This window comes from Trichosurus vulpecula, chromosome 8 (genome assembly GCF_011100635.1).
Source record: "Trichosurus vulpecula isolate mTriVul1 chromosome 8, mTriVul1.pri, whole genome shotgun sequence".
NCBI classification, from domain to species: Eukaryota; Metazoa; Chordata; class Mammalia; order Diprotodontia; family Phalangeridae; genus Trichosurus; species Trichosurus vulpecula.
In genome coordinates, this window is record NC_050580.1 from 142,281,532 (window position 1) to 142,425,710 (window position 144,179).

At 40.2% G+C, this 144,179-nt stretch overlaps 1 protein-coding gene, 1 long non-coding RNA gene and 1 pseudogene across 2 annotated transcripts; 1 reads left to right on the top strand and 2 right to left on the bottom strand.

The window, feature by feature from the left end:
• Nucleotides 1–19,367: 19,367 nt before the first annotated feature.
• On the top strand, nt 19,368–117,714 carry KLF13 (Kruppel like factor 13). The gene is made up of 2 exons (XM_036736906.1): nt 19,368–20,400; nt 110,386–117,714. Exons 1-2 carry the CDS (start codon nt 19,866–19,868, stop codon nt 110,676–110,678), a joined length of 828 nt encoding a protein of 275 aa, XP_036592801.1. The 5' UTR covers nt 19,368–19,865; the 3' UTR covers nt 110,679–117,714.
• On the bottom strand, nt 60,085–92,813 carry LOC118830039. The gene is made up of 4 exons (XR_005009002.1): nt 92,739–92,813; nt 83,326–83,386; nt 74,346–74,365; nt 60,085–60,149 (listed from the first exon to the last, which is right to left on the bottom strand). It is a non-coding gene; the product is annotated as an uncharacterized LOC118830039 (long non-coding RNA).
• Nucleotides 102,918–103,087, bottom strand: LOC118830038 (annotated as a pseudogene).
• Nucleotides 117,715–144,179: the final 26,465 nt, after the last annotated feature.

Genomic DNA, 144,179 nt, shown 5'->3' on the forward strand with positions numbered 1-144,179 from the left:
ATTGGAGGTAGTCTGATCAATAGATACCTGACCAGATTTCCATATTCTGTGACAGTAAGGCTTGTTCTCGTTTTCCCTAGAAAACATTCAGAGATCAGATTAGAATAGTCATCAAATATACATAGACCAGCATAATTTGAGAGTTGAAAGACCTACAAGTAGCCATCTAGTTCAATTTTTACATGAAGGGAATCTCCACTGTAAAACATCCCACAAGTGGTCTTCTAATACCTGCTAATTCCAGACTGGGCCTCGAGTCAGGAAGACCTGAATTCAAATTTAGCCCCAGTTGTGTGACCCTGGGCAAGGCAGTTAATTGCTGCCTGCCTCAGTTTCCTAAATTATAAAGTGTGGAGAATGATAGCACCTGCCTATCAGAGTTGCTGTGAGGATTAAATGAGATAATATTTGTAAAGCGCTTAGTACATTGATGCTTAATAAAAGCTTATTTCCTGCCTTCCTTGATAACCTATTTCCAAGGAGGAGGGACCCACTGCCATTTGAGGTCATCCTTTCTATGTATTCATTCTTATTCCAGTACATTGCATCAGCTTTCTTGTATGTGCTATGGTCACCTGCTTGGTCCAATTCATTCGATCCAAGAAATGTTCTTGCTTAGCCTCTCATGCCATCTCTTTATTTTGTTCCTCTGGGTAGGATAGTGACAAGACAGGAATCCACCCTTTCCTTCTTATTGAAAGGTAACAATGTACCAAGAGCATTGGAACACTTCCAGAGGCATCTCTAAACAATGTGGTTTGCAGAATGGATATAACTCAACATAGCTGGCTCTTAGTAAATGTTTGGTGAATGGAATGTGTTGACTGGAAGGACACAGTGCAGATCTCTTAAAGGTTACTTGTAGGATACACTAATTTTAGAGAGAAGTAAATCAAGATCCAGAGAGAGGGAATGGCTTATTCAAAGTCCATTGTGGATGGAAGAAGGGGTCAAACCAAGGTCCTCTGACTCTAGAATCAGTCCTCCTTCCTCTCTACCACACTGCTGCTCTTTGGCCATGGGTTATATGAGTAGCAACTTCCATCCATACTTTGGCGATTTGATGGATTGAGTCTTGGACTTGGGAGTCAGGAAGATGAGTTCAAATCCAGCCTCAGACACTTATTAGCTGTGTGACCCTGGGCAAGTCATTTAACCTGTCTACCTCAGTTTTCTGAGATAATAATAGCATTCCCTTCCCAGGGTTGTTGTGAGGATCAAATATTTTCAAAGCATTTTGCAATCTTTAAAGAGCTATTTAAGTATAACAATGATAATTATTACTATTCCCTCTGACAGTTGGATTTTTACCATAATTCCTGAATCAAAGGTCTTTGAATTAGTACTAAGAACAGAAAATTTCTGAATCTAGTTACCATTGAACCTTCCCTAGGGGAGTTCATGATCAAGCATCCTCCTTGGGGGGGAGAGGAGGAAGTAGGAGAATATTTTCCCTTCTCCCCAATACTTCAATACTCCCAGGCAGGGAGGCCTTATTGTTCTTGGGCCCTGGCCTAGAGTTCACTTCATCTCCCTTTCCTCCTCCTTTCTCCATGCCTGGGCCTTTCTAAACTGAAATTGATAGGGGCTTGTGGAAAGCATTTTTTAAGGATCTGCCTTTTAGTTATTTTTAATCAGCTCAATCCAATTCAATACAATATTTTTAAACATTTGCTATTGCCAGGCATTGTGCTAAAAAAAAACCCCAAAACCAAAAACGATAATAAAAAGATAAGCAAAATAGGAATCCATCCTTTTTCTTTCTCATTGGAAGGTAATACTGTACCAAAGGCTCCCTGGCTTCAGGGAGCTTACGTTCTATAGGAGGTATACAATGAGTATATAAATAAGAAATCAATACAGAGTAATTTTGGTTTATGCCTTGCTTGACTATCTCACCTGAAGATGCTGCTATGAGGCCTTGACGTGTGGAATACAGAAGACTGAAGAATTAAAAATGAGTATTGTGCAAGAGAGCAATGGTAGGTGTGGGAAGGCTACAATGTGTAACCAGTGAGGAATGTTAAAGAAAATCAGGTCTAATTGTGTGATGGTGTAGAGTACTCTCTGGCCTCCCAGTCCCTCTTTACACTGGAAGAGAAGATGGCCTGATCGGTCTCAAGGCAAACCAACAGGTGGCCAGCTGTAGTGCTCCACTGGCAGCCTCCCAAAGAAGGCCTCTAGCACATTGGATAGACATTCTGTGGCAAACTTACAGGAGGTCACAGACAAGACTTTCATAGGAAAGACAGGCCTGGATGAATTGTGAACTGTATTGTTGGTGGGAGCTTCCAAACCAATGAGATTACAGATCTATTTGAATATTTCAGATTGATTTGAATATTTGAGTAAATACAAAATAATTCGGTTGGTGCATGGGGGGGAGTACTAACCGTGGTTGGGGCAGGAGAACAATCAGGAAATACCTCATTTAGCAAGTGATGCCTGATCTGATCCTTAAAGAGAATTTGAGGTACTGAGGTGTTCGTGAGGAGAGAGAGCATTCCAAATGTGGGAGGCTTTGTGGGCAAAGGCATGAAGTCAAGATATAGAATGTTATCTACAAAGACTATCAAGTCAGTCAAACTTGGGTGGAATGTACATAGACTATATGAGGGTAAGTAACATGAAATAAATCTGAAAAAATTGTGAAAGATGTACAAATGCCAAGTAGTGGAGTTTTTATTTGATCCTAGAGGCAATGTGGAGCCATTGCAGCTTCTTGATTTAGTTGTGAACTTAGTCCCACACCTGTCAACAAGTACCAAGAATTGATTCATGTTAATTGGTATTCTTTGCACCAAATGCTGCTTCCACTTAAAAATATGATTAAATGTGTTTGAAAACTTGATTGATAGTGCTTGTGCTCGGGAAAGACTGCTGGCAATGTGTTAGATGCATTAATGCAGAGCATATGTTAAAAGAAGGAGGGGGAGGAGGAGAAGTGGAGAAGGAGGAGGAGGAAGAAGATGAGGAAGTAGAGGAAGGGGTAGAGGAGAAGGCTGACCATATCATTCCCCTGCTTCTTGTTGGGGGGAGTGCTTTGGTCAGATCTCTGCTTTAGGAAGGGTAGCAAGGTGGCACAATGGATAGAGTATGGCATCTGAAGTCAAGCTGACCCATTTTCCTGAGCTCATATCTGGCCTCAGATACTTACTAGCTGTGTAATCCTGGGCAAATCATTTGACCCTGTTTGCCTCAATTTCCTCATTTGTCAAATGAGATGGAGAAGGAAGTGGCAAACCACTCCAGTATCTGTGCCAAAAGAAACCCCTAAATGGGGTCACAAAGAGTGAGACATCACTGAACCGAGTGCTTTAGGAACATTCCAGTTAGAAAGCTATGGTTATAGTCCCAGCAAGAGGTGATAAGAGCTTGAATTAAGGTAGTAGAGAAAGGGGGATTAATCTGAAAGATATCAAGAAGGTAGAAGAGATAAGACTCATCTGCTAATTAAATATGGAGGCATGAGAATGGCTTTGAACTTTGAACACACTAATGGTGGTACGTCCTATATCAGCTGCTTTCAAACCTTATGTTCTGAGGGCTGCTTTACACTTAAATATTATCCAATATCCCCCACCCACCCCCACAAATACACCAAAACCTTTTGTTTATGTGAGTCTTATCTATTGAATTTAGCATATTAAAAATTAAAGTGCTTCAGTACTATTATGAAAATATTTTTTCCCTTGTGAAGACCCTCAAAGGGTCTTGGGGAATCCCAGGGGAACCCTGAACACATTTTAAGAGCTACTGCTCTATAAAAATAGGGACATCTTCTGAATTTCTGTCCCAAAACAGTCTTCTATTTTTTGATAGTTTGGGAGTTCTGGTCTTTCCTAGCTCTTGGCTATCTCCAAGGCCTCCTACCATCTATTACCTTTCCCCCTACCCTACAATTAGATGGATTATGCCGCCTCTTCTTCACTCAGTCATTTTCTGCCCATCTGCCTGCTTCCACTCCACTCTCCAAACTAGCCCTCCAGACACTATACCTGAGAGGAGCTAAACTATTCAACTGGGCTGTCCCTGGAAGTAGGTAGCCTTCTTATCCCCTATCCATTTTCTGCCTTGCCCAGATCTCTTCTTGCCCTAAGAACTGTAATCAAGTCAGCACACTATCATTGCCTGTGAAAAAAAATCCTGGTGATTGATTGTCTTGTTGTTCCATTCACTATCTTTACAATTTCCCCGACTGTAACCCCCTTTTCTGGCTACCCTGTATGTGTTGTCTCCTCCATTATAACTTAATCTTCTTGAGGATAGGGACCATCTCACTTTGTTTTTGTACCCCCAGCACTTAGCAAATTCTTGGCATATGGTAAATATTAATAAATTCTTTTCATTTATTCATTCATTCACTGTAAATTTAGGAGTGACCTGACTAGTTCTTTAATTTACTTTCCCTTCCCTGGGAAAGTATCTTCATGTCATACTAATCTGGGGTTCTTAACCTGGAGTCTGTGATCTTGTTTTTTTTTTAAATAATATTTTGATAACTATTTCAACATAATTAATTTCCCTTGTAATACTATGTTTTTTTTATTTTATACATTTAAAACCATTATTTTGATAAAACATCCATAGATTTACCAGACTATCAAAGATGTCAATGCTACAAAAAAGTGAAGAATCTGGGCATTCTTTGTGACTCATGAATTATGATGCTGTTTGCTAGTATGTTCTAGATTAGAAATTGTCCATTTCCAATCATCTGTCCCCTAAAAGTCATATCTTCCAAGACTGAGGTAGACATTGTCAACACCTCAGAGAGAATTCTTTCTCCTTCCGTCTCTTTTTTAGTGATCCCAGAGTGTGGGTTATTGGGATCATGGAGCTGTTTTGGTTAAAGCTGTGGTCTTTTCAGGGGATTCAAATTTAAAGTATCCTGATTTCCTACAACTATAACAAAAAACACTTTCAATCTCCCTTCCACTTTCTCCTAGCTTTCACTACTGGGATTCCTGGCTCCTTTCCTAGAGAATCTGTCTTCCTCCTGCTGGTCAAGGGTTTCCCTCCTTCTCTCTTGGGAGGCCAGGCTCTCTCTGAACCTCCTTTGCTCCTTACCATCTGAGAGAGAAGGTGATACACATTATCCACAGTCATTAAGTCTAGAGCTTTGGCCAAAGGGTACACCTTAACAGTCTTGCACTGTTAGTCTGCCAGGTCTCACTTTTAAATAACAGCAATGAATGACTGACCCTGCTAAAGCTGTAGGGCATGGTGTTTTTTTCTGGAAGTATTCCTAGTTAAATATGAACCTTGTTTTGAAATTCTCATGCAAGGTTCATCCTGGTTTTGGAAAGAGGCTTTACATCTGAGCTAACTCTCCTGACAAGTGGCTTGTTCAAAATTGCAGGTGCTCTTGAGTAAGGGGATGGAAGAAGACGAGGAAAGAAATATCTCAGAACTGCAATGTGCTTGTTCAAATCATGGTTTGGAAACGGGATGATCTATACCTTAAGTGTTATAGGGGGAAGAGTCCTGATTCTGAAGTCAAAGGATCTAAGTTTGAAAACTAGTTCAGCTACCTACTACTTAAATGACCTTGGGTAAGTGACTCAACTTCATAGGGTCCATTTTCCTCATGTATGAGATGAAGAAGAAATCTAGAAAGAGAGTTCTTAATCTTTTCTGTGCCATGGTCCCCTCTGACAGGCTGGTGAATCCCTTGGATCCCTTCTCAGAATAATGTTTTTAAAAGCAAAATAAAATACACAGGATTACAAAAGAAATTAATTACATTGAAATAAAGATGTGTTTTTTTCATCCAATTTCCCAGGTGCCCTGAAACTCTGTGGATCCTAGGTTACAAAAATCCCTTCCAGCTCTAAATTCTATGTGGAAAAATCATTGGAGGATGATTTTCTCCAGGAATTTTTCTTTCAGTCAAACTATGCTAATATTAATTATGTTTTCTCTGCAGTTCTGTTTGCCTACTTGTTGTTTTTTAGTCATTTCAATAGTTCCACTCCTCATGACCCCATTTGGGGTTTTCTTAGTAGAGATGCTGGAGTTGTTCACCATTTCCTTCTCCAGCTCATTTTACAGATAAGAAAACTGAGGCAAACAGCAATGTGACTTGCTCAGGGTCATACAACTAGTCAGTGTTTGAGGCCAGCTTTGAACTCAGGAAGATGAATGTTTTTGACTTCAGACCCAGCACTATCCACTGTACCATTAGGTCTTAATTTGCCCAGTTACCTCCCTTTCCTTTCCTTTCCTTTCCTTTCCTTTCCTTTCCTTTCCTTTCCTTTCCTTTCCTTTCCTTTCTTTCATTTCATTCCTTTTGTCCTTTCCTTTCCTTTCCTTCCTTTCCTTTCCTTTCCTTCATTTCCTTTCATTTCCTTTCCTTTCCTTTCCTTTACTTTTCCTTCTTTCCTTTCCTTCTTTTCCTTTCTTTCCTTTCCTTTCTTTCTTCCTTTCCTTTCCTTTCCTTCTTCTTTCCTTCCTTTTTCCTCCTTTCCTTTCATTTCCTTTTCCTTTCATTTCCTTTCCTTCATTTTTCCTTTTCCGTTCCTTTCTTTCCTTTCCTTCCTTTCCTTTCCTTTCCTTTCACTTTCCTTTTTCTCTTCCTTTCATTCCTTTCCTTTCCTTCCTTCCTTTCCTTCCTTTTTCCTTTCCTTTCTCGTTCCTTTCCTTTCCTTTCCTCCTTTCCTTTCCTTCCTTCCCTTTCCTTTCCTTTCTTTCTTTCCTTTCTTTCTTTCCTTTCCTTCCTTTCCTTCCTTTCCTTTCCTTTCCTTTCCTTTCCTTTCCTTTCCTTTCCTTCCTTTCTTTCCTTTCCTTTCCTTTCCTTCCTTCCTTTCCTTTCCTTTCCTTCTTTCCTCTTCTTCATTTTCCTTTCTTTCCTTCCTTTCCTTTCCTTTCCTTTCCTTCCTTTCCTTCCTTCCTTTCCTTTTCCTTTCCTTCCTTCTTTCTTTCCTTTCCTTTCCTTTCTTTCCTTTCCTTTCCTTTCCTTTCTTCCCTTCCCTTCCCTTCCCTTCCCTTTCCTTTCCTTTCCTTTCCTTTCCTTCCCTTCCCTTCCCTTTCCTTTCCTTTCCTTTCCTTTCCTTTCCTTTCCTTTCCTTTCCTTTCCTTTCCTTTCCTTTCCTTTCCTTTCCTTTCCTTTCCTTTCATTTCCTTACCTTTCCATTCCTTTCCTTCCCTTCCCTTCCTTTCCCTTCCTTTCCCTTCCTTTCCTTCCCTTCCCTTTCCTTTCCTTTCCTTTCCTTTCCTTTCCTTTCCTTTCCTTTCCTTTCCTTTCCTTTCCCTTCCCTTCCCTTTCCTTTCCTTTCCTTTCCTTTCCTTTCCTTCCCCTTCCTTCCCCTTCCCCTTTCCTTTTCCTTTTCCTTTTCCTTTCCTTCTTTTCTTTTTTCTTCCATCCTTCCTTCCTTCTTCTGTGCTTCTTGGGTCTCATCAGATCCTTCTTGTATTCCCTTATTTGTATATATAATCTCTTATTATTTCTATGTATATTCTCTTACATGTATGTATAATTTCCTTTCATTAGGCGCTTTTTTAGGAAAGGAATCATCATTCCTTAATCTTAGTATTCCCAGCCCCAGAGTGAAATGTACAGGGTGTTCCTAAAGTCTGGACACATAGGCAAAAATACATATTTTCAAGAAATGAAATGAATGAAATTTTCAACAACATTTTATTTAATTGGAATATTAACAAATAAAATCTTCAATGTGATTTCCATCATTTGTGATGCAAAGGTTGATGTGTTTTGCAAGATTCACGTGAACTCGATGCAATAACTCCACATTGCTGTCAATTTTAGCACATTCGCTCTTTATGCATTCAATCAAGTGTGCTGCATCTGCAATTTTCATTGAGTACACCTCCTCCTTTAGCATACCCCAGAAAAAGAAGTCAAGGGAGCTAAGGTCTGTTAATATTCCAATTAAATAAAATGTTGTTGAAAATTTCATTTTTTCCTATGTGTCCAGACTTTAGGGACACCCTGTATAGCATTGTTTTTGTTGATTAGTTGGGTCCAACTCTGTGACACCATTTGGGGTTTTCTTGACAAAGATATTGCAGTGGTTTGCCATTTCCTTCTCCAGCTCATTTAACAGATGAGGAAACTGAAGCAAACAGGATTAAGTAACTAGCCCAGGGTCACACAGCTAGGAAGAGTCTGAGAACAGATTTGAACTCAGGAAGATGAGTTTTCCTGGCTGGCCTGGAACTCTAGCCACTGTGCCACCTAGCATCTTGAGCTTCATTTTACAGATAAGGAAACTGAGGCAAATTGGGCTATATAACTTATTTAGGATTACATAGCTACTAAGTGTCTTGAGGCTGCATTTGAACTCAAGTCTTCCTGATTTCAGGCCTTGTATTCTATCCACTGTGCCACCTAGCTGCCCCAAATGTATAGTAGTTCCTTAATAAAAATTTACTGAATTGAAATGAATTTTTCTCAAGTCTCTTTTGTCCTTTGCCATTTGTGAAGTCTTCAGCCATGACTTTATGGCATAGGATCATAAATACACAACTGGAAGGGACCTCAGAGACCACCGAAACTAATCCCTGAGGATCAGAGGTTAAGTGACTTGACTAGAGACTTACACTGCTAGTAAAAAGTAGCAGAAGTGCAGGATTTGAATACAGGTCTTTCTGACTTCAAGTCCAGAATTCTACCTGCTATCTTCTTCTGGTGTAAATGACCAGAGAACAAATTAGGATTCCTCTCCCCTCAGCCCCCCAGGATTGCCTTGCTTGGCCTGATCTGTTTTTCTTCTAAGTTACGAAAACTTACATTTCTATAGTAATTCACATTTTAAAAGTTCTTGCCTTATAACTTATGAAGTAGGTAATCATAAATATTATTTTTATCTTACAGATAATGAAATTCAGTCTTGGGGATGGTAAGTGATTTGCCCATAGTCATACTGTTAATCAGTGCTGGAGTGACACTGAGATCTAGGTCTAGTGCCCATTCCAATATGGCACCCTACAAATAGACCATTCTTATCATTCCTTCAAATTGCCTTTTCTCCCAGATCCATCACGGAGTTGGTTGATTTCACAGCCTCCTCTTCCACTGCTTCCCAGGCCTCTTCCACTGCTTCCTGGGATTACTTGCTTATCAGCAAACACCATTTTGTCTTTGAAGGCTACTAAATGCAGGCAACAGACCAAGAGGTGGAATAATAAAGTGGAAAATTACAAAGACAAAAGAAGGCTTTAAAATCTAAAGTTTTAAAAATGAACTTAAAGTAATCACTGATTTTATTGGCATTTCAAAGTGGAACTGATCTTTTATAGATAGATAGATATAGATATAGATAGATATAGATAAATATAAATATAGACATAGATATACACACATCTACACACATGTAGATGTATAGATACACATATACATGTATGTCTACATATATACCACACTCACATATACATGCATGTATACATATATATATGTATGTATACATATACTAAAATATATGGCTCTTTTATTCCCTTGGACTGCTATTCCAAATCCCCACTCCATATGCCCTTGGTCCCTAGCATTTGACCCTATAAAAATATAAGAGAGAGAAGAATCTTAAAGACTAGATAAGAAAGGTAGGTAATTGGCTTGAAGATATAATGAAATGAATTCCTGGGTTTGAATTCTAGTTCTACTACCTGTGGACAAACCACTTACCTTTTCTAGACCTCAGAGTAGCAGGACCATAGCTTCTAGGTTGGAAAAGACCTCAAAAGTTACCTGGTCTGACACCCTAATTTTATAGATATGGAAACTCAGGCTTTGGAATTGTCAAAAAACTTGTCCAAAGTCTCACCTGTAGTGACTGGCAGAGTGAAGATTTGAACCTGGGTCCTCAGACTCCATCCACAGCACTCTTTCTTCCTCTAGTCTATACAATGTAGAGAGCGTACTAAATGATCTCTAAAGTCCTTAAATTAGGTTTCTTCACATCTCATGAAATTCCATCTCACCCCCTTTTCTTCAAACAGTTAAATCATTATAGATTTATTTAAACTCCAATAGAATTCCCTTCTTACAGGCAAATAAAAACCATCAACCATAAGGTCTTTATTTCAGTTGAAATTTGATTAGATCAAAGGCGTGGGAGGCAAAGGAAGGGAAGGAAAGATATGGGAATTGGGGGCAGCAGGTGTGGAAATCAGGAGGAGGCTGCATAGGAGAGAAGTGGGGAGGGGTTGTGTATGTATCACATTCTGCCACTAATTGTGTCTGCAAATTGTATTCCATTGTGTGAGGGTGGGGAGGATGGAAAAAGAGGGCTCCCACATTTGTTATGGGAAGCTCTATACAAGGAGTGCTACTCTCAGCCTCCTAAAGGACGTTTCTAATGGCATTGTGCTGTGTCATTCTGACTTCTTTATCCAGTGGTACTGACTTCCATGTGGTTGCTCAGTAGGAAGCAAAGTGCTTATTTCCTTTCTCTCGCCCCCTTAACTTGATGTAGAGCAGCCAGCCCTCAGTGATGGGCCACAGTCCTCTAGCAGCTTTGGGTTCCATTGTGTTGGGTCTGCCTTTAGAGGCAGAAATCTTCCAGCTCAGTTCAAGCAACTGCAAATTCGGCAGATGGGAGGTGATGCAGTTTAGCTGTTGGCCCACACTGACCCAGGCCCCCCTGACCTTCTCTTCCCAGCCTTCTTCCCATCCCACCCCTCCTTTTCCTGGAAACAAGGTGCGAAACTTTCCCGACAGACTCTCTCCCGAGACCTTCTGTACTTCTTGGTTTTAATTCATCAGAAATACTGAGAAAATAATGTACAGTGGCACATTGGTTGTTCAGCTTCCTGTCTCAGCCAAAATTAGGAAATGATAAGAACCTCTGAGAAAAAAAATCACAGAACATTTTCTTAAATTTCTTCTTTAACTGAGAAAGCATTCCAGTTTGTTTAAGACACCAAAAAAGAAAAAAAGCGATCAAAATCAAAACTAAAAAAAGAGAGACTGTTTATTTTAGGCAGATTGGTTTGTTTATTTCTAATCAGTGCCATAGCCACTTCACAGCTCCTGGATCTCTTTCTCTATGGAAAAACTATACACTGGATCTGACATTCAAGACCTTCCACAATCTAGTTGCTACCTTTCTTTCCAACCTTGTTTCCCACTAATCCACGTTACAAATGCCCAAGTTTTGACCAGGTCAGACTATTATTGCTCTACTAACTTGCATTCACACAGTGCTTTCCTTGCAAAAGTGAAGAGGAACTAAGGAGCCTCTTGATGAGGGTGAAAGGAGAGTGTGAAAGCTGGTTTAAAGCTTAACATAAAAAAAACAAAAAACCTGAGATCCTGGCAACTGGTCCCATCACTTCTTGGAAAATAGAGAGGGAAAAAATGGAAGAAGTGTCAGATTTTTATATTCTTGGGCTCAAAGATCATTGATGATGGCAAATGCAGCCATGAAATCAAACTCCTTGGAAGGAAAGTTACACAAATCTAGACAGCATACAAAAAAGCAGAGACATCACCTTGTCCATAAAGGTCCATATAGCCAAAGCTATGGTTTTTCTGGTAGCAATGTACGGCTGTGAGAGTTAGACTATAAGAAAAGCTGAGTATCACAGAATCAACACTTTTGAATTGTGGTGCTGGAGGACTTTTGAGAGTCCCTTGGACAGCAAGGAGATCGAATCAGTCAATACTTAAAGAAATTAACTCAGGCTGTTCACTGGAAGGTCAAATACCGAAGCTGAAGCTTAAATACTTGGGCCACATAATGGGAAGACTGGACTCACTGGAAAAGACCCTGATGTTAGGAAAGATTAACACAAAAGGGGACAGCAGATGGTGAAATGGATAGATAATACCATAGAAACAATGAACATGAACTTGTACAGACTTGGAGAGATAGTGGAGGATAGAAGAGCCTGGTGTACCATGGTCCATGGGATCATAGAGAGTTGGAGATGACTGAACAACTCAACAACAAATCTCCCATTAGATTGTGAGCTCCTTGACAGCAGTAACTAATTTTTATTTTGGTTTTTTAATTTTGTTTTTTGCCCCTTTGTTTGTGTCCCCAATGCTTAACAATAGCATAGTGTAGGCGCTTAATCAATGCTTACTAATTTCACTTGACTTCAGATCCAATGCTCTTTTCATTCGGTCTCACTGACCACTTTTTCCCTATCCAAAGTGCTAGAATTAGAGTGAAGAAGATGTGAGTACAAATCCTTCCTCAGACATTTGCTAACTATGTGACCCTAAATCATTTAACTTTCTGCCCTCAGTTTCCTCATTTATAAAACGGGGATAAAAATAGCACCTACTTTATAGGATTGTTGTGAGAATCAAATGAGATAACATATGAAAAACACTATGCAAAACTCAAAATGCTATATAAATGTTAGCTGCTATGAATCATTTTTATTTCATCTTGCCTTCTTCCACCTTCACTGATTTCTATATCCCATGCCTGGAATTTAGAAGTCAATGATGAAGCACATGGTTGGTGTGTACAGGATGATACAACAAATAAGGAACTTGGAAGAATTGGAGAAGAGTATGTCATCAGGAAAATGAATGAGCCAAAAGGAAAAGCAATCACTTGCTAAGCTAGGTTGAGGCATCACAGGTAGACAGCTGGAGTGCTCCACTGGTACCCTCCTCCCATCATAATAATGTAAAGAGAAATCAAGGAAGTCCCAAAGAATGTTTGGTGGACGCCTTGTAGTGAATTTATGAGAAACATGAGCAAGAAACACACAAGAGGGGAAGATATGGATAGACTGAGGGCCTAGCCAATTCAGAGTGATGACATTCATTTGGGTATGCCAAACATGTTAGCTCTCTTGAATTCCTTCTCTTTCTTCAAGACCTAGCTCAGATGTTATAAGGTAGGGTTGGACCAGATTGGAAGTCCCCATCATGGAGGTACATGGGCCCTCAGGGGTACAAGAAGATTGTCAAGGACATATGGGAAATATTTGGTAAATTACCATTTTATTCTACGGAAATATTCCCACAGCAGTAGTGTTAGTTAAAAAAAAAAAGCTCAAGGAGGAGGTGGGACCTGGGTGGACAAGGGAGGCAGTATTAATTATAGTGTATCTGAAAAATTTTAAAGACACAACTGGAAGAATAACCTCTTTTTTATTAGTTAATTTATTTGTTTTTAGCTTTCAACATTCACTTCCATAAATGTTAAATTCCCAACCCCCCCCCCCCACCTTCCCCCTTCCCTCCCCAAGGCAGCCTGCAATCTGATATAGGCTCTACATATACAAAGGATAACTTCTACTGAACAAAACCAAAACTTATATATGTGAATCGAGATTCTCAGGTGTGTTCTTAGTCAGATCCAAAGCAAGAAACAAACAAGGGGCTGAACATTTTATGTGGATAGCCCTTTCAAAAACTATATGCAAAATAAAACTATTGGATGACAAGAAACAGAACCAAGGGCCTCACTAATTCATTTGATTGTGTTCCCGATGCAAGTTGAACAACTTTGTGATACCAAAAAATATTATTATGTACCAAATAAGTGTTTCCTTATGAAAATTTAATTTATTTTTTTTCATATGCATGTAATGGCAAACTCTAGAAGTTACTTACTTGCTCTCCTGTTGAATAAGGGTTGAGAGTCAATGTGGTATAATCAACAAAGAGCTGGCCTCAGAGCCAGGAAGAGGGCACATTCTAGCTTCCCCTTAACTTCTCATTGCTAAGAACAACTCTAAAATTATAACTTTCAGAGACAGTGTTTACTGGCATAGGCGGAGGGTGTCTTCTCACCTAAGAGTTCCCTGTTCTAATGAAACCACATATCTTGTCCCTATCTCCGTGAATAGAGGATACAAGAATTACTCAGCCAAGAGGCAGGAGGCCTGAAAAGGTTGGAAATCCCTGGATTCAATGACCTCTAAGTTTATTTAAGCTCTAAATCCATAATTATGTGGACAACTCTATGAGGTAAGTGGGGCAAGCACTATTATTCCCATCTTGCAGATAAAGAAACTAAGACTTGGAGAGGTTAAATGATTTCTTTAAAGCCACACAGCTAGTAATAGAACAATGCGCAGGTCTCAACATCCAGGACTCTTTCCAATACATCAGGACTACTTTTTATTTTATTGTTATCAATCGATATCAATATCAAAATCAATAAACATTTATTAAGTACCTACTATGTGCCAGGCATTGTGCTAAGTCCTGGGGATACAAAAAGAGGCAAAAGGCAGTCTCTGCCCTCAAGGAGCTTACCATCTAGTGGCAGAGACAATATGCAAACAAGTATATGCAAAGCAAGCTATATACAGGGCAAAAAGGAATTAATTAACAGAGAGAAGGCACTAGAATTAGGAAGGGCTGGATAAAGTTTCCCATAGAAAATGGTATTTTAATTTGGACTTAAAGAAAAATAGGGAGGTTGGTAGTTGGAGTGGAGGAGGGAGAACATTCTAATAATCACCCCATAAATATGGCTTGATCTTGGCCGAATCACTTCATCTCTTTAGGCCTCAGGCTACTTATCTGTAAAATGGAGGTGTTGGGTTTCTTGACTGGTTGGGTGGCTTCCTGATCTAAATCTATGTTCCTGTGAATTCCTATTTATACATATAATGCTTTAAGGTTTACAATGCACTTTCCTCACAAGAATCCTACTGAAGAGATACCACAAATATCAGTATCATAGGAAAGTGAGTTTCAGAGAAGTGAAGTTACCCAGGATTATACAATTTAGTAAATGTCAGAGACAGGATTTGAACTTCTATTCTGGCAGTTATTGATTATATGGTAGTGTCTGTTTTAGGTCATGGCCTGGAATACAAAGAGGGAAGCCCAGTAATTGCCATCAGGACCATTCTACAAAGTTGAAGAGAAAAATAACAAAAAACCTTAAAGCAATATATTTCTTTTTTTTAAGATTAACTTATTTATTTTTAGTTTTCAACATTCACTTCCACAAGATTTTGAGTTACAAATTTTCTCCCCATCTCTCCCCTCCCCCCCATCCCAAGATGGCATGTATTCTGATTGCCCCTTTCCCCAGTCTGCCCTCTCTTCTATCACTCCACTATCATCCCTTATCCCATTTCTCCTTACTTTCTTGTACGGCCAGAGAGATTTCTATACCCTATCGCCTGTATATCTTATTTCCCAGTTGCATATAAAAACAGTTTTTAACATTTGTTTCTAGAACTTTGAGTTCCAAATTTTCTGCCTTCTTTCCTCCCCACTCTTAAGAAGGCAAGCAGTTCAATGTGTATTGTTATGCAAAACACTTCCATAAGGGCAATATGTTTCTTAAATAAGTGTTATAGGCAGTGAGTGCTATAGGAGTTCAGAGTAAGGAGAGATCATTGTAGACTGAGGTAGGCAAAGAAAGCTTCATGGATGAAGTGGCTCCTAGACTCCACTCACTAAAGTCTCTAAGTTCATTGATAAACACCCCTTCCTGGTTACCAGTCCCCTCTATGTATTCTATTCTTTTAGAAAGTACACTCCCTGAGGGCAGATTGTCTTACTTTTTCTATCTGTGTCTCTAGCATTTAGCACAGTAGCTCACATATATTTAGTACTCAATAAAGGCACATTCATTCATTCAATGAAGGGCAGAAGTTTTTCAGGTGGAAAAGAATAGGGAGGTGGGGACATGTGTAAAGGTAAGGACAAAAGGCATTTGGGGGGACAGTGAATAAGTAGTTCAGTTTGGATGAGACAGAGGGTTTGTATGTTGGGAGATAAGGCTGGAACCAGATTTTCTAAATGAGTGGAGGCAATTAGGTTTCAAAATGCTGAACTAGGAGTTAGAAAGACCTGAATTTGTATCTTCCCTCAGATATGTCTTAGCTACATGATCCTGGGCAAGTCAAACCTCTCTTTGCCTCAGTGTCTTCATCTGAAAAACGAAAATAGTGTTAGTAAAAAAAAAAAAGATGGCTTCTAAGGTCCCTTTCAGCTCTAAAATCTAAGATCCCAATAATTTTCATCGTATGTTATATGAACCATGAAACGGTGTGAATTGCTATCTGGACAGGGCAAAGGCTTTTATATAAATTATTTAGAAGGCATCATCCCAATCTGGTAAGAATAAAAGTCGGTCCTATGAAGAAAGTTCCAGAATGTTTAGATTGTTTCATGTGACAAATTCTGGAATTGACTATCCTCCAGTGAATGAAAAGTTCAAAGACTTGGATTCATATGTTCCTTCTCCATCTTCAGTTCTTCAGGTTCTCACTCCAGCATAAAATGCTCAAACTCATCTTTTAAAGTACACAACCATTTTAGTCCAATGGGAGGAGATCTCAAGGTACCAGCCATATAGATGTTAGGGAAATGACAGATGCCTTTACTTCTACTTCCTGTCTAAGACAGAGATTGTCCTCCTAACTTCCTCGGGGAACAAGGAAAACAGAGTCCTTTAGATGTAGACCCAAACAGGCACACCCCTTAGTTCCAGGAGGAAATTGCTCACACCTGAACCCTAACTCAGCAGGTTTCCATAGAGTTACTTTGAAAGTACTCTTCCTTCTGGGGGGCATGCAGTCTCCCAGCATCAGGCTTCTCTCTTTCTAACAGCTTCCTCTTGCTCAACATCTTTGTTCTACACGCTCCTCCCCCTCTTCCCAGCCAGTTTCTCTAATTGTTATAGTGCTTCCTCCTAACTGAGACTACACAGCAGTGAGTCCCCACACTCCCTCAAGTACACATTTCCTCACCTATTGTCTTTTCCAGCACCAACATTAGCATAGCCACCAGCATTAGCATTACACTTGGATGACTCTCCCCAGGTCACTGGGAGGTCTCTGTTCACACTTTCATTGGGAAAGGCATAGGCTACACTGCCTCCTTAGTAGAGTAGGCCCAGAGGCAATTTTTAAGGCCAGATTTGGGAGAGCTGTTTAGTGGAGGCTGCGAAAGCTATCTGCTTTATCTGGTGGGTAAGCTAGAACTGGGGAAGAAGCAGTTGTCTGAAGTAATGCCAATAATTAATAATTTATAGCTAGCATTTATAAAATGCTTTAAGGTTTTCAAAGCTCTTTGCATAAGTTATATTCAGTCAGTCGGTCATCTGATCAGTAAAAATGTAAACTCCTTCTGGGTAGAGACTATTTCTTTTTTTGTTTTTATATAATGAAACACCTGGCATATAGTAGGCACTTAATAAAAGCTCATTGACTTCAATTTGTAGAGGCCTTGGAGAATATGGGAAGAGAATAGGATGTAAGATTTAAGACTAAGGGGAATTGACCCAATCCCATCTTTTTAATAGGGCCAGAGAAGTTTCATGACTTACCCAAGTTCATACAGGTAACGGGCTTGGCAAAAGAAAAAAAAAAAGGAACCTGGCCTCAACCCCTGCACAGAGAGAAATGCCCCTTATAGTCTTAAATCCTACAGTCTATGGCATGGGTCTGTTCACTTCTCATATTCTGCAGGCCTCTACAATTTCAAGTCAATGAGCTTTTATTAAGGGCCTACCATGTGCCAGGTGCTTCATTATATTACTTTTGAGTTACAGAGAAAGTGAAGCACTCCCTGCTTTCAGATGAAAAGGTACTTTCAGATTTAGTTAACCTTGGTTTGTGTTGTTGAACTGCTTTTTTTTTCTTTGTTTACTCTTGCTACAGGGGATGGCTTTTTGGGTAGGGCAGGAGAAAGAGGGAAAGTAAGGGAGGGCATGAGTATCTTTATTTATTAAGTGCATGCTTTGTACCAGGCACTGTGCTAAGTGCTTTTAAAATATTATCTTGTTTATCCTCACAACAATCCTGGGAGGGGTATATTAAGGAAAAGATTCTGTAAAAACAAAATATATTGATAAAAATTTAAAAATTAAATAAAAACTGTTTCAGGAGAAGTCTGACAAACATAGCAAGAAGCCCACAGTCGTAGCAATAGCTGAGCATTTCCCATTAGAAATCCTGATAGTGGGGTGGGGTTCTGTGGCTTTGGCCTGCAGAAGTTGGTGGTTTTTGAAGTCTCAGTAGCTACAAGAAGAAAGGAAGAATGGGGAACTTCAAGTGGTAAATAGGTGCGGTTTCGAAGAGAGGGAAGTGTGGGAAAGACAGAAGGAGGGAGGAAGGAGAGAGGGAGGAAAGGCGGGAAGGAGGGAGGAAAAGGAGAGAGAGAGAGAGAGGGAGAGAGAGAGAGAGAGGATTATTTTTATTCCTTCTTCTGACGTCTTTCACCCTGCTTCTACTTCTTAGTAGGGAGTAAATCGTTCTTCAGCCTTCCTCCTGCTCTAGCCTTCAGTCCTCCCTTCTTTCAGTTCTCTTCCTTCCTCTCCATCAAACGGTTTAGTCAAGATCAATAATCGGGAGACCCGAATACACTGCCTCTAATCTAGTTAGATTTGGCCGTAATCTCTAAAAGCATTGTCCAGTTCCAAAATCCTGACTCTCCACAAGCTCCACAAAGCTACAAGAGGTAGATTGCTAGGGGTGGGGCGGACGGGGCTTCAAGGTTAGAGAATATAATTTAAAAACACTTCCATTTCCTCTTTCCTCTCAAGACACGAGTTCTTGGTTTTTGTCTCGGGTTTCCTCCGATCCGGGCAGGTCACTGAGGCAGCAACATCTGTAGGGGCTGCGGGGTGTGTTGTGTGTGTGTGTGTGTGTGTGTAATGGCATTTTTAGGTCTCAGTAGTTCAGGTCTTTGGGCCCCTGACTGCTGGTGATTTAGAGGCAGTTAGAGTTCATGACAGGTGGGATTGGAAGCGGTTCAGGACACTTGCTTGGATGAGCGGGTTTTTTAGAGTCCACTCAGGCTCACGTCCCCCTTTGCAAACATATCTTGTTCTGCTCCGGCTCAGTTTGCAAATCTAGGTGCGAAAGGGTTTTACATACATAACTCATATGAATGTGTGTGTGTGTGTGTGTGTGTGTGTATTTGTAAAGGCCGAACTAGAGATGCCACAAACAGTAATCAAAGGACGTAATTGTGCTAATGGTCGGCTTCCCTGAGGTAGCTGGGAAGCTTTTGCAGGAAAATGACTGGGGAGCTAAGGAGGAGAGATTGTATCGTAGCCCAAGCCCTTGAATAAGATGCCTAAGGCTCGAGGGTGGCGGTGAGGGTGGGGCTAGGGTGTGAGCATCTCCACAAAACTACACCCTGAAACCCTCCGGCTGCGTTTCAGGAGGTTTCACAGACGCGAGCCAAGAGCTTATCTCAAATTTCTGTCCTCGCGGTTCGGCTCGCCTGTAACAGGAATCCGATTGGTTCCGGGAAACTTGCAACTGTAGAAGTTTCCCCATCTTGGCGCTGATTGGCTTCTGCAATTCCTTCCCCAGGCCAATGGTGATCTCTGTTTCATTTGCCAGTACTGGCTGCCTCCCTCAGTCCATTCTCACAAGCCACACATATCTTGCTCTAAGCAAAGGTCCTGCCTCCCCTGCCTACTCTCACATGCAGCTTTGCAGCCTCAGCCGCAGCTGAACGTTTTTTAACCTGATCTGCCCCAGGATGTGGCTTCTGGGGTGACGTCGGGCCCAGATGTTCTCCCCAGACCACGCCCACACCCGGGATTGAAACACCCTCTGAGCAGCGATAACGGGCAAAGCTTGTTGTATTGTCACAATGCAAGGGAAGGGGTAGACCAGCGGCATTATTTTTTTTATGTTTATTATTTGGCATCCTTAAAAAAAATCAGCTTTTGAAGCCGATGAAGCCGCAGCTTCCTGAGCTGGGATTTCCTCTCTTTCCTTTCACTGGACTTCAAATGCATTCACTTTTTAATGACCGGCCGGGTGGGATCTTCCTGGACGAAGTGCAGTTTTGGTAAAGCTACAAACCCAGCGTGCTCAGAGAGAGAAGACCCATCCCCCACCCCCTCCGCCCACCAGCTTGGATATAGAGAGATATATTTATATATATATTTTTATGCAAAGAGAGAAAAAGTGCAATTCGAGATTAAAACAAACAATTTCTCTGTAAAATGGCAGCCGCCGCCTATGTGGATCATTTTGCAGCCGAGTGCCTTGTTTCCATGTCCAATCGCGCGATTGTCCATAGCCCCAAAGAGGACCCCGACACCTCACCCGAAGGCACAGCAGCCCCTCCTTTTCCGAATGCTGAAGACAGGCGAGAAGGCAGAGAGACTGGCAAGGACAACGCCTCTTTGATCGTGGTGGCCAGGATTTTAGCTGATCTTAACCAACACGTCCCAGCTCCTGCCCCACCGACGGAGAGGAGGGAAAATGTCTCCAAAAAGGAGAAATTACCTAGCCGCCTCTCTCCGTCTGGGGATCCGGCTCAGGAAGCCGCCTCCCCGGACAGCCGATGGAGTGGAGAAGCAGCCACACCTACTAGTCCAGCAGGGAGCGAGCCCAGCCTCAAACAAAGAAGCAGACGGGGGAGAAGCCGAGCTGACCCCGAGTCACCTCAGAAAAAGCACAGATGCCACTACGCGGGCTGCGAAAAAGTTTATGGCAAATCCTCCCACCTCAAAGCTCACCTAAGGACTCATACAGGTCAGTCCCCAGCCGGCCGGTGGCTTAGCCATTAAACTGTGTAAGGAGTGGCACCCCCCAAGGCCAACGTTAGGATTTGTCTCTTGTACGTTTCCAAGCTGACACCTGGTGCCAGACACTCAGTGAACTAACACCTTTTCTCCCTGGTTGTTGTTAATGTTTTAAAGTGACGAGAATAAAGTGGCGTGTTAGTGCCGTGGACAGTAAGTGACACTAGTCCTTATCCACTTCTCATCCTCCTTTCCCATCACCTCTGTCCCCCAGGTGTCGAGATTGTAAACGGTAGTAAACCTTTTTGGTTTAGCTTGTTTTCGTCTTCCCCACCCTCAAGCTACCTGCCCCCTCTACAGATGTACACCGCTGTAAGCAAACTAGATATAGAATGATCTGGGATTTTATACGCGAAATAACCCCCGGGGGATGGGATTATTCTCATCCCAAAATGATTCAACCCTTCAGAAAAAGGGCTTACGTAGAGTCGCTTAAAATAGTGACTCCTCCAACGCGTGCCCAATGTGATCTGGTTTACGAAAATTCGATTTACACAAAACTTTGCCCGGAAACTAGTGCATACAGCGAGGTACACCGGTACTGCTCCAACCCCGGCTACCTTCCACCAATTCTGGATCCCGACAGCTTCCTAGAAACCTTGAACCAAATTTCGCCTTCCTGTCCCTTCCTAGGCTTCTCATTCATTATCCAGTGTCCTCCTCAGCTTTCGGGGTGCGCCTTGGAACCGGGGAACTTGCTCGTGGGAAGCCATCACGGCTGGGGTGTTGGGGTAACAGAAGGTGGAAGATCAGAGAGCACTGTATCCCTACCCCTCGTAGCAAGCTAGGAGATGACCACGGTTGGGAGCAGGGGCTGGGACAACAAGTGGTGGTTGTAGGGGGGAAGGTGCTGGTGGTCGGGGCTGGGGGAAGCCGCGAAAGGCGCCGCGTACTAGGAGCCCGGGCGACCCCGCCCCACTTTAATGGCTCAGCCGCCAGCCCCAGGGCGAGCCAGCGCCGGAGGCGGCGGGGAGCCTTTGCTGGGCGTCCGAGGGGCAGGTGGATGGCTCCAGCCGGGTCCTGTCCCACTTCCTCGCCGACTCCGGGAGGGGAGTGGCCCGGCGCCAGCCCTCGGAGCCTTTCTGCGTTCTCCTTGGAGAACGCCAGGAAAACGAAGCCGCACGTTTTTTTCGGAGTTGTCGGCTGGGTGAGGGACTAGGCTAACTATGGGGAAAGCCCTCCTTTCCCCCACCCCCTCCTTTTCCCAGCCCAAGTGAATTTGGGAGGGGCTGGGAGGGAAACCAAGGGGAGGAGCCCAGGCCGAGTCGGGTTCACCCGGGGACACCGGAGCTCTCCAGCTACTCTGCACATTCTTCGCTCCCCTCTTCCTGTAATTTTTTTTCCTTCTCGGTTCTCTGGGGTTTAATTTGTTGTTACTAGAGCCAACCGTACTGACTGTGTGCAAGGGGGGAGGACTAGAGAAGAGAGTGACTCTGCCCCGGGATGTGACGGGACCCGGGGGGACTGGGTTTTCTTTGTTGGAAGCTCCCCCACCCAACTAGCCAGACAGTGGAAATACTCGGGCTCTGTCTCTTTCTCTTTCACACACACACACACACACACACACACACACACACACACACGCACACCCCGCAGCTCCACACCCAGACCCAAGCCTGTTACTGCTCCGGGAAAGGACAAACTTCCTATTTACAAAGCTTTTTTAATCTTTAACCCTCTCACTTGTTTACTGCGCTGCCTTGGAGCTCCTTCCTAGGAATCCAGATCTCATCATCAAACATACAACAGTCCTGCCCTCCACAATTGCTGACACTGTATATACAGCCCAAACTTAACTGCTAAGGGCTGCAAGTAAACAAAGGTAATAATCCCGCAGGCCAGGGATCAGGTCTGGAGTATGGCATGTCAGGGGCTGAATGAGCACTATATGTTAGGAAGTACTTGTCTAAGCTTGCCGTTAATTACACACTTTTTTTTTTCATTTTACACTAAACCCCACAAAAGCCGTGAGAAAATAGTTGTTCTCTCCTCCCAATTGTAATAAAAGACCCTCTTTCCCCCATGAGACAATGTGAATTAATTTATTAACCTTATTTTACTTCTGAGCCTGGTCAGACCAACAGCCCTAAAAACCTCACTTTTCTGATCCATCTGTACATTAATGGATTATTTGTTTATTATTAATGTAATACACTTCCCAACACACGGAAAAAACTTTACTAGCATCTTGTATATAACAATTTTACTTGGCCTAAATCCATATTCACATAGTAGCAGAGCTTGAGTGCTACCTAGACCCTCTGGCTCTTTCCAGTGCTCCTTCCAGTACACCAAGATACTTCGGAGAAAGGAAACTTCAGTCTCATTCTTTCATTGGCTTTCATTTTCCATCTGCTCTTCTCCCAAGGTTGAAATTGTGCTATCTGTTTTCTTCCCTCACTGTATATTCTCTTGACTTAGGTTAAAAAGAATGTGACCAGGACTGGGGGTGTGGGGTATGAGTTCTGTTTAAAAGTGTAGTTCATGTTAGAAATGTGTGGTTAAGGTTGGGGAACTGTGATCAGAGTTTGTGGGTGTGCTCATTGTTGAAGGGTACAAAGCCTTGGAGTGAGGGGAGGGAGTGTGGTCAGGGATGATGAATCTAATTGAGATTGGGGATATGTGGTCAAATTTGAGGGTATGTGGTCAGGGTTAAGGGGACTTGGAATCAGAATTGGGGGCATTGTCAGGTTGGCCATGTATCCAGAGTTGGGGCATGGTCAGTGTTGAGAGTGTGCCCAAAACTGTGGCTTATGCTCAAAATTGAAAGGTGTGACTGGTTTAGTACTAAAAAAACAAGCTCAGTTCCTCTTTTTCTGTCTTCTCAGACAGGGACACTAAGATGAAACATCACCATGTGGCTGTGTATTATAAATGGTGGTAGGGCAGTTTAGCCTTTGAAGTTGGGGGATGGGGAAATGTAGGCTAGCAATATAGTGGCTTTCTGTAGTAAGCTCTGTCAGAGAAGAAGGCAGGAGGGTTAAGACTCCCCAGCCTGTGTTCTTACTTCACTGGTCATTCCTCAGGAACTTTAAAATGTGAAGGTGATTCTAGCTTTTCTGTTTGAATTGGAAGTGAGATGGTGAAGGGGATGAGGAAGAGATATGCACACACACACACACACACACAACCTAGGGAAGATTCTAGAGCCTATTATACCATAGGCAAATGGTTTTGTAGTTAAGCCTCATTTTGAACACTCAAAGTTCTGTCTCTTAGTGTCTACACTAGCAAAGATAGACTACTATTCTGGACAATTTATTTTATAGATAAATTACTGTTATCCTATCCACTGGCTTTAAAAATAGTTTCTTTTTCCTCTCAAATTACCTAGATAATTCTCTCAACTCTCAATTCACCTTTCCTATATAGATATTTCCTCTATATTTTTGGTTATAGATATTGGTAGTCTGGAATATTGGGCCTTTGGGCCTTCTGAATCTAGGTCTGCAGAACCCAGTAAATTTAGAAGTTTAAGGAAATATTTACTACTCTCTTACTACCCCTAAAAAAACATGCTGTGTTAAGAGAACCTTTTCTTAAAATGTCTTGCTAGAGTGTTTTTCCTTTATTCTCCAAATTCTGCGAAAAACTTCTTTCTTGGTCCTGCATCATTTTGAACCCCATTGACCAGCCATGTCAGCGCCATTCCCATCAGCTAACATGGCTTTGTAGGGATTCTAAGATGTTTGCAGTTTCTCCCAGAAACTTATAATTTGCAACATGCAGATACCCAAGTAATGGTGGTAATAAAGAGAGGCCTAAAGTTTTTTCAAGCCAGATGAAGGGTTGATATGAATCAGATTGTCACTCTGTGGGACACTGAGATCTGTCTGATCTGTACTCAAATTGCTGTCTACCATAAAACCTAACCTTCTTGCAGATGGCAAGGATATGGAACTGGGTTTGATTAGAAGGCTTATTGCAGTCCTATTGTATAGTGAGTAGAGGACTGATTTGCCTTGAGGTCACAAGAACCAGGTTTAAGTTCTGGTTCCACCACAAACTAGCAAATCACTTTAACTTCTTTGAGCCTCAGTTTCTTCATCTGTAAAATGGGAATAAAAATGTTTGCTTTACTCACCTTGCCAGGTTTTTATGAGGAAACTTTAGAGATAGTAATAGTAGCTAGCATTTATATAGTGCTTTAAGCAAGGCAATTTATATATAACTATTTCATTTGATCTTTACAACCGCCCTTATTATCCCTTTGTGCAGATGAGGAAACTGAGGCATTGAGAAGTTAAGTGACTTGCCCAAGGTCATACAGCTAAAGTATCTGAAGCAGGATTTCAACTCTGGTCTTCCTGATTCCAAGCCTAGCTCTTCATTCACTGCATTGCTTAACTGCCCCAGATAGATATATATAAGTATACACACAGGCACGTATATGCACACATATACATACATACATATGTAGACATATGAGCCATAGCATGATGCAGTGGGCAGAGAACTGGCCATCAGAGCCAGAAGGACTTGGGTTCGAATCTTATCTCTCACAGATATTGGGTGTGGAGCCATGGGCTAATTATTAGCTAATAATCAGATAATAATTATTAGCTAATAACAATTATCAGCTAATAATAAAATAATAATTAGCTAATAATGATAAGCTAATCACTTAACCTTTTAGGGCCCCCAGACAGCTCTCTATAAGTTGCAGAGAGGGTACTGACATACACTGACTTAGGAGTTCCCTATACCAATGAAATCATGAGTCCATCCCGTATGCCTCTGGGTGTGTGAGAGATGCCATCATGACATGTGTTGTGACTATTCAGGTGAATGTTTTCTTTGTTCCTTTGAAACTTCTTAATCTGGCCCTTTTGCTTAAGCGATAACAGTCAGAGTAACAAGACCTTGGAAAAGAGTTGTGTGGAAGGGCTTCTGTCAAAGCAGATCACAGGAAATCGAAGGATTCAAAGATGGAAAAAAATCATCTAGTCCACTGCTCTTATTTTACAGACTTAAAAGGCCTAAACACAGGGTTCTTTGCCTTTCAACCACTCTCTTTAAGGAGTTTTGGTTCAGTATAGACAAGCCTAAGGTAGGGAGGAGGTTATAGAGACTATTTTCCTATCTAGACTATAACCTTTGGTGAGTCACTTAAGTGTCTTTTTCTGTGAGATGTGGGTAATAATATCTGATCTGTGTGCCTCACAGGGTTTGTATGAAATGACATTAGTATGTAGGCACTTAAATGTTTGGCGAATTAACTCTAGTGTGCAGGAAGAGTACTATTTTCTTATTGTATTAGTACAGTAGAACTCTCTGACAACAATGGGGTATTATTACTTAGATTCTAATATACTGAGTATTAAATTATATCACCGCTTTCCCTAATAACTATATGCAAAAAGGCTAAGACACAACACTAGATCACAGGATCATCAATATAGATAGACCTGGTAGACACCTTAGAGGCAATCTAGTCCAACCCCCTCATTTTACAAGTGAAGAAACTGAGGCCTAGAGAGGTTTAGTGACTTGCCCACGGTTACACAGTAATAAGTGACAGAGGTAGGATTTGAACCTAGATCTTCTCACTGCAAATCCAATGCTCTTTAGCCTTATGGGGTAGGATTTCTGTCTGTTTTCCCCTAGACATTCCACTGGATTTAAATTTAAGTTAATATCAGTACACATATCATCTCATTAGAACTTTAAACCAAAGGTCACACAACTATATTAAAAACAACAACAACAACAACATATCTCTCTCAATTTGGTCTTGGCTCTTCATGTCCTAATTCACATTAAACAATTTCTTCAAATTTGTATGAGAACTTATTAATGTCATTAATGCTCATTTGTTTTCCCTGATGCAGGTAAAAACCATTTTGAGCATTCTTGGGGTATAAGCATTAAGTTAATTTGTAATATGAAGATGATATTTTTCTAACAGTTTCATGAAGGAATGACTATGGAGGGATCCAAATTACATTAATGTAGAGTTCAAATCAACTTTATCTGTCAGAATCATCTAGGTGGCTGAGTGGCTAGAGCATTGGGCTTGGAATCAGAAACACTTGAGTTCAAATAGAGCCACAGACATCTGTTAGCTGTATGATCTTGGGCACATCATTTCCTCCCTTTCTGCCTCAATTTACTCATCTGTAAAATGGGGATAATCAGAGTACTTAGCTCTGAGGGTTGTTATGAGAATCAAATAAGATAATATTTGTAAAGTGTTCAGTGCAGTGACTGCCACATAGTTTTTGTTGTTGTGTTGTTGCAATCATATCTGACTCTTCGTGACCCCATTTGGGGGTTTCTTGGCAAAGATACTGGAGTGATTTGCCATTTCCTTCTCCAGCTCATTTTACAGTCAAGCAACTGAAGCAAACAAGATCAAGTGGCCTGCCCAGGGTCACTCAGTTACTAAGTGTCTGAGGCCAGATTTGCACTCATGAAGATGAGTCTTCCTGATAGAGCATCACCTAGCCACCCCCTAGGTACTAAATTAAATTTGGGTTTCCTTCTTCTTAAAAAAAAGGCTGTATAGAACATGCAGACCACATAGATTTTCAAGAAATTTACCCTTCCCATTAGAGAACTCTATGATGGGACAATCTATCAACCAGAAAGCTCTATTAACTGGTAGTTATGGTCTTTAATAATGTGATGATTGTGAATCCTCTGATCTAGGTCCTAAAGGGCTTTCCAAATTACCGAAAAATAAAATTATGTTCAGTAGAGTTTTAATGTCAATTGTATTTTATTTCATTTGAATTGTTTGAAAGCTGCCAATCCACGTAAGATAGTTTTCTATTAGTCAGAGTATTTGGTCAACCAAAACACCTAGTCAAAAACTGGTTAAGAGAAGGATTTACTATAGTTTACTGTTTGGGTTTTATTCCCCAGGCTGGAGAAAAAGAGGTTTTAAGCCCCAGTCCTCTGAAAGAGGGGCATTGATGTGGAAATTAAGGAGAGAAATGTAAGGTATAACTGAAAGACCCTAGAGATCATTGCTTCATTCTTTAGAAAACCCATCCACTAGACTCCGGCAGAGAGCTCTACTATGAAATAGCTCAGCCTGCTTCTATCATTTTAGCAGCTGGCAGCCAGTGTTTTGACTTCGTCAGATTCTGTTTTGTTGTCCAGAGCGATGGGGGGGCTTGGCTAGCTACCAGTGGAATGGACACACTGTCTTTCTTGGCAGAGACACTCTGAATACATTCCTACCTATTTGTTCCCTCAAAAGAATTGTTTTCAGAACAGTTCTGTTCTCTGCTTTTCCTCTAGCCCGCCAGCCAAAATGTTTCTCCCTTCCATGTCTTTAACCAGGGCCAATACAAGTTGCAATTCTCACGTAGTTTTTTTCTTGGCTTTCAGTTAAAGCCAGGGGAAAACTAAAATAATATTGTATGTTTACCTTTTTCATGTAGGTTTAATCAGCTCTGCCAACCTTGCAATTTTCAGGAGTGTAGATGCTGTTAACCCTTGGGGACCAAAGCATGTGCAACAGACAGTTGTTCCTTTTGGGGGAAGGGAGGTGGAAAGGAAGGAGGGAGGGAGCATGTGAAATAAACCAACATTACTAATGACTCCAATGTGATCCATGGGAACTGGTCTGGGCTAAAGTTTATGTTATTAAAGCAAAGCAACAGTTTTAAAAAATTTGGAGCCACTCATTTTCGTAGAAATAATTCATGAACTAATTACACTAACAAGCTCATTAAAGTAACAAAATGTTAGCCCTGGAAGAGTCCTTAGAGATCATCTGGTCCATCTTTCCATAGATGAGTAAACTGAGACCCAGAGATTTTATCAAATTTTTCACAAATTCAGATAAACTTCTCTTTTTAGTTAGTAGTTTACAACTTTTTTTTTTGTATAGTAATAACATTGTTGAATTTTTATCTCTTCCAACTGCCTCCATTTTTTTTATGTACATGTGAGAGGAGAGGATAAACCAAAATTAAAATTTAAGAAAAACTAGAAACCAACCTTTCAGACTTATAATTTGGTCTACTGGTATATCTCCAGCTGCCATTTTTCACTTCTCTAATAAAAGGATCATAAGATCACAAATTACAGGATGATAGACCTAAAGCTGAGAGGGATCTTGGAGGCCATACAAACTCTCTCATTTTACGGAAAAGGAAACTGAGTCACAGAGAGGTTAGGTAACTTACCCAGGATAGCATAGCTAATAAGAATCTGCAGTTGGATCTGAAGCCAGTCTTTCTTGATTACAAATCTAATTCTCTTTCCACTATGCTTCTTGGGCTAAAATCAGTCTTCCAGCTTGTGTGCATTGTTTTCAAAAAGGGAGTCTAGATACACACCCGTATACCCACAATTAAATAAACACACGGTGCTGTTGTTTGCCCTCAGAGACAAAGTGACCAAGTGTATGGTATTTCCTGGGTCAGAATTCCCAGAAACCCCTGCACTTGATTTGCTTATAGTGATAATAGCGTATATCATATTGTTAAATTAAAACCATATATTAATACTAATACTGTTAATTAACACTAATCTCCATCTAAGCCATTTTCTAGATTGGAAATAGATGTCTAAATTGTCATAGTCCCCCATTCCCTCCTCTACCCCAATGAATGTCCTAAGAATATTCAGTCTGGGTTAACGATCCAAAAGTAATCAGCACCAAAGTAATCTAGTCGCTATTCCATTCCTTCCTGGACCACTCTCATCCCTCCTGGAATTAAACAAAGGGACCTCAAGGACAGCGAAATCCTTTGTTAATGGAGAAGGCTGGGTGCTAGTGCACCAAACACTTGAGGTGGACTGGTAAAGGGGAGACTATTCTGATTGCGTGAATAACCTGATCAGCTTCTGGAGTGAGGAAGGCAGTGATATAAACCAAACAACCAAGTTACTCTTTGTTAAAAGGTACAAAACCTTTAAAACATATTCCTGAGAAAAGTCTTTTTGTCTTCCTGTCATTCACTTGTTTAAGTGCTTTTTCCCAGGAGCCTGGAAAAGGCTTTAAAGAAAAATATTATTTCTTAGTATTTTCAGTTTTACTTTAAAAAGGAGGTTTTTAAAATGTTTCTATGGAACTAACTTGTGTTCTTACCTTTTGTAAGAGCCCTGGGGATGGGAAGCATGTTAAGAAGAGCTGGCAAAGGTACATTTACCAGGGGATGATAAAGGTTGGAGACTTCTCAGTGGTTTCTTTTATAAAATCATACAATGATATTAATACCCTATTTATGGGGGAGAGCCCTTATCTAGTGACTCAGTAATTTAGAACATAGCAAAGAAAAAAAAAGATGAGTAGTAACATGGATGTTTATTTTACACATTTTGTTTCACAAAATTTATGCATTAAAATTCATGCACTTAGTTCGTGGGAGAACCCCTCTGTCCTCATTCAGAGACTATTTACTCATACTTTACACACAATCCTAACTTGTTAGGTTATCTGATTTACAAAAGAGGAATTAAGGCAGGGAGATACAGTTAAATGAAGGAACACTGAAAGCCTTATCACCAGGGAGAAGATAGACATGAAGATAACTATAAAAAGAAAACAAAAAACATAAGAATTAAATGTAGAAAACAGCCTAACAGACCTTAAGAGCATAGATGTGCATAGCAGGTGTGCCTGAAGGTCTATGGGAATGTACCCCCAGGTACCAATACCAAAACTATTCAGGGTATATGTACAACTATGCACTCAAGTACATCATTGACTTACAACTGGTAGACAAACAAAACAAAATCAAAAACCCAGAACAAAACAAAACAGAAACAAAAACTGATGTTTGTGATAACTCTTTCGTCATCTCCAAAAGCTTAAATAAATCTCAACATGTTTTAGTTTGTAAAGGAGTATATAATCCATTTGAAAAAAACTTCTTTTATTAGTAACTTAAAAAGGATTAGATTAATAAGTCATAAACTTTAATTATCTGAACCATTCATTTGTGGGGAAGATGAGACAAATAAGATCTTATTATATAAGAGGCTTTCTATAATTTTCCCCTGAAATGTCTCCATGTACTCTATTTTCACTTGTATATTGGGCAGGAAGTTTACAGGCTTTGAAGAGGATGAGTCTTAGCCTCGGTCTTTACGGGCAAGAGATAGTAGGAATTATGGTGACCTTTCCTGAGAAAAGGGCAGGAGGAAATGGGCTCAAATTTGAGTGAGAATTATTGAGAAAAATGTTATTTGTCCTTCATTCTCAAAGAAGACCATGACATCAGGAAGGTGCTGTCGTGACTTGCAAGTGAATTGAGTTTAAGTGAGGGGAAGGCTATGCAAAGTCACCAGCCTCACTTTCTCCTCCAGAGCCATCTGGGCCCATGGCAAGGTATAGATCAGGATGGCTGGAGATGGCCCCCTGAAAAAAATGGGAAGTATGGGTATAAGCTACAGGAGCAGCCAGGTACAGTGGAAGGGTTGGATTTGGAGAGAGAGGACCTGGCATCTGTGTGATCTTGGGGAAGTCAGTTAATTTATTTGGGTTCCATTTTCCTTATCTGTTGAAAGAGAAGGTAAGAATGGATAATCTCTAGGATCCCAGTATGAAGCTCCTTGAGAAGGGGAAGGGCATAAAGCATTTATTAAGTGCCTACTATGTGCCAGTCACTGGGCTATGTGCTCTGTAAGTATTGTCTCCTTTGCTCCTTACAACCCTTTGAAGTAGGTGCTATTATCATCCCCATTTTAGAGTTTCAGAAACTCAGGCAGATGGGTTAAGTGACATTCCTAGGGTAACATTTGAACTCAGATCTGCCTGCCTCCAGGTCAAGTGTTCTTCTATCCACTCCACCACCAAATTGCCTGAAAATAGGTAATATTTCATTCTTTGTACTGGCATTCCTGATACCTGGCAGAGTACTTGACACATCGTAAATGCTTGTTGCTTGATTGTATCTCTGATACTCTAGTTTCAAATTGAACATTAGAAAGAACTTCCTGTGCTTTGTGAATTTATGGGAGTCTCTCAATAGTCTTACCTAAGACTTTTGTGGATTCTTCTCCTGCAGATCCTGCAGATTTTAAAGAAAAGTGTAAATGGCTATCCTTATGGAATTGTTTAAACAAAGAGGCCTATATTATGTGACCACTAGAAGTCCATTTCAGATTCGTGACTCTTTGCTTGGCCATGTCCTAGGGTCCTGGATTTGCCAGACCTGGATGGAGATGCATACTATACATGTCTCTTCAAAACTGAAAGCCATTGTCTCCAAGCCCCATCTTCTCAAAGTCCTTTTACTCCTGGCAGACAATTACTCAACTAATTAGCCAATGCAGTTGTTTTATCATCTCTAATTGAATGTATCAATCAATTAGCTTTATTTGGGGAAGCTTTCAGGTGACTTTGCCTTTGGCATGTTAACCATATTATACTTCATTTCATTGAGGAAGAAAGCACACAGACCTGGGCTGACCCTGGAGCTTGAATGATTTCCCTGGGCCTGATGCTTCAAGTGGTCCTTAGAATAAGGTTGGCCTGTGCCTTAGGGAGGGCCTGCTGGTAATAAAGGATAACTCTCTCACACATATACAAAATTTTACAGAAACAGCAATAACCAGAGCAAACCACTAGAACTGCGGGTTATAGGAAATAGCCCATAAACTTCCCTATGTGTGTTGTCCCCCCAACAAACTGGATAGGTCTTGACTCACTTCCCTTCAGGCTACATGTTATCTTTTTAGTGACTTCTCTTTCAAAGCTGTGCAGTGCCATGCTATGTTGATTTTAATCTGTATAAAATTGCTGGGGAACAAATAATATGATTTGCTTCAAGCCCTAAATTCACTCCAGTAATGCCCCTTTCTCAGACCCTTACAACCAATCATGGAGGTCTTTTCTCCTGGTCTTGAGGTTCTATGTTTTTGAAAAGGAAGTAAGAGGGCAGAAAGGCACAGAAGTGGCAATTAGAAGAGACTGAATAGATGGTTCAGAGGGCAGCAGGGTCATGTCATCTAAGGAGCCTGTAGCTGACATTTTTGCTGTTCTTCACACATGATACACCATCTCTGTGCTCTGTGACCTTTTACTGGCTGTCCTCCATCTTGGAATGCTTCCCTCCTCATCTTTGACCTTTGGCTCTCCTATCTTCCTTAAAGACTTAGCTCAAATCCAATCATCTGCAAAAGGTTGTTCTCATTCCCTCTCACTGCTAATGCCTCCTTTCTGAGACTACCTCCAATTTTCCCTGTACATATCGTGTATGTTTGTAGTTATTTACATGTCTCCCCTGTTCCAATGTGAGCTCCTTGAGGTAGGGTTCATTTTTGCCTTTCTTTGAATCCCCAGTCCTTAGCACATTGTCTCAAACATAGTAAGCAGTTAATAAATGTTTATTAATTGGCTGACTGTTAAGTGATCTTAAACCTAAATTCAGTTTATGGCAGAAAGGAATTCATTTTGGATTTTTCACCAAAATCACTGCAGTTAGTCATTGAATCTTTATAAATAATTGCCCTTTTTATGCATTGGCTATTTTTAAAGTGCTTTTTTTGAACAAGACTTTTGAGGGTCCTTATCCCTTCTTTGCTCCCACCAGAAGAATGTGATGTGGGGAAAAAAAAACTGGTTTCTTTTCCTGGCATCTATACCCACCCTACTTTGGATATTAGAGAAGAACAAGAAGAAAGGGGAGAGGAAGTGAAAGCCAAAGGAAGAAAACGATGGGGAGGGGGGAGGCAAAGAATGGAGAGGAACATCTGCATCTGCTCATTCATTCAAGAACCGTGTGTTGACTACCTACCATGGGTTAGGAAGGGAGGGGGGGTTACTGAAAGATGATGACACATCATAATTCTTGACTTCCAGGAGCCAATTATTTAGTATATAATATGATTGATTTTTCTCTTGCCCTCTATCCACTTTGCAAAGACCTAGAAGCCCTCTGATCCCCTTCCATAAGGAGCTGTAGCCTACTTCGAAAGCCAGCTATCAAAGCTGTCAACATTGCCAAGGGAAATTCTGTGGCAGCTAAATACTAAAAATAACTTGTTTCTATGCAACTTTCCATTTTTGTATAATAAATGTTGAATTTGAGTTTAAATTTGAACCACCTCTGGTTTCTGCAGCACCTTTTAACTTAGCCAGCTGACTAGATGGTAGGTTTTTCCAGTTCTGTGCTGTGAATCTTTTAAAAAACAAATGATAGCTCTTGAGAAGCTTGGGAATGTCCAAATCACTACCTCCTCCCTTCTTTCCCCCCTCCCCCTCAATAAACACCACTGCCAAAACAGGTTTTGCTGTTTATACTGGATAAAAATATGTTTCAACAAGATATTTATAGCCAGGAGAAGGTATTTATAGGAGTGTTGTCAGTCATGTTTTTGCAAAGTTTGCCCATTCAGCTCAAAGCCAGTCCACAAAGATGGAATTGTGCCTTGAACTGTGCTTTGTCACCTGCTTAATTTGGTGACACCCACTAAATACCATAACGGTAGGGATGTACAAACCATTAAGGAAAAAAAACAAGTACAGATCAAACTCTACACACCGGAACTTGGTTTCTCTCTCCTCCCCCAGCCCCCCACATTAGATTACTTTTGGTAGAAACCGACTTCTGGGGAACTTGAGGTGGGAATATACTTGTGAACTCTTCTCCCCTTCTTCTGGGGATGGTTCAAAAACGGAGCTGGTTTTATTTATAATTTGAATCAGATATGAGTGAGGCTATTACAGAAAAGCAAAAAAAAAAAAAAAAGACAATTAGAAGAAGAAAAAGGGTGTTATGTAGAACTATTTTCCCACACTAAGTTTAAAACATTAGACATTATTCAAATGCAACAATAATTTTAACAATTTTTTTTACTAAAATTATTTTAAAAATATATTTGTGTGTGTGTTGACAACTGAGTTCATTTTCCACAAAACACTCAAAAACAAAACCAGAAACAGACTAATCGCCCTTCTGCTTTGAGGACCTCAAGTGCTATATTTTATTATTGTCCAGGCAAAACATGGTCATGGCTCTTCCCAGTGGGCAAACTTGGAACTTGTTTATATAGGACATGTGATTTCTAGTTCTGTTTTATAACTTAAGCCTATGCCAGAATTTTTTTTCCCTACCCCCAAATAACCTTGTATCAGCTGTTTGGAAGTTAACCTTGTTGACAAAGCCAACATACTTTTTCAACTCAAATTCAGAGAAATCTTTCAAGATAATTTGTTAACTACCCCCTGTTCCCCCTCTCCATTGTGATTTTTTAAAAAAAATCTGCTTAAAAGAAAGTAGAATCCTGTTTTTGTTTGTTCCCGGTTTGTTTTTGTTTCTATGTGGCTGGACTTGGTGATTTGTTGGTTAGATAGCCATCAGACAAATGTTGATTCACTAATAAGAGGCAATGAGAGTCAGACATGCTAATCCTGTATTTGAACTTGAAGATTCAGGTTTAGGAAGGGTTTCTATCAAGGGATAAAAGGCAAGGGGAAAAGAGTGCAGCAGGCAGTCCCAAGCAGCTACATGGGGGAGGGAGGAGAGAACAGGAGGGAAGAGGTCTTAATTTATTCTTTTCTTTTTTTGGCAATCATAGCACAAAAACACTTGCTAACCAGGAACTTGGCTTAAATCATGCAACTGTAAGCCTGACTATCCTTAAATGACCTCTCTGGAAAAGCACTGAGTGGTTTGTTGCCTTAGGTTATATATCTCTGTGCCCATGCCAGGTGGTAAACACATTTCTGCTGGAACAAAGAGGGAGGGGCTATAGATGATTGGAATTACTGAAAGATCTCATCTGCCACCTAAGGAAATGGCACTGCCTTCTTTTCCTGAATTATGGACCTACCCTCTTGGATCTTAGATCTGTGGCCTGCGTTGACAACAATTTGGGAGTTGGACTTTACAAGGTATTTGGGGCCAAAGTTCCTGCCACCTCATAAAAAACATTAGGTCTGACTTTATTGGCCATTCTTTGTACTGTTAACTTCTGATTCAAAAATGAGTTTAAAAGATGGCATTTGAGGAGCCTTCCAGATCCAAAAGCTGATAGTTCTAAATTGTGTGGTCTCTGTTAAGTAAAACCTTAGCTACTCAGAATATGTGGACAGTGGAGTGTTCTGGGGAACTTCATTTTCTGGGAAACTGATGGTTTACCCTATAAATAGTGAAACACTTTTTTAACCTTTCCAAGAGTATTGGATGCATAGTGATGTTAGTGAGGATAGCCCAGGAGACTTGGTTTCTAGTCCTGGCTCTACAATGAATGGTTCTGTACATAGAGAGGGAATTTACCTTTTCTGTGCCTTAGTTTCCTTGCTTATAAGATGAATGGGTTAGGTCAGAAGATCTCTAGGGTCCTTCTAGCATGAAATTATATCAGCAGGCACTGCCCCCATTTTATGATGCCCTACCTTAGTATGCTGTCTTACATGAATAAGTAATTAATAATGGTACAGCCTGAAATAGTGGAAAGAACTCAGGATTTGGGATCTTGGGTGAATGTTGACTTAAATGGAAGAAAGTCTCTAATAGTATGTCCTAGGTTTGGAGGATGTCCTTGGCTCCATACTATTCAAGAGTTTTATCAGTAACTCAGTGAAGGAATACATGGCATTATGGCTGTGCTAGAAATTGCAAAGTTCTTGTAAACTTTTTGATGTGTGAATCAGGGTTTGCTTTATTATTTTGTTGAGTGTATGGACTTAAGAAAGTAATGGGAAAATTTTAATAATGCAAATTGAACTTAAAAGTTTATTCTCTCTCTCTCTTTGGAGAGATGTTTGTTAAACATTTACCAGCATACCTTTGGATAGATTGCTTATCAAAATTGAAGATGACACAAAGGTGGAGGAGATAAGTAATGGTGTCTATCTTGTTTCTCAGATACAGGAACCAACAACAGTTTGTGAGAGAAATATTTGAAGGTCTTAGTGAACTGAAAGCTAAAAATGTACCAGCAGTGCACCATGGTGCCAAAAAAAAGTGGCACCATTCACGGCTGAATTAAGAGAGACATAATGTCCGAAATGAAGTGATCTTCCACTCCATATTCTGCTTTGTTCAGACCACTTTTGATATATCATGTTTATACAAGGTGGCTCATTTGTGTATGAGGCTTGATCTCAACCTAGAGACATTTGGGAAAAATTTAATGGAAAATTTCTGGTTCACCCAGAGAAGAGCTGAGAAAATATACCTTCTTCCTTTCATTACAGAATTGGGGGATCAGGGTATGGAATATTGAATTTGCTGTAAGACAGTCAATGTTTGGTTGATTTTATAGAAATGCTCCCACCCTCCTTTTTTTCTTTTTTAAAATATTTGTTACAAGGTTAAGGCTCCATGTGGGGCAAAGGAAAGGCGGGGGGCGGGGGAGGATATATTCAGAAATGAATGTAATGTATGTTTTTTTAAGGCATCAATAAAAAGGGGGGGGAATAAAATGCTTGGTAGAGGAAAAATGTACAGTCCTTAATAATTATAGTGTCTTTATGTTTAAGGAACTCAGATTGTATTACAGTAATCATGCTTGGGACAGGCCTGTCATTTGGTTGGGCAGGGCCTAGAGCAAAAGTACTGGGAGTTTAGTCTCAACTCCCTTTCTTCATTCTGTAGCCACTTTCTGTGGAAATTGGGTAAAGTTAGAAATAAGAGGACGGGTAGTGACTTGTCAGCACGACCAGTGATGAGTCTGGAGACAAGAAGGTAGTGTACACTGATTAACCAATGACCTAGTCACAAACCTTCTGTCCCTTCCCCTCTTACCCTGTCCCTGTTACCCTTCACCTATTTCAGTTAAAGTTTCCAACCCATGTAACATTCATGAAAGGGAAATACAATAAGTACATCGTTGGTTTATTCCTCTGATTACATTTCCATTCTTGTTGCTAATTCTGTTTTGTTCTTTCAGGAAGGCCTTTTGTCATAAGAGTGTAAACTCAAGAATATGTTTGTTAAGTCTGGCTTCTTAGTAGTGGGAATTACAGATTTTCTGAAATACCAGGTACGCTCTTTGGAAAAGCCCTAGTGAAGGCAGAAGCACTTATATAAACCACTATAAATTTGCATAAAGATATAAAATCAAATTACCCTTGAGAACAAAGTTGTAAACAGAAGCATGTTCTGAATTTGCTATATATTTTCTCCTGGAGACATTAACTAGAGATTAACCTTCATCCCAAATTGTTGTACTCGTGTTTAAGAGTTCTGAGTAACTGCATTTTTATACCAAGGTCACTTTTCCCAAGGATTTCAAGATGTTTTCTATTTCCCCACTTAAATGGATACTGGCTCCTTTTACCTTAATCATCTGTTTGGAGCAATGTCATTTAACTTCAGGGAATACATTGAAGATTGTCTTCTTTTATTCCTTTGAAATGTGTTTTTTATATTAAATTTTTCTCGTATGATGGCAAGACATTTCTAGATGGTCAAGTAGTATCTGAAGTGAGGAACAGATTGTATTTCTCTCATATTTCCAGTTGTAGTGGTTGTATTTGGCAAGGCTACCTGTGGTCAGTAGTGGTGATTTCATCATAACTGAAGTGTTTTCATGGTTTTCAAAGATTCTCCAATAGATCACACAATGTCTGTGGGTGTGTGTTATTGGCCTAACTGGGAATAGCATGGGAACAGTGGGAATTTTAGCATTTGTGGGCTAAAGTCTGAAGAAGAACATCCTTAGTAATGGGATGAGGATTAAGGGTTAACTTTCCCTTAGAATGACGCACATCTTTCTTCTATAATCCAATGTAACATTTATATTGGGCACTTGAAACTTTCCTTCCTTGTCTTTTATCGTCATTATTACATTGACACGATTCCTGAGTGATTGAAGTCCTGTTCCCATTGCTCATTCAGTAATAAAAATGGTGCTTAGAAACATATTTATCTGTCTGTGAGAGGGCTATGCTTTGACTGCTAATTCTCCAGTAAAATTATTCCTCTGGAAAGAAATCAATCAAAAGAAACCTTGGCCCAGATGGCATAAGCTGCCAGCAATAATGTTTGGTTTTCTTTAACAGGATACCTTTGCCAAATCAACTAAGTTGGGGGCTACATTCCTTCAAGGAAGTACTGGATCTCATGTGGTGTAATTCACAATAGAGCTTATAGACATGGGAGTATATTAAAAATCTCTTTTTTAGTAAAGCTGAAAATATTAAGAAATAATATTTTCCTATAAAGCCCTCTCCAGATTACTGGGAACAGCCCCTTGGAAAGGTGGGTGTTAGGACACTAGAGAAAAGAACAAATAGATTGTTTTCCTTGGGAGATGGATTAAGGATGGTGCCAAGCCTTTTAACAACAACAAAACTCTTGCCTAATTTTGTATACCTTTCAGAAGTGATTTGGTTATTGACTCACCTCTGAGCAGTCACCACTTTACCTGTCCATCCAAAGTGATTGGTGAGCCAGCATCTACCCTTCTCCGCTGAGTAAAGATTATGATATCAATGGAAGGGAGAAGGTCTTCTTATTTAACTCCTGGAGGGAGAGAAGGGAGTAGTTCCTGAGGAATGGGGTAGTGACTTAATTGCCCAATTCTGGAATGTTATTTTCAGATATCTTTTCCTTTTCTCAAGATTCCTATATGTAACCAAATCCCAAAGCCCACTGGTATAGGACTTGGGTTACATGTGTTACCTGAAATCTTGTGGCAGAGTCATATCAGAGAGCATAGGGGACCCTGTCAGTTTAGAAATCTCTCTCATTAAGTTAGAAATGACTGAAAAAAAGATTAATGTTAAATTAAATTAAAAATTTCTTTCAGATTCATTCCTGAACACAGAGTACTACATTAGTATTAATATTTTTTCTTCAGTATAGGCAATTGTATGTGGTTTGTCCTTTCAGTCTTGAAGAGGACCATGATATCAGGGAGATGATGACATGACTTTGATTTGAGTGAGGGAGGCCTGTGTAAGGTCACCAGCCTCACTTTCTCCTCCAGAGTCATCTGGGTCCAGTGACCAGATATTCATCAGGATGACTGGAGATGGCCCAGGATGCAATGGGAGATCTTGGCCCTTTTAAGCTAAGGTTTTTTCGGGTTCTCCCTTTGAGTGAGGCAACGCCCGTTCAGTGAAAAGCAGGTATGCTTTCGGGTATCATGGTATTTTGAGGTGAACAATGAGCAAAGAAGGAGACCTACAATTTCTGCTTTTACAGTGAATCTCATGGAATTCAGACAGAAAATGATATGTTAGTCATGGACATGTGTGGGGGGGGGTGGGGGGGGCAGATTTTAACTATGCATACTGGCAGTTCCACTGCTTTGCTCACCCTGGAGCAAAGTAATTTAATCTTTGCCTAGTTGCCCCTCCCTCGGAGCTCTTTGCCTTCCTGTTTCCCTCCCGAATACCTCCATTGATTGACATAGCGTATGCCAAGATGTCTGGGTGCCTACCATACCTTTTCTGACTGCAAGCTTCAGTGAGGATTTCCACTATCTAGTAAAAACTACCACTGGGGGCTATTATTCAAAATTTGAACCCAGGCTCAAGGCCAAAGTAGCCCTCAGCTACTTTGAAGCTAATGAAGATCGGAGAAAAATGGGGGAGAGATTATGGACAATTTTTTTTTTTGTGGGAGTGCTTTTCCAATTTCTCCCACTCCCATCCTCACTCTAAGCCTTGGATTCTTGGAGGTTATTCCCAGTCAGGCCAATAACACATACCCTCAGACATTGTGTGGGTCCATGATCAATTGGTGAATTAGGTCAACAAATCCAGATTAGAGAAAGTTATCTTTTGTGAGTTAGTGCTTTGGGCTACAATGTGGGCTTTTGAAGCACATATGTGCTTCACATACCAATATTTGGTTAGATGTTCAGTGCTAAGTGCCTAGCGCCCAACAAAGCTAAAGGTAAACACTGTAGCCTTGGAAACTGCTTACTGAGCTAGGCTGAAAAATGCTTGTAGTGAGAGGAGTCTTAATTGTTTCAAGTTTCCAAGTAGTGGTTTTGTTTTGCTGTATTTTTTTTAATTGGGTAGAGTGACTAAGATATCAAAATGCCTGACCTGGTTCCATGTAATTTTTTTTGAAGAAACATTTCTCTTTCCTTTGTAGGAGGAACAAATTTTCAAGAGATTCATTGAACTTTTTTTTTAATAGTAGAAAAGCCTTTTGAATATTGCCAGGATAACATTGTTCACTTTCAAAGGCCAGGAACAGAAAAAAGGCAGAATCATCACTCCTCACCCCTGGAGGTGGGGAAAGGGAGTAAAACTTGTGTTGGAAAACCTCCAAGAATTATGTGAGCCTAAATAAACAGAACTCCAGGACTTTATTAGCTTCTAGGGTGATTAGGGCCATGGAAAGTTTCTGGGAGATGCCTATATTGGAATATTCACTTTTCTAGGACCCAGGATCTTAGAAATTAGTGAAAAAGAATAGAGGGCCAATACTTAAATCATTTTGAAGTCTGGAAGAGCCCTCCAGTTCTGAAAAATCCTCATTCTTCCTCACAATTGGAGTCTGTGATTGGGGAATAAGCCAGTCCTTTCAATTGGATGATCTCCCAACAAATAACTATGTGTGAAGTGTTTTATTAGTGTTTCAAGGTGTGAACATGTTTTATGTTAATATTACTGCATTAGCCTATTAAACTGCTCAAATGGCAGAGCAGGGTCAACAGTGGGGCTTGTGGGGGTTTTGTTTTGTTTTATTTTATTTTGTGCTGTTCCCTTTCTGCCTGCCAGTTCTATGTGGAACCTTGGGTGGCAAAACTTCCTGGGGGACATTGCTGGGAGTTGGGAGGAGGAGGAGCACGAGGAGGAGAAGGAAGGGGGGAGAAGGAGGCGGGGTGGAAGGGGAAGAATAAGAAGAGGGTTTCCATGCACAGCCTTTGGTATGGCTAATTTCCTTGTCAACTAAGGAATCGGCCTGAAGAAAACATTTCTGTCGATCTTTAGGACGCCTAACTCCTCATTCTTGTACTTTTCTGTGTCCTAGCTTAACTTATAAAATGTCATCTCCTGAGTTCATTTTCACCTTTTTATCCCTAGTGCCAAGCAGAGTATCACAGCCTCTAGCACAAAGGTGTGTAATGGATATTCGTTGATCGGTTATCAGATTTGCAAGATTTGTCAGATGTCATTTTCTTTACCTGTGTCTGCTTTCTTTTTATCCCCTTGCTTCCTGCTTAGTATTCAAGGAACCATTTTTGGAGATTGAGAGAGGGCTGGTTTTAGAGTCCAGACCCTGGTTCAAATCCCAGTTTGGGTACCTACTCTTGGTATAACCATAAGCAAGTCATTTTTACCTATGCTGGTCTCAGTTTCCTCATCAGTAAAATGGGGAGATTGGACCTTTAAGTTTTCTTCAAATTCTTAATCTCGAATCCTATGGAATATAAATAGGTCTAGGTCCTGGACCCATAATTTCATTGGCATATAGAACTCCTAGATGGGGAAACTCTATCTGTCAAAACATATTGGCATCTTCTCTGTAATGTATAGTTGTAGAGAACTGTCTGGAGTGCTGAGAGGTTCCATGCTTTGCCTAGGATCACATAGCCAGCATGTAAAGGTGGGACTTGAACCCAGATCTTCTTGTCTTACAAACTTTAATTTGGTTTATAAATACCAGCAATGATGGTGGTGTGGTGGCATGACACTGCCTTTATGAACTAAAAATAAATTTGCATTGACCTCAAACTCAAGATTCACTTGCCAATGGTGAGTATAATAATCGGGGTCAGGTAGGTGGCATGGTGAATAGAAAGCCAGGGCTGGAAGCCCTGAGTTCAAATCTGGCCTCAGACACTCACTAACCATGTGATCCTGGGCAAGTCATTTAACTTTTGCTATTGTGTAAATCAAATGAGATAATATTCGTAAAGTGTTTAGGACATAGTAAGCACAATACAAATGGTAGCTATTAATATCATCAGGTGCCACTGGCATCTTAAGCAAAGGATATCCAAAATAGAATTCACCTTCCCCTCCACCCTCAAAAAGACCCTGTTTCTTTCTGTCACCACCAGCCTCTTAGTTACCCAGGTTTTTAACTCTTAAATCATCTTTGTCTTTGCTCACTCCTTTACTTTCTCCTCATGTCAATCAGCTGCCAGGTCTTGTCTGGTCTATCTCTTCAATAGCACCTTCATCTTTCTCCTATCCATTCCCACATCTTAGTTCAGGTCCTCATTTACTCTTAACTGGACTATTATAGTAGTCTCCTAATGAGTTTCTCTGCCTGTCTCATCTGACCAAAGCCTAGGTCTTGACCATAATAAGCCCCTGTTCATAAAGCTTTAATGCCTTCATATTCTTGCTAGGATAGAAAATCTCTAATTTGGCATTCAAGGCCCCTCTAAGGTTTGACTATCATTATGGAGAAGTTGCTTGTTTTTAAAATGTAACCCACCTTTGTAAAATGGAGTTAGTACTGCTTTATGCTCAACTGGAACAAATTAAGGATAATAATAATAATAGCTAACACCAAATAGTGCCTAATATATGCCAGGCACTGCGTTAAGTGCTTTACAATTTGTCTAATTTGAGCCTCACAACAATCCTTTGAGGAAGGAGCTATTTTTATCCACATTTTACAAATGAAGAAATGGAGACAGAAAAAGGTGAAATGCCCTGCCCAAGTCACACAGCTGGCAAGTGTCTGAGGCTGGATTTGAACAGAAGCATTCCTAACTGTAGGCCTATATACTATACCACCTCACTGCCTCGGCACAGATTTAGGACTGGAGTTGAGGATGGAGAATGGGACTGGATTCACAGATTTGGGAGTCATATATTTGGAGATCAATCAGTCAGTCGACAAACATTTATTATGTACTTATTTTATGCCAGGCACTGCTATGCTAAGCACAAAGAAAGGTAAACAGACAGTCCCTGCCCTTGAGGAGCTCATAATCTAAGGGGGATGATGATGATGATTTAACCTTTGAGGTGGATAAGATCACCAACTGAGAGAATCTGGGAAGAGAAAAGAGACAGGTTGGGGACATCCTTTGGAAAAGAATTGTACCCGGGTGATAGGAGAAAGAGAGATGATAATTAAACAAAGGTGACTGAGAAGATTGTTCAGACAGGTAGGAAAGGAACCAGGAGAAAAGAATGGAAGAAGCCAGGGGAGGTGAGGAGAGAGTGTTCAGGAGAAGGGCATCATCAACCATGTCAAAGGAGGAAGAAAAATCAGTTCTGAGAAACAACTAGCTTCCAGAAAGTCCAACTGACAAGTTGGCAATTAACTACATAAACAAGCGAAATCAGAGAACCTCAGAATTCTATAGGACCTTAGTGGTCAACTAGTCTAATCCTTATCTTATTATATAGCCTGATATAGGATACTCACCCCTTTCTTTTCAAATATTTGCTGTGTTGACCTAGTTTTTTTTTTTCTCCAGAGATGACTGCACGTAGCCACGGGTGAAAGTTTGGTATTGATATAGTATCTGGTGTGGGGCCATATATTACTTAGTGATACTGGCTTCATTCATTTCACTCTCTGGCTGTCTAGAGGGGAAAGGAGGGTGTCTCTGTGTGTGTGTGTGTGTGTGTGTGTGTGTGTGTGTGTGTGTGGTGTGAACACACGATCAAAACACACATACCCATGCACTCTACTTGTACTGGTTTCCAGAATGTAATCTGATTATAGATTTATCTTTTAGGAAAAAACAAATTTCAGACACGTGTATGTGGGTATGGGTGTGGGTGTGTATGGTTGGTGTGTGTGTGCTCAAAGCACATGTGCCCGTGTACTCTACTTGTACTTGTTACCAGATCATAAGCTGATATTGTGCATTTATGCTTTAGGAAAAAACAAATAAACTTCCAGACCTTGATTCAGGGTCAGCATAGCTTTAGTATGATTTCCTAAACTTTTAACACCTGGAGTCTTACACACTGAAAATTCATGTTTAGAATGATGGTCTGCAAGAACTTTAAAGAACAGTCATTATTTTAATTTCATGGGACTCTGATCAGAAGGTAAACCCATCCATTTGATAAGGGTTTTTAATTCCAGTTAAATTAAATAAATTTTTAAAATTATCTTTTGTTGTCTATTACTATGTACAAGTAATTGTACTGTGCTTTGGGAAGCGCTCAAAGACAAATAAATTATAATTCTTGCCCTCGTGGAGCTAACAGTCTTGTATAGTATGTAAGATATGTTCAAAAGTAAGCATATATTTTTAAAAATAGGGAAACTGTATAATAGACATACAATCAAAGTACCTTGAGGTTTAGATGTGTTGTGACTTGTCCTTCGTTCTTGGAGAGGAGCATGAAATCAGGCAGATGATGCCATGACTTGCAAGTAAATTGGATTACAGTGGGGCAGGGCTTTGCAAAGTCACCAGCCTCACTTTCTCCTCCAGAGCCATCTGGGTCCAGTGGCCAGATTTAGCTCAGGACAACTGGAGATGGCCCAGGATGCAGTGGAAGACCTTGGCCTTTAAGCTAAGGTCTTACTGAGTTCTCACCTTGACCTAGGCAATGCCCATTCAGTGATTTGTGCTATTTAAGTAGTGAGCCAAGGGATGGCTGATATTTAGATGTGTGGGGGATGGGGGAAAGAATCAAAGAAGTATTAATGGAGGAGTTGAATAGATGGAGATAGGAGGAGGGTTCTCCAGTATAGTATAGGGAGTGTGGCAAGAAAATCTGAGGAACTACAAGTAGTCCAGTTTTGTTGGAGCATAGAATAAGTACCTCAGTGAGGGTAGTTTACACATTGGAAATTTTCCACACCAATGAAATCACAGGTCTGAGACTCTCTCCCTCCACCTAACCCCTTTCCTCCTCCATTCTGCCAAAAAAAAGCAGGGGGTGGGGGAGACACATAAAGGGTAGTAATGTGAGGCAAAAATACTATGGTGTGATATTATAGAGTGCCTTAAATACTAAGCTATTTGTTCTTCATTTGGTTGGTAATGGGGAGTCAGGGAAGGGTTTTTAGCAGTAACATAGTATTCAAGCATTAGACAAGATGAACCTGGCAAGCATTCTTTAGGATAGGTTGGAGGAAGGAAAGCCTGGACATAAGAAGCCTGGCCAGGAGGATATTGCATTAATTCAGGCAAGAGGTAATGACTGTCTTATAAGAGTGATTGGATCTGGGAGCAATTTGACAGGTATTAGAGACAGTATTGGTAACCGATTTAACGTGGAGAAAAAAGAGAAAGAATAAAAGATAATGGAGAAATCCCAAACTCCACTAACCAGAACAATGGCAGTGCTTTTAAAGGAAAGCCCAGAAAGTGCAGAGTTCATACAGGACAAGCAGTTCATTTCTGGAGCGAGTTTGAGGTACTGGCAGGACATCCAGGTAGAAATAGCTAGGAAGCAATTGGAAGTAAAAGACTGATATTTATGATAGTGAGAGATCAGGTTTTTTCACTCTTATGACATTGGATAAGCTATTCAGTCTCTCTGGACCCCGGTTTTTTCATCTATAAAATGAGAGGATTGGAGTAGATAACTTTAAAATTCTTTCCAGTTTCTAAATCAATGGTCTTACTATGTGATGGTCCTATATGACATAGTTTTGGGTGCTATCTGTACAGATATAAGAGTCAAAGCCAAGGGAAGGGAGTATAGAGTCATGGAGGAGGCTGCAGTTAGAGCTTTGAATAACAGAGTTTTATAGAAAGAGATATAAGGAGAAGGAATAGAAGGAGTGGAAGGAGTCAGCTAATGACTCAGAGAAAAAACAATTCTGCCAAAGTCCCAGGTAGAACAGTCAGTTAATTATAATACACCTAAACATTGAGCACATAAAAATTTTATTCTATCAACCAGAGACACCTGAAGAAACAAAAGAAACTAGACAGAAAGTCCCCAAATCAGCTATAAAAGGAATACAGGGAAGAGCCCCTTACCTTTCCATGCTTCTCCATGACAGCTTTAGTTTTTTCAAAAATGGCAGGTCTCAGTCTCTCTGGATGTTAATAAATCCTGTTTAGGATAGTTGCCAATAATGCTGAGGTCAGTTGCCACCCTTAGCCCTGAAGCAGAGTGTTTCAGGAAACCAAATATTAAGATACATACATATACGTATACATACATATGTGTATATATATGGGTGTATACATACATATAGTGTTGTATGTGTGTATACACACATATATGTATGTGTATACATGCACACACATATTTATATGCACACGTACATGTATAGTAACTACGAATATTTTTTCTTTTTGGTCTTTTCTGTAATTGGGAAAATCACTGAATCAGGAGTAAATAGATTGTAGTCTGTACAGAGTCTCTAAGATTTCAACAACTCTTCAGTGTGATACCATATACCTATGTCTTTGATTACTTCTAATTTCTATTTTTCATAAAACTAGGGCCTTAGGCAAAGGTAGTCACCATATTAGATTTCATAACTGACACTGCTTTTGCAATCCCCAGACAATAGTAATTCTGTTTATAATGAAACCAGCTTAATAATTACTTTACATGGTATAATCAGACAGACAATTCTGGTTTCTGTCATGTCAAAATGAATCTTAAACATAAAGAGGAAAATCACACTAGAGATCTATTGTTTGTTGTTTTTGTGATTTATTTCTACTTCTCTTATTTTGGGATGCATTCCTTTGCTTATCTGCAGAAATATTTTTTTGCTTTGATGAGCTTTGGGTCTTCTGGATTTTTTTTTTTTGAGGAGGGGAGCACACAATTCCATATTTTCAGATACTGGAATTCTTTCTCAAAGAGAAGCATGAAGGATAGCATCCTTTGGTCCCTTTACACTTGTTGAACAACAGATTCGACATTGTGTTCTTTAAAAATTTTTTTTCATCTTTGTGTATACATTTTTTGGGAGTAGAAATTACTTCTTTCATGAAAAAACTAAAATATTAAGATTATCCATTCAGGAAAGAAAACTTAAATCAGGTAAATATCTCCCCCAAATTGTTCTAAAATTGTTTAATATAAAATATGGCAAAATCTGCCCTTTTCAGAAGAGGTGAAATATCCACATTGGAAGAAAATGATTTCTGGGTGTGAAAAAAAGTCAAAATATCCCAACTTTCCATAATGACAGATATGTAATTGAAATCCCTATTAGATCATAAATAATGTCCTTGAAAGTGAGGACCTTATCTTACTGATTTTTTAAAATTTTATTTTTAATTTATGGATTAAAATAATAAGCATTTTCACAACATAGTATAATTAAAGATGATTGCACATGAAATTGCAAATCTATTCTGTACAACTTTCTATTCCTTTTAAATATATAATAAAATTATCACATAAATTTATTTTCTCTTTTCCCTGGTTTTTTCCTCCCCCCCCACCCCAGCCTAGAGATGGCTTACCATTAAACACACACACACACACACACACACACACACACACACACACGCATGTGTAAAATTATCTATACATACTTCTGTTTATCAATTCTTTCTCTGGATGCAGATAATGCCTGTCTTCATTCTTCCTTTATAGTTAATTCAAGTATTTATAATAGTAAAAATGACTTATTCTCTCACCCCAATGTCTACTATTTTGATCCAGGATAGATATGCCCACACTGTCATCTGAGTTACCCTTATGCAAAGGTCAGTCACTGGAAATCTTTCTGAATGGATCTTGAGGCCAAGTTGAGGCAGGTGCAGAAAGAAGAAAAAATCTGATGCTGGCAGTTACTTTTGCAGTAGACCTTCAAGAAGTCGCTCACAGGTGGTGATGTGTGTGGAATAGGTGTGGTAGCATTTCAGTTGGCTGAATGCAAATTGAAATTCAGGATTTACTCAAGCAGAGAGAAAAACACTGCTGCCAAGACTTACCTCAAAGACCATTATTTCTTATTCTGAAAGACGCACACATATACATTTCAGCTCAGACACAGTGAGTTCAAATACAATTGGTTTTTTGGACTCAAAATATTTTTTGGCTTAACTTTCTTGGGTTTTAATTCACTGGCGTAACTCACTGTGAGCTTAAAAAAAAGTTAACTCAGTTATATTTGAAGCTTTGGATCAAGGGTTTTTCAGAATGGTATCAGCCCCGTGTCTGTATAGCAAAGATGAGCCCTTGCAAATGGTCTTATTTCTGACATTAAACTGACTCGTGATCTGAGAAATATGTTAATCTTCCTTTGTGTATATGGCACTTCAGGGGAAACAAAAAAGCATTGGTATGCCCCCCTCAAGGATCTTACAATCTAGGTGATTTGTGTATTTCATTTTTACCACTTTTTTTCTGGTGAGATTATATTAGCCATTGGTGGGCTTAGGGATAATTTGAAAATGATAGTTACAGGTTGTCTGTACCAGTATCCCCGGAAAACGTGGACACAGAGATGGTTCTTGAATGTTTTCTTGAAGGTGGCAACATGGTATGGAAGAAAGAATTTTTATTTTTAAATTCCTTATGAGTATTTAAAAAAGAAAAAAAAAGATTTGTGTATAAAAAACCAGCCTTCAAGTAGCTTACACATCATTTGGATAAAAAAGTCACAACATTATGAATGAATTAATATTCGACTTAGTAACTACAGAGTGCTGTAAGAATATCTGATAGATCACTTTTAGCTGAGAAATGGGATGGACAGGCATCATGGCAGGTTTCATAGAACTGGTCCTTGAAGGAAGAGTAGCATTTCAACAAATAGAGATGAAAAGGGAACACAAGACAAGCATGAGGAATGGCCTAGAGTTAACGATCAAATCTCAGCAATTGGTGGAGGAAGCAATCATTTAGTAGTTCAGTCAGGCAGGAATTTGAAGTGTGTGTTGGAGAAATAAGGTTAGGAGGGGGTGGTTAGAGCCAGATTTGGGAAGGTTTTGAATGCCAGATGCAAGGCTGTAAGAAATAAGCAATCACCATTTTGTGGGTTTGGGGCCTTTTTCATTTTTGTTTTTTGAGCCACGTAGTAATATTGCTTTATCTGTTCTTTAAGAAGATAAATTTGGCATCCTTGTGAAGGATGATGACAGCAACCAGGCAGAGACCAGTGAAGATTCTTTTAGTCCAGTTCAAACAAGTGGTGACAAGTTCCTGAACTTGGATGGTATTGTGTGAGAAGGGAGTGGTGGTGGAAATGAGAGATGTTGTGGAAATAGAATTGATAGGGCTAGGTTACTACTGATTGGGTTTGGGAAGTAAAGGAGAGGGAAGAGCAAGTGTTTTTTGCCTGGGTGACTGATAGGTTGGTGGTATCATCAATAGAAATAAGGAAATTGGGAAGAGGGTCAGGTTTAGGTGGAAAGACAGTGGACATGTTGAATTTGGATTGCAGACAGGATATCCAGTAGAGATGTCTAGAAGGCAATTAGCAATATAGATTTGGAACTTAGGGAGAGGCTGGGGTTGGTTATATGATTTGGGAGTCATCTGCATGGAGATGATGATTGAAGCCATGGGAAATGGGAGAGGGGGGAGAAGGATGTAGAGAGAACAGGATCAAGGACAGTGATTTTGAGAAACCCACATTTAGGGCTGTAGAGTAGGAAAATAAATTAGTGAAAGAGCCAAGAAGGCATAGTTAGGCCAAGAGAGAACCCTGTCTGGAAGCCAAGGGATGAGAGAACATCAAGAAAGAGGGGATGGCTAGAAGTGTCAAATGCTTCAGAAAGGTTAAAAAAGCAATGAAGACTGAGCCAAAGTTATTGATATTGGCAATTAAGTAATCATTGGAGGCCTTGAAGCAAGAAATTTCAGTGGAATGATGAAAATAGAAGCCAGATGACAGAGGCTTGAAGAGTAAATGGATGGTGAAGAAGTGGAGGTAGCCTGTGTATATTAATCTTTCTGGAAATATATCAGTGAGAGAGAAGAGAGATGCAGGGAGTGGCTTGAGAGGGTAGTAGGGTTAAGGGAAGAGTCTGTGTTTTGTTTTGATTTCTGGGATAGAGCAGAACTGATTGTGTTTCTAGGTTGAGAGGATGAGGCCAGTAGAAAGGAAGAGGCTGATTATGAGAGAAGAAAGGGGATGATAAATGGACAGAAATCCCAGAAGAGATGCGAGAGGATAGGATAAGTTTTAACAAGTTATGGTTCTATGACTGACCATAGTTAAGTCAATATCTGGCCTCTGAGGATTTTTCTCTTATTTGTAGCTTTTTCTATAAGACCACATTCCTCTGAATCACTACTTCTAGGTTGTACACTCTGTTTTCTGCTTAGTCAACAACGTGGAAGAGGGACTCACCCTGGAAAAACAAATAACATGATCCTGGGTAAAAGGGTTTGCCAAATCACCAGGTGGCACAAAAGAGAACCTCTATGTCCCTTCACAGTGAAGGTGCTCTATCCCCTTTGGCAAAGATGGCAGGGGGTGGAGGGGGAGAGAAAGAAAGGGGGGAGGGAGAGAGAGGGGGGAGAGGAGGGGAGGAGGGGGAGGGGAGGGGGAAGGAAAGAGAGAGACAGAGTATAAAGAGGAAAGGAAAAGAGAAAGGCCCAAATACAACTTGATCTGTTTATTTCTGGAGATTTGGAGCTATCCCAGTATATGAAGTAGAGTTATTATTAAAGCTCTGACAAGTTCATTGGATTTACCGGCTGTTGTTTATAGTTAATCCTAGCTGTGCTTATCATGGCTCCTGCTGAGTTACATGAGGAATACATGGCCCTTGCCACACTGTGCCTCTAATAAAAACATGTGGACACACATTCAGTTCTTGCAGATGGCTAAACTTTTTATGTTTGAAAAGAAAATATCTAACACACCCTACAATTGTAAGATCTGTTCTTGTTCAACTAAAAAAAATCAGACTTTATTTTTTATATCATCCCAACCTAAGTATTTTAATTCCTCTGATTTATTTTTATAAAAAGGAAAGGTATGGAAGGAGAAGTGTGCTGGAGGAAGGCCATGTGATGGGATATGACCACTTCAGTGTGGATACTTACTGCTGAGTGACGTTGGGCAAGTCACTTAACCTCCCTGGGTCTCAGTTTCCTTATCTGAAAAAAGTGAGGGTATTGAACTGGATTGCCTCTGTAGTTCCATCCTCCTCCAGATCTTTGGTCTTATGATCCTGTAAACTGAATCTCACAGAGTACATACTTCACAGAGCTGTTTAAAAGTGTTCTTATGGAGGTACATTCACGACAGCAATAAAAGAGCCAGACTTTTCAGATGCCAACATGTAGTCATTCCGTATAGAAACAAACAAAGAGGATTGTTTTTCCCCTGATTTGCTGTAAATCCCATGTCTCAGCTCTTTCCTGGGTCTTTAAGAAATGGCTGTTGGGGACACAATATCCACAGGATATTCTCATTCCTGTGTATTTTCTCACGTCACTGTGATAAGGAGGACAGGCTTTGAAAGGACTGATCGAGGAAGCTGAGAAACAATAACGGACGCAATGCCCCCTTTCTCTTTTAATCCTGAAAGGAAAAGGTGAAAACTCTCATGAATGTGAGTGACATCAATGAAAAGCCAAGTATTTCATGGAGACATTTATGGGTAACTAGAATTCAGAATGCAGTACCCACTGCTACCTTTGGCCATCCAAACCTTGACTAAATAAAGTTCAATGATCAAATGAAATAATGCATGTAAAATGCTTTTCAAACCTTTAAAGCACTACAGAAGCACCATTTTTATTCTTACTATTAGTAGGTTTTCTCCCAGTGGTTAAAAAACAAAACAAAAACAGACTCAGAGAAGCATTTTGGTTAATGGAAAATGCATTAGAACTGATGTGGCCTGTGCTGGGTTCCATTCCTGGCTCTGTTAGCCTCTGTTGTTTCATCTGTAAAATAGGATAATAATATTTTCACCAACTGCATCGCAGAGTTTTGAGAGAAGTGCTTTGTAAATGGTAAAGTGCTATGTAAGTAATAAATAAATTAATACCTCACATTTGTATGGTGCTTTAGGGTTTATAAAACATTCTTCACAATAACCCCATGAGGTAGATACTACAGCTATTCTTTAAGTAATAATTTTAATAATTATTATTATTATGATTTAATACTTTTATTATGATTGTATATAATTAAGAATACTATTAGAGTTGTAAGAGACTTTAGAGACAATCTAGTCCAATTTCCTTATTTTATAAGTCATCATAACAACTCAAGTCTATATATAGCTCCTTTCACAACAACCTTGTAAGGGTCATGGTGCAATCATTATTATCTCCATCTTACAGATGGAGCCTGTGAGAGATTTGCTATTGACCACATGTTAGTAAGTGAGTCAGACCTTAGCCTACAAGGGCCAGGGTCTCCCATTGCATCCTGGGCCATCTCTAGTCATCCTGATGAATATCTGGCCACTGGACCCAGATGGCTCTGGAAGAGAAAATGAGGCTGGTGACTTCGCACAGCCCTCCCTCATTCAAATTAAAGTCAACTTCAAGTCAGGTCATCATCTCTCTGATGTCATGGTCCTCTTCGAAAATGTAGGAGAAACACAAGTAAGTCAGTCAATCAGTTAGCATATGTTAATCACGTACTATGTTCCAGGAACTGCGCTATGCACTGGGTGTACAAAAAAGTCACAAGATAGCTCCTGTCCTCAAGGAGCTCACAGTCTAGTGTCAGAGATGATACAAAGACAACTGTGTACAAGGGCAATATTTATAGAATAAATCAGAGGTAATCTCAGAAGAAATGTGTTAAGATTAAGGACTGGCAAACTCTTCTTACATTAGGTAGGCCTTGAGCTGAATGAACCTTGAAGGAAGCCAGGGAGCTAGAAGGTAAAGATGAGGAAGGCAAGTGTTCCAGACATGAGGAATAGTCAGGGAATCCTCTCAGAATCTCGAGATGAAGAGCCATGTCTAAGGAACAGCAAGGAGGACCGTGTCACTGGATCTCAGAGTACATGGTGGCAAGTAAGGTGTAAGAAGACTAGAAAAGAGAGATGGGACAAGGTTTTGAAGGGTTTGAAAACTAAGCAGAAGATTTTCTATTTGATCCTGAAGGTAACAAGGAACCAATTGAGTTATTGAATAGAAGGGAGAGAGAACAACAATTAGACCCGCATTTTAGGCAGAGTGATTTGACAGCTAAGTGGAGAATGGATTGGAATGAGGAGAGATGTGAGAAATGGAGACCAACCAGCAGCATGAGGTAATGATATGCTATGAAGGTGGAAACAACAGAACTTGACCACTGATTGGATAGGGGCCAGCAACAGGTATGGTAGAATGAAGAGTCAAAGATGACTGTAAGCCTGGGTGACTGGAAAGATGGTGGTACCCCCAACAGTAACAGGGAACTTAGGAAGAGAGGAGGGTTTGGAGGGAATTATGAGTATCTGAGGTTGGATTTGAACCCTAGTCTCTTAATTCAAGGTCTGCTGCTATATCTGTTATGCCATGCTGCCTGTCTAGATGAGGAAACGGAGGCTGGATAAAGTTAAATAATTTAATAATTAATGAAGAATTAATAACAGTAATAATAATTGTATTTATAATAATTAATTATTAATCAATAACAATAATTTAATTAATAAAGTTAAATAATAAGATTCTTTGGATTTTAGAGGTGGAACAAACCAAAATGATTCTTCAAAGAAAATTCTGTTAATGACTTTATCCTAGAAACAGGGTCATAAATCTAGAGCCAAAATGGATCTCAGTGGGTATCTAGTCTAATCTCCTCATTTACAGATGATGAAACTGAGGCTTAGGGGGAGGGGTTAGATGATTTTCCCAAGGCCACATAGATGGGTAAGTGGTTTCCCCTTAGTCTAATTCCACAAACTACACAGTACCAGTTCCTTCAAATTATCCCAAATGACATGGTAGGCTACCTTCACCATCTTAGTCACTTTCCCCTGGGCTGACTCTAGCTTGTCCGTAACCATGCTAAAATGTGACTGAATATAGTTCACTAGGCATACTCAGACCAGGGCATGTTCTGGACCGGACCTCTAATGTTTTGGAATAGTACATTCCTCTCATGCCTGGGATAGCACTCACTTACTTGTCTGCCATGTTGTACTTTGACTTTTTTTGAACTTAGACTCCACTACAACCCCCAGATCTTTTTCAAATGGATGGTTACCTATTTGCACACTTGTGAAGCTTATAATCTTAACCCTGTAATATAACATAAACTTATCTCTGTTAGTTTTTTTAAGCTTCTATGATTCAGTTCATTGTCAGGGGGTGGGGAACCTGTGGCCTCAAGGCCACACGGTGCCCTCTAGAGCCTCAAGTGTGGCCCTTTGACTGAATCCAAACTTCACAGAACAAATCCCCTTAATAAAAGGATTTGTTCTGTAAAACTTAGATTCAGTCAAAAGGCCACACTCAAGGACCTACAAGGCCCCATGTGGCCTTGAGGCCACAGGTTTCCCACCCCTGTATCTAGCCTATCACAATTCTCTTTCATTCTTTTTTTTTTTTTTTGAAGATCCTAACCTTGTCATTCAACTTGTTATCTGCTTATGTAGTCTTGTGCCATGAACCTGGTTAGAAGCTTTAATTAATTCACTAGACTAAGAATCAGTGGCCTGGGTTTTAGTTCTGATTTTGTCATTAAAAGACTTCGTGATTTTGAATGTCACTGAACTAATTCCAGTGTCTTCCCTCTTTTAGCTGTTTCTCATTTATCCTTTAGCCTAACCATTTCATATTCAGATCATGCATCTATTTTGAATTTATTGTGGTATATGGAATAACCTGCTGGTCTAAATGTAATTTTTGCCAAATTGATTTCTATTTTTCCTAGCAATTCTTGTAAAAAATATTCAGGGAATTCAGACCTTTGATAGGTACTATATAAATATGAATTTTGTTGGTGCTTAGAATAAGAATTATTGTGACTTTCCCAAAGTAATTTTATCACACGAAGTTTCATCATTAGTAATCAGTCATCAGCAATGACAAAGATAACCAATTTAAGTGGAATTTAGTAGGTTTTATGAAAAATCTTTAAAGTGACATTAAGATTTGGATCTGAAGTCTAGCTATTAAGATGTCAAAGATGATACTGTGTTTTGTATAAGTTATATTTCAGTTAGATAGCTTCCTATTGAAATTTTGGGTAGTGCCTTAATATAATCCACAACATATTTGTAAATCATGCCTGGGTTGACCTGAAGAGGATTTCTGTAGTTGCTTAATCTCACTTATTGTGTATGATTTTTTTTATTGTCCTAAGCAGTAGTGTGTAGCTTTGGGTAACCAGGGTAACTTTGTGTTTCTTAGTTTTTATATCATAGTCATATCCAGATATACCACTTCTCTCTCCCATGCCCTGCCCCTCTCCAGTGAATTTTTCCCAATAGGAAAGGAGTGGTGGTGGTGGGATGGGGGTAGAAGCAGTTAAGCAAAGTTATTTCACATCCTAACTCTCTCAGATAAAGTATGTAACATTCTACAAATGTAGACCTCTACCTCTTTAAATGAAAGGAGGGAGATGCATTTCCTCATCTTTTCTCTGGGCCCAAGATTGGTATCTGGGTATTTTTCAAGGCTTCTGCCAAAGCCTTGGTTCTTTAGTTCTGAGCTAATACCCCTTCCACTCCCCGCTCCTCCCCCAGCAAGACTGCTCTTTATTTTCTGCATTTTCATGTCCATGTTCTCTCAGGCTTCTCAACTTCCTACCAGGCCATTTAATTCTGTCATTTGTTTGCAGACTATTTCTACTTAGGAAATCATCTCTTCCAACTCCTTCATTTTGCAGATGAGAAAACAGATTTAGAGAAGTAAAGCACTTGTTCTAGATCACACGGAGTAACAGAGTGATGATTTGAACTCCGATATTTTGGTGCCCAAACCAATGCTTTTCCCAATATGTAGTGGAAAGGGACCTGGATAGTCCACAGTGACTATCTTCTCTTTGGGCTATTTTGGGAGGCTCCTCTTACTGATCTCGGTTTCTGGATCCACGAGAATTCAGACAGACATAGCTCTCTGATATCACTGTGGTAACTAAATTTCGAAGAGAGTGCTCATTTCCATAAGTGAGTCAGAATAATGATAACTAGTATTTATAGAGTGTTTTATAATATGACAAGCACTTTAACTATGTTATATCACTCGATCCTCACAACTCAGTGAGTCCACTTCTTTATTACTGGAAAGGAATATTGTGACTGGCTAGGAAAACAAAAGAAGATTGGGAAATCATCCTCTCAATGATGAAGAACCCAGGGTACTGACCTATCATGCAGATTCTGACAGCATATTCTTACATGACCAATGAGAAAACAGAAAGCCCATGAAATAATTAAAGTCCAGCAGCCTGAGCCTTTGAGGGTTGGTGGACTGACTGACCAAAAAGCATCTGGGCTCACCAGTATTACTTTTAAGTGAGTAATACTGTAAGTAACACTATTATTCCAGGATCTACTTTGCTAACAAAGACTAACCAGGGCAGATCTGCAACTAGGATGAAGAATTTGGACTTTCCCCCAGGATGTCAAAATAGGAGAGAAGCTGCTTTCTCCCAGGGGAATGTACTTCCTCTCTCCGTGGTGTTCAAGAGTCTGCTGTTGCCACGTGGAACACTTTCACCAACCTGTTCCATAAGATCCTTTCCCAGACCACAGGCTACCAGCCTCAGGGTCCTGTCACTAAAATGACCCCTTAGCAGGTCCTTCGCCTAAGCCCTGTAGAGACATAGTTTGAACTCTTTGGAGGACAGATTGTCCCTTCTTCTGGTACGACTGCATTCACATAGTACTGCTGTCTGTCTTCTCCCTCTTCATCCCCTACATCTGGATTTCAGCACCTTCCTCTCTGCTTTGGGCTGGCTGGGAACTACCACTACCATCAGTTGCTTTTACCTCAGGTGAAAGTCCCCTTGGTTTGGACTCTAACCTCAGGCACGACTTCTCCCATCATATTAACTTGCCACCTAAAAGTTCTTGAACAATGAAGGCCCTCGCACCTGGATGGGAAATGCTAACCAGTACTTTCAGCAGCTGGGTTTCTAGTAGCTGCTATTGCCGTTGTACTAAGGATTAGTTCTCAAGTGATGTGAAATTTCCTTCCCTCAGGATTTTATCATGGTTCATTTGTTGTCCTCTTCTACAGAATGATGGGGCTTGGCCTAAGTTACCCATAAAGCACTTCCAGTGCCAGTTCTATGCTTCAAGTGGTCTTTTCTGATGCAGATTCAGTGTGTTGAATGTTGAGCTTCTGACAGACCCTGAGCCATCTCAGAAATACCACAGTTCCTATTTTCTCTGAGGATAGATTCTTTCCAATGGCAGGAATGCCACATCTGTCAGCCATCTTTCTCCCCTTCAGTAATAAAACCCAGCTCTGGTTATTCTAGTTCAAGGTATTGGCACCTGGAGTTCATCTGCAGCCAGTTGGAAATACAGCATCTTCGGAGAGTTTCCAACTCAATCATCTGTGCTTAGCTCAGCTAACTGGAGCTGAATCAAGAGCTGGGAAAGCTTTACCATAATAGCTGCCAGAAGTGTAGAACATGCCCCAGACGAGAGGTACCTAGCACAGAGAATTGTACAATTTGAGTCAAAAGGCACCGTAGAGATGATCTTGTCCTACCTCCTTGTCTTGCTGATGATGGAACTGAGGCCCAGGAAGCCTGGGTACACAGATGGCAAGGAGCAAAGCTAGGATGTAAACCCAGGGTCCACCTCTGACCCTAAATCCCCTCTTTCCATTGTACTATGCTGCTGTCCAACATCATGTGGGTATGAAAATCAGGACAGAACAGCTGGGATTTGAACACAGGCCTCTGCTTTCTGGCATCAAAGTCAGACTTCTTTCCACATACTGCTCATAGGCATTCAATAAATATGAATTAAATATTAGATACTCATTATGATGGGAACATGTTAAAGTGTTGAAACCATGGGAAGAGGAAAAGAAGTGATGCCTTTTTTTTCAAACAAGCAACAATTTTGACAACATGCAGTGGTTATCTTTTTTTGCCTTAAAGAGTACAAGACAATCTAAGCAGGAGGGGGCTTGGTCCCTGCCTGGATCAGTAATAACCTGAACATCTAAGATATGGCTAGTTGTGAGACATGTAATTGTGGATAATCTGATTCAACTCGCAGAATTCTTAGAAGAATGTTAGAAGAATACGATGGGAATTTCTAATCTAATTCAGTTTATGGGTACAGACATTGTGACTCAAAGAGGTCACATGACTTGCCCAAGACCATATTTTCTTAATTGCAGAAACTAGAACACTGGTCGGTTCTTCTATAGCTTGTTGGCCCTTAGTTCTTGATACCTTCAGAAAGTAGGGAAAAGACCCTTCTCATAAAACAAAAACAAATAATTCCCTTCTCTTCCCCTCCCCACACCCACTTCACAGCTATGCTTGAAATTCTTTGAGCAGGGTACAAAGTCTTTAATTAGAGTGAAAATTTAAAATGCGTAACCCCTGGGAAAGGCAAAAGGGTAATTGAAATTCATGTTAAAGTGTGAAGGACTGATACACATTTTCTGAAAGCTGGTGTTTCCAGGCAGGAATTCTTAACCTGTGGTCTGTGAACTTTTTAAATATATCTTTTTTTGATAGCCATTTCAATATGATTGTTTTCCTTTGTAATTCTGTAGAGTTTATTCAATGCTTTAAAAAATATTATTCAGCCAGTAGGGTACAGTCTAAAAACTTTGACAGACTGATATAGGTATCCATGACACAAAAAAGTTTTTTAAAAAACCAACAACAAACCATTATAGGGGGAAGATCCTGGCTTATGGCTAGAATGTGGGAGGTGGGGAGAAGAAAAAATAATTGAAGGAGGAAAAGGGTTCTGGCAAGGAGAGGTACATCAGTCTTACCTGGTTTGTCATGGGATTTTTTTGGTTTTTTGTTTGTTTCCTTGTGCTGTAAGAGAGGAAGTGACTATGTTGTCAATAACTGTTTGACTGGTGTCCAGCTCATTCTGTGTCCTGCCCTCCCCCTCCCCATGGAATATTTAAACTAAGTTATAATACCAGAATAGAAAATGGATTATATGTTTATTGATGTCCGGTTTGGAATTGGGAGAGAAATCCTCATCTGGCAAACACATTTGCAAAGAAATTGATAACATGTGTTTCATAGCCTGGAGTACCTAAAGTTTTTGGAAACAAGACAAAGTACAATTCACAGCTCTTGGCTTTAATCCTTTTATTTATTAATCCATTCACATATCACAGACTTAATTTTACAAATGGAATGATGTGCCGGAATGCGAACTAGAAGATTGTAGGATTTTAAATGGAGCCGATGTTGGAAATGATTTTTTCCAAAACCCTCATTTTACAGACAAGGAAACTCAGAGGCAAAGAGATGAGCTGCTTTTCCTCAAGTTCTACACTAGCAGAACCAGGATTCAAACCCAGGTCTTTTGGTTCCAAATTCAATATTCTAACCATTTCACTATGCTGCTTTTTATATCAAGCTGAATGAATTTTCTGTTACATATATATCATGGGATTTAGTGAGGTTTTTAAGTGTTGAGAAGAAAGAAGACTTTAAAAAATGATTTGTGGGGATTGTGATGACTGCATTTCAATTTCCTTTTTCCTATTCAATAACAGACCATGATGGTTTTCAAGAAATAGTACCTATTTTTCCCCATGCTCAAGGAATGGGTGAGATTTTGGCCCAACTGTTGGCCTATCTCTCAGAGTTCTTTAAACTTGTATTGTTGGATTAGATCTTTAAGGGCTCTTGTAACTCTATGACTCAGTGATTCATACCTACGATCTTGGCATCTTTAGAATAAGACAAATTGACACAAAATGTAGTAGAAGGAGCATTGAATTAGGGAAACAAGAGACCTTGGGATCTAGTCCTTCCTTCATCATTGAGTAATCTTGGGGGAACTCTTTAATTTCTGTGGATCTCCAGTTCCTTATTTGTGGGATGGAGATGCCTTCTGGTCCTTTCCAGTCCTATGATCTCAGATTACAAAACTTTGAGTGAGTTCCTAAAACAAAACAAAACAAAAACCAGTTGATTAGAGCTTCTGTACCAATTAGCTTTCTTCACCATCTCAAATTGTGATCTAAGGCAAACCTCTCTTAGATCCCCTAGGATTATCCTAATTACAGTTCTGATCCAAGGAAATTTCATGCTGGGTGTAAAATGCTGAGAAAGTGGAAGGCTAAATATCCCAAGCTAGGTAGGGAGGTAGCTTGTTTCAAGGGCAAAAACATTAGCCCTAAAGTCAGGGTACCTGAGTTCAAATCCTGCCTTTGATAATGACTAGCTGTGTGACCTTAGGCAAGTCATTTAACTACTTTGGGCCTTGATTTTTTCATATGTACACCAAAAAGTTTGGACATCAAGGCGTCTGAAGTCCCCTCTGACTCTAGATTTATGTTCCTATTATGCATAGTCCCACCTCTGTGGGCCAACTTAGTATTTTGGCTGGGATGTTGGTCTCTCATAGTAGCAAGGTGAGAACCCTGGACCTTTCTAGGCACTGAAATTCCAATCTTCCGATTTCCTTCTTTGGACATAGTCACCCTTTCCTTTAGAAAGTTATCATAAACATGAACTCTGGAGGACTAGAAGAAGGGAAAAAATAGACCAGTACCTGTATTCACACCAGCATTTTGGTGATAGCAAATGATCACAAATGAAGTCAGTTCCCACAGATAGGGAATGGCTGAATAAATTGAGGCATATGGATATAATGAGACATTCAGAATTCAGAGAAATAAGGGAAAAGTTGTATGAACTGATGCATAGTACCTGACACTTGGGAGGCAACTTAATGAGTGTTTGTTGAGCGATTGAAATAAGCACAACTAAGAATACAATATACACAATAGCCTTTGTTGTCATTGAATCATTTTTAGTGCCTTAGGACTCTCTGTGAACTTGTTTGGGGTTTCAGATACTGGAGTAGTTTGCTATTTTCTTCTTCAGGTCATTTTACAGATGAGGAAACTGAGGCAAACAGAGTGAAGTGACTTGCCTAGGGTCACACAGCTAGTAAGTTTCTGAGGCCAAATTTGAACTCAGGTTCTCCTGACTCCAGGGCCCACACTCTATCTAGTTCACCACCTAACTGCACCATAACTACAACAATATAAATGAAAAGGTCACTAAGAAGCCAGACTCTGAGCAATTAAAAAGAAAAACAGTAATGTCCCTAGAGAACAGATAATGAAATAGAATCCCCCTCCTTTTGGCAGTAGACAATGAGGGTAGAATATTGCATATGTTGCTGGATGTTTTCACTATGTATTCACTAAGCTTTTGCTTAATTGTTTTCAGTCTCAAGATTAGAGTGAGTTTTCTATCCAGAAATGATTTTGATGTTAAATGCAAAGTGCAGTAATAAAACATTAAAAATTTTTTGGAAGTATATCACATTAAATTAATCCCAGCCAAAGTATTAATAACTTATCAGCTCCCTGTGGAAGAATTGGACAGAAGAGCACCAAATATGGAAAGTTAGGGAGGAAGGAATGATCTGGACTCTGGGAGTAGGAAGGAGAGTGGCTATTAAAAAGCTAGAGAAGACCTCTGAGATGCATTAGGCCTCCTTTTTCAGGAGCAGGTCACTGTGGAATCCACCAGTGTCTCATGTACAATAACATGCGTGGAAGAGAGCCATTGGGGAGAATTATAAATGCCGCTCTTTGGATCATGTGATGCTATTTCCCCTTGGTTATGGCTCCTCAAGGTTAGCATCAGTCGATTCAGTGAGAACGAAACTTCAAGAATGACTGATAATAGCATCTCTGCTGCATGGAGAGCTTGTATTTTGCCTTGACCTCTCACTTTCAACTTCCATTGTATCTGACAATTCAACAAGTACTTTTTGAGCATTTGCAATTCAGCGAGTGTTTTTTGAGCACTTGCTACATAAAAGCTCCATGTCAGATGTTTGGTAGATGGAGTAGGACTAAGTCAATGCTTACACACAGATCGGCCTCATTAGTTTTCCAGGACACATGTCTATCTAGTACAATGTAGACCCCTTGATCACAGGGGACTGTTTTGTTTTCGTCTTTGTATTCCTATCACCTCACACAGCGCTTTACACAGCATAGAACAGTAATAATTGAATTAGATATCAAAGGGCCCTTGGATTAAATTGAATAGCATATTGCTCTCAAGGGTAACACAAAAGATTGTATCAAATGCTATTGAAATCAAAATGTCCTATGTCTAAAGCATCTCCTGATATACCACTCTAATAAATATATTTTAAAGAGAAAATAATTTTTAGTCAACTCATACTGACTCCTAATAATAACCATTCATTTCTAAGCTAGCACGGTGCCTGGCACATAGAAAGAGCTATATAAACGTTAGTGATGATGGTGGTGGGCTCACAATGATGTTTAACAATAAGATCTAGAATTCTGCTGCAGTTCAACATTAAATTTACTGATCTGTAGTTTCCAGAATCCACTTTTTTTCCTCATTCTTAAAAAAAATGGACCATCATCTTCAACTCTCTTAAATATCTTCATTTCTTAATGATCACTCAAGATTATTAACAATGGCTCCACAGTCACCCATGAATATTCTTTCATTAACATCTGGGGCAAGAGACTTGAACGTATCAAAAGTAACAAAATATTTTCTAAAATTTTTTATCTTGGTCTTTAAGGAGTCAGAAGTGGCAAGACTTAGTGACTGGACAGGAAGGGAGAGGGACAATTCAGGGATGACTTGGAAGTTTTAAGTGAGGGTGACTGGGAGGAAGGCAGTGCCAGTGACAGAAAGTGAGGCAAGATGAAGAGATAAAAATAAAACAGAAGGAGTTAAGCAATTCTGCCTTCTCATCCAGGAACATTCCTCCATCTTCCCCAAGTCTTTCCTGACTCATCTTCTTGCTCCAAATACAACTGAAATCTTTTGTTCCTTTTTTTCGTTGTTGTTTTGCACACCTCAGCTTGTTCTACACTTAAGCTTTTATAACACTATTCTTACAGTTTCATGCCATTCCTCTGTATGTGTCTTTTCTAAAATATGAGCTCAACAGGAAACTTCCTTTGTTACCACAGTTTGTTTCAGGTGTCTCAACCTTTTTATCTTCATTTGGATTACTCTAGATCATATAGTCAGAATTTCCTTTTCTTCTTTTCTTCTAAAATAACTCATTCCGCTTGAGCTTGATTGTTTTAGAGTGTCAATCAGCAGATCTCTCTGATAATGAAAAGCATCGCCTGCTCTCTTTCCTTCTCCATCCCAGGAAAATTTCAATCTCAATCCTAAGTGAGAACATGGGGCCAACACCATGACTACTAAAGTTAGTCATGAGGGCCCAAGGCTGGATTAGAGGTTCTTAATCTTGTGTGTGTGTGTGTGTGTGTGTGTGTGTGTGTGTGTGTGTGTGTTGCTATTGTTATTGAGTTCATTTCGGTCATGTCTGGCTCTCTATGACCCCATTGGGGGTTTTCTTAGCAAAGATACTGGAGTGATTTGCCATTTCCTTCTCCAGCTCATTTTACAGATGAGGAAATTGAGGCAAATTGGGTTAAGTGACTTGCCAGGATCACACAGTTAATAAGTGTCTGAGTCTGAATTTTAGCTGCCCCTGATCAGAATTAAGTCTACATGATCAATGCTCTATTTCCTTTTCCTTATAAATGATGAAGTCATCAAGAAGGCAGGTCAAGAATTCATCGGATGCCTTTTCTTTTAGCAGAATTTGACATGGATCAAATGTGCAAGTAGTTAAAATTCCTCACATAATTTTATCTTGCTTCTAGCCTAGTTTTATAATTGCTCTTAGAATAATGAATCAATAAACATTTAGTAAGTGCCTACTAGGTGCCAGGCACTTTGCTAATCACCTGGGATACAAAAAGAGGCAAAAGACCACCCTTGCCCTCAAGGACCTTACAATCTAATGGAGGAGAGGACATGCCAACGAATATCTACAAAGCAAGCTATTTACAAGATAAATAGGAAGGCATTAGAAGAAAGAGTCTTCTATATGGGATTCCATGTCATCTTGCGTGGGGAGGTGGGAGGAGAGGGAGGGAGAGAAAATTTGAAACTCAAAAACCTGAGGAAATGGATGTTGTAAACTAAAACTAAAAATAAATTAATTAATCAAAAAAAGAAGAAAGAGGCTTCCTGTATATGGGCTTGGTTTATCACACATGAAAGATTCAGGTCAAGGAGTCGTGACATGAGATTGCATAGATGGGGTGGGTGCCAGGTTATGGAAGGGTTTGAATTTCAAATTTTTCCTCTCAACAATGGGAAGCCATTGGAATTTTTTGAGCAGGGAAAGGACATGACGAAATAGGTATTTTAAGAAGATTCATCCATGAGTTGCATGTGTGATAAATTAGAGTGGGCAAAACTTGGAGAAAGGCCAATTAGTATAGTGAGACAATTGGTCTATATGATCTCTCAACCCCAACATTGCATCACTTTATAATTATAGGTGATTATTATAACAATTCAGCCATGAGATTATGAATATCTAACCTGTGTTATCAGTGGAAACAAGAGAATGTATAGATAAAAGAGAAACTTTGAAGAAAGAATCAATAGGACTGAATATATGAGCTAAAGGGGGAAGAAAGCATCAAAGACAGCATTCCCTCCATGTGAGGGTATTTAAGCAAAAGATGGACAAACATTTTTTTGGAGCTGGTCAGTGTAAGGCTGGGTAAGATGATTTCTCTGGCTCCTTTTCACTCTGAAGTTCAGTAATCTAATGATGGTTTAAAACATCTGTGTGGCTGTAATAGCATTTTCACTGTCTAAAATAGGGAAGTTGGGATAAACCAGTCTGGGGAGAAAGTGATGAATTTAATTTTAATATAGTGAGTTTGAAATGCTGGAAGGCTATTCAGTTGGGAGAGTCCTATGAATAGTTACAGATATAGGAATAAAACTCAAGGGACAGGTGAGATTTGAAAATTTGAAGTCACAGTTGATATCAGTTTGCTAAGAGAAAATAATGTAGAGAGAAACAAGCAGAGAACTATGAACTGAGCCTTAAGGAAGGCTTATTGTTGGGGGATGGGAGAAGGAAAAGCAAAAGAGAGACAAAAAGGAGAGAAATAAGAAGACGCTTTATCACAGAAACCGAAGGAAGAGAGAGGTTCAAGAAGTGGATGTCATGGGACTCTGCTTGGGGAAATCATCTCACTCTTTGCACATGAACTTTTTTTAATTTGATATAGCAGAAGCATGGTTAACTTGGAGTCATGAAAGCCTAGGTTTGAATATTATCACACACTGCCTCCTGCATGACCTTTGGCAAGTCACATGACCTCTCTAAGCCTCAGTTTCCTCATCTGTAACTTGAGGATGTTGGATCTGATGACCTTCCATCTCAAGACAGATGATCCCATGATGATTCCTATTTCCAGCATGGTTAACTGAAAAATTATACGTTTCAATGGATCTCACTTCCTATGTACACTTCTTTGTTCTTTCCCTCATAATTGAATTTTCGTGTTATTCTCTCTGTACTGTCACTTATTTTTACTGATTTATTCTTAACCTTTTCCCCTTTAAGTGAGAAGGCTTCCAACTTAAGGTTGCAGTATATTGTCCTGTGAAATTAGGGTTGGTCTTGGTCTTAGATGCCACTCATGCCAATATCACACCTTTACCCCCCCCCCAAAATCTTTAATGCAATGCCAAGTTTGAGTGAGGGGCTGTGTGTGTGTGTGTGTGTGTGTGTGTGTGTGTGTGTGAAATGACATAGAACTCTCTTTGCTTTTTGTGGTATTTCTAAGATATTGAGCTTCCTTTGGTCTCAGATGCTCCATTTCTTGATGCCCCTCACAACTCTTCCACAACATTGCAGATGGTCATTGAAAGTTTCTGTGGTCAAAAATTCATCACCGTTCACATACCCTGGTGATGAGCCTCTCTACACTTAACTGGACTGGGACAACAGTTAAGAGGCTGAGGGTGAGACTCAAGCCCTGGTGATTGCCGCTGATAGAATGCTTTTAAAATGTCTTTGACATCTCACTGATTCAACAGATGAAAGGACAATAAATTTTCCAAGCTAATGAAACTTTGCATGTAGACTATGATGTTTCCCTCACTTGTCATATTAATCTGTGATGAATGGAGACTATAAAAATAAACATAGCCAAGAGTGAGTGAAGGAGAAATTGCAGCTCATTCTACCATACAAGAGATTACTCCTAATTCCTTTTTACTCACATCAGTCATAAGATGACCCCCTGAACCTATGGTGTCTGGTTGACTGCCAACACAATCTCTAGCATTTTTCTGAGCATACATGGCTAAATGGAGTAAATTGAATTTCTAAAAATGTAATGTCCAGAAAACATATTTTGAATTTATCTGCCTTCACAAGATCTATTGATCAGCCCCCTCCTTTGTCAGGATATTTTTGAGGGAAAGAATTCATAAGAAGACCTGATTACATTTCTGAAATTAGTTTTGGAAAGGTATGAGATTCAATTCGAAGGTCAGGATGAAAAAGTTCCATTTGTGGAGATCCCTGTATGAGAACATGATATCTGTTTCCCAGGCCTCGTCCCCAAAAGAGGACCCACTGTCCTGGCTGGAATAATCCTCTTATGTAGGACCAATCATCGACTCTTTTAGTGACTATTTATGCTGGTCTCAAAGGGACTGGGTCTGATGTAATTTTAGCGACAATAAACAATCAGAAGAAATATAATGAACAATGGAAATGTGGCTGTTTGCTAATTAAGAGAAGCAAGATTCTGAGCAACAAGTAGTTACTATATACATCTCTTTGCATAGTCTGGGTATTGCTGATTTGATAGCCTATTCTAGTGACACATCTCCTTCCACCCACCCCCTCCCCCAACAGTAGGGCATGTACCTGGAGTTGTTTTTCTAGTAGTAGGCTGGAATTTATGCAGACCTTTTGATATTCTCTGACCCAGGCTTTTTTGTGATAATGATGTACTTTATGATACAGCCATCCAGGGCTATGTGGCCTTGGAATACGGTAAAGGTAACTGACCCACACAAGGACTTGCTTGGTGACCTTGTCTTTTTTAGCTTTAGACTCCAACCAAGTTTATTTTTGTCACTGAATATTCTGGGTCCCCCCGAGATGATGACTTGCTGTGGTTGTAAGATGAAAAAAAAAACCAACCACAAAAAGGGGAGTAGTTAGGTGGCCCGGTGAGTAGAGCACTGGCCCTGGAGTCAGGAAGACCCGAGTTCAAATTCGGCCTCAGGCACTTGACACACTTCCTAGCTGTGTGACCTTGGGCAAGTCACTTACCCCAATTGCCCTACCTTCTCCCCTCTAAGAAAAACAACCACAAAAATATCTAAGATGGAATAACATTCCTAGACTATCTCAACAATCCCTCAGTAGTGAGCATGAACCTGGAAAAAAGGAGAGTCATATAATCCTCCACATTTCTCTTTTAATTTCCAGGTCTGCCTGAGCTCTTTGTTCCCTTGATAATTTGGTCACCTGCGGTCTCTGGACTTCAGGACTCTTACAACTGTGTCCAGGAACAGCACCTGAAAAGGGGAGGCGGTTGATGCAAGCCTGGTCTGCATTGATCATCATCTTGCCATCTGCCATGATGACCAAACTATCCCTAGGCCAAGGTGATTGTGAATTAATATAGGAGAATGGAGAATTCTCCACTGGAGGTGGGCCATCATTGTTTGCCCACTCCAGAACAAACACTAGGGCAGCAGGAGTTAATAGAGCATTCACACCATTGGTGTTCGATGGACTATTGGCTTCCTGTCTAGTCAGTGAACCACGAGACTGAAAATCAAGAAGTCTGAGTTTTAGTTCAGTTCCCATCACTGACTAGCTGAATGAATTTGGAGAAATCACATAATCATTTGGAATTAGAGTTTGCTCCATTTGCCAGATAGGGATACTGACACTTGCCTCTTCTAGTCCTAAAGTTATGAGGATGAATGGATTAAGAGATGACAAGTTCCTTAGAACTTTTTAAGTTCCTTAGAAGTGTGATGTTACAGCAGTGGGGGGAGGGAGGATATGACAGGGGAATTTTAAAATTACTCAATGTCAACTTTTTAAGATGGCACTGCTTAATTGGCATACATGGAGGTAAAATGGGGAGGGATATGCTAGTGCTAGAGTGGATTCCACCTTCATTTCTGCGCATAGCATTATAGCCAATCTTTGATTATTCTCCTAGGCATACCATCCTACTTCTCGTTCCCTGAATCTGGCATTCTATCATTCCATCTGCCTCTTAGAATCCGTAGTTTCCTTAAGGCTCAACTGAGGTGTCACTTCTTATGGCAAACTTTGCATGATACTCCTCATTGTCACTGTTCTTTCTTTCCTGAAATCATCTTGTAATCACTTCTCTGTGTATACTTTGTAGCCCTCCCAGTAGAATGTCAGCTTTCTGAAGGCAGGGGCTTCTTCATCTTTGCAACATCGTGCTTTGCATTTAATAAATGCTTGTTGAATTAAAGTGAAAGGACTGGAACTCATGAGACTTTTTGGATTTCTGTTAGATCTGCTGGAAAAGTTGATGAGTGTAAATGAGTAAAAAAACAGATGGATTAAATGTACCTTAAAATTCACATAAAGTTAAATGATGAGCCTAATTGATTATCCACATGTGTTTGGCCATATGAGAAGGACTGGAGAAACAGAAAAGATTATGAAGTGTTGCTGAAACTACAATGTCATAGACTAAACCATTGAAAAATCAATGAAAATCGTATTGTGCACAGGGGTCTGTCCACAAAGCAATGCCAGGGAGCTCTGCCTAAAGTGAATTTCCATAATTTTCCATTTAAAACCCTGGAAGTTTAAATGTCATCACAATACCCAAAGCATGCAGGTTGATGTGTTTTTGATCTTAAAAAAACACCACCCTAGAAACAAAGAAAGGAAAACCACAACTAAGCACATTAAAAAGCAACAACTAGGAATGAGCTGTGGTTTAAGAAATGGATAAATTCTACAGGAATCAGGCAGAATGAAAGATTAGGAATCACCCAAAATCATCATCTAATTCTTGAAAGGAAAACTGCAACTACTAAAATGGCGAAAATAACACAAGCTCATTATTCCAAGTGAAAAGGTTGCATTCCTATCATTTCATTGACAGCCAACCTAATCACTGCGCCAAGTAACGTGGAGCCCTGCTCAAACAGAACCCAACTTGGGGCCCCTGCTTGAGTTAATTTCTTAATATGCAGGAAAATTTTCCCATACAAAAGAATTGGGCAACATCTATGTATATCTCATTACAGATTATAATATGAAATGCACGTGGTTTAGGGATAGGCCGAGCCAATTATGCTCTGGATTCATCAGATGTTTAAAAATGTGGGAAATATTTTGGGTTTCTGAAACTGTATTTTTCCAAGTGCTTTCCGTGTGTGTGTGTGTGTGTGTGTGTGTGTGTGTGTGTGTGTGTGTATGTGCACGTGTGTATGTGTGTGTTTAAAACTCATGTGTACTTTCAGGAAAATTTAATCCATATGGTTGATTCCTTTATGCTTAACTCATCTAACACTTGTTTGAGAAAAGCTGTTTGATGTGTAAAAAGGCTTCTAATCTATTTTTATATGGCTTTTAAAGTTTTCTTCAGACTGGGTTGTCTTGTTTTGTCAGAAGTGCATGAAACTCATTTACCAAAAGGGGCAGAACCTGGGATGATATGCATTTCCACAAATGGCAGTCTTTAAGATCCCTATCCAAAAGGGGGTTCCCTCTGAAACCCTGTGCTTGAGGTCAAATTGGAGAGCAGGAACCATTGTGTTCTGGGCTTTTGCCAGTGGTTTGACAAACTCTTCCAGAGCATCCTTGTTCTTCTTCCTCATTTTTCTATTTCAACCCAAAAGAACTGAGGAAGAAGGTTGAGAAGGGGAGAGCATCTCTTATCCCCTGCTTCCTCCTCAAGCTCAGGTGAAAATCCTTTTGTGCCAAAGTCTTATAGGGACCCTAAAACATGGGCAGAAGGAAGATCATGGTTTCTGTGTCAGTGAGAGTAATGGTACTATTAACTATTGGTACAAGGTTAAAATCATTTTGAGGTTGTCCTTTGCTCCAGAATTTAGACTAAGTAATGTGACACAAAGCAGGTATTTTCAAAGCCACCAATAACATGTTTTACAGGAAATTTGTAATGCCAGAATTTTAGAGCAATAGGGGGACCTTTGAGACTATCTAGCCTAGCTGTGTTTCTCCTCTGATATTTATCATTCATGTAATTTTGAGCAAGTGCCTTAGCCTCTTTGGGTCTCAGTTTACTCATCTGTATAATCAGGGCATTGGACCAGATGGCCTCTGAAGTCCTTTCCAGTCTAGCCCCTACATCTGTGATTCTGCTACTGCATGATTTTACAGATGAGAAAGCTGAGGTCTAGTACAGTATGGGGCACTAGACAGGGTGCTGTATTTGGAGTCAGAAGACTTGAACTTGGACTCCACCTTTGCTACTTACTACATTTGTGAACTTAGACAAATCACTTAACCCCCTCAGCCTTCGATTCTGCATCTGTAAAATGAGCTGATTAGATTGGAACACTAGCCTGAAATCTATAATGCTATGATTTAATGGAGTTGAGCAAATTGCTCAAGATTACACAATTAGTTTATGATAGAATTGGGAACCCCGGTCTCTGATTGCCAATCCACTATTATTTCTACAACACACCAAGCAGTCACTCATTTAAACATATAGGAGGCATGGTTTCTTAAATATACTTTCTTTAAAAGGAGGCATCAAGATGAAGTTGATAGAGTACAAGACTTTGGTTAGGAAGACCTGGGTTCAAATACTATATCAGACACTTGCTGTTTATACCTAAGCAAATCATTTAACCTTCTTGGGTCTCAATTTTCTTATCTGTAAAATGGGGATGACAATAGCCCCTAATTCACAGTGTTTTTGGCAATATCAATCAAAATAACATATGTAAAGTGCTTTGTAAAACTTAAAACACTATATAAATGCCAAGCATTGTTATTTAGCAGTAATAGGGTAATTAGAAGAAGGTATAGTTGGAACATCCAGGCCCTACAGTGAATTATCACTGTTGTTGTGTTGTTATATACACTTTTGGGTGATACCAGGGATGGTGAAGCCTTTAGACTTTGTCTAATCTGTCATTTCTAGGACTGCAGCATGGGGAGAAGCTTCTGCATTCCTAGAGGGCCTAATCTTGCCCTACCCTGAGAAATACATTGTATGTGGACTATGAAAATATGAAGTGGGTGTGCTAAAGTGAGCCTATATGTCAGACAAAAGCCTTTTAATTTATTTTTTGTATTCCAGTAGTTTGTTGGCTGGAATATTATGGTCTGCGCGTGGGTGGTTATGTTATTAAAAGCTGAAAGGTTTTTGCAACACTTCAAGGTGGCACTTTGTAAGGTTTTACTTTCTAAAACACATGGTCAAAATGTTTTATTTGTTTTCTTTTTCTCTTATAAAAATAACAGCACAAGAGCCCCACCTTTAGTTACAGGCAGCTGAAAAGCACTTGTAGGAATTCTTAGCCATCAAACCGAGGTGTGGAGGTGGGAGGCAGAGGTTGGAAGTGATTTTGTATTTAGCTTTTCCTCCTGCCCTCCATTGAACAACACACTTAAATGACTGGATCAGCACCCCCTAAGGGTGTCAAATAAACAAGCAGGATCACTGCAGAATCTAAAGAGTTTGGGAGAAACCACCAGGCTCAGTAGGCTTGTGTGCGATCACAACCTCTTACCTTAAAATACCCAAGTTTACCTACAACTTCAATCTTTAAAGAAATTGGGATCATTTCATTCTGATTCCCTTCGGACCACGGTGCAAAACGCTCTAATCCCTGCCTGGGGTAAATAATAATCCCTGGAAGAAAATAATGCAAAGTGATGGAAACCTTATGAATTCAAGTTCATCAGTAGAGTTGTGATATCTGCCCAGCACTCGAGTTACACTGTTATTTTCACCTCCTGTATCCTCTCTGGCTGGAGAGTTATGGGATCTTAGACACACAGGGTTGAAAGGGACAGCTTGTCAAACTTCTACCTGAAACATCCATATTCTCTCCAGGAACTGGTCTACATGACTTCTAAGCTCCATTCCAATGTCTAATTGACAATGTTGTCCTTGTAATTTCTGCAGAACTAAGAAGAAATTGGTCTCTGAAAGTGTTCATGGTTAAATAGCCACTTCTCTTAATGAAGGTTCCCTCTTTTTGTCTCTCTTTTTTTGCAAGAGTTAAATAAACTCTGATGGCCACACTGTAGTCTAGTTTGTGTCTGCTATATTTTCTGCTGTCAATTATAACTGCTAGGTTTGATTTATTCCTCTTGACTTTTTCCAAACTATTGCATTATGGAGATCAATAAATAGAAACTTAATAAAAGGTTGTATTCAGTCATGCTAATTATGCACTATAAAGCTAAACTCAAGTGCCACTTATGAGAGAAAAGAGGAAGTCATCTTTCCCCAGTTCCGAAACTATGTGCACCACCAATATAGAACCCCTAAAATATCATTGGGTGGCCAAACCTCAAGGAGGGTTAGCCTGCTTGGTGGGAGGAGGGGGAGGAGGAATGGGGAAGCAATTGGCTTTGCTCATAAGTCTATGAGGAGACCGAGAAAGTTATACACCAGACTTTGTCTACAGCTGCCATGGCATAGAGTACAGTGAGTGAGTCATGTGACTACCCCAGAGGAGCTGAAGGTCCTGTTTCCTGAGGAGCCCCCAGGTAATTAGGTGAGTTGCTCAGCCCAGTAACACTTCCCTGTACCAGCAACACATCTCCTCTCAACCCTAGGTCAATAAAGTTTGTTTCCTTTTTGGGATCTCTATTGGAAGACTTCATAAATTATTTAGAATCCACATTTATGCTTGACTAGCTTGAATTGTTTGTTGACTCTTTGGAGGATTCCACATATTGAAAGGACAAGTGTATGTGTTGTCAGAGGTCCACAGGCTGGCACCCTTGGAAAGTAACCCCATTCCCACCATTAGTGCAATTATAAATGGGAACTCAGTTTATCCATCAAGCCCTTTGAAGCTTTTGAATTCTGAAAGCAAAAACAGCTTCTCAGTCATACTTGTAGACAGTTCTAGGTTGTCAGGGTTGTATTGGTGGGTAAAAGTTATCAGGAAAACTTGGTTAAGCTAAGATTTTGCATATGTTGCTGAAACCTGGTCAAACTGGTAGTAAAGGGATAATTTCATATTTCACAATTTTGTTTTTCAGTTCCCTTTAATAGTAAAACCACTTCAGCTCTACAAAGAACAGAATGTTATTCTCAGATCACTTAAGATTGTGGCTTTAGTTCTGTTTTTTTTCCTTCTGTTTTTATTTTTTGATATCTTCAAAATGTGAAAACTCCTCCTTACCTGGTCTGACTGGTTAAGGACAGGTTCCTCTAGTAACCCAGAATATTCCCAATGGAGGATCTTTAGATCTTTGTTTCTTTCCTTAGGAATGCTATGAGTCTGAGCAGGTATTGTCTGGCATGCAAATCACAGATGGGGTGAAGAGACAAGTTCCTTGGGCCATTCCCATGAGAAAGGGTTTTGCCGTACTGCCGGGGGTTGGGGACTTCATTGCGTTACCCTTGAGATTGTACCTTCCTCCCCCTACATTGCCCTTGTTTTATTAGTGCAAACTAGCCCACTTAGTCCATTCTATCTACTGTCTGGCCCTAGTCAGCAGGCCTATGCTTCAGTCTCACATCCAGTCCAGCCACCTACCTACACCATCTCACCGTGGAGGCAACTAGATAAAGCACTGGGCCTGCAGTCAAGAAGACTTGAGTTCAAATCTGGCCTCAAACACTTACTAGCTGCATGACCCTTGGCAAGTCATCTAACCTCTGTCTGCCTTGGTTTCCTCAACTGGAAAATGGGAATAATAATACCATCTATCATCCAGGGTTCTTGAATAATATTAATAAAGCGCTTAGCATAGTGCCTGGCACATAGTAGGCTTTTAATAAATACTCATTTCCTTCCTTCTCTCCCTCTACCTGCACATGCATGTATCCCTTCCCATTTTTTCCACCTCCTCAGAATAAAACTCCCTTCCCTGGTCATTTCTCTCTTTTATATGTTGTTTTCCTTTATTAAAATGTAATAGGCCAAATACTATCTCTTTTAAAAAGTACTTTTTATCCTCAGGTCTTATTACAGTGCCTGGCACATGGCACATGCTCAATGGATTTATTTTTGTTCCAATCATTTGTTCATTCACTCATTCACTTACCTGAAAGTACATGAGAACACCTGTAAAAGAGGGAAAAGGTGGTAAGCCAGCACTCTGGGCAGTTCTCCCACATCAATAGAGCCCCCTAACATTTCAAGTATTCATCCTGGATATCAGTGGTAGAGAGCTGTCAGTCAAGGAGCTAGATGTCTTAGGAGCTAGTGATAAACCTAGCTTTTTTATTCACTGACCTGGCCCTTTCCTATGATACCTATGGCATACATATCACCGAAAGTAAATAGTGGATTGAGCGCTTGACTCAGAGTGAGGAAAACTTGTGTTTGAATCCACCTTTGACATGTAATAATAGCTCTGTGACCATTGGCAAGTTACTTTTCTGAGCCTCGATTTCCCCATATTTTTATATGGGGAAAATATAGTGATGAGATAAGGATAGTTTTAATATCTAGTTCACAGAGTATACATAAAGAAAATATAATGATGGGATAATGATACTTTTAATATCTATTTCACAGAGTTGTTGTGGTGCTCAAATGAGAGGTTACAAAGCATTTTCCTAACTTCAAAGTGCTATAAAAATGCCAGTTCTTATTATGCACTTAATAGCTGTATAAAAATGAAAAAAGAAAGGTTGTTTAGGCTGCTTGTTTAGATTCCTTTGACTCTCCCAATAACTTCTAGCATACCTCTAGTAAGTTGCTTAACCTTTCCTACAACTCTGTTCCTCAATATTAACTGAACATTTTTAGATGGTTGTTTTGCATATTGATGGTACTGATGAGATCAAAGTCTCAAGCTCAGTCCTCCTACAAATTATTGACAACGACCTTGACCCCACTCAGGTATTCCATGGATACATGATTCTGGTCATGAACTTGACCAGGTGAAACTAGTCTCTACTCTTGGGGGTGGGGAGAACAACCAACCAACCCAAGGGAAGTACCCGATAGATAATGTACTGCTCTATGGGTTTACTCACAATCTTTGGGACTCATTAGACTAAAGCAGTGTCACCGTACCCCTATACGTGTTATGTCCTCCATTAAATGTAAACTCCTTGAGGGCCGGGGCTGTCTCACTTTCATACTTCTAGCTCCTAAGATATTTCCTGGCACATAGTTGGTATGTGATGAATGCTTGTTAAATGATTGATTGTTTCATTAATAGCAGCTCAGGGGCACCAGTTTTTTTTACATTAATAATATGTTGTATTGTGAGATTTTGGTTTTTTTTCAAGTGATAATGAATTATAACAGGAAAATAAAGGATATTCAGATCTAATATATTCCCCATTTTGGATGTCATGGAGGGCAGCTACTATGATCTCCAAAAAATTATTTCTTGGTACCATTGTTTGAGACAGAATGCTGAGATAGATGTACAGTGGGCCTGATACAGAGTGGCATTCCCTACTTCTGTAATACTGATGCTGGAATGCCATTCTAGAATCCTGATAAATGCTATAATGAAATACAATCATAGATGGCTATAGAGTATACATATGTATATATGTATACACACATATACACATACATGTGTATATATGTATACATAGACATATATACACATACATACATGCACATACATCAGCAAGGTGGCACAGTGGATCAAGTGCCAGCCCAGGAGTCAGGAAGATTCATCTTTCTGAGTTCAAATCTTGCCTCAGATACTTACTAGCTGTGTGACCCTGAGGAAATCACACAATTTCCTTATCTGTAAAATGAGCTAGAGAAGGAAATGGCAAATCACTCTAGTATCTCTTCCAAGGAAACCCCAAAGTGGGGTCACAAAAAGTCAAACACAACTGAAAAATGACTGAACAACAAAGACATATATGTGTATGTATATACATACATATGTAAATTTCAGTTTATGTTAGCATTTATCAAAGGCTACACAGATCTATAACAATAAAAATACTCCTTCTTCTTCTTAATATAGCCTAAAAAAGAGATTCCAATGAAATTCAGCAAATATTTATTCAGTCCCTACTTTGTACAAGGCATCAAGCATGGGGGGGGGGCGGTGTACAATAGGCTATAAAAATAAACAATGAAATAATGGATTTTGCCCAGCAGAATTTTATAATGTAGTATGGTGGGGATAAAAACAAAGGATCTTAGATTCATAGCTAGAAGGGACCCCCTTCCTTTTACTTAACTGATGAGAGAACTGGGATTTAGACAATTTAACCTGCCCATGGTCAACCAGCTGACAAGTATCTAATCAGGATTCAAACCCAAGTCTCCCTCACTCCAAGTCCAGTACTTTTAATATACTATACCAAAAAGCAGAATTTCAGTGCTATAGGAAATGTGCAAATAAAGGACTTTGGGACTCAGAAGAAGGGTGACTCATATCTAGTTGGTGGTGGGATGGTGATGGAAATCTGAGAAGGATTCATAACCCAAAGCATTTGGGCAAGGCCTTTAAGGGTGGGTGAAATCCAACAGGCACAGATGAGGGTTAAGGCATTCCAGGGGGATGGAAAGAATAAACAGAGTTATAGAGACAGGACTTTGAAAAGTGTGTCCGAGGATAATCAAATAGTCCAGTTGGTTTGCAATAATGGTGGCTAGGTCAGAACATGGCAGGAAGTAGAGGGAAATGAGATTGGAAAAAATTGGTTGGGGCTAGAACATGGGAACCTTGCATACCAGGCTAAGTTCTCCTGAGTATGTACTATATTCTGGATTTTCTATAATGAACTATAAACTCTATGAGGGCAAGGACTGTCTCCCTCATTTTTGTATCCCAACCCCCTGTACCTAGAAGAGTACCCTGTGCATAATAGATGCTTATTGTTGAAGAATACTAAGAAATGCCACCCATGGAATTTTAGTTTGATGTGGAGTAAAAACATATGGAAATTCAAAATATCCCAAATGATTTGTTGAGTTCCAAGGCAATTCATCCATATGAAGTTGGGAAATCATTCATTTAACTCAGCAGTTCAAGTGTTAGAGTATGTGGTGGGGCTGACCTCATCTTCAAATGGGCTTCATTTTAAAAGCTCATTCCAGGTAAAAGGAAAGCAGCCAGAAATATTATGTATCCTGACCAGTCCTGGACTAAATCCCAGACACAAAAATGTAAGAAATCATAAGAAGAATAAATAGCCCACACAGCAGCACAAATAGATGATTAGTTAGGAGCGAGGACTCAGAACCTTCCTTCCAGGTCCTCTCATCATCCATCATGGTCTGAGAATGTGGGTAGGGACTAAGAACTTTGCATCCTGACTCCAGCACCATCTGGCTGTATGATTTTAGAGAAGACACTATTTTTTCTTGGTTATTACTTTTTCAGCCATAGAATACTGGGGGTAGGAGGATCAACAAATACATCACCATATGACGTTGTAGAACAGCTTCATGGACGGTGTCTGGCACATAGTGGATGCTTAATAAATGCATGTTCACTGTTTGACTAATGGCTCTGAATGGTTCTGATTTCTAAATCGTTAATACATTTGGTTTAAAAATTGGTTGCCTAGTAAATGAGTTCAAGTTGCATCTCTGATTCTTCTTGTAAATAGTATGGCAGAGTAGAAATTATATACTTTGGTCATGAAGTCAAGAGATTGGTTTCAAGTCCTACTTTTGATATCTATTTGGCAGTGTTACCCTGAGCAAGACGTTTAACTTCTCTGAACCTCATTCACCTCACCTGGAAAATGGGAATAATTACACTCGCAGGCTCAGTAAATCCTAGGTTTGAGTTACATTTCTACCTAATCCCACGGAATTATGAGGAAAGCATTTTGAAAACTTTAAAGTGATATATAAATGTAAAATGCAATTATTAGTTCTGACAATAATAATGATCATTATAAAAAAAGTTCTATATGGCCACCCTTTTTCTTTTTTCTACCTGCCTTCTTTGTGGGGGATCAGGGTGAAGGTGTGGCCGTTAGAGGACAGCCTTCAGTTCAGTGAGATTGAGGGAAGACAGAAGGTTCTGGGTGATTCATCTTTTGGCCTGCTGGTTCTGATCACTTACTTCTTCAAATAGTACTACCATCTATATGATTTGTAAGAGATGTGCGTGTCGAATGCTTTGGATGATGCAGTGTGATGTGTTGCAAAGGGGTGTTAGGTATGGGAGGGATGTTTTATTTTTATTGAATAAGAAAGCTAGGGGCATTTAGGTGGCGCAGTGAGTGGAGCACCGGCCCTGGAGTCAGGAGGACCTGAGTTCAAATTTGGCCTCAGACACTTGACACATTCACTAGCTGTGTGACCTTGGGCAAGTCACTTAACCCCAATTGCCTTGCCAAAACAAAAAGCAAAAACAAAACAAAAAAAGAAAGCTAGAGTATATAAAATCCATAATAATAATAAGTAATAATGCTTATCCTTTTGTGGTACTTTCAAAAGCATTATTAGGTTATTTTATCCTCATTAAAAACAAAAATACAAAAACCAAAAAATAACAAACCCAACCCCATGAAGTAGATAAGGAAGAATATTAGCTCTACATTGCAATGTAGACAACTGAGGTTCATAGAGGTTAGGTAACTTACCTAAGGTCACATGACTAGTGGCTGAGCTAGAATTACAATCATTGTCTAACTGCCTTTCTGCTATACCAGACTAAGGAAGTAGACAGACACTAAGATGAAGAAGATAAATAGGCATGGGGAGCAAAGGTAGTGTCTTTAGGAAGGAAAACAAGTTACTTTAATACAAAGTGACTAATGGAGTTCAGAAGATGATAAAATGAACTTGAGTAAACAGTGTATTCTGAGAATCGACACAAAATGAAGTGAGCAGAAACAAGAGAACAATGTATACAATAACAGCAGTATTGTAACCATGACCAACTTTAAAGACTTAGTAACTGATCAACACGATTCCCAATCACTCTTCCAAAGGATTAATTTTGAAACATGCCATCGATCCCCAGATAGAAAGCCAAAAGAATCAAAGTGCAGATTGAAGCATATTTTTCCCTTCCTTCCTTCCTTCCTCTCTTCCTTCCTTCCTTCCTCCCTTCCTTCCATCTCCCTTCCTTCCATCTCCCTTCCTTCCTTCCTACCTTCCTTCCTTCCTTTTTTCTTTCTTTTCTCATCTCTATTGCAAACTGGAAAGGAGAAAAAGGAAAATCACAATGAGAGACATAGGTCAGATATGGGGTAGAAGCTCTGTGACAGGAAGGGTTATTAAATACTGGATTAAATACTTATGAAGAGTATATAATTGCTTTGTCTCTTTTAACTACTGGGTAAACAACCATCTCTCTAAATTGGCATAATCCTAACTGGGAAGACTTAATAAAAATGGACTTAATTAAACATAAAAGGCTATGTGGATCATCTATTATGTTTGACCCCTTAGTGAGATAATTCATTGTCTACAGATGGTCATTTATCCTCTAAGAGATTAAAGTTGGACTCCAAGTCTACAGCTTAATTGCAAATTTAGAAACAGCAATATTTTCTGAGAGGTTGAGGCCATTGATTTTAAACTCTTCCAAGTCATGTTATCAGAGTACATTGTAACTAACCAATATTTACTTCCACACTTTAGGTCTCTCACACACTGGCCCCTCTAAATTGGGGCTATGAGGGGAGAGAGTGGAGAGGGAAATTATTGGACCATTTGGCTGCTCTACTGGTCAGTGGCACAGGAAACTTCATTAATTCTCTTGAGAGTTTGACTAATGTGAAGTAACTAACAAGTTGGTTTTTTTTTGTCATACCAGGCAAGGTCCACAATGCATTAGGGACAAAGAACAGGAAAAGCACTCTTGAATTACATCTTTATGACAAATTAGTATAAGCAAGAGCTCTGGAGACCTCTGCTTTTTAAATGAAGGGATACCACCTCATTGTGGGAAGACAGGGAACTCAGGGATACTTGAAAAAAGTGGAATGAGATTAGTGGTAGCAGTAGTCACCAGAGATGAGGCTGGGAGGTGAAGGAGGGGAAATAAAAAATAAAGAAGGCCATTTGGTAGGTTCCTATTTCAATTATTTTCAATAACTTAGAGTCAGTGTAGTATAGCATATGGATAGAGTGCCAACTTGGAGAGAGAGAGAGAGAGAGAGAGAGAGAGAGAGAGAGAGAGAGAGAGAGAGAGAGAGAGTATGGTAAGTGTTGTTGGGCTCAAGAAATCCTAAATTCAAATCTTACCTCTTACTCTTACTATCTGCATCACCCTTTTAGTGCCCTATGCAAGCAATAAATTGAGTTGCAGAAAAGGTGCCAGCCTCCATTAGTAGAGGGAGTTACCTCATTGTGAGTTGCCCTATACCAATGAAATCACAAGTCAGGTCCAAAGAATTGTGAAAAGAAAGCAGCTGTTAGATATTTAAACATGTTTATTGTTTCCACCTAACTCAAGCTATAAGTTAGAAATGAGCTGCTGATTGGTGGCGGGAATTTCCACACAAGGATGAAATCAGAGGTCCAGAGCTCTCCTCTCCCCCAACTACACACACACACACACACACACACACACACACACACACACACACACACACACACACACCAACAGCTGAGGGGTCTGAAGTAAATATTTGAAATCCTTTAGTTTTGTATCTACAGAACTCCCTGGGAGTATAAACAAGTTTAGGCTATAACAGAATAAATATCTTCTGGAGAACTAATGTTTTCCCATAAAACATGTAGGTCTGATGAGTACCAGGTGAATTATGTGCCATGAACACATATGCTATGCATGCACGATTAGGTTCTTGGGGGTAGAACAATTCCTCCGTTCAAGCCCAGGAATTGTCCACCATGGCCAATGGCAAGCTGCTTTCTCTCTGGGCTACAAACTACACATTTGAGCCTGAGTTCACATCTGTGACCTACATTACATTCTGCATCAGCAAAGGTACACTACACTCATCTATAATTCAAAGAGAAGTTTAGTGATTAAATCAGAGAATTATCTTTGCATTATCCATTAATAGGGCTTGCAGTTTTGGGAACAAGGGCAAACAGGTCTGCAGAGATGCGTGCTAGGTTTCTGAGAGTGAGTAGAGTTGCCCCTTATCTGTCATTGGGCAAGATAGCCTCACTTTGGAGATCTCTGGTTTCTGTCTGGTGGCTGCAGATGATGGAGAAAGTCAGAATTATGGGAGCTGTAGTTTTATTGAGGTCACTGTTGCATTTATAGAAGCATAGATCTAGAGATAGGCCTCTAAAGGTCTACATCTAGTCCACTCCCCCTCCTCTCATCTAATTTTAGAGATGAAGAAACTGAGACCCAGAGAAATTAGGTGACTTGCCCAAGTTCTAATATAATGTAGGTAGTAAGGATTCAAACTCAAGTCCTATAGCTTCAAGTTCACTGCCTTGCCTCTCAAGATTCCTAGGGTTACTGGCTATCTGGAAAATCAGGATGCTGTGGCTTTTGACACAGTGCCTCTTATCTCTGGGGGGTATCAGTCTGTTCTCTGGAACTTATAGTTCTAGTAGAGGTAGGAGATATAGGAGTTTGAATGGAGACTCAGGAACCAGTCAATCAGTCACTCAGCAAGCATTTTAAAAGAACCATGTACCAGGTACTATACTAAGTAAGTCCTGGGAATACAAAGAGACAAAAATACAGTCCATGCCCTCAAATCTCTGTCTACACTATACCAACTATACACCTACCTCTGAGAGTTTTGAGGATCAAATGAGATAACATATGTAAAATGCATAGTACAGTGCCTGGCACATTAATAAATGTTTTTTTCCTGTCTTCCAAAATCCTGATATGGGAGGTAATATGTAACCCACTAGATACACACGTGATGTGTGTCTATGCATGCATGCACACATACATACATGCATGCATAGACACAGAGAGTACATAGAAGAAAGTCTAAAAGGAAAAACATGAGCAGCTGGCAGGAGAGGAAGAAGGGCCTGAGAGAGGCTTCCTAGAAGGGTGGGATTTCCATTGTGTCTTGAAGGAAGACAGGGAAAGCAATGGGTAGAGGTGAGGTGGTAGAGCATTCCAAGATGGTGTCAGAGTAGACCACCCCCTTATATTTGTCCCTTGCCTCCATCTCCCATCCGCCATCTTCTTTATCTTCTTTTAGCTTCACCTCAGGTCCCACACTCTCTACGAAGCCTTCCATGACGTCCCCAGTTATTAGTCTTGTTCCCTCCTTCAAATATTCCTAGTACATCCTATCTGATCTTTCCTCTGCCCCCTTTAATTCCTCACTTTATATTGCACTTATCTGTGTATATGGCTATCTCTCTGGTAGAATATAAGCTATTTGCGGGGCAGGGAGATTTTGTTTTTGTCTTTGTATTCCTAACACTTAACACGTAGCAGGTGCTTGATAAATTTTGAATTGAACCAGAAAAATCTACTTGGCTTTGGAGGAATCTGCTGAACCTTCTCTCTAAGCCAACCTTCCTCATCTATGCCTGTTTGGCCTAACTCAGTGTTGTTAATATGACTATATATGCGGAAAACTTATACTTTGAAGGCTTTAAAGGGCTATGCACATAAAAGGCGTAATTTCTATTATTGTGACTACTACTAATTATGTTTAAAAAGCAGTTCTACTGAAATGCTACTGTGCTATAAGAAGTGATGAGCAGGCTGACTTTAGAAAAACATGGAAAGACTTGCATGAAATGATGAAGAGCGAAATGAGCAGAACCAAGAGAATGTTGTGTATAGTAACAGCAGTATTGTTCAAAGAATAACTGTGAATGACTAAGCTTTTACGAGTAATGTGAATGTTCAAATCAACTACGAAGGACTTTTGAAGGAAAATGCTATCTACCTCCAGAGAAAGAACTGATATATGGGAGTATGTATTGTTTGGTTCCACATACACATCTACATCAAATGTTGGCTTTTTCTGATAGGGGATTGGGAGGCAGGGAGAGAGACAACTTAAAACTCAAAATGCAACAAAAAAATAAATAAGGTAAATTTTTTTAAAAGAAGAAAAATAAAATTTATTAGTTATTGTTAAACATTCCTTGAGAACAACAATTATAAAAAACAAAGCAAAATAAAAAAGGAGTTCTACCTTAACCAAAGGCCAAATCCTTACCTGTGACATTGAAGTTTTTCAAAGGTTATGCCAGTAGAAGGAAAGCTCTGGGTGGTTGTAGCTGCAATGGAAACAATCAAATGAGATACCATATGTAAAGGGTGTTTGCAAATCCTAAAGCACTATACAAATGCTATCATTATCATCATCATCATCATCATCATCACCATCATCGTTGTCGTCATCGATAGAAGACTGGCCTTGCAGTCAAGAAGATCAGGGTTTAAATCTCCACCTCTGACCTATATTAGCTGTATGCCCATGGATAAGTCATAAATTACTTAACCTTTCAGGTAGGGCATGCTCTAAAACAATAGGCTACAGATGAGCTATCCATTTGTATCAGTAGAGGGAGTTTTTCTGTAGGGAGTGTCCTACACACATGAAATCACAGAACCAAAAGCATCAATTGATTAAAACATACTGCCCCCCTCCCCCATAAAAAGAACCTGATTAGAAAACTTTTTGCTTTGGCCCATTCCGAGTAAGGTTAGTCTGGGAGTAAGAACATTGCATTCCCTTAAAGATTTTCCATAGTTAAAAATTTTTCACAATGCACAAAAGATTGACCTCTCAATTAGTTTTCATCAATGAGGTTTCATTACATGAATAAGCCAGGTTTTCAATGATGAAAAGGGATATTACATCCTTAGTGAATGAATTTTAGAAAATCTATATAAAGAAATTCCATAGAAATGTATTTCTGTATGAAGTTGCCAGGTTATTGCTTTGGAGGAGTAGAATACCAATGAAGTATTCAACTTCCAAACCAGAATAAAAAAAAACCTATTTTAAAGCTTGGAAATGAAAAAGAAGTCCTGAGAGATGTTTACCAGCTTTATTGTCATTTCAGTTTTTTCCTCAGGAGCTTTGGTCCACTTTTTTTGGCTTCTCCTTTGGTAGAGCTGCTGATTTTCTCCTCAAATCAGAGAAAAAGGAATTGTAAAGATCTGTTTATTTAAAGGGTATCAGTTACCACCTTGCATGAGACCACTTACTGCATTATATACCATTTTGGGCAAGGACTTGTGTGGTGTAACTATGTCTTCAGGTACAACTTTGGAAGCTTTTGTCACGTAGGGCAAGGGATTTATTTCTAGACTCAGATCCCTCTGGGAAGAAACTTGTTTTGTGTGTGTGGCAGGTTAACTCAAGAGGACTTTTGTCTGTGGTTGCTATTGGTCTCCTGGGAATAAAATACCCAGAGACTTCCACTGGCAGAAATGATCAGTATTTTGGTATTGTTGTTTTAAAGTGACCTTGGGAATGGAAATTTCTTGATGTGTTTTGCAACCCTCAGCAAAAAAAAAAAAATGAAAAAGAAAAAAAAACAGCTTATGAAATTCTTGGCATGTGGTCGTTTTGACCTCTCCAGGCAAATGAGCTGGAGGAAGGGGTATGTGTTTGTAATTACTGTTGCTCCCCCCACTACCCCCCCCCCCCCCCGCCCCCATCAAAGTTCTTGCTCTCCCAGTGGCCCTTTTAAGATGAACTTTATTTTATGCTTGTGGCACTGTAACTTCAAATAAGCCTGTTTTTCATTGGGCTACTTGTCAATTACTTTTAAGAACACATCTGTACTGCCCAAGAGATATTGGTTCAGTACATGGCCAGGTTAATCTCTAGAAAGGCTATCAACCATTTCATTGGGAGCAGGAGGAATAACACTGGCTGGCTCCACCTCTCTTCCTCAAAATATCCTTGAGAATTTAACCAATAAACCATACTGCTGATGAAGCATTATCACAAACAAAACTATTGCCCATAACTGCCCGGACAGCTCCATAAACAGTTATGGGAAATAGTTTCATTTGTGATAATGCTGTAGTTCCAGTATGGTTTATTTGTTGAATTCTCAAGAATATTTCAGAGTCTCTATTTGTAGTATGGGGATTTGTCCATTGTTAGTTTACAAAGAATATCAAGTTTCTGGTGTGTTGATGACAGTGGTGATGATGATGATGATGGTGATAATGATATCAAGGATAGGAAACATGGTATAGTAGACAGAAGGCTGGCCTTGAATTCTGGAAAACCTGAGATCAAGTTCTGTCTTTGGCACATACTAGCTTCATAACTATGAACAAGTAATTTAATCTCTCAGCGCTTCTGGTAACATTCAAAAATTATAAGTTATAAATGAGTTGCTGGTCTGCATTTGTGGAGGGACTTTCTATACTTGGAGTTCCCTATGCCAACAAATTACAGGTCTCAACCCTTCTCCCAAATATATTAATGCTATTTCTCCTCAAAAGTTCTATTCTGATTCCTCATTGTAGCATTAAGGTGACTCTCTCTCTCTCTCAAAACATTTTTAATTGATCCCTTTTTTAAAAAATCCCAATTATTTCTCAATACCTTCTTCTACCTTAGAATCTTCTATTGTAATAAACAAAACATAAGTACAAAAGAATATATCATAAAAACAATTAAATGAGGACAGAAGGAAATATCCATCAGATTTCTCTTGTTATTAGTGATTTGCAGGATTTTTTTCTTTGTTTGAAAATTGTTTTATCTCCACCTATCTGTGGAGGAATGCCTCTTAGTTATACATGTATATGTGTATATATATATATATATATATATATATATATGTATATATGTCAATTCCCTATATTCTTGGATATCAGACATTTATCAGAAATAATTGATGAAAATATATATATTTTTAGGTGATCAAAATTATGTTCCCTCTTTTATACTCACTTTTGTCTCCTATTTGTTTAAAAATTCCTGAACTATAAATCTAAGGAATATTTTCTGTTGTCATTTAATTGTTTTTATGATACAACCTTATGTATTTAGGTCTTATATCTATCCCTTTGGAACTTGTGGTATTTAGTGTTAGATTCTTGCCTACACTTACTTTCTGCCCAATTACTTTTTAGCTTTCTCAGCAATTTTTTTTCAAACACAGAGTCCTTCCCTTAGGATTTTAGGTTCATAGGACTCTGTATCCTGAAAAGCAATGCTAGAGAAGTGTAAGCTCTTAGAAGATTCTACCAAGCTCAAAAAGCTTACAGTTTGGGTCTAGTAAAGTACTATATTCCTTCTATTCAAGACCTACCTATCTAGGTTTGGAGAAGCTGATCACCAGGTTGGCTTCAGGGTGAAATTTTTTGGCAATAACAAAATCATATATTTAGTTGTAGAGGGGTTGAATAGAGGGTCAGCTAGGTGGTACTATAATGCACAGAGCACTGAGCCTGGAATCAAGAAGAACTGAGTTCAGATCTGTGACCCCAGGCAAGTCACTTACCCTCTGTTTGCCTTGGTTTCCTCATCTGTAAAATGGGGATAATAATAGCACCTATCTTGGAAGGATCAAATGAGATAATAATTATAAAGTACTTAGGCATGGTACCTGGCACAGAGTAGGTATTAATCAATGTTTATTGGTTGATTGATATAATGACCAAGTTGTCATTTTGCTGTCCAAATCCCAGCCCTTTGCAAATTATTCACTCTCTTAGCCTGGCAGTAAATGCAAAGAAAGACAGGAAGCTATGTATTTTCCTATGTTATTGGGTTTTTTGAGGTAGATGTAAAAAAGTAGAGAAGGTTGACATTTCTAATGTGATAATAGCTCATAATGTGAGGTCATTGTATTCCATGGGAATGGGTCCAATCCGAAGCCAACAATGCTCTTGAAATTAAATGTGGCTCTGGAGCATTCTGGGTTCATTTGAAGGGACTGACCCTAAAAAATGGTTTAGGGATGGAATAGGGGAAATGGGTTAGGGAAAACTTCTCTTTCTGCCTTGGAGATTAAGTATGACCTCACCAGAGGAAAAGATCCAACTCTTTCTTCCCCAGAAGAAGCATAGAGATTTCCAAGTGTTGCAAGTGGGCAGACGCTGGATTGGGACCTGGTTTCTTTGGCTTGGTGAAGTCAGAATGTGCTTCACACTATGGTGCAAACAAAGCAGACCCCAATTAGCCAGTGTCTGGGGCTAGCCTATGAATTCTTTCAGCTTTAGGGTGGAACAGCTGGGATGCTACTTCTGTCTGTCACCCAAAATCATTTTCAAATGTATTCTTTAACTCATGCCTTATGGTTGGGGAATGCCCCTGAAGGTTGCCGGGCTCTGGGAAAAGTAAGTACATTTTTGTCACTCTTTCTTCTCCCTTCTGTCTCAGGCTGTCATGTAGACCCGGTGGATTGCAGTAATCATCTCTGATTTCAAGAGAATTTAAGCTCCTTCAGGGCAGAGGCCATTTTTCTATTTGTATTTGTATCCCTGTGCCTAGAACAGTGCCTTGCTCATGGTAAATGCTCGGAAGATTTCATTGGACTGTATTCTGTCAAACTGATTAATCAAGTCCTGAAATATATTCTTTGGAGGAAGTAGTAGGTAAGGACAGATCAACCAAGGAATGGGCAGAAGGGAAGGGGAAAATAGCAAGAGAAATTAATGATAATGATAATAACAATAATAATTTGCATTTGTACACTGCTTTAGTTTTTCAAAGCACTTTTTCATGTGTTATTTCCTCCAATCCATGTTGCTATCCAGTCATTTTTTCCAGTCATGTCTGACTCTTTGTGATGCCATTTGGGGTTTTCTTGGCAGAGATACTGGAGTGGTTCACCATTTCCTTCTCCACCTTATTTGACAGATGAGGAAACCGAGGCAGACAGGGTTAAGTGACTTACCCAGGCCATACAGCTAGTAAGTGGCTGAGGCTGGATTTGAACTCAAGAAGATGAATCCTTACAATTTGTAAAGCCCCTTTTTACTTTGATGGAGTCACGATCGCTTAGGTATCTGTACTCTTGCATTTTGTACAAATCACAATTCATCCAAGACTTTTTATTCTGTGCAAATTCTTCCCATTTTCCCAGAATCCTCCAAAGAGTGTCTACTTACTCAATGTGTTGGAGGTCTTCCTCTTATTAACCTACTATCTCAAGGGTACCAATATACCATTTAGGTTATCTACCTGTTATCTCACATTCTTATACATAACTGATTCTCCTTGTTTTCTGCTCATACATGTCCCAGTGATGTCTTTTATTCTGCTTCTTAGCCACAAGTTGTTATTTCATTATGTCTATGCCTTAGTGTGTCTTTCCATTGTCTTTTGAGTTTTGTAATTATAATTATTTTTAGGCCATGGTATTCTAATTCACAGTAATATAGTAAGTAGCAATAGGAGAACACCAATGTTAAAGAAATGGACTTTCACAGCAATAGGCAGTTTGGGACCATTGAAAATGCTGCATAATTGTCAAAACATAATCCTTCTCCAGCTTCTTCTATTTATTTCTGGGCTGTGCTCATTATCTGTCTGCAGTACTTATCCTAGCTATACATATTGTTAGACTAGTTTAGTAGATGGTTTATACAGCATCATGCCATAAACCGGATATTATGTTTTTCATCCACTTTGTTTTTCCAGTGAGAATGACTAGGCTATTCTCTTTCATCGCTTAATCAATCAACAAGCTTTTATTAATTACCAGCTATGTGCAGACCCTGTTCTAGGTGCTGGGCATAAATATATACATATATACATACATATGTATACATAACATATATGTGTGTGTGTATACACACACACATATATATGTATATATATGTATATATACACATATACATATACATATACATGAAAGAAGTGATCCCTACTCTTGGGGAGCTTACATTCTGTCATGCATGGGGTTTCTCTGTGTGTTTTTCTAAAGAGGCTTTGTTATGTTGCAGAGTACTTTGCAATTAGTTTAATGTCACTTGTGGAGGAGGGCATTTTTTAAAAATACCTTTCATTAAGAAATCCTTCTTTTATTTGGCCTTTAGGTTAGGCATTTATGACACCAGTAATAACCTTTGGTGAACATGTATTCATTCTCCTATTTTATAGAAGAAGAAAGGGAAAATTATACAGGTTAAGTGACTTGCCCATGGTCCTATAACTAGAAAGTAAGTGAGCCAGAGTTCAAGGCCAAGTTTTTGGATCTTCTGCCCACTATATTGTCCTACTTCTCAGGAGTAGGAAGATGAGAAGGAAAAAGAAAAGGAGAAAAGAGTGAAAGAAATGTACCTAGAATTGCATAGTGTCTCTAACTGGGATGACCCTTTGCAAATGTGTAAGGAGATAAAACTCTCTTTTAATGATGTTCTTCCTGCTTCCCTCTTCTGTATCCTTTTTATGATTCAGTGGGGCCTCTGTTTTGTCTTCTACCTCTTTTGATTATCTACCCCATTTTACGTGTTCTTTCTCCTTTCTCCTTAATCAAAGCTGGCCTTTGTGAAAATCTCTGACATCAGCCTTCCTGAGGGTCCATTTCAGCCATGTTCATAAGGGTATTTGTATTTTAAGCCCTGTATCTATCTCCCCATTAGAGGCATTTAAGGCACCAGTTTGCATGAGAGATAGTTACTTTGGAGGGTAAAGACTTTCCTCGACACCTTAAGACAGTTCTTGCCACATATTGGATAAAGCCTATAGCCCCCATTTGCCTCCTGTTTTAACTTGACCAGTGTCTCAGGAATCAAGACTTAAATGAACCCTGGGTCTCCTAACAGGCCAGGAAAGATCTGCAGAAGGAGGAATTTGAGCTGGGTCTTGAAGGAATCCAAGGAAGCTAGGAGTTGGAGGAGAGGAGAGAGAGCATTTCAGGGGTGGGGACAGCCAGTAAAAATGCATGGACTTGGGAGGTACGGTGTCATATTCCAGGAATTTCAAGTAGGCCAATGCCACTGGACCATCGAGTTCATGGAGGGGAGTAAATTGTAGGAAGCCTAGAAAGGGGCAGTGATATTCTCTCTTTTTGACCTGGTTGGCTCATGAATTTGAGGCAGCTTCGTGTAGTAGAAAGAGCACTGGCTTTGGAGTAAGAAAACCTGGATTCTAATCTCAGTTCTGCTATATATCATTAGATTGGTATTAAGCAAGTCACTTGATTACTCTGCCTCATTTTCCTCGTCTGTAAAATGAAGGGGTGGACTGGATGATCATCACAAGGCTTCTTCTAGCTTTAATTCCTATGAATTAGAGATCATATGGTTTTGGGCACCATGAGATCAACATGGCAACATATTATCTGGCTGTAAGATTTCCCTTATGAAGTAAACTCAGAAATGTCAGCTATTTGTATTCTCAGAGATTCATCCTAATTCTGCTCTGCCCGAAATCATTTTTTTTACTTTTTCTGAAGAAAATACTGTGCCTATTCTTCACCCTGGACATTTTTGCGAGGACTTCTGAGCAATAACAAAAAAATCACAACAAAAGAAAAAATTTTAGTGAAGCTCAGTCTTCATCTGTGGTGTGGGCCAACTAGTCCATTTGTCTTGGAAAAAAAAATCATCCTCATGTGACTCTAACACTTCATCCCTCACTTTGTTAAGTATGCCACTGCCTTGACACTTTTCAACCTTTTCACCAGCTTGGGCTCATCATTCTACTAACTCCCACACCGTGATGAAATAATTGGTTCAGTCAGAGTCTCTTGGAAAACCATCACCAAGCATCTTAAAGTGCCTTAAGAAATAGCAGGCTATCTCTAGTCATCAGAATTGGGCAATTTTTACAGAAAGCAGTTTTTTCTCCTCAGTTAATTTATTTCCTTAGTTTTTACTGAGTGCCTACTGCGTCCTGAGGACCCAAAAAGGTCCAATGGGGACCTAGAGAGGAAAGAGAAGACTAATTCTTTCTTTTAGGGACTATTATTGCCTAGTTGGGAAGCAGAGAGAGCCCCAGGAATTGGTGACCATATATGGAGTATGTAATTTAAAGGATACCAAGTTGGGTCCCTGTCCAAAAATATGTACCCACTATCTGTATGGTTCCTGGAATTCCACCATTTGTGATTTGTTCTTTTGGGTTGTGTGTTTTCATATTTGAGTCACTTATTAAAATGCAAATACTCCTGAGACCTATAGCAGTTAAAGCTATTATCAGCATTAGTAGGGATCAGTTGGCTGGCATTTGGAAGCAAGGCCTAAGGCAGAGGTTCTTAGCCTTTTTTATATCATGGGGGCCCATGGCAGAATAGTGTGCTCTGAGCTCCTTCTTGGAATAATGTTTTCAAATGGAAATGATTCATTCTACTTTGAGGTTAGTGAAAATAAAGATGTAATTCTTTTTTCCATCTAAAGCCACAGCCCCCTGATATCTATCCACAGACTCCTGCACTTGAGTTTAAGAACCCCAGTTATGGGGGAATGGTACCAGCCTTGCTCTCTGTGAGATAAAATGGGTAGTAGATGGTCAAGGTAAATTTCACCAGCTTCCACATTCTTGTCTAGCTTTCTTGGGGAGACAATAAATCAACATAAAATTACTTTAGAACAATACAGAACAACATACGAGTAAGTGGGATATGAAAGAGTTCAAAGACAGCAAGCACATGCCAAAGAGACAATGAATAAAAGAATAATCCAAATCATGTGGTGTGAGTCCAGGAAGACTTTCAGGAGTGTGTAAGTTGAGTTGGTTTGAAAGATAAATTGAATATACATGTTTAGAAGAGAATTTGAGTTTGTCTGGAAAAACACAAAGGTAGTATGTGTGTTGGGGGTGGTGATGGCAGGGAGTTATTAGGGGTGGAAGGGGAGCAGATTAGTTTTATTGAAGGAGGGTGCTTAGAGAAACAAGTGAATTTGGATAATTGGCCAGTGGTTTAGTGAAGGGCTTGAAGATAATAAATAGCAGCTGAAAGTCAAGTAGAATTTAGCTTTTAAAGGTTAGGCAATAGGGAGCTATTGTGGGCTTTTGATTTGAAACAGTGATGGATGTACATAGACTATGAAAGATGACTGGATGAAGATGAACCATTTTACATGGTTTTGGGAATAGTGCTTGCAGTCATCAAAGCCCCAGAAAAAAGAAGCGTGGTACATTAGAAAGAGGTACTGGTTCTGGAGTCTGAGGCCCTAGGTTCAAATCCTGCTTCCGATGCTTACTACCTCTCAAGCCACCCAACATCCTTGGGCCTCAGTTTCTCCATATGTAAAATGGGGAGGTGTTGGACGAGAATCCTTCCAGGTCTACATCTATGATCTTTGATCCAAAAATCATGCTTCATCACAGGTACACTTGACCCAAATGGAGGGAGATGAGATAGGCATTCACGTCAGTGAATTGGGATGCCCAAGAAACCACAGACAGGTCCACAAACTCAGTTCTGATATCCTTATATAGCTGAGAGAACTCTAGGTAGCTCAGACCCCTGGTAAAGGGAATTCTCCTCCAACTCTGCAGATTCCCAACTTATAAATAAGAGTCTAGATGAATGTCTGGGGTACTTGGACATAATCCCACAATTAGTACACCACACGGGCAGGATTTGACTCTGGGTCTTCCCAACTCTCAGACTGGCTCTCTATCTACTCTGCCATGGCACTTGTCAATCCATCATACTACATTTAATTTGTTGCAAAGATAAATGAAAACTTTTATACCTTGGAGGAAGGATTGGCGTCCTCCTCACTGAGTGCCACCAGCAAAACCAAGTGTCCCAAGGTGCCACCAGTAGACCTGAGAGAAAGATAATTGTTGAAAGGAAGAAATGGAATAGAACAGAGAAAGGACACAAAAATGGAAGAAAGAGGGACAAGTGACAGAAAAAAGGAGAGCGTTATTCACATTTGTCTTGGGTTCTAGTTCCCTGGCATCAGTGCTAGTGATTGCCCACTTACAGATGATCCAAAGAATTTAAATGATTTGTCAACTCAGCCATCTTGTCTCAATATACAGAGACTCTACTTAGGTAAGACGAAAGTGACAGATTTGTTCACATTTTCCCTGACAGCATGAGGAATGGAAATAGGATTTTTCACTCAAGTGTACCTCCATCCCTAATGCAGATGCTTGTAGGCAGTTAAGGAGATCACATTCATAGTGTGTTTCCTTTCATTTCATCTCCCACGAGGACACAAAGAAGTGCAAAACTCTTCGTGAGTCATAGATGGCAACAGTATCCCCAGGTGGAACTGATTCTACATACTTGCACATCTGTTTCCATTTCCAATTTGTATGATTCAGCTTCCAGAGACATGGAGTCAGACCACTGAAATCAGGTCATATTTTAATAATAGCCAGTATTTATATAGAGCTTGAAGGTCTCTAAAGTGCTTGACAAATATGATCTCATTTTATCCTGAAAAAAATGGTGAGAATTAGGCATTATTTTTATTATTGTTATCCACATTTTACCGATGAAGAAACTGAGGCAGCGGTCACACCACTAGTAAGTGTGAGAGGTTAGATTTAGATTTAGGTGTTCCGGATTAAAAATCCAGCATTCTTTATCGACTGTACCACCTAACTGCCTCATTTTCTGAGAAGTAAGGAAATAACTCACATAATCACACACTTACAGATAGGATAGAAGGCAGTTGCCTGTGTTATCTAAGGCATGATTCACCCATATCTCCCAACCCCAAGTTTAGCACTCTTATGGCGCTATCTTTGGTTCCCCACTTTTTCCCAACAAGGAGAAAAAATCTGAGGTTCACTAGGGAAGGAGTAGAACCTCTTTCTTCTGGGGTGCCATCCCATCTCAAGGATCTACAGCATGTTGTTGTTCAGGTGCTTTTCAATCATGTCCTAGTCTTTGTGACCCCACTTAGGTTTTTCATGGCAAAGACACTGGAGTGGGTTGCTATTTCTTTCTCTAGCTCATTTTACAGATGAGGAAACTGAGGCAAACAAGGTTAAATGACTTGCTCAGCGCTACACAGCTAGTAAGTGTTTGAGGTGGGATTTGAACTCACAAAGATGAGTCTTCTTGACACTAAGCAAGGCACTCTATCCACTAAGTTGCATGAAGGGCAAGGTCTGCATTTGTTCTTCATCTTAGCACCCTGTGCCTTGCTGCACCTTGGTTGGTTGGGCCCAATCACCGCTCCATAACTTCACTGATTGGTCCTGCTGCACCAGTCTCTTTCTCTCACTAGCTACTCCACTGCCCTATATTTTCTGGCTGGTATTTTGATCCATCTCACTGCCATTTGGCTCTCCTACGACAGATGCTCATGCCTTCTGCTCCTGGGCACCTATTGCCTATGGCTCCCATATTCACATCAGCGTGTCTCTTTGCTGATGTTGTAGCTTCCCACTGTTTGCAATCTTTCCCAGGAGATAATGCTAGCTCCTGAGCACATAGACGCTGGAGAGATTAAAATGGAAATACGATCCGTGTTATAGCTCTTCAGAATGAAATCATCGGGACCAAAATGTCCTAGAGTTATTTGAAACTCTCTGCTCTTTCTTTTGGATCTAGTAGTCCCATCCAAGAACAAAAGGCCTCTTCTGGTGCTTGTGGGAGCTAGCTGTCTTCTCCTTGCCTTGACATTAATACAAGTCTCCATTTTCCCAGACTGAATGAAGTAGGATGTATTTTCCCACATGCCCACCTCCCAGGTGGGATGTTTTCTTCTTCCTCAGCATCTCTCACTGAGTCTTGGGGTTTGGAGGTTTGCTTCTTCCCCTCTGCACATGTCTCAATATTCCCCGTCTACCTCTGGAGAAAGGCCTCAGAAAGCAATAGAAAAAAAAAACTGGATAGATCATGGAGGAGGGGTAGATGGGAGGGGCAGAACCCATGTGTTTCCCCAGCAGGCACCTGTGCCACGGGAGCGGGGAGGAGGATGGGGGGAGAGGAGGGAGAACCACTCCTAACTGCACATCAAATGGGGATAATACCCTGTAATGTGGATGGCTGTGGCAACCATAAAGTGAGATAATAGATGGTAGAGTGCTTTGAAAAGTTAAAAGCACTGTTCAGTTCAATCCAATTCAACCAACATTATTAAGTGCCTCTTATATGTAGCATCATTCTACAGCTGGGGATACAAAGATAGATATGATCCAAGCCCTGCTCACAAGGGAACTACAACTTAATGGGAGGGAGGGCACGGACGCAAGTAGCTATAATCCAAGGGAGAGTGGGATGAAGTGAAAGGAGAAGTCCAGGGAAACAGCTGTGAGAATTCAAGGAGGGAAAGACTGCTTTTTAGTGAAGAAGAGATGGGAGCTGAGGATATCAGAGAAGACTTCGTGGCATCCGAATGGAATTGATGCCCATGGAAGAGGAGAACTTCCCCAGAAATGGGGGTGGGTGGGGTGAGGAGGGCATTTCTGGCATGTGGAGTAATAAGCTCAATGGTGCAGATAGAGAGAGCGGGCAGGGTGAAAATGAGACAGAGAGTGGTCAGTTTGCCTGAGAACATAGGGTCAGTGACGAGAAAAAGCATGAGACAAGGATGGACGAGTAGGTGGGAGGCAGATTGTGAAGAGGGTATTGAATGCCAGTGTTAAGAATTTAGATTTATTTGGTAGGCAATGAGGAGCCACTATAGATTTTTGAGGGTATGAGTAACATGATCAGATCAAAGAATTAGGTAGTGAGAAGGATAAATAAAAGAAGGAATACACAGGAGGTAGGAAGCCGACTTAGAAGAGTATTGTAATCATTTAGATGATGGAATAATAATAACTCATTTCCTTAACACTATAAGGTTCAAAAATGTTTTCTTCATAGCAAACCTGTGAGGTTGTATATTATCATCATTTTACAGTTAAAGAAACCAAGTCACAGAGAGGTTAAGTTGTTTGCCTGTGGCTATCTAGTACATCAGAGTCAGGATTTGAAACCCAGGTTTTCCTGACTCTAACTCCACTATCCCACACTATGTGTACTACTAAGGAAATTTCAGTGGGAGTGGAGAGGAAGGGCTGGATGCCAGAGATATTGTGGAGTTACAAGTAGTAAGACTTGGCAGCTAATTGTAAGTGTGGGGTAAGGGGCAGGAAGAGCCAAAGATGACTCCAAAGTAACAAGCCAAGAAAACTGCAAGGATGGTGGTGCCATTAGCAGAGAGGTTACAGGGAGGGGCCTATTTAGGTGGGAAGATGGTAAGTTTAGTTTTAGACATGTTAAATTTGAAGTGCCAGCCAGAGAGACATTTAGGTGGAGATATCTAAGAAGGTAGTAGGAAATACAAACAGAAACCAGCTCCCCTCACACGTTTGCAAGATTTGATTTACACAGTTTTTCAGGAACACATCCGTTGCTTAAAGAGCCCATTTAAAGACCTACAAAGTTCCCTTTTGGTTGTTTCTCTAGCTCCTAAGTCTAGACACTGGGCTACTTCCTATTTCCTGCTAATAAATGCCAATGACACTGAATCCAATAAATGCCAGGAGGTAGCCTAGATGGGTGGGTTTATTATACCTCTGTGTATTTCTCACACATAGCCAATTAGATGATTGGAGAGTAAATCATTTTACAGTGAATTAAAAAGCTTTGTTGATGTCAAGAACATGCCATACAAAAGGTTAAAAAAAAAGGGGGGTGGAGGGTTTCTTACACAGTGTAATTATAACTCCAGATGGATGTTGTTTAAATTCTTTGCTGAATATTTCTCTTCCATAACCTTTTAAAGTGTGACCTTTTCCAAATGGCAATGTTCTTTAGACCGTTTATCAGTGAACATTTTAAAATGAAGCCTGTTAAAGTCTAACCTAAGGATGATTCTTTTAAAAACTTGGTTGCCCTACAGTGGGACCATTCCTTATTTCTTATCTACCTCTCTAACCCACCCCCTGCAACGTTATTTCTGGTTCTCATTTCTCCTCTGACTCTTAATTAGGAGTACTGAAAAAGGGGCTAATTGGAGCATGAGCAGTACATGTGGCAGGCTTTGCTATGACTGTGCAATGAGTTGGAAAGATAGCCAGACATTGATGAAGATGAAAAAACTGATAGACTTCTGGGACAATTTGGGTAGGATTCTAACTGACACCAGCACAGTTGTTTGCTAGCATACGTAATAGGCATTAAGAAATGTAAAAGACAAATGTGTCAGCTACTGAGCTTTCCCTCACCTATAGATATCCAAAATAAAAATGTTGAGTAGTGTAAAAAACATAGATGTGACTAGAAGTCAGGAGACTCGTATTTTTGACTGATACCTATCATGGACTAGCTGTGTGTCAAGAAATATTTGTTAAGGAACTACTATGTGCCAGGTACAAAGGCAAAACACACACACAGAGAAACACACCAGCCCCTGCCCTCAAGAATCTGACAGTCTTAGGGGGAGGAACACCATGTAAATGACTCTTCTTGACCTAAACACTTCGGAGATTATGTCAGAGGGGCAGGCTGCATTAGCATTAAAGGAGATTTTGAGAATCCTCTTGTATGAAGTGGGATTAAAATGAGATGAAGGAAACCAGGAGAAGGAGAAGAGGAGGCAGACAATTCCAGGCATGAGGACACAGCCACTGGAAATGCAGTCAGGAGGTGTAGTATTTTGGCCAAGGAGGAACAGTGTCCCTGGATCCCAGAGTATGCAGAGGAGAGTGTAGTACAAGAAAATTGTAGTATCATTGCATCTTTCTGGGTTCTTTTGGGTGACCAAGTCTTTCCATTTTCAAAGCTTGATATTCACTATTACAATTCACAGCTTTAAATTTTCATCTCCCTAAAAGCCAGATCATCAAATTATAGCATCACAAGACTTTAAAGGTCTTGGAATTCCAAGAATTCCCTTTCCAGCATACTGGATAAGAGACACCTTTTCATTTGCTCTAATTTTTAGTAATGTTTTTCTTTTTCCATCAAGACTAAATTAGACTATTTGCAACTTCTACTCACTACTCCTCCCATATTTCTACCCCGCTAAGGGCCAGAAAGAACAACTCATCCCTCCCCTGTGTCATAGGCTCTTCAAATATTTGAAGGCAGCCATCCAGTCTGCCCTAAATCTTCTACACCTCCCTCTGTTTAAAGCTGATTCTCATATGCCTGGAAGGGACCTTAGAGATCATCCAATCCAGCCTTCTCTTTTTCAAGAAGGAAACTGAAGCCCTTTTTAGAGGAGGAAACTAAAAACCAGGGAGTGGTAGAGTCCTGACTAGAACCAAGTTCTCCTAATTCACTTTAGAATAACGGTTCTCAACCTGGTGGGGGTGGGGTCTGTGGATAGATTTCATGGCCTCAAGAACTTAGATGGGAAAATTGTTTTGGATAATTATTTCAATATAATTGGTTTCCTTTGTAGTCCTATGTATTTTATTTTATCCATTTAATAACATTATTCTGAGAAGAGACTTGGCCAGACTGCCCAAAAGGTCCATGACACAAAAAAAGGTTAGGAAAAACTGCATTACAGGCATCTTTGTCCTATGTTACTCCTTCTCATGCTAGGTGTGAATAGGGAAGAAGGAAGAGAATAAACAATTATAAAGCACCTACTGTGTGCCAGGCACTGTGCTAATATTTTACAAATAGTCTCATTTAATCCCCATTATGTAGGAATATTCTTATTATTCTCATTTTACAGTTTAGGAAACTGAGGCAAACAGAGGTCAAGTGACTTGCCCAGGGTCACACAGATAGTATGTGTCTGAGACCAGATTTGAATTCAAGGTCTTCCTGAGTCCAGGGCCAGTGCTCCAACCGCTGCAACAGGTAGCTAGCTGCCTAGGCAGGTAAAGTTAAATGTAAATTATAAGTTATAAAGCCAGACACTTTGAGGGAGGGGAAGAGGTCAGGGCATTAACTTGTCAAGTTAAATAGAGTAGATTAGAGTGCTCTTGAAGAGTAATGCTATCTCCTTTTGGCTGTATTCGCAGTTGGCCCACAAGCACTGGCAAAGTATACTGCCTATATGGTGTCATTAAAAAGGTGTTTACTGAGAGGCCTGTCTCCCCCAAACTATTTCCTTCACTGGTCTGCCAACAGCTCTGAAATTCCCAGCATTAATGTTAGCATTAGCATTAGCATTAGCTAGTCGCTGGGCCTTAAGTGTTCCACAACTGGGAGCAGACATTATCTGGGGGGAAGGGGCAAAGTGGAAGGTTGCCAAGGACAACCATGGCCCACTTCACAGCCCAGAGCTGGTTTCGACTCTAGTATATACAAGCGATAGCTTATTCATTTGGGAGTACTTGGTTCATTGGGGGTTGGAATTGCTTCTGGATTGCTGTGATGAATGGAAGATTCAAACGACGAGCTAAAAACTTAAGTGTTTCTCCTTAGGTGGCCATGGGAATGTGAATTTCAAATTTGCCCAAGATGTTCTATCAGAGTGGACTTACACCACAAAGAAAATATGAGAAATGATGGTGGTCTGTGAGCCTCGAATGGTCTTCTCAGGGCCTGGGTGGCCTCAGCCTATCCTTCTTCCCCTTACCATCTATGTCTCTTTTTATCCAGAAAAACCACATTTGCATTTTGCCAAGTGTTAATGTAGCATTTCCTTTGGACTTTCTAGCTTAGGGTCTGTCAGAAGACATGCCTTAGTTGAGAAGGTTGTCTAATCTTCCTGCTAACTCCAGAGAAAGCCTCATCAGGAAATAACTGACTTGCACATAGATGTCTTTTTGTTTTGGTGAGTTTGAAAGGTAACTTTTTTTTTTTAACCAATGAATTTGAAGTGATTTTACTTATTACGTCAAGTAATATTAGAAGTGCTAATGAAGCCTTGGCTAGGATTATGAAATGAGCATTTTTTTCATTTCTTAAATCATTTGGCTCTGCTACCCAATACAGTAATAAAACTTTTAAGTGCATGTGTATATACAGACATATGTACACATTATTTGTTTATTTAATCTATGACTCCAAGGCATAACTTTTTCCTTTTTTATATACACATGTTTATATGTGTATTTATAAATTTAATAATATTTTATTTTCCCCAATCACATATTAAAACAATTTTTAAAACATTTTTAAAAAAAGTTTTGAGTTCCAAATTCTAGTCCTTCCACCCCTCCCTCCCCTTCTCACCTCTGAGAGAGTTAGCAATCCATGATAGATTATACATATGCAATCATGTAAAACATTTCCATATTATTCATTTTGTACAAGAAGACTCAAACAACAAAAAACATGAAAAATAGTATGCTTCAGTCTCTATTCAGACAACATCAGTTCTTTCTCTGGAGGTGGATAGCATGTTTCATCATGAGTCCTTTGGGATTGTCTTAGATCATTGTATTGCTGAGAATATCTAAGTCATTCACAGTTCTTCATCATATAATACTGCTAATTACTGTGTATAATGCTCTCCTGGTCCTGCTCACTTCACTTTGCATCAGTTCATGTAAGTCTTTCCAGGTTTTTGTGAAATCCTAATGTTTGTCATTTCTTATAGCACAATAATATTCCATCACAATCAAATACCACAGCTTGTTTAGCCATTCCCTAATTGATGGGCATCCCCTCAATTTCTAATTCTTAGCCACCCCAAAAAGGGATGCTATAAATATTTTTGTACAAATAGGTCCTTTTCCCTTTTTTGGGAATCTCTTTGGGATACAGACCTAGCAGTGAACAACTTACATTCCACTTAACTTGGTCCCCATATTTTGGAGTCCTGTCTCTTGACTTGTACCAACTATGGGGAAGAAAGGAAGAAAAGAAAGAAGGAACCACCCCCCCCATATGTGCACATATATATCGGAAAGAAGGAAGGAAACTTTAATTAAGCACCAACTATGTGCCAGGGACTTTGCTAAGTGCTTTACAAATATCATTTCATTGGATCCTTATAACAACTCCAGAAAATAAGGTTTTCTGGTATCACCATTACCACTGTGTATTACTATTATTATAGTAGATAGGTGTGGATAGGAGACTTTTTTAGCAAAGGTGCAGGGGCAGAAGAACACAACCTGGATTTCAAGTGATCATCTTTGTGCCATAAATGAGCTTTGGAGCTTCTATCTATATCTGAGTTGGTAAGGAGGGGACATTTAGGCTAGGTTCGCGCTGCATTCAGTGCTGGTATACTATTGTCAAACTAGAGTTTCCTAGTGCGGTGAGTGGTAGAATATGGAAGCAGATGGTCAGGTTGGACTCTTGAAAGTCTAACAGCAGCTTGGCAGGGGTGATCTGGTATTTGCTTCCCATTTCCTTCTGTATTTGTTTTGCGTGTCCCTACACAAATCCATGGGAAGACAATCAAGCCCATCTCTATCCTTGTATCATGTCTATTGTGTCTTTAATCTGTGATCAGGCCCTTTGCTACTCTCAAACCAGGAAATATAGTGGACTGAAGGGAAAACTCAGGTGGGCATTCAGCCTAAGAGCAGCAGATTCAGCCTAGGAACTGCATATTTGATTCTTTGCAATGAAGCCAAACCCCTTCTCATCTAGAAAGAGTGGTGGGTAGTTTATGTGACAAAACACCTATGCACATCTGTATACACATACATAATTGTAATGGTACCTATGGCTAAAGTTTAACAATGGACTAATGTTTGGCACTTGCCTGAGGGACCTGTATATGTTCATTGCTCAATAAAAACCAGAAACAGAGTAAGTTTCCATTTCAAGAGAAATCTTAATACATTCACTCTGTGGGGCATGTGCATGTGTGTGTGTATGTAAATGTATGTGTATATCTGCATGTGTTTGCATATATACATATATAAATATATTTGCACACACACACATATGTATATATGGAGAGAGAGAGAGATGTACGCAGATTCACATCCAAGCAAATATATACATGTATACACATCTCATGGGCTTCTTTTCTGGTGTTTTGGTTTGAACATTAGGCAGCTTCTCAAGGCTTAATATGGGGCTGTCATTTATTATTAATCAGCATATACACACACATACCCTTATGCAGAAGAACCTTGCTATAAATATGTATTATTGAGTGGAATTCTGCTAAGGAATCAGACTCCATCTCAGAGACTTGAGTTATGGAGGTATTAAAGGAACCTCACTTTTAGGCAATATTACCTCTAACACAGTCCCCTGGGCTAGGCAACCTTGCAGTGTGGCTCTAGTGTGTACATGCTGTGCCTCTTTTTCATTAAAAGAAGCAAATTGCAAAGTGTCATTCTAAGAAATTAGCTATTTCCATGATAAAATACAATGCCTTCCAATGACATGTTATATTTTTCCCTCTGAACTGAACCTTTTCAGCCTTGTGGTCATTCATCCCATCATTAAGCTGTCCCCTGAGAGACCAGCATATAAATAGAACCTCTCTGGAGAGTAAGTCTTGAGGCTGTGAGCTGAAAAGATGTCCAAACCCAGTAATCACAAATCAAAGCAAGATAGTGATAGATGAAAGCCTATTAATTTGAATCACTAGGGTGAGGTTTCTGTAACAGTTTCTGAAACCATGGAGAGTGATTCTGTTTGTCTCGGAGAGTTTCTTGCCTAACTTTCTCCTTTAATAGACAGAAATGCGTTGATCTATTCAACAAAAGCAACATACATCTATTAAACACCTAGAATGTGACCAACATTGTGCTAGATACTAATCATACAAAGCTGAAAAAGAACACTGTCTCTGCCTTCAAGGAACTTATGGTCTAGTAGGAGGTGACCACATAATTGGTGATATGGTAGTAATTAATGTCAATACTTAACAGCTTATTGGGGCAGCTAAAATTCAGACTCAGACACTTATTAGCTGTGTGATCCTGGGCAAGTCACTTAATCCTCTTTGCCTCAGTTTCCTCATCTGTAAAATGAGCTGGAGAAGGAAATGGCAAACCATTCCAGTATCCTTGCCAGAAAACCCCGAATGGGGTCACAAAGAGTCAGACATGATTGCAATGATTAAGCAACAACATAAAACCTTATTAAATAGATTTTATTTCCAGATAGCTTCAATATTGGATTTCAATTCTCTTTTAAATAACCTGCCTTTATTTTGGAAGCCAGTTAGTTTTTCATCACTCTTCATGTATAGATAATGATAAATCCCAAATTCCCAAGGATGTGAACCCAGTGGTCAAGCACAGCTTGAATCAAATTCACCATGATTGCCGAGCACCTTGAAGATCCTGGGGCTGAAGCAAGGCTGGTCAGCACAGCTGACACTACTGCTTCCTGCCTCCCACCTCTGACATATATTGGCTGTGTGACCCTCTAAGACTACCTTGCAGAGAAAGTGAAGACCTGCAGTGGCAGAGATTTTCTCATCTGGGAGGTCCCTATATTAGTGTAATCACAGATCTGGTGCCCGTCTATCCCTAAATATACTTAATCAGCTCACTTGGAGTCTCTTCCAATTTGGGGTCACCACCAGTCCCTAATTCTGCCACAGGCTTCTTATTTCCTTGTCTTATCCAATTCCTTCTCCACTCCCCCATTCTCGCTGCCCTTGGTGCTTCCACTAATTTGCTCAGTTCCTTCCTTATAGGGATTTGCCATCAAAGGAAACAAAACCACAGAGAAATATAAAATATTTAAAGACCTAATGCAAGTCACCATGGAGATGATCACTTTAATCTGTGGCTAATTCATTATATCCATATTCTCCCTTGACTAGGATCAAAGTTTAATCTATCCATTTAAAGGGAAAGATATTCCTTCTAGTCTAAATTTATTCTAGGCAGGACTCTTTTATTGGAGAACAAGGGAGAAAAGCTAGGACACATGCTGTTGAGCTAGCTCAAGGGAGAGAGAAACCATGAGACTTGAATTGCTTTTCTGGAAGTCCACCTCATCATCATCCAACTGCACTGTGTTTGTCCAGAATTTCATTATGCAGTATCTTCCTTTACCAAAAAATCCAGTCCAGGAACCAGAAATTACTTTTGCTTTGCTTCCTTCTAAAGAACTATATATCTGAAAGACAAAGACAGTAACGTAGGTGAGCCCTACAAGAGAGAACCCAATTGGAATCTGACTGCTTTTCCATATTCCATCTTGATTTTCTCTTTCTTTTGTCCCTTCATTAAGGAGTCCCCATTGGACCTGCCCTTCTGGACAGTGCCACATACTGACTGCTTCCTTCTTGTCAAGATTTATCTGCCTAGGGTGACACATTAAGCCATCATCAGTGAAGAGTATTTGTTTATCTAGAAAGGCATCGCAAGAACAGAACATGGATAGTCTATTTTGATTGGTGGGAGTGTGAAGGAAGTGGAAGAGGGGCTTCTGAGGGAGTACTGGGACAGTCCAGGGGCACAGCATAAATCAGAAGACTTTCATCGAGCATCTCTAATATACCCAGTTCTGGGCTAGGCACTTGGCAGGCAAAAAAGGGAGAGAAGGAAAAATATAATACATAATTTCTGCTCTTAAGAGACTTTCATAAGGAGACAAAACATATGCAGCAGTAAGAGATGAAAACAACATAAGCAACAGCTAAGTTGTTGTTCAATCATTTTGGTTGTATCTGACTCTCTGTGACCCCATTTGGGGTTTTCTTGGCAAAAATACTGGAGTGGTTTCCCATTTCCTTCTCCAGCTCATTTTACAGATGAGAAAACTGAGGCCAACAAGGTTAAGTGATTTGCCCAGAGTCACATTGCTGTTAAGGTTTTCTTGTCAAAGACAGTGTAGTGGTTTCCTATTTCCTTCTCCAGCTCATTTTACAGATGAGGACAACTGAGGCAAACAAGGTTAAGTAACTTGCCCAGGGTCACATAACTAGTAAGTATCCAAGGTCTGATTTGAACTCAGGTCTTCCTGACTCCAGAGCTAGTGCTCTATCCATTACACCACCTAGCTGCCCAACAGCTAAGTAGTATGATACTAAAAGTGCAATGTGAGTTCAAAAAAGGGAAGAAAGAGATTATTTGCCTTGCTATAGTTGGGGAAATTACAGGTGTGGTAGAATCTGACCCAAGTCTTGAATGACATAGAAGATTTAAAAAGGATGACTTGAGGGCAGCAAGCAATGGATTGATATCATCATTTTTATCATACTGCTTGTATTTTACGAAGCACTTACTTCCTAAAAATCCTGGGAGAGATATTACCCCATCTTATGGATTCCCCCATTTTAGAGATGAAACAAAGTGACCTTTGGGGAAGCCAAGTGAATGAACCAACGTAACCCCACAACACGTGGCTGAGCTGTGACCCAAGCTCAGGTGTCCTGGTTCTAAGTCCTGTGGTCCTTCTGTTAGACCAAACCTACCTAGTTGTTCGATTCCCCTAGAACTGATCCAGCATCACAGACGTGGAGTAGGATGGGACCTTAGAGGCCATTCAGTCCAACTCTCTCATTTTACGGGTGAGCGAAATGAGACCCAGAGAGTTGCTTGTTGACTGGTCTCCTAGGTAAGGAGCAGGGCTGGAGCTAAATCTAACCTGAGTCTCTCACTCCAGATCTACTGCTTTTCCTGCTGTAACTTGCTGCTCCCCTCAGGCCACTTGTGGAGGGAAAATGAACGCTCAGGGTTTGCTGCCCCTGTGGGCCAGTGTATTGTTATGTTCAACCCTGGGGAACTTGACTAGATAAAAATGTCTATTGTTGGCCTGATGCACTGTGGTTTACAGCCTTCTTGGGAGGGGCTCATTCTTCATGTTCTCTGCATATTACTGCCAACAGGACAGCATGGGGGCCTGATGCATACCCAAAGTATAGTTCTAGAGCTTGTATCTGATAGAACACTTAGAAACAGAAAATAGAGCCAAATTTACTGTAAGCTCCAACAAAAAATATCTGCCTGATATAAATTTCATCCTTAATTTAACAATTAGAACTTCTTTCCTTTGACTTAAGATGGACAAATGCTTTTTCCAGGTTAAAATGCAAATCCCTCTAGGAGAGGGTCATACTTTAAACCTGATCAGTCATTTATACTTGAGTATAAATGACTTTGAGAGAGTTCTCTCTCCCTCTCCTCCACTCCCCTCCTTTCTTCTCCCTCTTCCCCTCTCTCCCTCCCTCTCTCTCTCTCTCTCTCTCTCTCTGTCTCTCTCTCTCTCTCTCTCTCTCTCTCTCTCTCTCTCTCTCTCTCTTTCTCATTTTAGGAGAAGGGAAGAGAGTGTGAGAATTTGAAAACTCAGGGGGAAGAGAGTTGGAACAGTGAAGAAAAAAGAGCTAGCAACACTGAAGACAAATTTGACTCCCTTCACAATTTTATTGCTGGCCACCTATTCTGTAAATAGAACTGGCTTTACTCCCAGTAGAAAGATGTCCCAGCTACATACCCAGTATTTGGCTTTGGATGCAGCCAGACACAGCTTGGGAGGGCAGCTTGGTCATGTTGCCAAATGCCCCAAGCTTTTTGAGGAAGGCATGGCCAAGCAGGTCATTTTGTCCCTGGTTTCTATTTCTGCTATTGCTGTGATCTTCAGGGTTAGAACCCAGAACCCTATTCCCCTTTCTCCCCTTCTTCTCTCTCCACATCAAAGGCACAGGTGGCTGCCTTGAAAACCAGGCTTCTAAAAAGCCTGGGAGGCCTCAAAGCTTTTTTTGCTATGTTCACATTTTCAAAGGGGACATCCCAGGATCTCGAACTTTGTTTAAAGTATGATTAGCCCACGTTGCTGAGTGCCAAAAGTGTCCCAGGCAGAACAAAATATACAATGTGGGTTGCATTTTTTAAATGCTTAAACAATCTTTTCCTTTTTTGGAATGTTATAAACATTCTTCCTTACTCTCATTCCTCACCCACCCACCCACCTCCAAAGACATTACAATCTTAAGGAGTGACCTTTGCCTCTTGCAGTAAAACTGTCTCTGAGTAAGTCTGATGTTCTGGATCTCCTTCAGCCTCAGAATTTTGTCAGGTAGCCATGGAAGTGCTGACCTAACCTAATGCTTCTCAAGTTTCAGCCACTGGCTGCTGCCGTCCAAAAACATTTTGTTTTGACCCCAATCCTAAATGCTGCCTTCATTTAAAGCTCCCAACCCTCTGATTCAAGCCCAGGAAGATAGAGCAGAGGAAATTCATAGTAGTGTTGAAAGCAGCTTTGGAAGGGACACCCTGTCCCTCACACTGCTAACTCTTAAGCAAGCAAAAAAAAAAAAAAACCAAAAAACCATGCTGTGCTCTATGCTCTATGTTCCCTGATAAGATTAGGCAATCAGTTCATATAATCAGTTTCTCTCTCTCTCTTTCTCTCTCTCTCTCTCTCAATGCTTTACTGGCAGTAAGAGAGAACATTTATGTAACCTACCTGCACCCAGAAGCCACATCCCCTTGCAAAGAAGGAGCCAAGCCATTTCTTCACATGAGCTGCATGTAGCTTTAACAGGCCCACGCCTTCATTAACAGAAGACAAAGGTTTGTCCCTGGCATCAGGCCCACGTTCACCCTGACAGCAGGAGCTGCTGCCTGCCAAAGCAAAGTCCCGATGCTCCCGTCCAGAACACAGTGCTGCTTGGTGTTTAGGGAGGACGTGTACATGGCTCTATTTCTGGGAGCCTGTGTTCAGATTGAAAATTCAGGACTCACATGTTAGAAAGGAGCCATGTGGCATGATTGAAAGATCACATTCTTGGGAGGCCAGAGATCTGGAGTTGTAGTCCCTGCTCATAGGATCAAAGACTGATGGTTGAAATGGATCTCAGTTCTGCTGCTAACTGGCTAGCACCTGACCACAGACAAGTCCCTTGACCTCTGGGCCTCAGTCTTCTTATTTACCCTCTCTTGTAAAAATGCTCATTAGAACACAAGCTTTTCTGGAGTTGAGGTTGTTGCATTCTTTGTATTTGTATCTCCACTGCCTGACAGATTATCTAGAACACAGTAGGTACTTAATAAATGCTTGTTGATCGGTCTAATAAATGTGAAAACAAGAGAAACCTTGGTTCTGACTTGGTTTGCACAAGCCCAGATCCCAGATTATCATCTAGAGTGTCCACCACAGATAATCAACAAAAATGATAAACTTCAAAGCTTCCTTCTCTGCAGGAACTACATTGAGACTAACTTGGATCAGAAGGATTTTACAAAATACATAGTGCAAGAAGAGGTGGACTTTACAAGTGTGATAGACATGATGAATATGGAGGCAGGAGAGAGGAAAACAGGACAATTCAAAATAATAGTTTTAAGGTTCACAAAGGGTTACCCAAATATCATCTCATTGGATCCTCACAACAGCCTTGAGGACTAGGTGCTGTTATTAGCCTCACTTTACAGATAAGGCAGATAGAGGTTAAGTGACTTGCCCAGGGTCACACAGCTAGCAAGAGTCTGAGGCTGGATTGGAACTCAGGTCCATCATGAGGACAGGAGGCTGTATTCGCTGTGGCATCTAGCTGCCTATTTAATATTCTAATTGGTAGAATATTAGAGCTGAAATGAGCCTTAGGGGTTATCTAATCCAACTTCTTCCTTTTACAGATAGGGAAACTGAGACCCAGAAAGGTTCAGTGTCTTGCCCATAATCAGAAGAGCTGGGGCTAGGACTCAGATTGCTTGTTCAGTATTCTTTCCACTCGCTGCCTCCCATGTTCTGCACATTTGCTGAAGCTTTTTTTGGTCCTTCTAGATCAGGTGCTCTTCACCTGGGGTCCACCAGCCTGTTTGCAGCCCATGGATGGATTTCAGAGGGTTTGGGAATTTGCATGAAGGAAAAATTAATATTTTTATTTTTGCTAACCTTTAACTGAAATTTAGTATTTGCATCAATTATGAATTTTTTTTGGAGGGGGAGGGCAGGGCAATTGGGGTTAAGTGACTTGCCCAAGATCACAACACACAGCTAGTAAGTGTGTCAAGTGTCTGAGGTTGGATTTGAACTCAGGTCCTCCTGACTCCAGGGCTGGTGCTCTACTCACTGCGCCACCTAGCTGCCCCAACTGTGAATTTTTTTTAAACCTTATTCTGAGAAGGGTCCATGGGCTTCACCAGACTTCCAAAGGGGTCCAGGACACAAGAAAGGTTAAGAACCTTTGCTCTAGGTACAAGACTCTACCACCTTTCCCCCCTTCCCCCCCCATTTATTGACATCACAACAGATTGTGGGTGCTGCATCCTGGTGAAATCTTAGCCACAGCTAAGCAGGTGAGCTTTCATATATCTTTTCGCCCTTCAGAAGGCCTGGTTAACACGTGGAGATAAAACCTGGGACTGGTTAACAAGCTTGCTTCATTAAGTGGAGAGAGGGTCCATTAAATGCAGGATGGTAGCCAGCCTCTGCCAACTGTACTTGGCTGGATTTTAGCTGTCATAATACACTCTCCTGAAAACTCGCCAGGCTGATCAAGTGTTCAGAGGCCTTGCTAAGCCTCCCCTTCTAGAGGGGGCTAATGCAAAAGCTTCTCTGCACTTCCCAGCTCCCGTGATTGTTAGAAGCCTCACCTCCGGGGTACAGCTAACTAAAGAGTACTCTGTTTTGCCTGGTAGAGTGCTTGGTGAGTAGGGTGGACTGTGTGCTGTAGTGAAGGGGCACCCAGAACTCCTCTTATTTTGCATCTCTTCTCCACCAAACCACCATTATTTGAGATTCATTCCTTGGAGTTCCAAGAACAAGCTCCAGGGACCTCCTTTTACATTCCAGTCCCCCTGGGGAGAGTTCCAAACTCCACTGTTATCAGTCACTGACACTGCAGTGTGGTTTAGAGGTACTGGGAACTTCCCAAGGGAAAAATGACATAAGGGCCTTGAGGAAATGAGAGCTTTGCCAAAAGTATAATTCCTGTGATTCATCTCCCTCCCCTTTAGAATCCCTTACTTTCTTCAAGGCTCAGCTCAAGCATCACATTCTGGGTCTTTCCTGTTCCTCCCTAGCGCCTTCCCTCCCTACCGTTAAAGGCACATGTTGTCTCCCTTGGCTAGACTGTAAGCCTCTTGAGGGCAGAGATTGTTCTACACCTAACACAGAGCCTGGTCCTTAATAAGTATGCATTTTATGATTAGGGGAACCTAGGGAGGGTAAGCCTGGGTAAGGTATTCTAGCTGGAACGGAAGGGAGTACTAGGGAAACAAGCAGGCATCAGGGAAGGGCAAAAAAATACAAAAAAAGGGAACTTGGGGAGGGGTGTTAGAGACGAACTTTTATTAATAGCATTACATATTTTCATTTAATGAAAGGTACAGGTACTTTACATACATATTTTATTAATAGCATTTCTGCAGCACTTTACACATTTGATTAAACTTGATCTTCATAAGAGCCCTGTGAGGTAGGTTTTAAATATTATCCCCATTAAGAGAGATGGAGTGATTTATCACCCAGGGTCACACAGTTGGTGTCGGCAGCAGGATTTAAACTCGGGTCTTTCTGACGCCAGGACCATTGTTTTATCTCCTCGCCATTCTGGTGAGGGGCTGACCTCTCCTAGAAGCCATCGTTCGCCTCAATGCCCTTTGGGAAGGGTGAAAGCCACGTGGTTCACTCATGGTGTTATCTTCTCTTTCCTCTAGGCGAGAGACCCTTTGCCTGCAGCTGGCAGGACTGCAGTAAGAAATTTGCCCGGTCCGATGAGCTCGCCAGGCACTACCGCACCCACACGGGGGAGAAGAAATTCAGCTGCCCTATCTGCGAGAAGCGTTTCATGCGCAGTGACCACCTGACCAAACACGCCCGCCGCCACGCCAACTTCCATCCCAGCATGCTCCAGCGGCGAAGCGGGAGCAGCTCCAGGACAGGATCGGTCAGTGACTACAGCCGCTCCGACGCCAGCAGCCCCACCATCAGCCCCGCCAGCTCGCCCTGAATCTCGCTGGACTGGGCAGTCGCAAAACCTACCATGCACTCTGTGGAGTCTGACTTGTGTTGCACACGTCTACAACTCTCTTGCTTGTTGTTGCTGTTTAATTTTGGTTTGTTTTGTTTTGTTTTGGAAAAAAAATAGTTCAGTTATAGCTTGCAGTCTCGGCAAATACTTGTCGCCTCTTCCTGTGGGTGGCTGAACTAACCTTACCAATGGACGGATTGAATTCATTTCCTCTACCTAAATATTCCTTTTGTTTTATAGCCATATGCTTCTTGTTAACCTATATTTTTTTTAAAGAGAAAAACGTTTTTTAAAAGCCAACAACAAAACTTTTCTTCACCTCAGGTGTCAAAGCAGATTTGTAAAAAAAAAAAAGAAGAAAAAAAAAAAGAAAAAAAAGAAAGAAGTGAAAAAAAATATAAAAATAAAAAAACACAAATTGCACAATAGAAACAACATTGTGATTAAAATTCAACTATGTTGAACTGTCCCCGAACCCCCACCCCTTCCCCTTTCTCAGGGATGGATATTTATGTTACACAATAAGTACAGTGAAGACACACCCTTACTGCAGCCTTACTCTGTAAATAGATTTGCACTCAGAAGTTTTCTGTTAGATTCTTTCACACACTGGGGAAAAAGACAGACAATAATAATTATAATTGATAATAATAAAAGAAACAAGGACTGGAAGCTAGTGCTTGACTGGTCAGTTTCATAATGGAAATGTGTTCTTTGGGTTTATGTTAACAACACGCAGGACCAAACTCATGAGGTCTGGGAGCTATAGCCTGTTCAGGAAAGCTCTGCTCTGGTCTTGCTTCCGGCTCTCTGCACCCCTACCTCTCCCTCAGTCCCTCCCCAACTCCACTCATTTACCCCTACTCCCAACCACCTGCCCATCGCTTCTGAGTGCCGAGTCTGTAACCCTGGTTATTTCTTTAAGGTGGGATCCCACTTCCAACCACAGAAATGAAAAGCAAAATTCTCCCCATTCAAGGCCGAGGTTGAAGGCACTTAGGCCTTGCAGAGATCCCCCAAAGTGATGCCTTAAGCCTGATTGGCAAAGGGTAGAAAAGCCACAGCTATGCTAAGGCCCCCTGCTTCTGAGAGATGGCATCACCCTCCTCAAAAGGCAGCCGCTCCTTCAATAGTATTGTCCCTGGGGACCCTTTTCTCCCAAGTGGTCGAGCTCTAAGCATTCTCTCTCCACTGAATTAACAGGAAATGCTAAAGCCCTATCACTGAGACCAACTTTCCCCTTTTTTTGAAGTGCTGAGGAAGCAGAATGTGGAAGGAGTCCTCTGCTGGCCCCTCTTCCCCTGCCCCCACATGGAGTCTTACTAAGGTACTTACCTACTGCACCCATGGAAGCCACTGAGATACCGAACTTGCACAACACAGGAAGTTCCTCTACCCCCTTGCAACATAACTGTGGTGAATGGTAAAAGCAAAAGGAACCTTTTATTATAATAACATGTACTCTGACTGGAAAAATAAAACATACCTATTTTTTTAAGTGTCAAAAAGTGTTACTAGCTCATCCATGGTTTAAAAATCTCCACTGATTCTTAAAGCAACCTCATGGCTGCTACTAAGGCATCTTCTACGTAAGAAAAAGGGAATTGGAAGGGGTAAGTTTTAACTATTGGGGCATTTTCTCAGGTGCACGGTAGCTTGTGTGCTGTGTATATATATGTAGAATACACATATGTAAGCATGCACAATATGCTGCACAATTTGTATTCTATTGCAAGAGACTGGAACATTGTGACTTGGAGACATTTTTTCGTGGGTAAAGTGAACTGACCTAACAAAAATGCTGGCAGAACAAACTACAAACTCCACTCCCTCCTCCAACTTTTTCCACAAGGAACTGTGTAAAGCGTTACAGGGATTTTTCTCCCTTGTTCTAAGCTGCCACTCTGGGGGTGAGGGGTGGGGAGGAGGACCCATCCTTGTATCCCTAGGTCCTTTTCCCAGTCAGGGTTGGCCTCAATCAAAATTGAGCTTTGGTGACCAAACCTACATCCCTTTTCCTTGACTGTATTTCCTGTTCACCAATGCCCCTTCTTTCCCTCTTCCCAACTCCAGGACAAGTGATTCTTCAAATGTTACACCTAGCGTTGTAGAAACCCTCAACTTCTGTTATTTTTCAGAATACATTTCACTTTGCCTGGGAAGAAATGGCCATCAAGTTCAATGTAATGGCCAGAATTACCAACAAGTCCTTTTGGTTCATTTGGGTTAGTTCAGAGGGAGTTTCTTGAACTGGGGAGGGGGTGTCCTTTGGACCTCTGTTTTGCATTTTAATTTCATGTTACTGTAAGAATGGAAATGCCATAGTGTAGCATAGCAAAGGAATTACAACCAACCAACCATATAGATATGTGTGTACACACACATACACACAGAGTACCCTGATCTGCTGTTTGTCATCAAGTAAATGCCTCCACATTCCCAAGGAGTTTAAATTCCTCTCTCATTTTGCTGCTTTGCACTGTTCCAATTTGCCAGTTTCTAATTTTGTACTGTATGTTAACTGTGATAGGCTAATAATATGTTAGAGATTTCTAAGTAGTGTAATAGGTACTTGCATTTAACAGTTGCGTTGTTCATAATGTCTTGCACTGTTTTAGTTGTGTGGTGGGTGGCTACTTAAGCCCAGGTTGAAGCATAGCTGTTCAGTCTTTAAATACATACATATATACACACATATGTGTGTATATGTATAGATATATATACATATATGTGTGTATACACACACACTCACACACATATAGTTGCAACTGTCACCTGGCTTCATTTTTATTTAATTATTCTCATTCATTTTGGCTGGGCCTTTGGATTGAAAATGAGGGTCTAGTATGAGAAGGAATATAATGTGTTTATAGAATAGAGAAAGATAAGCTTGGGGAATTATGGTGTATTCTACCCAATTGGTTGTCTGAAAGGCTGTAGCCAGGTGTCCCTGAAGGGCAAATTTATCATGTTTTCCAAAGTTGTTGCCGTGCTTTTCATAGAAAGCTGATTATTGGATACATTTCAAATACCAGGAATTCACATTCCAGACTTATGGGTACTTACCCCAAAGTCTTTTGGTGTTGTGGTCACTGAAGTGGCCCCATGTGCAAACAGAGAGGGAGATGAATGCTTCAGAATTTTTTGGTTTTGTTTTTTCCGTGCCAAGTGCACATGCTTTTAAAGCCATACGCAGAGGGGCCCATAAGTGATTTTTCTGGCTATTATCATGTTGTGATAGCTAAGATGTGTTTTTAGATCCCACATCTGTGTAGATAGGGAAAAAATGATAAAGGGAACTCTTAGTATAATAAGCTTCTTTTATTAGTGGAATAAGGGCTGGGAGAGGGAGAGAAGGAAGATTTGCTATTCCCAAAGAAAGCACTTTGTTTCATTTTAATTTCAATGTAGGACCTTAATCTAGGGCCATTCTGTCCACTAGATGGAAGGGCAACATTGCCTTAATGTAGGATTCTACTGTATCATGGAAGCTTGAACAGAGTGAGGTGGTATTGGCCATTGCTGGGAAAGGAACCCAGCAGTGTCTTCATTGTCTTCATTCCTAAAGTGGTTTTGATTCCACTTGATGAAATGAAATGGGGGTAATGCCCTAGAAGTGAGCAATCAGGGCTATTGTTGATGTCTGAGACACAGTTATAGAACTACTGTTTGCTGGCAGGTTGCAGGGCCTAATTTCCATTGTCTCACCTTAATCCTTAGGGGATTTAAACTTTGTCTCTAACAAGATTTGGGCTGTGGGCAAATAGAATTCTCTCATCAGAGGGCCATTTCACTAGAAATAGAATTCCGAAGGCAGTTTGTGTGGCTTGTAGTGTGTCTTTAACAAAAAAGAATGCAATTAAAAAAAAGAAAGCCCTCAGGCCTCAGTTGAAAAAAACAGCAAAATCTTTGTTTATACAATGGTAAATTCTCCTGAAACAAACAGCCATGTTTTGCTTTGTTTTCTGGTCCAAAATATGTCTGCCAGACATCTGGGGCTCTTTCACTTGTTTTGAGTTTGGGGGCCACCTCAGGTGTCTTTGGGTCTGGGTATATGTAAAGTGGATGCCTCAAAATTCTAAAAAAAAAATGAGAAGAGATTTAAATTCCATCAAGGTGAGAAGGAATGAAGAATTTAAAGGGAGCTTGCCCCACAAGAATCTCAGCTGACCTTTCCTGGACCAAAGTGGTGCTGATCCATATCTAAATATTTTTTCCAACTAGGCCTCCAAAACTTTGAAATTCACCTCAAATCCCTAGACACACTCTATAGAAAAAATTGTCTTATCTTCTGGGGAAACTGTCTAATTCCTTGAATGCTTCTAATTCCTTGAATGCTTCCTGAATCCCAAGTAGCCATAAAGATGAAAATGTGGATCGACACAATCATCTTTATAAAGGGCTTTGAGATCGATCCTCTTTTTGAAAGGTGCTATGTAAATGCAAAGTATCAGATTACTCCAACATATAGTCTCTATTATGTTAATCTTAAGCTCCCAGAGTGGAGTGACTTCAGGCTTCCAAACAACATGGGGGACAAATACTGCATTTTGATATATTGCTCTCCCATGTGGGTCTTGACATTGGTCCAATACATCAGAAGGCAGAGTCTGATCCCCCCTCCAGTTCTTAGGGAAAATCTCTTGCCTGGTAAGCAGAGGCAGTGGGAACAGTTTGGTTTTATAGCTTTAAACATCCACTAACAAATGGTTTTTGCCACCGTTTCAATGAAACTAAGGCTTGAGTTTGAAGGTATGGGGTGGGACAGGGAATTAAGGATACAGTTCAAAATGGCTTTTACATGCTCTTTAGCCTGAGGCAAGAGGCAAGTATCAGAAGGCAAGTATCACAGTTGAATGCTATCCACTTAAACTCACTGTCTCCAACAACAGCAACAATTCATGCTAGCTATTATAGCAATGCTATTGTAAGGGTGGGTAATGCATTTTGTGACATCTCATTGCTGGAACTTTGAGAGCCAGTTACTGTTGTGTTAGAGCTATAAACTCACGCCTAACCAGTTTGGTTGATTTGTTTCCATGGAATCCAGGCAGTTGTCCCAAAGAGTCAAGATAAAAGGCCTTTATTTCTTGGTTACATTGCAACCAATGAGGAATAGTCGAAAAATGATAGAGATGACTTAGATCAGTGGTGTCAAACTCAAATACAAAAGAAGGGGGCCATTAAGCTGTACATAAAGATCTAGGGGGTGATGTGTTGACTTCAAAAATCACATATTAACATTATCTTTGTTTTATTGTATTTTTATTTATTTTGTTAAATATTTCCCAATTACATTTTAATCTGGTTCATCACTGGGCTGTATATTTGACACCTCTGACTTAGATCATCCTGTGTGTTTTGCTATCCAAAGACTTAAACCATACATATATATGTATATACATTGTGTATATATCACATGTACATATGTACATATATACATATATATTGATAGGAGTAGTTTTCCTGACACTGGGACTCACTGACACCGGATTTTAGTGACTTGTCCTAGAGACATTCTAGTGCATTTCTCACTTGGTTTCTGTTAAGAAATCTAACCTACTATATTGATGGGCAACATAACCTAATTGAGAGAGGTAGCTATTTATTTTGTGGAGTACAAACTGAGGTTTCCTAGATGATTTACTTTATTATTGTTTATATTCCATATTAGTATAAAAAGTTTTATTTGACATGAGATTTGAATCTTGGGTCCATTCAAGTTAGAAATGCCAGATTGCATAGGTTTCTTATTATCACCCTGAATTATCAGGCCATATTACTGACTGTCTTCTCCAATATGGATTTAAAATCTTTTAATTAAAACAAAAAACAAATAGACACTCTTCTCTACCCCTCATTGTAGAAAGTAGTCTGTATAGTGTGAATAGCTTTCTTGCTCTATCTGCCCCCTCCTGCCACTTCTTTCATTCCCATTTCATGTTGGAGGAGATGTTAATGTCAGGAAAAACAACAAACAGTGGTAAAAACTCTGCTTTCTGATTTGGAAATAAATTTACTAGATGAATTCTGAAGAACTCAAATCCTACCTATTAAAATTTGCCCCTTTCTGCTCAGAACTTGAGAGAATTATTAGCCAACTTGACCTTGAACTACATTTCAATCCCATATTACTCTATGAAAGAAAGTGAATGGGATCATTTTTCTAGGGCATGACACAGGCTAAGACTCTAGCTGGGGTTGGGATGGGAGTGAGGAACTGAAGTCTAAAAATTTACTTTTTTTGGTGCTTTTGAGAAGCTGGATTTTCCTTGCTTTCGGACACTGCCACCTTATGCAGTCAAAAAAATGTATTTATGCCCAAGGGTTTTGGTGGGAATGGGAACAAGGATCAGGGGGATTTTATTCATATGTGTGGCAGAGAAGAAAGAATTTTCTTCCCATTACCATCTCTGATTTTGTAAAATCAGTTGGCATTGAGGTTCCCAGCCTCAAGGAGTAGAGCATTCAGGAAAGGGTCTCTTAAACAACTTCTACTTGGTATGGGTTTGGGGGTGGAGAGTCACATCTTGATCTGTGAGTGTACAGACAGCCTTATTTATGTATATATCCACAGGGACTAGGAGACAAATCACCTCCAGATCCCTGCACACAGAAGTTCTGTCCTTTCCCTTTTGATGTGATCTTTGAGGGAACTATTTGCAGGTAGCCAAGGGCAAAATCCAAGGGTCCTAGACCATTTCCACAAAGCACACATTTTCTTTTTCTGTCTGAACTTAAAACAAACAAACAAACAAACAGCAACACACCAATGCTTCCAAAGGTCCCTCATCAACTTTCCAAATCACTACATTAAAGTATTACAGTTGTACAGTTCCATACTGGTCTACATGTGCTCTGCTGTAACTTTCTATGTATTTTGTATCACATAGATTATATATTGTAATGATGTCCTATGCAAAAAGAAAAATTAACAGAATTGTAAAATATATTGTCTTAACTTGTTATGCATGTTTAGTGATGTTTACATTTTGAAATAAAAATTTATAATGAATTATCATTTTATTGGTCAGATTTCCTTTTGGGGAAGAGTTGAATTAGTTTATGGGATATAAAATTAGCTGCTTTCTTAAATAAATAAATTTAACTTTTATGTAAGAAGAAGAAAATTATTTGGAAGTCTTGGGTTTAGAGACATTTTGTAGGCAAAATATAGATGAGATCCCTTTCAGCTGTAATTACTGATTGGAAATAGTGCTTCAGGGAAATTGACCCTTTTTTCCATGCATGAATTAAAGAACTCAAATATCAGTTTACTTGTCATTCTAAAGAGAAAAATATCTAAGGAAAGAGGGAAGGAAGGAAGGAAGGAAAGAAGGAAGGAAAAAGGAAGAAAAAGGCAGGGAAGAATCACTTTTTTTGGAAATAATCTTTAAAGTAGGAAAAATGCAATGTAGAAATAAAAATTACACAGTATTAATTACACATATTCATAATTCAGGTAACAACTGAGGTTTGAAATTCTCTTCATTCATGCATACATGTATAAAGACAGATATGACACATTCTTTTTTTACTCCCACTCCCTCCAGTCTCAACTTCACCCCCCCTCAATCACCCCACCTGGTATAGTCGGAATGTAGTCTCCCCTGGCTGGAAAATTCAATAAAAATTTAATGAGCTAAAGTATTTCCCTTTTCAAAGCAGGATGCCGAGGGATTCTGAGGCCCATTAAATGCAGCAGCTACAGCAGGAGGGAGGGGAGCAAAGAGAGGGTGAGAGTGGGAGAGAGCTGCAAAGCCAGCACTAAATAAATGACGTCACAAAGCTGGAGGTCAGAGGGAAACACCCAATACTGGTCTCATTGGAGAAGAGAGATGCCTCTGTTTTAAGGAGGAAGTCCTAGGGCAGCAGCTATGGTAATGCCCCTTTGGTAACTGAAAGCAAGTTTGTTAGCCTGTTGACTAACAACTCCTCCATATCCTTCAGTAATTTGGATTCTACAAAATATTTATTTAGCCAGTTCAGGATGGGAGGGGTGTGACCAGTGGCGTGGTGGTAAATGTTTAACAACTGGACCACTGGAAAGCATGAAGCACAACTTTTAATTGCTAATCCTGTTTTCTTCAGGCTTCAGACTACTTGACCATACACCTCTAGGATCCTTACCCAGGAATCATTATAAATGAAGATCTCCATTCCATACCCCCTCACGGCTCTCTTGTATGGTAGCCTTGCAGCCTGCAACTCTGCCCACTAGGGTGACTTGTCTTCCATGCCCCCCTTCCCTAGAGTACACCCTGTTGCTGGATTAGTGGCTACAGATATCTACTTGTATATATGGCTTTCTCATAATGGATAGAGCCATCAGTGAAAAAAGCAAAATAACATTCTGTAAAAACCAGGTCTTTACAGGTGGAAAGCTCATTAGACTGGTAGAAGAAGCAGAGTTCCAGTGTCTAGACTAGAGGCCTCAGTTTCTGGAATAGCTACAGCCTGTTTGTGAAGGGCACTAATACCTGAGAGACCTGGGTAAGCATGACTTCAAATGTACCATTTCCATTTAATAATAGAGAACACTGGTGCCCTACCCATCTTGTAAAAAGGACTATCTTGCATCACCCCATTCACGACAGATAACTCTGGATGAGGTGTGATTGTATGACTGTATGCCATCTATTAAATAGCAGCTAGAGACCAGTAACAGTTGAGCAACTACCTTTCAAAAGTGCTATAGTGGTATCAGATTGCTTACTATCACAGGGAGGGGAGAGCCGAGAGAGGGAGGGAGGGATAGAATTAGGAACTTAAAACTTAAAAAAAAAAGACAAAGGTTAAAAATTGTTTTAACCTGTAATTGTGGGGAAAAATAAATTATTTAAAAAATAAATGCTACCTCTTCCCCAGGAAAAAAAAGTGTTATTATAGTGAATAGCCAGGAGGCTAACAATAACTTATTCTGGCCATGTCTTGGTGCCTTCTAAAGGATCCATTTATCCTGACCTTTAACGACTAAGACCTTCAAAAGCATGGGCCTCACAGAAGAGAGCCTTTAGGACAGTCTGTTTTGGATCTTCCAGGGGCGTAACTGATTTTACTTCCCACTCAAGAGTCATATTTGTAGGTGACTTGTTAGGTGGAGACTATTTGGATATCTAGATAGGGAGAGTGGTAGCCTGAAACATCCCATAAACCTCTGAGCTTTGGAGGTAGAGCCAAGATGGTGGAGTGATAGGAAGCAAGAGGTAAGCTCTTCCCTTGGAACTTTTCCTAATAGATCCACAAAATGAATTAGACCAAATGCTGATGGGGAAATCCAGAAAAAGTCATGATGAGCCCTTAATCTAGCCCGGTTTGACATAGGGAGACAGAAACGGTCTGTGAATACTGTCTGTGGATACTGTCCCATGGCAGACCAGAACACATTGCACAGAGAGCACTCCAGGGAGTCCTGAGCACCAGGGCAAAAGACAAATTCTGGGATACCCACAGACCCACACTAGGACACTGCAATAGGAATAGGTGCCAACTAGAAGCTTTCTAGCCCTCTACTCAGTCCCAGTCATAGATCCAGGGTAGAATGAGAAGGGAACCTATGAACCACAGTGGAATTACACGTAGGGAGGCTCTGGGCTGTTCATAAAAAAGGAGGAAGCTCACAAGCCAGCAGCAGCAGAAGTGCTGTGGCTTAGACCTCAGGTACAAAATAGGTCTTGCTTCTAATGTCTAATTAAACCTGCAGAAGGATAATCAGGTTGGAAATCTCAGACCAAAATGGAGCCTACACTTCTGCAGCTCTGAGTCAACAAAGCTTTTCAGCTGGCTGATGGGGCAGAGTCCAGTGGTGGTTTGCTCTTGCTCAAACCCAAACTCAAGTCAGGAACTTGGAGAAGTGGGGGAGGGGGGAGCAATCAGACTTTGCCCTAGATCAGACAATTTTGGGAGCACTGAAAGCTCAAAGCTCCCCAGCCTATCTGTAAGATCCCAGAATAATACAGCACTCAGTACCCCAAGAATGTAGCAATAGGACCAGCCCAGAACCTCCAGACACCTCCAGAAGTGTGCCAGGCCCTAACATCAAGTCCAAATTCAGGAAGTAGGCTGGAAGAATGCTCAAACAAAAAAGAACCCCACCATAACCATTATGGTGACAGGAATGCTTAAGACACAAATACAAGAAGGAAAGAATAACTCTAAACCATCTAAAAGCATTGCCTCAGAGAAAAAAAAAACTCACGGCTTGAGCACAAACTAAACTAGAATTCCTAGAAGAGATGAAGCATTAGTTTTTAAAAAAGAGCTAAACAATATTTTTATTTTACAAATGGAATGTGAGTACTTGAGGAAAAAATTGGAGAAGAAATGGGAACAATGGAAGAAAGAACTGGAAATGGAATTAACAGCTTAGCATAATAAGTACAAAACCTTGCCTAAGCAGCAAACTCCCTGAAAATCTGAGTGAACCAAATAGAAGCCAACGATTCCATGAGGCAACAAGAAATATTAAAACAAAGTCAAAGGTGAAAAAATAAAAGAAAATATAAAATATCTCATAGCAAAAAAACCCCTGACTTGGAAAACTGATAGAGTAGGAAAAATTAAAGATCATTGGACTATCTAAAAGTCATGACCAAAAGAAAAAGAGGAGCCTAAATATCACATTTCTAGAATTATGAAAATTGTCTAGATCTCTTAGAACTAGAGGACAAAGTTGAAATAGACAAAATCTATTGATCACTTCCTGAAATAAGCCCTAGAATGAAAATTCCCAAGAATATCATAGACAAAATCCAGGGATTTCAGGTAAAAAAAAATGATAATTACTGTAAGCAGCCAGAAAGAAAGAATTCAAGGACCAAGGAACCACAATAAGAATCACACATGATTTAGCAGCCACCACCATCAAGGAGCAAAGAACTTGGAATATGATATTTCAGAAGGCAAAGGATATGAGCTTACAGCCAAGAATAACTTACCCAGTAAATCTGAGTATAAAGCTATAGGGAAGAATAATGAATATTTAATGAAAAAGTAGACTTCCAAACATTCCTGATGAAAAAACCAGAGCTGTGGAGAAACTTCAAAATTTAAAATACCAGAGTGGAGAGAAAAATAAAAAGATTTTTAGAAATTAAAAAAAACATAAGCAAGAATGAACAATAAATAAATTGCTTACATTCAAATGTGGGGAGATGATACATGCGTGCCTTTTGATCCCTTTTATCATCAGGGTTCATAGATAGAACCCAATTAGACAAAGCCTGGGAGTAGTTCTAGCATGTCTTAACCTTAAGAATAGAAAGAGGGGGGAAGAAGAAGAATACACTGGGTGGGAGAAGGGAAAGGAAAGTTAAGGAAAATTATCTCACAATTATAAAAACAAGGAGGAAGCGGGGCGGAGAGTGGCAGATACTTGGACCTTACTATCATCTGAACTAGTCAAAAGAAGGAAGAACACACACACACACACATACACACACACACAGAGTTATGTGTGTACAGTGTGTACAGAAATATATATCATTCAACAGGGAAATAGGAGGAAACAGGAAAAGAGAGGAGGAGAGTTTAGGGAGAGATTAGTCCCGAGCAAAACAAGTTCTAGGGATGTACAAAAATATTTTATAGCTCTTCTTGAGGTGGCAAAGAATGAACATCCAAAGGAGTCCATTATATAAATTGGGGAATTGATGAACAAGTTATGGTAACCAAATATCATGGAATACTATTTAGCTGAATTCTGAATGACCAATGAAGATTCCAGATGACTAATGGTGAGATATGCTATCCACTTCCTGATAGAAGAATGAAAGACTCAGAACACAAAATGAGACATATTTTTTAGGATATAGCCAATGTGGAAATTTATTTTGATTGACTATATATGTGTATAATGGTTTTTTGGTTGTTCTCAATGGACATGGGATAGGGAAGAGAGTGAGAAGGCTGATGAAAACAAACTATATATTTGTATTTATCTATAATATTACTATATATCACAATAAATTTACATCATGCTATGTTTTTACATTAGGCAAATAATTTTAATATAATAATTATAATAATATATAATAATATAATATAATAATAATATATAATTGCTATATAATATATATAATTTATACAAACATACGTACATGCAAACTTGGGAATTCTGATCAACACAATGATCAGCACACTTCCTGAGGGCTCATGATGAAACATGCCGCCTACCTCCTGATAAAGAGTTGATAAACTCTTGAGTGTAGATTGAGACATATTTAACTTAGACATGGCCAATAAGAAATTTTTTTTTGCTTAACTATAGATGGTTATAACAAGGGTTTTTTCCCTTTCTCAATCAGGGTAAGACGGGGGGAAGTGGAAGAAAGAGAAAGTTGATCTTTGAAAATAAAATAAAATACAATTAAAACAAGCATATGAGCTTTCTTCTTATATTGTGCAGAAGTGAGTGTAAAGTAGCTTATTCCAGATTATGCTTTGAATCCTCTGGGTTTTACTCATTCCTTGTATTTCCTAAAACTCAACTGACAGGGCTCGACCCTGGAATTTCTTAGAGTTGATTTCCTACCACCATCTGATCTAGGGCCTTTGTCCCTGTGAACTCATCTGGCCCAGTCAACACATCATCAGTATAATGTTGTATCTCAGTACCCCCAGGAAGGGAAGGCTTTCTTGAGTCTCTGCCAACTACAATTTTAAAATGTAGCAATATGAGGGAAAGTTCAGGTAGCCCTGGGGGAGGACAATGAAGGCAAACTAGACTCTTTCCTAGGTGAAAAAAGAACTATTTCTAACTAATTTCAACCACAGGAATAAAGAAAAAAATATTGATGAAGTCAGTAATTCCATACCATTTACGCTCCACCCAGGTCCCTGACCTATTACATTGATGAGGTCAGGAACAGTAATGGGCATAATGACTTTGTTTAGCTGCCTGTAATCCATAGTTAGTGACGAGGTGTCATCTTGCTTCCTCACAGGATTGCTGTAAGGGGCGTGTTATAGCAAAATATTCCAGCTTCCTTTATCTCCATCACTAGAAAAGAAATAGTTTTCCCCCCAGCCCCCACCACAGAGACAGATATTGTTTGATGCTAACTATAGGAGATGGTCCAGGCAACTCTAATGGTTTCCATTTGGTTCTACCCACAATAACCTGAATAGATGTTGCCAAAAGGACTCTTAAAGACACTGACTTCCAAGAGCTCATGGTCCCCTTCCCTTCATGGTCTTCCCTTTGTAACTCAGGTGATAATCCAAATGGAGCAGGAGCTTTAGGGAATGCCTTAGAGCTAAAGGGCCCTTACTGCCCAGTTGGTAGATTGTTTATTACAGTTTTATTTAAGCCCCATAGTCTGGCCATCAATTATGTTCTGATCAACTCTAGGTTTCAGGAGCCTCTCCCAAAACACCCTCTAAGAGAGAGTATCATTGCTTTTTGCCCACCTAGTGAGGTGTCAGGATCTGTGCCTCTGCTAACCATCCCCAAAGCTCATTTGCACCGACAACAGTGTTTGCTTAGGGCATGGGAGTCCTGATCTCCTGATCAAATTTCACTAGTTGATCAGCTCACACTTGTATAGATGTGTGATGAGAGAGACCTATAGCTAAAATCTGATTCCATTCAGATGGGGTTCTACCAAGAAGGCAAAAGTCAGGGATCTAATTGCCCCTGAAGCAAGTTGGTCACAGCCAATTTGTGAGGCAAGCAATAGGGACAGCCATGCAGTGGGGAAAACGTCACACCTTGCCTTGAAGAATCACCACTAGGGAGTAAGGTACAGCTGGAATTCATCTTTATAGAGTCAGGTAATATACAAGTTCCCATCTTAGGTTACCCATAAAAAGGAAAAGGGCAGTCTTCATATGGTGTGTGTAACTGATTCAATTATTAGGTTATTTGAGAATTCTCCAAACTTAGGGAATTCTCCTGTGGAAAGAGGCCCCTCACTGGGCTTTACTGGACCACAATCTTAGCAGCCACTATTCCAATGACTCATCTGGTTGCTATTTGAGTTTCTTAACACCTTCCTAGCACCTTTGTGGTTTTTAGTCTACCTATCCCTTGCTCCCCCAGTGGAAGAAATCACCTTGTAGGGCCATTAATAGGATAAACTAGGTGCTTTTTTAAAATCACATTTCCAAGTTTTCTCCTAACTTCTATGCCCATTTTCCTGTCTCTGGCTCTGATCTCAGCACACTGAAGCTAAATCTCTGGGTTGACATGATGCTTATCTGCCCCATCTGGTCTGTTCCAGCTGTGGCCTGTCATTTGCCCTTCTCTTCAGCAGGGACCTTTTTCACTTTTGCCATTATAAGTTCTATAAATCACCCCTCAGCTATCATTGAATGGCCCTTAAAATCTAGAACTCTGTCTCTAGTTGCTGAATATACTGGCCCAATTACTTTCAATCTTACTATGCTGGCAATCCAACTTCTCTGAGACAGTCAACAACAACCAGGGAATATTAGACCCAGCACTTTCTTTACCTAACTCTCAGAAAGCCTCTTCAAGCACCCACTGAGCTAACTGTTCCGTACAAGTTGGGGCCTGCTCTTCTTTTTATTGAGAGGACTTCCCTTACACCACAAAAAGAACCTTTGCCACAGGGTGCTATAGAACTGAATCTAGCCACTCAGTCATCCTGTCCTCCACATTTGCATTGCCTGTCCCAAACTTTAACCACAGTGTAAGCCATGATGCCATCTTGTTTGAATTACTATGTGGTGGATGAATTTGACTCTAGGCCTAGTAACTTAGGTTCTGTGTTGGAATGAAACGAGATACTTGTAGGCCATTCAAAAGTTTAACAAAAGAAGTTTACTTAGCCATAGGATAGAAATGATAATTGATAAGAATACTGCCAAGTGACATCTCTCAAATCTTTCTCCTCTCCTCAGATGGTACCACCAACCCTGATGCCGGCCCTTATTTCCTTAAGCTTGGACTACTTCAATAGTCTGCTGGTTGGTCTGTTTGTCACAAATTTCTCCCCATTCTGGTTCATCTTCTATTATCTACCAAAGTGATTTTTGTAAAGCTCAGCTCTAATACGTCACCTCCCTAACCAATTTAACCCTAGTAGCCACATATCACTTCCAGCATCAGATATAAAATACTCTGTTTAGTTTTCAAAGTCCTTTACAGCATTTTCTGCTCTCTCTGCCCCTTCCCGTCTTCATACTTCTTACAATCTCTGCTCTCCCCCGCCATCATACTCTTTAATCTAGTGACAGTAGCTTCCTTGCTGTTCCATCAACAAAATACTCCATCTCTCGGTTGTGGACATTTTCTCTGGCTATTCCCCTGTGCCTGGAATGTTCTTCCTCCTCATCTCTGACTCCCGGCTTCTTTTAAGTCAGAGCTAAAATGCCTACCTTCTATAGCTGGTGCCAAACATGCCTGGAAACACTCCCAAGTGTGGTTAGAACCAAGTTAAAATACATTTGAGAAACATTTAGCAAAACAAATAAAAATACAACAGAAATAATATAAATATGTGTTTTTGACAGTATTGTTCTAGAGGAAGCCTTTCTAAATCCCCCTTCATTCTAGTGCCTTGCCTCTGTTGGTTATTTCCTATTTATTCTATATTTAGCTTGTATTGTTTGCATGTTGTCTCTGCTATTAGATTATGAACTCCTCAAGGGCAAGGATTGCCTTTTGCCCTTCTTTGCATCCCTAGCACTTAGTGCAATGCCTAGCACATAGAAAGTGATTTATAAATGCATACTGATTAATCGATTTGATCGGGAGCTTGGATAGATATGTCTTCAGACCTCTTCATCTCCATAAAGAAGCCCATCTGGTCAGTAGGTAAGCATGTGGTAGCTCATATGGTCTTGGAAGAGCTGCCTGGTCCGTAAGGCTTCAACTCCATGTGGATGACCCCATTTATGCCTGTAGGTGACCAGGAAGCCACTTTAATAAGTCCAGAGTTTACCTGGAAGCTGAGTTACAAGAAACCCAGTTTTAGCCTTGGTCCCCTGAGTTAGTCAAAGTCTAGGGACAGCTTTGTAGCCTTTTAGGAAAAAAATAAACTATCCTAACCTATATTTGTGGGGGCAGGGGGATTCCTGGTTGGTAGTGGTCTAATCATAGATGTATTTGACTATTGGAATTAGTACATCTGTGCAACTGGAAGGCATCTAGCTGTTCTAAGACTCATTGAATGACACTCACATTTCCTGCAGTCTATGCTTCAAAGAGAGACATTTTTGTAAGACCATAGAGGCACAGGTGGAAGAGGCTATAGACATGATCTAGACCAACTTCCTCCCCTCCCAACACATATATTTTACAGGAAAAGAAACTGAGACCTATAGACAGTAAATAGCTGAACCAAGAATTGAACCCAGAACTATGGTGTAGTGGATAGAGAGCTAGCCATGGAGCCAGGAAGGCCTGGATTCAAATCCTGCCTTTGACACATACTGGTTATATGATCCTGGGCAAGCCACTTAGCCTCTCCACATTCTAAGATTATAAGTTACAGAAAAGGCATTGACCTGCATGGGCAGAAGGAGTTTCCTTACCTGGGAGTTCCCTATTCCAATAGATTTAGTCCAAATCTCAATCTAATCAAAGTCCTCTCACCTCAAATTAGTTGATCTTTCTGGAAAATACTCAGTGAACAGATAGATTGACACTAATAGATTCCTCAGGTGGGTGAAACAAATTACTTCCACTAAAATGAGATTTATACAAGAGCACTTTATCCATAAAGCCTTTGACTCCATTAATGTCTTTGGTGTCCTGGTAATATGGGGCACTTCATACTAAAATAGGTGGAGAAGTCATGTTAAGGTGTTGGGTTTCCTGATCTACCTTGTGTGGGTACTTATCTATAACCAAGAGGAATCTTGTCAAGGTCAAGGTTAGAGGATTCCAGAAGATGTGTTAGAAGCATAAAACTCCCTCCTAATTCCTGATGAGATTGCGTGATGGGACACAGGACTTTTACATATGGGCAATTAGAAAGCAGTACAAGGTGGTATGTAAACAAGTGCCAAACCTAAACCAAGGGTGGAGTACAGGCCATATGCACTGTGGGTAGCATGGTTTAGCAGGGGCACTGGGCTTAAAGTCACATGACCTCAACCACTTGCTGGTTGTGTAAACTTGGGCAAATTACCAAACCTCTTTGTGAAATGCTTTACCTACCTCGGAAAGTTTAGAGGGGATTAAATTAGGCAATATGTACAAAGTACTCTGCTTATCACTTCCATGGAACCCTTCACTCTCAGCCTCTTCCCAGCATACTCCTTCTGCTTCCTTGCCTTAACAGAAAGCTAATTTTCCATGAGGACAACACAGCTTCTGGTGGAATATGCTGCCCACCTCTTCTCTTTCTCTTCCCTCCCCACCCCTAACACAGAGACCTAGGAAATGAGGTCAGCATCCTCTCTGCCTCTTGCTGCCACTTCCAGACACTTATTTTATCACTAGTCTTCAACAATCAATCCTTCTTTGAAGGAAGATCAATTATCCCATCCTATTCAGGTTGTTGTTGCTATCATATGCTAACTCCCAACCAATACTTTTCTATCTTCCTCAGTGACCTGAGGAAGTCACTTCCTCAGTGATTTGTCATCTTTCTCTCTGTTCCATCCCTGGATGTCATCTTTGTTGATATCACTAATTCACAAAAATGACTCTCTTAACACCCTAGCTTCAAAATTCTCCTACTTCTCCATGCTTCCATCATATTTCCATGCTCCCACCTACCCATCCAAGGTGGTCACATATATGATTCCATCACTTAATTACTCTATTTTGAAGATATGGAATTTTGAAATTCCATACTTTCACCACAATTTCCTGCCTTTCCATTTCTTTCCCACTCTATCAGTCTTCCTAAACTTGTCCTTCAACTTTATCACCTTCCATTTCTTGACCCTTACCTTTTTCTGCCCATTCTATCCTTGTAATGTCCCTCCATAATCTTGGCTACTTCAGCCACTTTAATATTGTTCTTTCCCTCACTTTTAAGTCCACCCCCCATCCTGAACTGTTACTCTAAGCCCTAGATAAGCACCAATACTCACTGTCTCTGAGCCTACGCCTGATCCAGTAAGTACTGCTGGAGGGAGTCAGAAAACTGAATTAAGCTGGATCTACTAGGAATTCATGGTTTCTAACTTCAACTGTATTCTCACTCCTACAAAAATATCCTCCTAATTTGTCTCTTATTTGTAAAGGGTACGTGACCAGATCAGGAGGAACCTGGTCAGTTTAACAAAATTGAAGGATGAAACCACTGTTATAATTTTGAAAATATCTTCATATAAATCCTCACTGACACTGAATGTGGGACTTTGATGACAGGAATTTGATAAGGTGTTAAGAATGTCTTTGCCATGGGTATAGACATAGATTAGAGCTGGAAGGTACCTTTGAGGTCATTTAATTTTACCTTCTCATTTTATAGATAAGGAAATTGAGGTTCAGAAAAATTAAGTAACTTGTCTAAAGTCACAATTAGTAATTAGTAATAGTCATTAGTAAAGTATTCAAAACACTATTTGAACTGAAGTCTTCATGACTCCAAGTCTAGCCTTCAGTTGAGACCTTGGACACTATATTAAAGATAATTGATTTAATTCATAGAATTTGGGATGAGTGATGGAACCAGGACTGATAGAGACCAGAGCTCCAGCTTTGGACATGCCTTTTAAAAGAGAGCAAACATAGCTATAGTCATATGAAAACATGTTCTAAATCACTGATTAGAGAAATGCAAATTAAAACAACTCTGAGGTACCACATCACACCTATCAGATTGCCTAATATGACAGAAAAGGAAAATGATAAATGTTGGAGAAGATGTGGGAAAATTGGTTCATTAGTGCATTGTTGGTTGAGTTGTGAACTGATTCAACCATTCTGGAGGGCAATTTGGAACTATGCCCAAAAGGCAATCAAACTGTGCATACCCTTTGATCCAGCAATACCACTACTAGGTCTCTATGCCAGAGATCATAAAAATGGGAAAAGGACCCACATGTACAAAATATTTATAGCAGCTCTTTTTGTGGTGGCCAAGAATTAGAACTGAGGAATGCCCATCAATTGTGGAATGGCTGAAGTTGTGATATATGGGGAAGTTGTGGTATATGAGTATAATGGAATATTATTGTGCTATAAGAAATTATGAGCAGGCATATTTCAGAAAAACTTGGAAACACTTATATGAATTGATGCTGTGTGAAGTGAGCAGAACTAGGAGAACATTGTACACAGTAACAGCAACACTGTGCAGTGATCAACTGTGATTGACTTAGTTCTTCTAATACAGTGATCCAAGACAACTCCAAAAGACTCATGATGGAAAATACTATCCACATCCAGAGAAAGAACTACGGAGTCTGAATGCAGATTGAAGCATCCTATTTTAACTTTTTTGTCTTTTGAGGCATTTCCCCTTTTGTTCTTTTTCTTCTTTCATGACATGACTAATGTGGAAATATGTTTCCATGATTGCACATGTGTAATCCATATCAGATTGCTTGCTGTCTTGGGGAGGGGGGAGGGAGAAAAATGTTGAAAACTATCTTTACATGTAATTGGAAAAAATAAAATACTATTTACTAAAACTAAACAAAAAAGGTGCAGACACAGACTTAGAAGAGGTACAGACACCAGAACTAAGAGTTGGAGGTATAAAAGGAGGTATGTACAGAGGTCAACTTGGGTCCCTGGGTTAGGGGGAAGGAAAGAAGCATGCTAATTTGAGCAGCTTTCTCCTTGGGAACCTCTAAGTTCCAGTTTTAGCAGCAATGGAGATACAGTGGCAGAATGCTGAAGGAGTTCCTGGAGGGGGTACAAATGGAGAAGGAAGCTCATGGTGGAGAAATGACAGCAGCTAGAGACCGAGGTAGAATAAACTTGGATTGTCTACTGGAGAGGGAACAGGGAGTCTCTGAACAATGCCAAGTTTCTGAATCAAGCAGGACTAAGGAGCACTGATGGTTAGATCATTCACTCTGCTCAAGCTATTGACCTATATATCTCTCTTTCCCTTTATTGCCAAACTTACAGGAAGAGTAATACAAATTGAGTGCTTGTTACTCCTAACCATTTGGCTCACATCACCCACTCTCTGGAAGCTATTTTTTACCCAGAAAGGAACTAGCTGATCTTATAACCAAACCTAATGGTCCCTTTATTCCCTTTGACCTTTTCTGTAGCATTTAATTCCCCTTCTTGATAGTCTTTTCTCCCTTGGAATCAGGGACACTGTCCTTTCCTGGGTTCTCCATTTACCTATCTAATCACTTCCTTTCTTTCTCATTTGTTCTCTCTTTCTCTCTCTCTTCCTTCCTTCCTTCCTTCCTTCCTTCCTTCCTTCCTTTCTTTCTTTCTTTCTTTCTTTCTTTCTTTCTTTCTTTCTTTCTCTTTCTTTCTTTCTTTTTGGAGGGGGGAAGGCAGGGCAATTGAGGTTAAGTGACTTGCCTGAGGTCACACAGTTAATAAGTGTGTCAAGTATCTGAGGCCAGATTTAAACTCAGGTCCTTCTGACTCCAGGGCTGGAGTCTCACCAATCTACTCACTGCACCATCTAGCTGCCCCTCCCCACAATCTTTGACCTTTAAATGTAGGCATGCCCCAAAGTTCTACCCTTAACTTGCTTTTCTCCTCCCTCCATGCTCTTATCCCCTCTCATGTCTTGAATGACCACTTCTATGGAAATGATATATCCAAGTCTTTATCTAGTCGGCTCATTCTTTCCAGTCCTAATACATCACGGTCACCTCAAATACAACATTGGTTGGATTAGATGATTTCTGACATCCCTTTCAGCTCTAAGTCTACAAATTATGTTCAAAATTGAATTCATCATCTTCCCCTTAGAACTTGTCCCAATTCTTTTTAATCTTGATTTCTGTTGATGGCACCACTCTCTCAGCCACCAAGTCACAACACTTCAAAGTAACCTCGGACTCTTCCTATATCCACACTACTCACATCTAACCAAGTTTCCAAGTTCTGTCAATTTTATCCCATCAAGCCTCTCTCAAAACCACTCCTTTCCACTTTTATTGCTACCACTTTAGAATATAAGCATTCATTACATCCTCCTAGCATCATAGTTTACCCCCTTCAATCCAGCCTTCAGGCCTTAGCCAAAATAAGCTTTCTCTGAAACAGATCTGGACATGTCACTTCCTTCTCAGAAAATTTCAGAGGCTTTCCACTGCTTAAAAAAGGACAAATTCTTTAGTCTGATACTCAAGACCCTCCAAAATCTAGCTCCAACCCATCTTTCCAGCTTTATCAGAAATTGCTCCATGTCTCTTACTCTTCCTTCCTAACATTCCTTGATCTTATCCCGCCTTTGCTATCACTGCACCTTTGAACACAGAGTTTCCCTATTGTCTAAAACAGTAGCTCTCAAACTGCGGTCTGGAGATCCCTGAGACCCTTTCAAGGTATCTGTGAGGGCAAAACTATTTTCACAATAATATTAATGCATTTTAATTCATTTTTCCTCTACTCACAAATAACAAAAGTATAGTTGGACTGGTTAGATTCGGTCTTCAAAATAAAGTGTACAACACACATCAATCAAGTGTGAAGCTAGTATGAAAGTCAATTGGAAGCCGCAAAGCTTCCCAGAGTGTACAGTTGCATCATGCTTGTGACCTCAGGGATCTGCCCAGGATAGGGCTCAGAAAACTTAAGAAGCAGAGGAAGACATGAATGGGGCATCTTGAATGGAATCATTTAGCAATATTCTAGCTGAGGAAGAGGAGGGGTGGATATCACAGAGCACCTGGCCACAGGAGAGAGAGAAGGGAAAGAAACAGAGAAAAGCCTTGTGGGGAGGCAGGTGAGCCCTCCAGGTTAGTGTGAGAGCTAAGTTTATAAACTAAATTAAGCGAATGGAAAAGACACAAGAGGGAGTATAATGCCCAAGAGACTAGTCAGAGCCGAATGTACTACAGAGTGAAAGGAGTACGTGACGATGACAATCTCAGGTATGGCTGTAGGTTAGCTACAGAACCACAGAAGGGATGTTGTAAAAAAAAAAAAGACAACTGCTCTCTCTCTCTCTCTCTCTCTCTCTCTGTCTCTCTCTGTCTCTCTCTGTCTCTCTCTCTGTCTCTCTCTGTCTCTCTGTCTCTCTCTCTCTCTGTCTCTCTCTCTCTCTCTCTCTCTCTGTGTGCTTCTTTGTCTCTGCCTCTCTGTCCCTCTTTCTCTGTCTGTCTCTGTCTATCTGTCTGTCTATCTCTCTTTCTCACACACACACACACACACACACACACACACACACACACACACACACACTCACATGATAAATCCACTAACACTGTCTAAAAAGAGCAGGAAGTTCATCTTAGGGGTTTTGCTATTTGATGATTCTGGTAGAAGAGTGGCAAAGGGGATGTCTGGGGATGTCCAGGGGTTGCCATGACCTTCTGGGTATAACAAGATACTCAGTAGTTCCCTGCAGGAACTCCTGAGCTGCCAAACAGGGATGTGCTGGAGCCAGATCATAGAAGGAGATTTTTCAGTTTCAGTATCACTTTGGAAATCAGCAAATGCTACAGATCAGGGCTTGATTTATTGCTTTGTTGATTACCTAGACTTAAGAGAGTGAGGTAGAAAGTGTTAATAACTCAGATTAAACTTAAAAGAATGTGTCTGGCACACATTCCCTTCTTACCCCCCACCCGTAGGGAGTTGTTAATCATTCCCCAGTACAGCCCAGGTTATAACACAAATACACAGTTTTGGAGAGAAATCCTAAGGAAGTTGCCTGAAACATAAAGCAACTTAGCCAGGATGACACACCTAGTAAGCATCAAAAGTAGAATCTGAGCTTAGGTCTTCCTGATACCAACCCTAGCCCTCCATCTTCTATGCCATGCTGATTCTAAGCCACTGATACCTATGATAAAACCAGACACAAGGGGGTGTTTAACAGATGGAGTAAGATTGGGCACAGAGAGCTTGTCTGTGGTCACACAGTGAATCAGAAGCAAAACCTGAAGGAGAATCAAAGTTTACAGAAATACCCAAGGTCATAAAAACAAATATTTAGAGATGGAAGGGGGCTTAGATAATCTGGTGCAAACACCCCAATGGTTGAGGAAAGTGAGGCCTAAGAGCTTAGCCTAAAGGTTAAGCAGCTTGTTCAATGTCACAAAACTGATTAATGACAGAATGACCCTCAGAACTGTTCTATGTAGTGTCTCACCCAATTAGAGTGTGAGTGCCTTGAAAAGAGGGACTGTTTTCATTTTTCTCTTTGTATCCCCAGTATTTAGCAAGTGTTTGCTAGGCACATAATAAGCCCATTTGATAACTTTTTTTCAATCATTCCCCTATCTCATTCTACCTCTCCTTAAAAAAAAAAAGAATGGGTGGGTTGACCTCAGGAAGAATCCACTCGATTGAGAAATGAAATTTAGGATTTATTTTGATCTGGGGAACCTGTATCATTATCTTCCTTTAAGTTCCCAAACACTTAAAGATGTGGGATTCATATCTAGGTTGGGCCTCATTCTGTGTGTGTGTGTGTGTGTGTGTGTGTGTGTGTGTGTGTGTGTGAGAGAGAGAGAGAGAGGGAGAGAGAGAGAGAGAGAGAGAGAGAGAGAGAGAGAGAATAAACACTACTGATTAAGGAGGGTTATCATATCAGAAGTGGGATAATTTCCCCAGAGTCTCAGTGTGTTAGACATAGGACTAATAAAAATTATTTTTGCTTACTTGCAGGATGTAGAAATGCTTATTCTTTGAAAGAAAAAAGAAAGAAAGAATGGAGGAAGGAAGGAAAGAAAGAGTTGTTTGGATATGTTCTTTAGAGATCTTAATGTAAGAAGGTACAAAGGATAATTTTTGAGAAAATCACATGTCAGCCTACAGCCCTGGAAGGCTAGGTGTGGAATGGTGCCAGGAAGTAGGTGAGCAGGAGGTTGCCAGGGCAAGCAGCCAGAGTAGCTGCACCCATGGTCCACGCCTGGGGCCAATAGCCCTAGAGAAAGGGAGACAAGTGTAATTACGAGAACCAACTTGAAACCCAGATAATTCAATTGGCATCACCCAGTTTCCCCTCCAAGGCATCACTAATGCACAGGTCACGTGTGCCAGCCAAGGCTGAAGCCAGGCACTGGCCACACGTGGTTTCCTAGAACCTCGCCTGATGGTGATTTCATGATCAGGTCAGTACATACAGGGCACGGTGATGGTAGGACAGGACAATAATTTCAGTGCCAGGGTGACAGACAAACAATACGATGGCCTCAGAAGAGCTCAGAGAAGCCATTTGTTGGACTCAAGAATGTAGGAACTAAAAGGCCCTTAGAAAGCATCTCATCCAACCCTTTAATCCTACAGATGAGGAAACTCAAGCGAAGAAATTTACTCAACATCACACAGTGGTCAGTGGCAGAGCCAGAGTTTCCTGATTCCATTCTGGTGGTCTTTCTGATATGTCAGCTGACTATAAATCCCAACTGTGTTTTGGCTTCTTAACCCTTTTTACTTAACTAGTGACACAGAATATTTTGGGTAAACATACCCTGCAAAAGAGATGCAGTCTTCGGAACAAATTTCCATTGACTCACTTTTGTCTTTTTATTCTCAATGGCTAGTATATAGTAGGCATGTAATAAATGCTTGTTAGTTGATTAATTAATATATATCTAGACTTATTTTACATTTTTATTACTTGTCTATTTTATTTCCTACAAGTGGCATTTCAGATATCTTTGGGACTAGAGCCAAGAAGATCTGGGTTTGAATATTGTCTCAGATACCAACTGTAACAAGTCACTTAACATCTCTGTCTCTGTTTACTCATCTGTAACATGATAATAACATTGACATTACCTACCTCACAGGATGGTTATGAGGTTTAAGGAAAATGTCTGAAAAGTGCACTGCAAACCTTAAAGCGCTATGATAAATGTCAGTTATTATCATTATTCTTACCACGGAGCCCAATAATTAGTGAAAACATAAAGGATTTCTACATGGAATCTGTACTTCAGACTGCTTCGGTCTGGCTACCCAGTAATTTGCCTTGATCGCCTGAGATAAGACATTTGTCTCTACAGGCCTTATTACAAAATGTACCAACTTTGTTTATGAGGTTAATAATTAAGATTAATTGGCTGTGGGCACAAAGCATTTCTTTAAAGCTATTGCCCTAAAAATTAATTATGGAAGCCTCTCTCCTAAGCAGGATGATCATCGAGTCTGATCATAAGACCATTTCGAGGCTAATTAGTTTGCCAAAGCTGGCTGGAGACGGGGACTTCGAGAGAAGCCGGGTGCCTTCCTGCGCAGCTGGGCGGCAGGCGGGCGGGCGGGCAGGCAGTGTGCCTTTAAGGAGGGCGGCTTGTTTGCAGTTTCCCAGGCCGGAGAGGGAGAGGGGAGATAACCCAGCCGTGAGTCATCCTTTACTGGAAGATCCTGGAGACAAAGTTGCACAGATACGAAACATAACAAAACACAAACCGGGGTTTAAGGAGAAAAAAAAAGGCAAAACATGACACAACCACCACACACGTACAAACAAAAGCAGCGTCATAATCTACGTAAGCGTGCTACTGAAAAACTATAAAGGGGGGGAGAAAGAAGGGATGGGTAACAAACGGCCCGAACCCTGCTGGAGGGGCAGCGTCTGCTGGTCCCCCTCCACCCTCCTCCCTCTTCGCCCCTTACCCCTCCTCCTCTTCCCCATCCCTCCGGGGCCGCACCTCCTCTTTCCCAATCCTCCTCCTTTGAAGAGGATGGGATTTGCCCCCGGCCCACTGTCCTGGCGGTCCAGGCGGGCTTGGAGTGTACTTCTTTCTGTAGACAGATTCCACCGTGAAAAAAAAAAGTAGCCAGCCTGTTAAAAATTTAATTTAATTTGTTTATTTTGCAAACGCCAGATGCTATTGTTTCTTTCCCGAGGAGGGCCAAAGGAGTGTTCTGGACAGCATCCTGAGGAGGCTTCATCCCCGCCAGCCTCTTTGCCTCCCAGAGAATCTCGCGTACCAAACCGTACCTTCTGACCTCCCAGGGTTGAAGAGACCCTAGAGGACAGGATAATATGCACTCCCTCCTCACCCACTTCGGGGTGGCGGGCGTGGGGGTGGGGTGATGGGGCGGATGAGGACAGAGAAACAGAGAGACAGGGAGAGACACCCACAGAACCTGGCAGATGCAGAGACAGAGACCTAGCTGACTGAACAGACTTTCCTAGTCCCCTTTCATCCTGCACTATGGAACATGTTACCCTCTTAAACCACAGTGCTGTTTTTTCCTCGGGCTGATGGCAGTGACTAAGATGAAGCGATATCCCCCTTAGGACCTGGGAAGAGTTGGACTTCAGAGATTCCATCTGGAGACCCGTGGGAGACTAGCCCTAGCTTTTTTCCCCATCCCCAAAGCCCACAAACTCAGCTGGATCAATCCACTGAGTGTGTCCTGGCAGCTATTTCTCAGTCAGCCAGTAAACATTTATTAAGCACCTACTATGTGCCAAGCACTGTGCAAAATGCTGAAAATTTGGGAAAGTTGTTAGCTCTATGAAAGAGTTTTACTGACTTAGAGAGGTGAAAGCCACCAGGACACGGGCAAATTTGAGGTCTCAGCTCCTAAACTTTTTGACAAGACTGAGGCAGCTGGCAGCTCAGTGGATAAGAGAGAGCACTGGGTCTGGAGTTAGAAAGACCTGAGTTCAAATCCAGCCTCAGACACTTCATAGCTGTGTGAACCTGGGCAAGTTATGAAATCCCTGATTGCCTGATGAAAGGATCCACTGGATCCACTGAAGAAGGAAATGGCAAACCACTCCTGCATCTTTGCCAAGGAAACTGCATGAACATTATGCTGCAAGAGGACAGGAAGGGTAGGGTGCGACTGAAACAAAAGGTTCGGGAGGATTGAATAGAATAGATAACACAATTATAGCTGAACAGAACCTTGGAGGTCATTTAGTCAAAGAATTGCAGAATTTGAGAGTGGGAAAGACTTCAGTAGCTACATAATCCAGTTCATACAAGAAAGGAACTCACACTATTACACGGCCAACTAGCAGTTGTCTAGCCTCTAGGTAAAGGAACCCACTACTTCTGAAGATAGCCTGACCATCCTCAAACAGCTCTAATCATTAGGATGTTTTCCCAGAAGTTGAGTCTCTTTGCCACTTCTTCCCTGGCTCTGCCTTCCAGGGACAAATCAAAGAAGTCTAATCCCTCTTTCACATGACAACCCCTCAGTCTTCTCTTCTCCACACTAAACATGCCCAGTTCCTTCACCCCACCCTCCTATGACATGGACTCAAGGTCTTTTGCCATACTGATTGCCTCCTCTGGACAGTCTCTGGTTTATCAATATTCTTCTTTAACTACGACGCTCAGGATAGAACACAATCTCTGACAAAGGCATAGTACAATGGGACTACCACTTCCCCTTTCCTGGAAATTCTATGTCTCTTAATACAGCAGAAGCTTCTGTGACTGCTGCATAAAACTGCTGATTAATATTGAGTTAGAACCCACTAAAACCTCCAGCTCTTTTTCAGAACAATTGCTACTTAGCCACACCCATCCCATCTTAAACATGTGACACTGATTTTTTTTTTAACTGACATGGAGTATTTTACCTTTATTCCTAATGAATTTCATTTTATCCATTTCAATTCAATGCTCTAGCACGCCAAGATCCTTTTTTAGATTGACACTGTTATCTACTATATTTGTTATCTCTCACAGTTGTGTTACCCCAAATTTGATAAATATGTAATCTTTGCAATTGTCCAAATCATGGATAAAAATATTAAACACCATAGGGCCAAGTATAGATCCTTGGTGTATTCCTTTACAGACCTTCTGCTACATTGACATTGAACCACTGGAATCCTATCATCCAAAGAGTTCTGAAGCCATCTGATTGTATCATCAGCTAATCTTTAACTCCATCTTCTCAATAAGAATGGAGTGAGCTGTTTTATGAAAAGTAAAGTCTAGATAAATTAGATTCACAACATTCCTCTCATCTGCTAGTTAAGTGATTCTGGGAAAAAGGGAAATGAGATTATCGATGTGACATGATTTGTTCTTCATGAAGCCATGCTGGCTTATTGTCATCACAACTTCCCTTTCTAAATGTTTGCCAGTTACTTCTCTAATATTTGTTCTGGAGTTTTCTCAAGAATTGAAGTCAGTCCCACCATCTTATAGCTTTAGAACCTGCTTCTTTTTCATTTTTTAAAAAATTGGATCAACTGTTGTCTTTCTCCAACCTTCTGGTACTTCTTTTTTTGTTTGTTTTTGGAGGGGAGAAGGGAAGGCAATTGCCCAAGGTTGCACAGCTAGTAAGTATGTCACGTGTCTGAGGCTGGATTTGAACTCGGGTCCTCCTGACTCCAGGGTGCTCTACTCACTGCGCCACCTAGCTGCCCCTAGTACTTCTATTCTTGTTGTGATCTTTCAAATATCAGTGCCAGTGGTTTAGCAATCACATCTGCCAGCTCTTTTAACACCCAAGGATACATCAGAGCCAGGTGACTTGAATTCATCAAGGGTAGTTATGTGCTCTTTTACTATTCCCTTACTTACTTTGGATATTAACTCTCTGTTAGTCTTTTTTTCCCTATCATTCGTAGCACACGAGTCATTTTCCTTGGCAGAGAAAACAGAAGCAAATTAAAAGTTCATTATTTCTGCTTTCTCTTTGTCATCAATTACCACTGAACCATCCACTCTAAGGAAAGGTTCTATTTCTTATTTTATTCTCCCTTTTCTCCAATATGGGGGCAGGAGGAGTGGAGCTAAAAACAAGCAAACAAAAGCCTCTACCCTTTTTAAATTGTCCTCAACTTCCCTACCAGCTCTAGTTCATTCCGAGCTTTAGCATTCCTGACATTATTTTTACAGGACAGTGCTGTGATCTTGTTAGATTCTCTTCTGTTCCTAGCCTACCTTCCATCTTTGGCATATATTTTAAAAATCTAAGTTGATCAGTGAGTTTGCCATGTTGTCACATTGGATTTTAGACAGATACCATCTTTCATCCTCATTGGAATTGTTTTCCTTTCTGTCTTTAGAATTTCATTCTTGAACATCTCCCATACTTCTTGTGCTGAATTTCCCTCTAGTATTTTAGCCCATGGGAGCCTGTCTATTCTTCCTTTGAAATCTGCTTTCCTCAAACATAGGATATATGTCACAGACTATGCCTGAATTTCTGTCTCTCTGTCACAAATTCTCAGAAAAAGTGGTTACTTTCCCCCAAAGTACCATCATCTCCACCCAAGCAACTAAGTCAACCCTTACTGTGAATTAGATCCAGAATTTCTTTTTATTTGTTCCTCCATCCTTAAAAGGTGAAATTATCACTAAGGCAAATCAGGAAGTTGTTAGACTGTCTAATATTTTTTGGGGGGAGGAGGCAGGGGGGGTTCTGATATTGAACTATTTGATGATGCCAAGAACTTAGTGGCACAAATTCTCTTTTCTGTATCTTCAGTAGTTTTGGCTTCAGTACCTAGGAGAAGTTGCGAGGCTGTATCTCCACTGGAGTCACATTCCCAGGATGTCTGAAGGCACTAGACTTTGGAAGTATTGCTCTCCCCAAGGCTCTTTGGGTTCAGAGTCTTGGACTGACCCTATTAAGGTCTTAGAGGAGATGGTGGTCAAAGTGGTGGTGGTGGTTTTACTTACTCAGCAATACTTATTAACAAGTCAAACCAAAAAGAAGGCTCTAAGAAAATGAAGAAGAATCTATAAAATAAGCTCTTTGAATTCAAGCAACGTTTTTTATTTTGTCTCACCACCGGCCCCCCCGCCCAGTTCCTAGGGTAAAATGTCTTACATATCGTAGTAATTTAATAAATACTTGTTGCATTTAATTGAAATGATTCATCAGCTCTTGGTATAATGATGGGAAGAAAGAGTTATTTAACTTTGCAAGAGGTGAAGAATCAGTTCCCCACTCCAGGGGGGTAACATGTGTTTACTTGTTGGAAAGAAGCCAAAACCGATCCCTGCTTACCCATAAGCATTGTTGGTAGTTTTAAGCAGCTCTGTTGTCGTGACAATGAAGGAAGGATTCCCTGAGGTCCTTCTATATAAAGGCTCCTAAGGGAAGCTCACAAGATGAATCATAAAAGGAAACACACAGCATTTCCAAGTATAAGAGGCTAGGTGTTCTAAGTTCAGGTCTGTCAGAACATTATATCTAGTATCTCAAAAAGCTTCCTAAGGGCAGGGGAGGGACTTTCCATTTTTTTTAATCTACTGAGGGCAAGGCTGACTCAGACCAGCATTCTATTAGTACAGATTCAATTTTGGGACCAAAGGAGACAGTCAGAAGTCATCGAATAGTTTTAAAAAAGGAGGTTGACTTAGCCTTAACATAGAAAGCCTATTCAACAAGGATACTCTAGGACTTAACATATATAGATGAGGCCTTATTTTTATCCTGGTTTCTATCCTGGTCAGCAGGCAGTGTGGTGATTTGAATAGTTTGGGAATATTCCCCAATTCTTTAGGGCCCCACCTCCATGTGAGTGGACCTTTTTAATGCCCTTAGGTGAACAAGAAGCCACATCAATACATCTAGAGGCTACCAGGAATCTATAGCCAATCCACAGGGCAATCTAATTTTGGTTTTATTAACTGTGAGGGAAAAACTATTGTAAACTTTGTGGGTGAGGGAAGATAGGAAAACATTAATAGACATTGGTCCTATTCATCTTATCTCCAGCACCTAACACAATTCCTGGTATATGGAGAATGCTTAATAAATGTTTATTCAGTCCAGTGGATTGAAGTAGCCTTGTAATGAAGATAATGAATATTACTAGCCAGCGTCACTAGCCCATTTGGTAAACATAGCCAGAGTAAGTTGCTGGTAATGGGAAAAGTTTGGGAGTAGAGATTCAGGTTGGAGCAAGGATATGGTTACAGAACTGGGCAACTGTACTCCTAGGGTGGCAATGATTATGTGGCCTGGGGTCAGTTAATGACATTCCCTGTAGGTGTAAGAGCATATTGTTATTTTCATGACTGTGTGATATGGGAATAAATAAATAAATGAATAATTTATTAAGTGTTTACTATGTGCTGGGCACTGTAGTGCGTACCAGAGATAGAAATACAAAAACATGACAAGTTCCTACCTTCAAAGAATTTACATTCTAATGGGGAAGGAAATACATATAGGAGAGTGGTGACAAAGGAAGGTTATTTTTGTATTGGAAGGAGCAGCACAGTAGTGTTTTTTCTTTCACCAACCATGAATATCCTCCTAGCTTCTGTCCTGATGCTTTTTCTTTTCTCCCTCCATACTATATCCTTGGGGATCTCATCAGTTCTTATGGATTCAATTATCTCTGCAGATATGATTCTCATATCTGCTTTTATAGACCTCACTTCTAGCCTGACCTTCATTTTTCCATCTTCAGCTGTCCTTTGGAAATCTCAACCTGAATGTCCCATAACACAATGTCTCCAAAACGAAACTCCTTGTCTTTCTGCTTAAACTTTTTCTACCATCATACACACACACACACATACACACACATTAGATAGTGTACTGTTTGAGGACAAGAATGGTTTTTGCCTTTCTTTGAACCTCCAGCATATGAATATGAGTTTTACTCTGCACCATTATAAAGAGTTTGATGAGACTGCAGATCCACTGAGGTACTGAAACCTGTATTATTCTTATTCCTTTTATTGGGAGGATGCCATATAAGCCAGAGGTGGTTGTGGTACAGTTGTATTTTATTTCTTTTGAGTTTTCTGTGGGTATTTTGTTCCTCTTGAACACTAGCTCTCCTAGGCTTACAATGATTTCTAGGATGTGGTTTTGCCTAAGGTAGCTTTTGCAGAAATAACATACTGGCAGGTTGAAGGCCTACTTTTCCTTTTCTTTCTTTCTTTCTTTCTTTTTTTTTTGCACCATCAAATATTTAGTGTTGTGGTGCCAGTAACTACTACTGTGACTGTCTAGAGCAGGGCAAAATTCATTTGGGGGTAGAGCACCAAGGGTTTGAATTCTGTCAAGAAGATGGGTGTTGACTGGATAGGGAAGGGATATTCTGGGTCAGGCCTGACTCAAGCTAGTCTCCTGGTATTTTAGGTTTAATATTAGAATAAAATGAGACACTCAGAGATTATTAAACAGTTGACTAGAGATTTACTTAGCCATAGCAGGAGAAGGATATTAAAAATGACAAGCATTGAAGACTCCTCAGGTTGATCTAGCTGAGAGAAGCAACCTTGCTGTAATAGCCACCGTGGTTGGCCAGCCAAGCATCAGAAAGTGCCTGGAGTATCTCACAGTGGCTTCGTATTTAAGAGACCAGAAATTGCTTATAACAGCCTGAGCCTGTCTTTTCCTAAGTCAACCAAGACTTAATACCTTTTAAGGAAACACTAGCCTAACTTGCATGAGGGAAGGGTTTAGGATATTTCTCTTAATATCCTAATATAGGGAAGATACTCTAGGCCAGCAAACAGTGTGAGTAATGACACAGAAGCAGGAATATGTCCAATGTATAGGCAGACAATGAAAACAGCCTGATTGAAGCACTGAGTTCAAGCTGAGGTGAAAAGGTCAATGTCGAAACAGCATTCTGAGATTTCTTTAAGGCTATACCAAGTGAAAGAGGCTTATTAAGGTCAGGACCCACAGTTACAGTGAAAGATAGCCAAGTTAAGAGATGTGGTAGGTTATCAGCTAGCAAAAGTTCAGGTCTTTTGATATTTAGGCCTCCAGGTCAGGGGGCAAGAGACCTGGATTCCACTGCTATTCCTATGACTGACTTGCAGTGTGACCTTCATTAAGGAATTTGGGGAGATTTCCATATTTCCCAACTGTGAATCATGGATAATGTCCTTTTTCCACGGCAAAGGCCGCTGTAAGAAGGCCAGATTGATGTCTGGGAAGCACCCAGAGAGTCACAGCTCCCACTCAATATATCTCCAGTCAACAAATTAGTCTGGAATGTTTTCCATTGGGGTGGGCTCCTCACTAGGTCAGTCAATTAAAAAACTCAGTCACCATAGCTATTTCATCCCTTTGTTTTAAAACAAAGCCAGGAAGTGTAAAGACATTTAGTTTAATGGGACTGGTAACAACTCTGGTGGAATGTTGTCTTATTTCACAAGCAGTGTGACTAGTATCACTTTTTTCAACTGAATTAGTTAGCTCCCACAAAAACCCTGGGGACATTACAGGAAAACAGACTTTGGGAAGGGCAAGATGTGGAAAGGGCTCAGTAAACATGTTTGCTTTGTCAATTAGTTTGGCTTGACTGAAGTATGGCTCTGTTACTGATTTATAATGACAGAGAGACTTGGCCTTCAGTCCCTTGAGACCTTTAGGCAAGTTAAGTCTGTGGAACTGCTGGTTCCTTTAGATCCTTTCCTATTTTGTCCCAATCTGAGACAGGATCCATAACTCTGGTCTGAGTAACAATGGCTACTGACAGACGTCTTCAGATTAATGAGGCCACAAATTCAGGGACAGAAAAGATAAAAAATGATCACAATAGGACTAAGCCT

What these genes read in the sequence shown, in the direction of transcription:
- KLF13 (XM_036736906.1), top strand. Translation starts at nt 19,866, where the DNA reads ATGGCAGCCGCCGCCTATGTGGATCATTTTGCAGCCGAGTGCCTTGTT. An exon ending in TCACCTAAGGACTCATACAG is followed by an intron (nt 20,401 to 110,385) that starts GTCAGTCCCCAG and finishes TCTTTCCTCTAG; the next exon opens with GCGAGAGACCCTTTGCCTGC.